The sequence below is a fragment of the Trachurus trachurus genome, assembly GCF_905171665.1.
Source record: "Trachurus trachurus genome assembly, chromosome: 16".
Taxonomy (NCBI): domain Eukaryota; kingdom Metazoa; phylum Chordata; class Actinopteri; order Carangiformes; family Carangidae; genus Trachurus; species Trachurus trachurus.
In genome coordinates this window covers 31,498,786-31,618,260 of record NC_139902.1, presented here as the reverse complement: position 1 = coordinate 31,618,260, position 119,475 = coordinate 31,498,786, and the positions used below count along the sequence as shown (strand labels likewise).

Genomic DNA, 119,475 nt, shown 5'->3' with positions numbered 1-119,475 from the left:
GTTTTTAGTTTAGTTTAGTTTAGTTTTGAACGGTGGAGCGTTACAATCAGACTGGAGCCACTTTAAGGTCTCGATGTGAAAACACAAGTTTCTTCTTTCAGGTTTGTTTTTTTTAGTTTTTAATCTGGTTACTTTTCATCCCGACACTTTTTCACTTCACAAACCAAAACCCACAAACGAACGAAAAATCGACCTTTCAAAAGAAAACTCTCTCAAGGATGAAGTCTTTTATTTTTATTTTCAGACTCTTATTTTCTTAAGCAGCTCCACTCTTTCTCTCTTTGTTTTTTAACTTCCTGTTGCACTAAAGGACCGTTCAGAGATAAAAAATTAATAAAAAATAGATTAAAAAAAATAAACCCTGAGCAGGAGAAACATGTAAAATAAGCTTTGATAGGACGAGAGATTATTTTTTTACTCCCCTTGTAGAAAACTTCCCAGAATCCTCTGCGCCTGCAGGTCGTGCACTGTGGTCACGTGGTGGGTGGAGTCACAGATGTTTTTATTTTTCATTTTATTTGCAGAAAAGAAACAACTCAGAGTTTAAAGTTTTGATGTGAAGTCTCTGGACGTTTGTCGAAGGTCGAACCGTTCGGATACAGAAACAGGAAGTGATGTCAGAGGTCTGTTGATGATGAAAAACTGTTGAAGAAGCACAAAACAAATTCAGGATTTAATCAAACCTGATCAAAGTCCAGATGTGAACAAAACCACCACATCTGTATCTGTGTGAACGGCGTCAGATCAGGGCTACAAAATAAAAGTCACAGAAACATTACATCATAATACCAAATAATAACAGCTATTAAAATTAAATAGGAACAAGAAAACCAAATAACAGTGCATGAATTTACTTGCAATTATAATTAAATCTCAATTACAAATGAAAAAAACATACAAATATTAACATACATAACATACAACATTTGTTACAGCTCAGAAAACAATAAAATATTCAAAACATCTGTGATTTAAGATTAAAAAAAAAATGTATAAATATGAATATAAATAAACTAGAATCAAGCAGCTCTGAGTCACGGTTTTATAAATAAGTGATTAAATAATATTTCTATTAATTGTTTTTCAAGCTTAAAACAGAGACTTTTAATTTGAAACTGTAAAGTTGTGTTGTCGTCATGATGTCGTCTGATTGGCTGTCATCACCGTTACATACAGCGTCGACAATCTACTTCCTGTTTACACCTACGGAGCTAAAACATCTGGACGGAGCCAGAGGAGTTAGTTCCTAAAATATTTTATTTTATTTTGAAAAACCCGTTAGTGGGCAGAGCCTAAAGGAAAGGTTTGAACCTGTGACCAAAGATACAGAGAATAAAAGTGAATCATGTCAGTTTAAGAAGATAAGAAATATATTAATTTGTTCATTTCTTGTTTTATTTTCTGCTGAAATGAGTTTTGTGCTCACTCAATAGTTTTGTCGCGTCCTAACTTCCATAAAAGGAGTGTTTTGTCCGTTAAAGGGATACGGCAACTTTTTTTTCGTGTCTTGCCTCACTCCCGAGTCCATGACCAGCAGATAGACACCATCCTTTCAACTGTGCGTGCAGTAACAAGGGAGATAGAGCCGTATCGCCCGTAATTAGCTTAGCTCAAACACTGGAAGTGTATAGGTAGTGTTAGCCTGCCTCCACCTAAAGTCGTCAGAGAAACTCTTCAGCAACTCTAAATGGAAACCGGCGGGCCGATCTTCGTCTCAGAGCTGACTAAACTCTCCGGTAAGGCATCTTGAGCGGTCAAATGCCGCTAACGGGACGAGATCGGTCAAAACGGAGGGTTCAAGCAAAGACGGTTTATTTTGGTTCAAGCTAGCTACATCGAGGGTAGGTTAGCTTCCTGTTTCAAAGTAAAAGCACAAATTCTATCGTCATGGTTTTCTGTCTGTAAAGGGCAACGGGTGTTTTATTTTGTGAAAGTAACCGGAAGTGCGTTGGTCACAACGGCTAGCTTGAGTAGCGCCGAATTCGTCCGAACAAAATTGTAAACAGCTGGTATTTAGACAAATTAACGACACACTGCTGAACTAAACGGCTACTTTCTCACCTAAACATGTTTGAAATGTTGATAAAGTGATATATTTACAGAGTTTAGAGCTAAAATGAAATCAGCTTCTGACTGCTGATTTCGGCTCGGGTAGGAGGCAGGCTAACACTACCCCCCATACACTTCCAGTGTTTGAGCTAAGCTAATTACGGGCGATACGGCTCTATCTCCATGGTTACTGCACGCACAGTGGAAAGGATGGTGTTTATCTGCTGGTCATGGACTCGGGAGTGAGGCAAGACACGTAAAAAAAATGTTGGCGTATCACTTTAACTTCCATATAAGGAGTGTTTAGTCCGTTAAAAGGGGGCGTGGCCTCTCTCATGATGATACTTTTCAGTGACGTTTCCCAGAATCCCTCTGGGCCCTGTGTTGTCGTCGGTAACGCCACCTCATGAATGTAGTTTTATTTTTTATTTTTTTTAAAACAGAGAGGAAACCTTGAGGGGTTTCCCGGGGACGGGTGCAGGGAGTGTGAGCGAGCGGAGAGTACAATCATTTCAAACTTTATTTAAAAGGATAGTTGAACATTTTGGCCCAACAATTGGCCCATTGCCATAATCCCTATAGTCATAGCAGTAGGTACGATACCTTTAATTGACGAACCTATTAAAGGTAACGAACCTACTGCTATGACTAATACAATTTGCCAAATTGTTGAACTATCCCTTTAACAAACGAACACGACTCTGACGACGAAACAAACGTCCAGATTCCCGAGAGGCTTCGTTGTTGTTTTTTCTCCCAGAATGCACCTGTAGGGCGGCGTTTAGTTCAGTAGTTTTTGTTCTGACTCGTACTCGCAGCAGCTATGCATCCAAACCAAACTACACAGGTGTCTTTTTCTACGCTGACGTGAAGATCCAGATGTTGTCTGAGTGTCCAGATGTTGCCGTGTGCCACATCTGTTGATGTATGTTGTGAATCCAGTGTTTTTAAAGCAGTTTAATACAAGTGTATGTGAGTGTGTGTGTTGAGTATAGCTACACACACACACTCAGACAGGTGTTGTTGTGTTGGACTGAGCGTGTAACAGCCGTGTTCACCTGTATGATGTGATATATAACTGTACATATGAACGTTTTATAGCAGCTTAACATGAACGATTCCTTTTGTATATGACTTTTAATAAAAAGACTTTTTCCCCAAAAAAGAGTTTGGCTTTTATTTTGAAGGATAAAAAAAAGTGTGACCCCAAGGGACCTACAGTACGGCAGCTCAGGAGGGTCAAACTTCACCTTTATAGAAACAGAGGGGAGAGAAAACACTTCCTCCACTCGTTGGTGTTTCCTAAAATATTCAAAAGTCCCAAATACAATGGCAATTTCAAAGAAAGATGATTAAAATGTAATAAAACAATTATTATGGATATCTTTAAATGTTATATTATAAATATTATTGTTGTATATTTAATATAGCCTATTACAGTATTTAAGGCTTTTTCAAGCTTGCTTATTAGCATATGCTAGCTCTAGCTACAAATATTGTCACAGTTTTAACAAGGAAAAGACTTTACTCTTGATCTCATTGCTTGTCAATATATGTTGATATAAAATATAAAAGATATTATAAACAGTAGGTTCAAAACATGATACTTAAGCTTTTTATTCAATGATTTAATGACTTTTTTTTTAACATAATTGCTGCCTGTATTATAACCTAAATACTAATATATGTCAGTTACTGTCATTTGAAACTGAACGTTTTGCAGCAGCTTTAATTTGTGTGACTAAACACCTAATAAATAACTCTCCAACACTTAACCTGTCAGTTCAGTGCAGGAGTATTAAAGTTTTCACTTCAAAAACTCAACAAAATACAAAATTTACAGAAACATTTGCACAAATTGTATAACATAAAATTTATTGAAGGAAAAACTCTAAATAAAAAGTTTTAAAGTGTGTTCAGGTTCAGAAAAACAGAGTAAAGTTTCATGCGTGTGTCTTGGTGTTGATGGTGCAACACTGCCACCTGGTGTTGAGATCTGACACCGCATGAGTCTGAACGCTTTGATTTTGACCTTTGACCTTTTAATATCAATGCAAAGTAACACAAATACATCTATTCTATCTTCTTACATAAATTCTTACAAGTTATTCTCCTAAAATGAGTGCTCCACTACTTTTCAATGACTCCATTACACTTGTATATAAAGACATTTTCAATATTATTTTTCATAATGTAATATTTTATTTTGCGTTCAATATTAAATCATATTAATTTCAATGAATCAGTGATACAAATGCAACATAAAGGCATCATGTACAATGTAACAATGTATTAATTATTATTGATATATTCTGGGTTTGATTGAAACGTAATGAACTGATGTGTTCATTCTACTGAGTCATCGCTTGTTGGGAAAATGACCTCTGTTGATCTGCACGGTGCGCACCACAACGTGTAACATGACATGTAGTGTAGTTGTTCTGTGTTCCATTTTCATCCAGTAGATGGTGCAATCGATCCAATATGAGATACAGATATATAGGCTGTTACAGGACATGATTTATTTGTTCAACGAAGACGGAGAAAGAATGCTCTTTCTGTTTCTTTTACTTTGCTTTCTTACACATAGAGGAGACAGGGCATTCTCTGTGGTGGGCCCGACATTGTGGAACAGCCTACCTCTGCATATTAGGACTGCATAAATACTCGAGCACTTTAAATCTCTTTTAAAAACTCATCTCTTTTCCTTGGCATTTTAGTTTTATATGTCTCCACTCTTGTTTTATTGTTTTATTGCATGCTTTTATTGTAACTACATTACCTGTTCCATCTAGTTGTATTGCCACTAGTTTGCTTGTGTGTTTATTGTACAGCACTTTGGTCAACCTGGGTTGTATTTTTAAATGTGCTATATAAATAAATATGTATTGTATTGTATTGTATACACAGGCACAAATGAATGAATGGATGAATTGAATGAATTTATTTATGTAAAACAGGGACAATGCACAAAAAAACATTAATCTTGTAAAACAAGAAGAGATGCTTTGAGCCAGGTTATAGCAACAATTGCTAATTTCCACCTGTAGTCCCTGGGCAGGTAAAGTGCTAAACAGATACAATATTAAGATTAATTGAAATAAGACATAATAACCATAATATTTAAAAAAAAAAATTGACAGAATGCACTAATAAAAGCAGGGAAACATGAGCGCCAAATCATAAAGTGCACAATAGGGACTAACAGCACATACAGTACACTCTCTCTCACTCTCATCACACATTCAAACACAAACACATACAATACACAGATAACAATCATCCTCCTCTAACAACCACACTCATAGCCAGACACATACACACACTCACATAATACTCAACAATGTGTGCAAACTTTCTTACTTAGTAACCAGCGCTTTGACAAGCATGAGAATGTGTGAGGATTTGTACATAGAATAAGTTCTGTGGGAAGGACATCCCACTGACTCATGGCCACACAGGAAAAAGAAGAGCTGCCAAACTGAGTTCTACTACACTCACCCCTCGTAACAGATCTAGTTAGACATACTGTTTTTCAGAGCAGAGTGTCACAAACTTTTTCAGAGGGGGGGCATAAGCATTATGAATAATTTTGTGAAGTAGACAAACATTTGAGTGTATAATCAAGTTTTCAAAGCTCAAAATATCATATTTGGCAAGTACATGGCAATGATGGTAATGCCGTGGTTTTTTGGCATGGATCTTAAAGGGATAGTTCAACATTTTGGCAAATTGGCCCATTGCCATAATCGCTATAGTCATAGCAGTAGGTTCGTTACCTTTAATTGTCGGTGTAAGCTATTTTTAGAACGGAGGAGCGAAGCGGCAGGCTGCTCAGAGCTACTCTATGGAGGCTAATTGAATTTCTTGGTTTTCCTCATCAAACTCATCAAATACACAACCCAACAACTCCAAAACGCTGTCGTGGACACGTTGTGAGCTGTACAATCACCACGCTATGAGATAATAACGGAACGTTACGAGACGGAGCCGTTTTAGAGGTAAATTAATTAATAAAAAAACGCTGATGCGCGTTGTGTTCAGGGACAGTTTTTCAGCAAGCAGTCTCTGTATTTACCCTGTATTTACCTCGAAAACGGCTCCGTTTCGTAACGTTCCATTATTATCTCATAGCGTGGTGAATGTGCAGGTCACAACTTGTCCACCAGAGCGTTTTGGAGTTTGGGGATTTTGTATTTGATGAGTTTGATGAGGGAAACCAAGAAATTCCTTTAGCCTCCATAGCGTAGCTCTGAGCAGCCTGCCGCTCCGCTCCTCCGTTCTAAAAATAGCTTACACCGACAAATAAAGGTAACGAACCTACTGCTATGACTACAGCGATTATGGCAATGGGCCAATTTGCCAAAATGTTGAACTATCCCTTTAAGACTACTATTGTACTGTGAGAAAGCCCTATAGGTGAGGCACCACCTACTGGTCAGAGACGGTAACGCGGGCTGGTGAAGTTGGGGAATGCCAGCAGCAGAGCAGACTGAAGCTGCACAGACATTCTGTGTGTTCTTTTGTTCCTTATCCTGTGTGCGTTCCTGAAGAAATGTAAGTGTCTCTGCTTGTTATTTGTGGATTTTCTATTATTCTTTCAGTTCGTGTTACATAACATGGTGATAATTTGTTGTGTGTATGGTGAGTTAGCTAAGTAGCTGCTAGCTCTGTTTACTACTAGCATTGGAGCTAAGTGATTGCTAGCAATGTGTTGCAGCTCTGTTTACTGTCATGATTGGGTTTATTGTCAATGAGGAATTCGGGGGTGTAGAGTTGTTTACTGTACTGTAGATAATGTACCTAAGGCTCCAGTGTTGTTAAGAAATTTGAGTGCCTTTTACACATTGTTCATGGATAATTATTCTACTCCAGTTTGTGATGCTAATGTGCTAACTTAGCCCTTGCTGTGGGTGTAACTATGCTTTTGCTAATAGAGGTTCAACTGTCTAATTATTTACTGTGATTTACATCTGATATAAGGCTCCCACATTATTACATGACAGTTGTATTTGGGAATGCTAATTGATATTTTGCTAAATATGCCGACCATTTGTAATGTAGTTTTTGGTTTCATCTTTTCCAGACCACACACACCCATACAAACAGATACGTACATATTGTACAATGTGGTTGAAGTCCAACGAGCTTTATTAAAGAAGAAAGATTTGATCTCCCTCTCTCCAAGTGCCTTGATTCTTTAACTGGATTTATCGTCCATAAATCCACCGCCTCAACCAGCTATCCTGTTACTGTATACTGTTTAAAGTTCAAATGAAGTCTCTAGGTGAAAGTATGCCTGAGCAGTAGACGTTTGTAAAAATTCCAATTTCTAGTTCTTTTTACAATACAATTCATCTGGACTGAGTTGTTCAACATTCAGTCATCTTTCAAAGCCCCGCCCCCTCACCTGGCTTCACCTGAGATAAACCAGGTTATTTATTAACACAGAGGACAAAGTCCCAGGAACAACTTTATTGGACTTTGTCAGTCCCAGAGACGCAGACTGAAGAAGAGACGATCAGATTCAGCTTCAGACCAAACCAACAACTTCCTGTGAGTGAGTCCAGCTACAACACTGCTGCTTCAACCTGCCGACACTCCACACACTGTAGGTGAGTTTGACTAAAACCTGGACTAGAGCAGTCTAGAGTCTAGAGCTAGACTTCAGCTCTGTATACTACCTACTGCATGTTATGTCAAAATGTCATAAGTAAAAGAATGTTATGTCAAAATGTAAAAAGCAAAAGAAAAGAAAAGATTACGATAAAGATTTTATTCTGTGGGTAATGGGGGCGGGACTAGATAAGCTTTTGCTTCTCCCGCTGTGTATTGTATTACTTGAACTAGAGCACTAGTAAAGAGAGTAAGGACAGCATTGGTCCAATGGAAGCGCCTCATGATGGAGGAATATGGGTTTTGCTAAAGCGCCCAAGAACTGACATCTCTGCATTGTTGGTGAATGAGCAAGTGTGGTGTTTTCAATAATTTAAGGACATTTATAGATCACCCACGTTAATAGCATCATTGAGGATCCTTTACAGATAAACATTAACACATAGGCGAGTAAAAAACAAAACAAAACAAAAAACAGTTGTCTACATTAATGTTTCAATCTACATTTTGTAATACACTAAGTATAATTTGATATAACCAAGACACCTAAAAACAAAAACACGGCCGTTTTCATCAATTTACAAGCAAGTGGGCAACACACATACATTGGAGTGAATGAGTTTTCTGGGCACTTTTGCAACACCCATATCCTGCCACTCGGGGCGCAAAACCCTTAAACCCTTACCACGGGAAACAATGGTGGTGTCGTTACTCTCTTTTCCAGTGCTCTAACTTGAACTAAGATGAAGTGTGATGATGATGATTTAAATTGACATGCCCGAAATAAACAAATAAATAAATAATCTAAATTGTATCAATGTGGCAGTTAATCACAACAGCTGAATGTTCACTTGTTACTGTTTTTCATCAAAATAATGAAATTTTTACTTACGTAACTTTCAGTGTGTCTAAGCCCCGCCCCCTCACCTGGCTTCACCTGAGATAAACCAGGTTAGTGATTAACGCAGAGGACAAAGTCCCAGGCACAACTTTATTGGACTTTGTCAGTCCCAGAGACGCAGACTGAAGAAGAGACGATCAGATTCAGCTTCAGACCAAACCAACAACTTCCTGTGAGCGAGTCCAGCTACAACACTGCTGCTTCAACCTGCTGACACTCCACACACTGAAGGTGAGTTGGACTAAAACCTGGACTCAGAGTCACAGTAAACTTCAGTTCAGTCTGGGCATCTATGTGGACACTACTTTGTCCTGGAGTGTACATGTAGACTTTATTTGTTGCAAGGTACAACAACGTATTTATTTTTTGAGAAGATTGAGGTCATTTGGAGCAAACAAACACATCCTGTTATTATTTTTTCAATCTATAGTGCAGAGTGTTATGCAGTATGGAATTAGTGCCTGGTTTAGTTGTTTGTCTGTCCAACTTAAAACCAAACTAACCAGACTGCTACATATCTGTTCAAAGATTGTGGGTCAAACTTTGGAGTTACATTTTCAAGCAGCATACACTAAAAGAATGTTGTCTCTTGCAAGTAATATCTCATCTGACCCCTCTCACGTGTTATTCGAGGAATATCAGCTTCTGCCATCAAATAGAAGGTTTAGAGTTCCACAAGCTCGACTGAACAGGCTGAGGAACTCTTTTGTCCCTCAGTCTGTCAAACTGTTAAATCAGAGTTTGGTCTCTAAGTAGACCCTAGGGTTCATGTACAGACTGAGCACTGGGTGTTGCACCAAAGACACATTGTAATGTTGGATCTATGTTGTGAATGGAGTTAGGAGGTAGTTTGTGTTTCTCTTTAAATGTGACCTTTGAGGGTAACATTTATGCTTTTTGTAAATGTGTGTTTTTGTATTTTGTTATTATTTGTGTGAAACTTGGACGTCATGGGACGCAAGACAAATTTCAGAGTGATCTGACAATAAAGTATTATCTTATCTTATCTTATCTTATCAAGTCGGTAGAGGAGGGAGGGGAGCCATGACTGACTCTACTTCCTGTCTGCTGTGTTTTCAGCTTCGCTCACAGACTAAATGGCTTCCAGACCAGAGGAGGATCTCTGCTGTTCGGTCTGCACCGAGGTCTTCAGAGATCCTGTTCTTCTGTCCTGCAGCCACAGCTTCTGTAAAGACTGTCTGAAGAGCTGGTGGAGAGAGAAACAAGATCGACTGTGCCCAGTTTGTAAGAGAAGATCTTCAAAGCCACATCCACCTATTAACCTGGCGTTGAAGAAGCTGTGTGAGAGCTTCTTACAGCAGAGAGAGCAGAGATCTTCAGAGGCTCTCTGCAGTCTGCACTCTAAGAAACTCAGACTCTTCTGTCTGGACCATCAGCAGCCAGTGTGTCTCGTCTGCAGAGATTCAGAAACACACACCAACCACAGAATCAGACCCATCGATGAAGCTGCTTCAGACCTCAAGAAGGAACTTGAGGAAACTCTGGAGTCTTTAAAGTGGAAGTTAGAGCGTTTTGAATACGTTCAAATGGAGTTTGGTCAAACAGCAGAACACATTAAGGTCCAGGCCCGACACACAGAGAGGCAGATTAAGGAGCAGTTCAAGAAGCTTCACCAGTTTCTAGAAGAGGAAGAGGAGGCCAGGATGGCTGCACTGAGGGAGGAAGAGGAGCAGAAGAGTCAGAGGATGAAGGAGAAGATGGAGGCTCTGAGCAGAGAGATAGCAGCTCTTTCACACACAGTCAGAGCCACAGAGGACGAGCTGAGAGCTGAAGACGTCTCATTCCTGCTCAACTACAAGGCTGCAGTGGAAAGAGTCCAGCAGCGCCCCCTGCTGGAGGATCCACAGCTGGACTCAGGAGCTCTGATAGACCAGGCCAAACACCTGGGCAACCTGACCTTCAACATCTGGAACAAGATGAAGGACATGGTCTCCTACAGTCCTGTGGTTCTGGACCCAAACACTACTGGTCCAGAACTCATCCTGTCTGAAGATCTGACTAGTGGGAGACTAGGAGACCAATACCAGCAGCTTCCTGACAATCCAGAGAGGATTGATACTTACCCCTCTGTCCTGGGCTCTGAGGGTTTTAACTCAGGGACTCACAGCTGGGATGTCCAGGTTGGAGACAATAAAGACTGGATGCTGGGTGTATTAACAGAGTCTGTGCAGAGGAAGAGATACGACATAGGGTCTGGATTATGGAGGTTATGGTTCTATGGAGATAAATACTCAGCATGGTCACCATCAACTTCATGGACTGATCTCCCAGAGCAGAAGACGTTCCAGAGGATCAGAGTGAATCTGGACTTCAACAGAGGAAAACTGTCGTTCTCTGATCCTGATACTAACACACACATACACACCTTCACACACACTTTCACTCAGAAGATGTTTCCATACATTGTTACTGGTAATAACCTGCCAGTGAAGCTGTTGCCAGTGAAGGTGTCAGTGACAGTGGAGCAGAGCAGTTAGAGATAAAGAGGACGATCATATTAATCATCCATCCATCCATCCATCCATTGTCCGCCGCATTATCCGAGTCCGGGTCGCGGGGGCAGCAGTCGGAGCAGGGATCCCCAGACTTCCCTCTCCCCGGACACTTCCTCCAGCTCTTCCGGGGGGACCCCAAGGCGTTCCCAGGCCAGCCGAGTGACGTAGTCACCCCAGCGTGTCCTGGGTCTTCCTCGGGGCCTCCTCCCGGTGGGACATGCCCGGAACACCTCACGAGGGAGGCGTCCAGGGGGCATCCTATACAGGTGCCCGAGCCACCTCAGCTGGCTCCTCTCGATGTGGAGGAGCAGCGGCTCTACTCCGAGCTCCTCCCGGGTGACAGAGCTCCTCACCCTATCTCTAAGGGAGCGCCCCGCCACCCTGCGGAGGAAACTCATTTCGGCCGCTTGTATCCGGGATCCCGTTCTTTCGGTCATGACCCAGAGTTTATGACCATAGGTGAGGGTGGGAACGTAGATCGACCGGTAAATCGAGAGCTTTGCCTTTCGGCTCAGCTCCTTCTTCACCGCGACGGACCGATACAATGACCGCATTACTGCGGCCGCCGCACCGATCCGCCTGTCGATCTCGCGCTCCGTTCTCCTCTCACTCGTGAACAAGACCCCGAGATACTTAAACTCCTCCACCGGAGGCAGCAACTCTCCCCCGACCATGTTTTTTATTTCTTAAAGGGAAAAGTCAGTTAATAGTATCTGTTAAACTTCACCTGTCCTCCTGCTGCCTCATTATTACACTTTTCCTTTTTTACTACTTTTCTTTTGTGTAAAGTATTTTCACTCTTATCACTCAATTACTGAACATTTGATTCTTCTTCTCTAAAAGAGGATCTGGAGTTGTTCTCCAGATGAAAAAATGTCGAACATGAAAAGTTGAAATGTGATTCTTGTTTAATTAAATATGTAAAAAGTTTGTATCTGTTCACATGCAATGATCTAAAATGTATCAACATGTCACTTCATCACAAAAGCTGAATGTACATTTGTTCCTGTTTTTCATCAACATAATAAAATGTTGTCTTGGCTTGGATTCATATTCAGCTTCGTCTTTAACGTCTCCTGCATCTACACAACATCCCATTCTCTTTATAATTAGCAGCAGAAGTGGAGGAAGTGTTGAGATGAAGTACTGACAGCACACTCTGTACAAGTACTCGGCACAGGTACAAGTACTGCACTTAAACAGTTGCTCCCTTCCACACAAAGAATTCAGATATTCACACCCAGGTTTTTCTAACTGATAAAGCAGCTTCCTGACCACAAGTATTTCAAGTTTCAAAGGTGTGAGAGCTTGTGTTACTAATCTACATGAGTTTATATGTCTGTACACACACACACACACACACACACACACACAACATGGTATGACAAGGAAATGTGTACGGTATACCGTTTTTTTTTTTTGGTTTTGTTTCTTTACATCCCTATGCACAACAGTAATTTATTCATTTATAAAAGAACACATGCAAAGACCCTTTTTAAAACGAGGCACATGCCTAGAACTGCTCCTCTACATTAATCTGGACTAACATGTTCAACATTCAGTCACTTTTCAAAGCTCCGCCCCCTCACATGACTCACCTGAGATAAACAGGAAACAGTGCATTGGACTCTGTCAGTCCCAGAGACGCAGACTGAAGAAGAGACGATCAGATTCAGCTTCAGAACAAACCAACAACTTCCTGAGAGTGAGTCCAGCTACAACACTGCTGCTTCAACCTGCCGACACTCCACACACTTATAGGTGAGTTGGACTAAAACCTGGACTCAGAGTCACAGTAAACTTCAGTCAAGTCAGTAGAGGAGGGAGGGGAGCCATGACTGACTCTACTTCCTGTCTGCTGTGTTTTCAGCTTCACTCACAGACTAAATGGCTTCCAGACCAGAGGAGGATTTCTATTGTTCAGTCTGTACCGAGGTCTTCAGAGATCCTGTTGTTCTGTCCTGCAGCCACAGCTTCTGTAAAGACTGTCTGAAGAGCTGGTGGAAGGAGAAACAAGATCGACTGTGTCCAGTTTGTAAGAGAAGATCTTCAAAGGAACATCCACCTTTTAACCTGGTGTTGAAGAACCTGTGTGAGAGCTTCTTACAGCAGAGAGAGCAGAGATCTTCAGAGCCTCTCTGCAGTCTGCACTCTGAGAAACTCAGACTCTTCTGTCTGGACCATCAGCAGCCAGTGTGTCTCGTCTGCAGAGATTCAAAAAAAACACACCAACCACAGAATCAGACCCATCGATGAAGCTGCTTCAGACCTCAAGGAGGAACTTGAGGAAACTCTGAAACCCTTAAAGAAGAAGTTAAAGGGTTTTGAAGAAGTTCAAGTGAAGTTTGATCAAACAGCAGAACACATCAAGGTCCAGGCCCGACACACAGAGAGGCAGATTAAGGAGCAGTTCAAGAAGCTTCACCAGTTTCTAGAAGAGGAAGAGGAGGCCAGGATGGCTGCACTGAGGGAGGAAGAGGAGCAGAAGAGTCAGAGGATGAAGGAGAAGATGGAGGCTCTGAGCAGAGAGATAGCAGCTCTTTCACACACAGTCAGAGCCACAGAGGACGAGCTGAGAGCTGAAGACGTCTCATTCCTGCTCAACTACAAGGCTGCAGTGGAAAGAGTCCAGCAGCGCCCCCTGCTGGAGGATCCACAGCTGGACTCAGGAGCTCTGATAGACCAGGCCAAACACCTGGGCAACCTGACCTTCAACATCTGGAACAAGATGAAGGACATGGTCTCCTACAGTCCTGTCGTTCTGGACCCAAACACTGCTCATCCATATCTCATCCTGTCTGAAGATCTGACCAGTGTGAGATATGGAGGAGAAGTACAGCAGCTTCCTGACAATCCAGAGAGGTTTGATTCTTATTCCTACTCTGTCCTGGGCTCTGAGGGTTTTAACTCAGGGACTCACAGCTGGGATGTCCAGGTTGGAGACAATACATGGTGGTCACTGGGTGTGTTACCAGAGTCTGTGCAGAGGAAGGGAGACAACATATGGTCTGGATTATGGAGAATAGGGTTCTATAGAGATAAATACAAAGCATATTCACCATCAACTCCAGTCATTTATCTCCCAGAGCAGAAGCAGCACCAGAGGATCAGAGTGAATCTGGACTTGAACAGAGGAAAACTGTCGTTCTCTGATCCTGAAACTAACACACACATACACACCTTCACACACACTTTCACTGAGAAGATGTTTCCATTCATTTACACTGGTGAAAACCTCCCAGTGAAGCTGTTACCAGTGAAGGTGTCAGTAACAGTGGAGCAGAGCAGTTAGAGATAAAGAGGACGATCATATTCATCATGTTGTTTAAAGGTTGGGTCTGGAGTTTTGTGCCCAAAAATAAACATTAGACTTAAGTACAAATGAAATCCGTCTTAATCGTCACCTATGGACTTCTAGTCCTGTGTGGTGGGGGCTGTGTCTGCAACTATATGTACTTATGTATATTAGTTGGGGGCATTATTATAATCCCCTTGCTTTAAAGGCAATTTAAGTAAAAATTGGCACTACTTACCCCGCTCTCCCCTACATGTAAAATAAAAACATATATGGCAACATGGAACTTGAAATTGGATCAGTTTCATATATTGATACGTTTATGTAAAACTATGTTTCTTATAACACACATATATATAAATATAGATGGATAATATATATCTATCAATGCTTGTCAATATATGTTGATATTATATATAAGAATAGCTAACAGTAGATAGATAACAGTAGGTTCCAAAAACATGATACTCAATGATTAAATTACTTATTTTTAACATAAATGCTGCCTGTATTAGACAATTATAACCTAAATATATGTCAGTTACTGTCAGTCATAGTAGTGATAAGACATTTGAAACTGAACATTTTGCAGCAGCTTTAATTTCCGTGACTAAAAACCTAATAAATAAGTCACTCTCCAACACTTAACCTGTCAGTTTAGTGCAGTATTTTCACTTCAAAAACTCAACAAAATACAAAATTTACCGAAACATTTGCACAAATTGTATAACATTTATAAAATTTATTGAAGGAAAAATTCTAAATAAAAAGTGTGTTCAGGTTCAGTAAAACAGAGTAAAGTTTCATCTGTGTGTCTTGGTGTTGATGGTGCAACACTGCCACCTGGTGTTGAGCTCTGACACTGCATGAGTCTGAACGCTTTGATTTTGACATTTGACCTTATAATATTAATGGAAAGTAACACAAATACATCTACTCTATCTTCTTACATCAATTCTTACAAGTTATTCTCCTAAAATGAGTGCTCCACTACATTTCAATGACTCCATTACACATGTATATAAAGACATTTTCAATATTATCTTTCATAATGTAATATTTTATTTTGCGTTCAATATTAAATCATATTAATTTCAATGAATCAGTGATAAAAATGCAACATCATGGCATTATTTTGACCATGTATTAATTATTATCGATATATTCTGGGTATGATTGAAGCATAATGAACTGATGTGTTCATTCTACTGAGTCATCGCTTGTTGGGAAAATGACCTCTGACACACACACACACACACACACACACACACACACACACACACACACACACACACACACACACACACACACACACACACACACACAACCTCCTGACACATACAGACTGGACCCTGAGTTGACATGAAGCATATGCATTGTTACACACAATGGAGATGAATGGAGGTTATCATGCTCTGATGCAGCTGTGTGTGTGTGTGTGTGTGTGTGTGTGTGTGTGTGTGTGTGTGTGTGTGTGTGTGTGTGTGTGTGTGTGTGTGTGTGTGTGTGTGTGACTGACCTGACACATGTTATGAGCTGCATCCTGTATCAGTCTGATTTAGTGTGTGTATGTGTTTACAAACATTTAAACGAGCGCCAGGTGGATTGTTTATGAAGTTAACGAGCTCTGGCCTGAGAATCAGAGGTTACCACGGCAACTTGAGGTGGTTGCCAATGACGATAGGGGCCCCCCAGGCTGAGACAGACAGAAACGTCAAGAAAAAGAGCGATTTTCTGCCCCTGCACTGATCTCGCATTTAGGCTTACTGTGACGAAACGGTAACTCCTATCAGAACAAAACACAGATCAACGGTGCTGTAAGGACTTCCTGAAAAATGTGGTACGATTTGGTGTTTCTAAAGTAAATATTTTGGAGACACTGGCAATTTCAAAACATCGGTCCGTTCTGCTTCTCTCAGAAAATCTTTGTATTGGAGTCAATGAGGAGCAGAGACAGACGTGGCTGCACTCAGAAGCTAATAATTAGTGTGAATGCTGAAGGCATTCACACTAGTTATTCGGTTCGGCCATTTTCTGCCTTTCTTCGTCATGTAACTAGTCCTTCATACTTTGTGCTATTTCAACAATTCAAATATCAAAATGTTCAGCCTTTTCGGGACAGGTGTGCTATGACTTTTCTCTTTTCAACTATTCATACTTTTTGCAATATTCAACTATTTCAGATTTTTTTTTCCCCATAGAGAATGCATTGGAACAGTCTTGAAACTCTTCAAATCTTCTTACTTCTTTCAGCCCTTAAAGCGTCCACATACTTTCAGCTAGAGACTTCATTCAAATTCTGAGCTGTAGACAAACTTCTAATGTATTCATCCTGTATTTACAACTTTTTCATAGCTTGTACCGTTATTGAGATAAATCCTTTAAAAGCACATGAGGATTTCTGACAAATTTCACACTTTTCAATGAGTGTGTATGGGGTTGGGTCAGAGTGGGTGACGTCATCGTAGAGTGCAGCAGATCCAAAAAAGCGACTGGAACTTTTCTTCTGAAATTGCAAGCAAAGCTACAAATGACACTCTACACTCATGATTTTGGAAACAGTTTGTAGCCACGCTTGTCTTCTTTCTCACAATGCCATCAAAAATGCACAGAGACTCAGAGAATAATTTTATATATTTTTTTAATGCAGCCAGGGAGCTCTCTGCCCCCATTCAGCACAATGCATTTTTTTCACATCAGCAGGAGAAGGAGCTCAACTTTGTAACTTGCTGTTAAGTGCTTTTTAATCCGTTTTAATTCACCAAAAAATAGTCACAGGTCACAAAAAAGTCCTCTTCTTACTTGGTGTGGCTAATTTCTGCACTTTCCTTACTTTTTTTTAAGCAGAAGCCAGTGATCCTCTTATTAAAGGTTTTCTTTGCCCCTCACATACTGTCTCTGTCTGTAGCCTAGTGGTGAGCTCGCTGGGCTGGAGACCTGAAGGTTGCTGTTTCAAATCTTGCCTCAACAACAATTATAGTGAATTATTTTCCCAGTCGTCCTCTGTTGACTTCTGATAACTTGCTTCATGTTGAAACTGCTGCTCTCAGCCTGAAATTCACAGAAATTTTCAATGTAAGTCATTCAAGCTCGACTCTCAAGCTTTCTTGGTGTTGAGTGCGTTTCCAACAGGTGCAGCTTTGGGCTCGTTAACTTCAGAGTGAGACAGAGTGCAGCTCATCAACAGACAACAGTCTTTTCAACTGTGTGTACACTGTGGCCTAGAGGCAAAGTCAAAGTCTACTGACCATGAGGTTGTGGGTTCAATTCCTACCTTGGTCAACCATTTGTATGGTGATCACTGCTTGCACTATTTTCACAAAAAAGTCCTCTACTTACTTGTTGTGGCTCATTTCTATGTCTGTCTACTTTTTTTTTTTAAAGCATCATTAAGTCTCAACCTCTACCTCACCAGAAGTGTTGGAATAGACCAGTGGATAAGGTTCCTGCCATTCAAGCACGAGGTCACTGGTTCAAATCCCACCTGAGCAGTCTTGTTAGTGTGTCAGCCGCTTTGAACTTTAACCAATACCACTTGGTCTGGTCACATGATCAAACTTGATAATGCATATGCGCCCCCACCTCTCTATTATTTGTACCACGAGACAGAGTGCAGTTCATCAACAGACAACAGTCTCTGCAACTGTGTGTACACTGTGGCCTAGAGGCAGAGTGAAAGTCATGAGGTTGTGGGTTCGACTCCTACCTCGGTCAAACATTTGTATGGTGATCATTCACTGCTTGCACTATTTGCTAATTCTGCAACAGCGTTCAGCTGCTTTCAGCATTCACACGCAATTCCGTCACACTATTGTTCTTCTGTTTGGCCATTTTCTTCCGCCTTTTTACGGTCTTCTTCTAGTCCTTCATACTTTGTGCTATTTCAACAATTCATATATCAAAACGTGCAGCTTTTTCTGGACTTTATTGGCATTACTTTTCTCTTTTTAACTCTTTATACTTTTTAAAATATTTAACTTTTTCTGATTTTTTTCAGCTTTATAATGGGTGTGTATTGCGTCTAACGAGCAGAGCCAGAGTGGTGTCAGAGTGGATAGAGGCAAAAAAACATTCTAGAGTTTTTCTGGCTAAACTGTCAGCACGGCCACAAATTAAACTCTAGACAAATTATTTTCTCCAGTTTTGTAGCCACACTTGTCTTCTGGCTAAAATTCTGGTCAAAAATGCAAAGAGACTTAGATAATAATTTTAAATATTTTTTAAATGCAGCCAGGGAGCTCTCTGCTCTCATTCAGCTCAATGTATTTTTTTCACATCAGCAGGAGAAGGAGCTCAACTTTGTAACTTGCTGTTAAGTGCTTTTTAATTCATTTTAATTCACCAAAAAATAGTCACAGGTCACAAAAAAGTCCTCTTCTTGCTTGGTGTGGCTAATTTATACTAATTTCTCTTTATTTTAAGAATCATTGAAAAATCTCACATTCATCAAAGTCTCAACCTATCTTCACCACAACTCCACTGTAGTGTAGGGGTTAGGGTGGCTGCTTCCCAACCCCAAGGTCACTGGTTCGAATCCAAGGGAAGAACTCTTGTTATGTTATGTTGAATTCTGCTCTCCTCCCCCACCTTCAATTGGTTACAGGTGTTTGTTATCTCCTTGATTACTCATACCAGTTTGCAGCACATCATCACATTACAATGAATGACAACAGTCTTGAAAGCAGTGTGCTCTCTGTAGCCGAGTGGCAGAGTAAAGGTTTAGTGATCATATGGTCATGGGTTCGATTCCTGCCTCAGTCATTTCACATCATTGCTTGACTTTTCATTCCAATTATTCAGCTGTCATTGGACAGTCTTTGATTCCTCATAGTATAAAGCTCATTGTAACTCAGGTTCTCTGTGGCCATATGGTTAGCTGTGTGTGCACCGTGGCCTAGAGGCAGAGTGGAAGTTTAATGACCATGAGGTTGTGGGTTCGATTCCGACCTTGGTAAAAAATTTGTATGGTGATCACTGCTTGCACTATTTGCTAATTCTGCAACAGCGTTCAGTTGCTCTCAGCAGTCACACCATTTCCATTCTTGGAAATGCTTTTTCTAGTTCTGTTCTGCCATTTTCTGCCTTTTTTCGGCATTTAACTAGTCCTTCATACTTTGTGCTATTTCAACAATTCAAATATCAAAATGTGCGGCCTTTTCAGGACAGGTGTGCTATGACTTTTCTCTTTCATACTATTTATACTTTTTAAAATATTTAACTTTTTATGCAATTTTTTCCCCCATAGGAATGCATTGAAAACGTCTTCAAATTTTTAAAATCTTCTTACTTCTTTGAACCCCTAAAACTTCAGCCTACTTCCTCCCACAGACTCCATTTGTCTTTTTAATTGTAAATAAACTTTTAATCTATTCCCGTATGACTCATCTTATTGATATCTTCAACAGTTTTAGATTGTTGGCTGTTTTAAAATCATTAAAAAATTTTGACAAAATCCAACTTTATAATGGGTGTGTGTTGCGTCTAACGAGCAGGGCTTAGAGTGAGTGACATCATCGTTAGAGTGAGAGGGATCGAAAAAACATTCAGGATTTTTTCTGGATAAATTGCCAGCACGGCCACAAATTAAACTCTAGACACATGATTTCCTCACTGTTTGTAGCCACACTTGTCGTGTCTCATTTGATGTGCTCAAAACAGCAGACAGACTTACAGTATTGTCTCAGTGAGCCTAATTGTGCAGCTAGACCCGCTCCAGTGGCTCATCCACTTCAATATAAAAGTAGGAGCTGATTTTTTTTAGAAAAACAGAAATGCCCCCCTTTTCTACCTTGCTATGCAACCTTGTTATGTGATGTTGAATTCTGCTCCCCTCCCCCACCCTCAATTGGTTACAGGTGTTCATTAAGAGACGCATTAATTGCTACTGCCACCGTTTGCAACATCAAATTACAATGGCAACATGCTTGTGTCTGTGCTCTCTGTGGCGAAGCGTCAGAGTAAAGGTCCAGTGCTCATGAGGTTGTGGGTTCAATTTCTGGTTCAAATCTTGCCTCAACAACAATTATAGTGAATTATTTTCCCAGTCGTCCTCTGTTGACTTCTGATAACTTGCTTCATGTTGAAACTGTTGCTCTCAGCCTGAAATTCACAGAAATTTTCATTGCAAGTCATTCAAGCTTGACTCTTGGTGTTGACACAGTGTGTTTCCAACAGGTGCAGCTTTGGGCTCGTTAACTTCAGAGTGAGACAGAGTGCAGCTCATCAACAGACAACAGTCTCTGTAACTGTGTGTATACTGTGGCTTTGAGGCAGAGTGAAAGTCTACTGACCATGAGGTTGTGGGTTCTATTCCTACCTTGGTCAAACATTTGTATGGTGATCACTATTTGCTAATTCTGCAACAGCGTTCAGCTGCTTTCAGCATTCACACCATTTCCATTCTTGGAAATGCTTTTTCTAGTTCAAATTCTGTAAGTCTCTCTGATATTTTGAGCACATAATGAGACACAGAACAAGTTTGTGTACAAATTAGGACATTTTTCTGGGCTCTCTCTCACTCTAACCGATGATGTCACGCACTCTGACACGAACATTCTGTGCAATACACACCCATTATAATCTCATAATTTCTCCAAAAATGATCATGGTCATTGATCAGGGATTGATCAAAAACTATATTACCTATCAAAACGTGGATTAATACACCAATACACAAGACTTGTGTCTACTGTTTAAAGTTCAAATGAAGTCTCTAGGTGAAAGTATGCCTGAGCAGTAGCCGTTTGTAAAACTCCAATGATTGTTAGGGCCACGGGCAATCGCACCGGGCACTGGTCCCAACAGCTATGAAATAGCTGCAGGGACCAGTGCCCGGGCGAAGCACTACTGTTATTGTGTGGATTTTTTCTTATTATTCTTCTCCTTCATCTTCCGGACGCTTTTTCGGTCCGCTACTAGTCCTGCAACTTGACGAGTTATCAATATCAATATCAAATATATCAAAACGTGCGTCCTGGTCGGGATCACTGTGCTATTACTGTTCTCAATAGTGTATGAATTTTTCGCGACGCAAGTCGCGAAAAACTGCGCAAAATTTTGCATTGAAGTCAATGGGACGGGCGGGAAAAAAAGAGCGAAAAAGACCAATCATTGGAGTTTAACAAACGTCTACTGCTCAGGCATACTTTCACCTAGAGACTTCATTTAAACTTTAAACAGTAGACACAAGTCTTGTGTATTGTCGTATTACTCCACGTTTTGATGGGTCATATAGTTTTTGATTAATCCCTGATCAATGACCATGATCATTTTTGGAGAAATTATGAGATTATAATGGGTGTGTATTGCACGGAATGTTCGTGTCAGAGTGCGTGACATCATCGGTTAGAGTGGGAGAGATGCCAGAAAAACTCCAGATTTTTTCTCTTTCCAAACTCCAAACGGCCACAATTTACACTCTACACACATATTTTTTCAGAATTTGTAAGACAAACTTGTTATCTCTCTTATCATCTGCTCAAAATATCAGAGAGACTTACAGAATTTAAACTCGGAGCCTCTGAGTGCGGCCACGTCTGTCTCTGCTCCTCATTGAGTCCAATACAAATATTTTCTGAGAGAAGCAGAACGGACTGATGTTTTAAAACTGCCATCCTCTCCAAAATATTTATTGTAGAAACACCAAATCGTACCAACATTTTCAGTAAGTCCTTAGAGCAAAATGATCTGTGTTTTGTTCTGATAGGAGTTACCGTTGTCACGCTAAGCCTAAATGTGAGACCGGTGCAGAGGCAGAAAATCGCTCTTTTTCTCCATGTTTCTGTCTGCCTCAGCCTGCGGGGCCCCTATCGCCGTGGTAACCTCTGATCCTCAGGCCAGAGCTCGTTAACTTCATAAACAATCCACCTGGCGCTCGTTTAAATGTTTATAAACAGAGACACAGCTAAATCAGACTGACACAGGATGCAGCTACTAACTAACTATGTGTCAAGTCAGTCACACACACAGACTCTAGAGCCAGCTTCATGTGATTACAGTCACACACACACACACACACACACACACACACACACACACAGACTCTAGAGCCAGTTACACACACATCAAAACACACAGGTAACATACAAATGCGCGCGGAAGCGCTTACTCCTCTCCCACACTCTAACACACACACAGGTAACTTCATGTGACACACACACACACACACTCACACACACACACACACTCACACACACACACACAGTTAACCTAATGTGGTTACAGCTCCTCCATATCAGTGCTTATAGAAAGATGATCATGTGTCTGTCTGATCAGCTCTGTCTTGACCTTAAGATCGTGGGTTTGATTCCCATGTTGACAGAGATGGCACAACCCGCAGTAGCTCCCGTGGCCCATTCAAAATTTCCCGAGAGGAAATTTTCTAGTTCTTTTTACAATACAATTCATCTGGACTGAGTTGTTCAACATTCAGTCAAAGCCCCGCCCCCTCACCTGGCTTCACCTGAGATAAACCAGGTTAGTGATTAACACAGAGGACAAAGTCCCAGGAACAACTTTATTGGACTCAGACCGAACCAACAACTTCCTGTGAGTGAGTCCAGCTACAACACTGCTGCTTCAACCTGCCGACACTCCACACACTGAAGGTGAGTTTGACTAAAACCTGGACTCAGAGTCACAGTAAACTTCAGTCAAGTCAGTAGAGGAGGGAGGGGAGCCATGACTGACTCTACTTCCTGTCTGCTGTGTTTTCAGCTCCACTCACAGACTAAATGGCTTCCAGACCAGAGGAGGATCTCTGCTGTCCGGTCTGTACCGAGGTCTTCAGAGATCCTGTTGTTCTGTCCTGCAGCCACAGCTTCTGTAAAGACTGTCTGAAGAGCTGGTGGAAGGAGAAACAAGATCCACTGTGTCCAGTTTGTAAGAGAAGATCTTCAAAGGAAAAACCACCTCTTAACCTGGTGTTGAAGAACCTGTGTGAGAGCTTCTTACAGCAGAGAGAGCAGAGATCTTCAGAGGCTCTCTGCAGTCTGCACTCTGAGAAACTCAGACTCTTCTGTCTGAACCATCAGCAGCCAGTGTGTCTCGTCTGCAGAGATTCAGATAAACACACCAACCACAGATTCAAACCCATCGATGAAGCTGCTTCACAACTCAAGAAGAAACTTGAGAAAACTCTGAAGCCCTTAAAGAAGAAGTTAAAGGGTTTTGAAGAAGTTCAAGTGAAGTTTGGTCAAACAGCAGAACACATTAAGGTCCAGACCCGACACACAGAGAGGCAGATTAAGGAGCAGTTCAAGAAGCTTCACCAGTTTCTAGAAGAGGAAGAGGAGGCCAGGATGGCTGCACTGAGGGAGGAAGAGGAGCAGAAGAGTCAGAGGATGAAGGAGAAGATGGAGGCTCTGAGCAGAGAGATAGCAGCTCTTTCACACACAGTCAGAGCCACAGAGGACGAGCTGAGAGCTGAAGACGTCTCATTCCTGCTCAACTACAAGGCTGCAGTGGAAAGAGTCCAGCAGCGCCCCCTGCTGGAGGATCCACAGCTGGACTCAGGAGCTCTGATAGACCAGGCCAAACACCTGGGCAACCTGACCTTCAACATCTGGAACAAGATGAAGGACATGGTCTCCTACAGTCCTGTGGTTCTGGACCCAAACACTGCTCATCCAAAACTCATCCTGTCTGAAGATCTGACCAGTGTGAGATATGGAGGAGAAGTACAGGAGCTTCCTGACAATCCAGAGAGGTTTGATTCTTATTCCTACTCTGTCCTGGGCTCTGAGGGTTTTAACTCAGGGACTCACAGCTGGGATGTCCAGGTTGGAGACAATACATGGTGGTCACTGGGTGTGTTACCAGAGTCTGTGCAGAGGAAGGGAGACAACATATGGTCTGGATTATGGAGAATAGGGTTCTATAGAGATAAATACAAAGCATATTCACCATCAACTCCAGTCATTTATCTCCCAGAGCAGAAGCAGCACCAGAGGATCAGAGTGAATCTGGACTTGAACAGAGGAAAACTGTCGTTCTCTGATCCTGATACTAACACACACATACACACCTTCACACACACTTTCACTGAGAAGATGTTTCCATACATTTACACTGGTGAAAACCTCCCAGTGAAGCTGTTACCAGTGAAGGTGTCAGTGACAGTGGAGCAGAGCAGTTAGAGATAAAGAGGACGATCATATTCATCATGTTGTTTAAAGGTTGGGTCTGGAGTTTTGTGCCCAAAAATAAACATTAGACTTAAGTACAAATGAAATCCGTCTTAATCGTCACCTATGGACTTCTAGTCCTGTGTGGTGGGGGCTGTGTCTGCAACTATATGTTGGGGGCATTATTATAATCCCCTTGCTTTAAAGGCAATTTAAGTAAAAATTGGCACTACTTACCCCGCTCTCCCCTACATGTAAAATAAAAACATATGGCAATATGGAACTTGAAATTGGATCAGTTTCATATATTGATACGTTTATGTAAAACTATGTTTCTTATAACACACATATATATAAATATCGATGGATAATATATATCAATCAATGCTTGTCAATATATGTTTATATTATATATAAAATAGAATAGCTATTATAAACAGTAGGTTCAAAAAACATGATACTCAACGATTAAATTACTTATTTTTAACATAATTGCTGCCTGTATTAGACAATTATAACCTAAATACTAATATATGTCAGTTACTGTCAGTCACAGTAGAGATAAGACATTTGAAACTGAACGTTTTGCAGCAGCTTTAATTTCCGTGACTAAAAACCTAATAAATAAGTGCAGGAGTATTAAAGTTTTCACTTCAAAAACTAAACAAATTACGAAATTTACCGAAACATTTGCACAAATTGTATAACATTTATAAAATTTATTGAAGGAAAAACTCCAAATAAAAAGTTTTAAAGTGTGTTCACATTCAGAAAAACAGTTTCATCCGTGTGTCTTGGTGTTGATGGTGCAACACTGCCACCTGGTGTTGAGATCTGACACTGCATGAGTCTGAACGGTTTGATTTTGACCTTTGACCTTTTAATATTAATGGAAAGTAAGACAAATACATCTACTCTATCTTCTTACATCAATTCTTACAAGTTATTCTCCTAAAATGAGTGCTCCACTACATTGCAATGACTCCATTACACTTGTATATAAAGACATTTTCAATATTATCTTTCATAATGTAATATTTTATTTTGCGTTCAATATTAAATCATATTAATTTCAATGAATCAGTGATAAAAATGCAACATCATGGCATTATTTTGACCATGTATTAATTATTATCGATATATTCTGGGTTTGATTGAAGCATAATGAACTGATGTGTTCATTCTACTGAGTCATCGCTTGTTGGGAAAATGACCTCTGACACACACACACACACACAACCTCCTGACACACATACAGACTGGACACTGAGTTGACATGAAGCATATGCATTGTTACACACAATGGAGATGAATGGAGGTTATCATGCTCTGATGCAGCTGTGTGTGTGTGTGTGTGTGTGTGTGTGTGTGTGTGTGTGTGTGTGTGTGTGTGTGTGTGTGTGTGTGTGTGTGTGTGTGTGTGTGTGTGTGACTGACCTGACACATGTTATGAGCTGCATCCTGTATCAGTCTGATGTAGTGTGTGTCTGTGTTTACAAACATTTAAACGAGCGCCAGGTGGGTTGTTCATGAAGTTAACGAGCTCTGGCCTGAGAATCAGAGGTTACCACGGCAACTTGAGATGGTTGCCAATGACGATAGGCAGGGTTTTTCCTGGCCAAATTTTCGTCTGAGGCGGCGGGGGGGGGGGGGGGGGGGGGGGGGGGGGGGTGGTAGTAGAATATTTGCTACTACCACCAAGATCTATAGCCGTGGTATAATGAGCATATACCACGGCCTGTCGTGATATATTGCTTAAATATTGCGGAGAGTTGTGCGTACGCACAGCTTGATCAGTGTTTCCCACTGACAGAAGAAAAAAAAACAGTGTGTTTACGTGCGGTGCGCCCACATGCGAGAGAGGCGGCAGGTTGAGAGGCTGACTGGCGGAGATGAGAGTTGGTGAAACGCTAGCATGGTTATTAAAAATTTGGGACCGGCAGTAAATTGGGAGTCGGCTTACGGGTACCCGAAGTCCTGTCACCAAGCTGCAAAGGACACCACCGCGTCTCCTTCTCTCTCTCTTCACGCTCTGCGCTGGTGAGGTGCGTTCACGCTCAGCACAACGTCTGAACGGAGCGGAGCCCCGATGAGCCCCGCCCCCGCGGGCACACAAGCAGCGCGTCAACGTCACCTTGCGGCCCGGCCCGGAGTTTAAATCAAACGCACCCCTTCTGCTGCGGTCGAGTTGAGAACGTCTCTGGTTGAAAACAGCGCCACTGAGCTTTCATTGATTTTCAATCAAGATTCAGGCGCGCGGCCGCCTCAAAATTTATAATGCAGAAAAAACCCTGCATATCGCTGGGGGCGGCACAAAATAAGGTGGAGGCGGCCGCCACGCAATTTTGAACGCAGGAAAAACCCTGACGATAGGGGCCCCCCAGGCTGAGACAGACAGAAACGTCAAGAAAAGGAGCGATTTTCTGCCCCTGCACTGATCTCGCATTTAGGCTTACTGTGACAAAACGGTAACTCCTATCAGAACAAAACACAGATCAACGTTGCTCTAAGGACTTCCTGAATAATGTGGTACGATTTGGTGTTTCTACAGTAAATATTTTGGAGACGCTGGCAATTTTAAAACATCAGTCCGTTCTGCTTCTCTCAGAAAATCTTTGTATTGGAGTCAATGAGGAGCAGAGACAGACGTGGCCGCACTCAGAGGCTGATAATTAGTGTGAATGCTGAAGGCAAATATTGGCAAATATTGTTATTCTGTTTTCTTTCTGGTCTTCTTCTAGTCCTTCATACTTTGTGCTATTTCAACAATTCCTATATCAAAACGTGCAGTTTTTTCTGGACTTTATCGGATGTATTCAAATTTTTCATACTTTTTCAAATATTTAACTTTTTCTTATTTGTTTCAGCTTTTTTTTTTTAAGTATATTTTTTGGCTTTTCATGCCTTTATTTGATAGGACAGTTGAGAGTGTGACAGGAAATGGGAGGTAGAGAGCGGGGGAGTGACATGCAGGATTGGGCCGTCCGACGCAGGATTCGAACCAGGGCCTCAACACATGGGGCGGGTGCTCTACCAACTGAGCTAAACACCGCCCCTGTTTCAGCTTTATAATGGGTGTGTGTTGCGTGGCTGTGCTCTCTGTGGCAAAGCGGCAGAGTAAAGGTTAGTGGTCATGAGGTTGTGGGTTCAATTCCTGGTTCAAATTTTGCCTCAACAACAATTATAGTGAATTATTTTCCCAGTCGTCCTCTGTTGACTTCTGATAAGTTGCTTCATGTTGAAACTGCTGCTCTCAGCCTGAAATTCACAGAAATTTTCATTCTAAGTCATTCAAGCTTGACTCTCAAGCTTTCTTGGTGTTGACACAGTGTGTTTCCAACAGGCGCAGCTTTGGGCTCGTTAACTTCAGAGTGAGACAGAGTGCAGCTCATCAACAGACAACAGTCTCTGTAACTGTGTGTACACTGTGGCTTTGAGGCAGAGTGAAAGTCTACTGACCATGAGGTTGTGGGTTCGATTCCTACCTCGGTCAAACATTTGTATGGTGATCACTATTTGCTAATTCTGCAACAGCGTTCAGCTGCTTTCAGCATTCACACCATTTCCATTCTTGGAAATGCTTTTTCTAGTTCAAATTATGTAAGTCTCTCTGATATTTTGAGCACATGATGAGACACAGAACAAGTTTGCGTACAAATTAGGACATTTTTCTGGGCTTCACACACACTTTCACTCAGAAGATGTTTCCATACATTTTCACTGCTAGAAACCTCCCAGTGAAGCTGTTACCAGTGAAGGTGTCAGTGACAGTGGAGCAGAGCAGTTAGAGATAAAGAGGACGATCATATTAATCATGTTGTTTATTTCTTAAAGGGAAAAGTCAGTTAATTGAACCTGTTAAACTTCACTTGTCCTCCTGCTGTCTCATTATTACACTTTTCCTTTTTTACTACTTTTCTTTTGTGTAAATTATTTTCACTCTTATCACTCAATTACTAAACATTTCATTCTTCTTCTCTGAAAGAGGATCTGGAGTTGTTCTCCAGATGAAAAAATGTCGAACATGAAAAGATGAAATGTGATTCTTGTTTAATTAAATATGTAAAAAGTTTGTATCTGTTCACATGCAATGATCTAAAATGTATCAACGTGTCACTTCATCACAAAAGCTGAATGTACATTTGTTCCTGTTTTTCATCAACATAATAAAATGTTGTCTTGACTTGGATTCATATTCAGATTCGTCTTTAACGTCTCCTGCATCTACACAACATCCCATTCTCTTTATAATTAGCAGCAGAGGTGGAGGAAGTGTTAAGATGAAGTACTGACACCACACTGTGTACAAGTACTTGGCACAGGTACAAGTACTGCACTTAAACAGCTGCTTCATTCCACACAAAGAATTAAGATATTCACACCCAGGTTTTTCTAACTGATAAAGCAGCTTCCTGACCACAAGTATGTCAAGTTTCAAAGCTGTCAGAGCTTGTGTTATCAATCTACATGAGTTTATATGTCTGGACACCCACACACACACACACAACATGGTATGACAAGGAAATGTGTACGGTATACCGTTTTTTTGTTTTTGTTTTTTTACATCCCTATGCACAACAGTAATTTATTTATTTATTTATCTATCAGAGAACACATGAAAAGACCCTTTCTAAAACGAGGCACATGCCTAGAACTGCTCCTCTACATTAATCTGGACTAACCTGTTCAACATTCAGTCACTTTTCAAAGCTCCGCCCCCTCACATGACTCACCTGAGATAAACCAGGAAACAGTGCATTGGACTCTGTCAGTCCCAGAGACGCAGACTGAAGAAGAGACGATCAGATTCAGCTTCAGACCAAACCAACAACTTCCTGTGAGTGAGTCCAGCTACAACACTGCTGCTTCAACCTGCTGACACTCCACACACTGAAGGTGAGTTTGACTAAAACCTGGACTCAGAGAGAATAGTCTAGAGCTAGACTTCAGCTCTGTATACTACCTACTGCTGTAACACATACTACCTACTACTGTAACATGTTATTTCAAAATGTCATAAGTAAAAGAATGTTTTGTCAAAATGTAAAAAGCAAAAGAAAAGAAAAGATTACGATAAAGATTTTATTCTGTGGGTAATGGGGGCGGGACTAGATAAGCTTTTGCTTCTCCCGCTTTCCCTTTCGGCCATGTGTATTGTATTACTTGAACTAAGATGAAGTGTGATGATGATGATTTAAATTGACATGCCCAAAATAAACAAATAAATAAATGAAAAATAAATAAATAATCTAAATTGTATCAATGTGTCAGTTCATCACAACAGCTGAATGTTCACTTGTTCCTGTTTTTCATCAACATAATGAAATGTTTTACTTACGTAACTTTCAGTGTGACAAAGCCCCGCCCCCTCACCTGGCTTCACCTGAGATAAACCAGGTTAGTGATTAACGCACTCTGTCAGTCCCAGAGACGCAGACTGAAGAAGAGACGATCAGATTCAGCTTCAGACCAAACCAACAACTTCCTGTGAGTGAGTCCAGCTACAACACTGCTGCTTCAACCTGCTGACACTCCACACACTGAAGGTGAGTTTGACTAAAACCTGGACTCAGAGTCACAGTAAACTTCAGTCAAGTCAGTAGAGGAGGGAGGGGAGCCACGACTGACTCTACTTCCTGTCTGCTGTGTTTTCAGCTCCACTCACAGACTAAATGGCTTCCAGACTAGAGGAGGATCTCTGCTGTTCGGTCTGTACCGAGGTCTTCAGAGATCCTGTTCTTCTGTCCTGCAGCCACAGCTTCTGTAAAGACTGTCTGAAGAGCTGGTGGAGAGAGAAACAAGATCGACTGTGTCCAGTTTGTAAGAGAAGATCTTCAAAGGGTCTTCCACCTCCTAACCTGGCGTTGAAGAACCTGTGTGAGAGCTTCTTACAGCAGAGAGAGCAGAGATCTTCAGAGGCTCTCTGCAGTCTGCACTCTGAGAAACTCAGACTCTTCTGTCTGGACCATCAGCAGCCAGTGTGTCTCATCTGCAGAGATTCAGATAAACACACCAACCACAGAATCAAACCCATCGATGAAGCTGCTTCTGACCTCAAGAAGGAACTTGAGGAAACTCTGGAGCCCTTAAAGGAGAAGTTAAAGGGTTTTGAAGAAGTTCAAGTGAAGTTTGATCAAACAGCAGAACACATTAAGGTCCAGGCCCGACACACAGAGAGGCAGATTAAGGAGCAGTTTAAGAAGCTTCACCAGTTTCTAGAAGAGGAAGAGGAGGCCAGGATGGCTGCACTGAGGGAGGAAGAGGAGCAGAAGAGTCAGAGGATGAAGGAGAAGATGGAGGCTCTGAGCAGAGAGATAGCAGTTCTTTCACACACAGTCAGAGCCACAGAGGACGAGCTGAGAGCTGAAGACGTCTCATTCCTGCTCAACTACAAGGCTGCAGTGGAAAGAGTCCAGCAGCGCCCCCTGCTGGAGCATCCACAGCTGGACTCAGGAGCTCTGATAGACCAGGCCAAACACCTGGGCAACCTGACCTTCAACATCTGGACCAAGATGAAGGACATGGTCTCCTACAGTCCTGTGGTTCTGGACCCAAACACTGCTGGTCCAGAACTCATCCTGTCTGAAGATCTGACCAGTGTGAGACGAGGAGACTACCAGCAGCTTCCTGACAATCCAGAGAGGATTGATACTTACTACTCTGTCCTGGGCTCTGAGGGTTTTAACTCAGGGACTCACAGCTGGGATGTCCAGGTTGGAGACAATACAAACTGGAGCCTGGGTGTGTTACCAGAGTCTGTGCAGAGGAAGAGAGGCAACATAGGGTCTGGATTATGGATGTTATGGTTCATTGGAGCTAAATACTCAGCAGGTTCACCATCAACTCCAGACATTGTTCTCCCAGAGCAGAAGAAGCTCCAGAGGATCAGAGTGAATCTGGACTTCAACAGAGGAAAACTGTCGTTCTCTGATCCTGATACTAACACACACATACACACCTTCACACACACTTTCACTCAGAAGATGTTTCCATACATTAGAACTAATGAGAATCTCCCAGTGAAGCTGTTGCCAGTGGAGCAGAGCAGTTAGAGATAAAGAGGACGATCATATTCATCATGTTGTTTAAAGGTTGGGTCTGGAGTTTTGTGCCCAAAAATAAACATTAGACTTAAGTACAAATGAAATCCGTCTTAATCGTCACCTATGGACTTCTAGTCCTGTGTGGTGGGGGCTGTGTCTGTGACTGATGTGTGTCAGTTACTGTCAGTAGTGATAAGACATTTGAAACTGAACATTTTGCAGCAGCTTTAATTTCCGTGACTAAAAACCTTTTAAATAAGTCACTCACTAACACTTAAAGGGACAACGAGGAGTTTTGGAAAAGCGAAGCGTTTTCACACTACATTTATGAGCCTCCGCGTACCGTAAAATTCTTTTGACCGGCGCAAGACGGACTCATGTTTTCATTCATCAAGAATTAAAGTCAGAGGTTCAAAGAGGTTCACATACCGTCGTAGTTCCGACCATAAACGGCGATTCAGCTGCGTTATTCTCATGATTCGTTGCGAAACCGAAAGTAAAAAACGCTGGTCGGCTCGACCAGCATCTCCGCCACCACTAATAATAACAAAATAACGATAGAGACAGAACGATATATTTATCGAAAATGGGCCCATTAACAAGTGTGGGTAGCGGAGATTCATCCACATTAACGTGAGACTTTTTTATAACCGAATAGAAACTCCTCGTTGTCCCTTTAACCTGTCAGTTCAGTGCAGTATTTTCACTTCAAAAACTCAACAAAATACAAAATTTACCGAAACATTCGCACAAATTGTATAACATTTATAAACATTTATTGAAGGAAAAACTCTAAATGAAAAGTTTTAAAGTGTGTTCACATTCAGAAAAACAGTTTCATCTGTGTGTCTTGGTGTTGATGGTGCAACACTGCCACCTGGTGTTGAGCTCTGACACTGCATGAGTCTGAACGCTTTGATTTTGACCTTTTACCTTTTAACATTAATGGAAAGTAAGACAAATACATCTATTCTATCTTCTTACATCAATTCTTACAAGTTATTCTCCTAAAATGAGTCCTCCACTACATTGCAATTACTCCATTACACTTGTATATAAAGACATTTTCAATATTATCTTTCATAATGTAATATTTTATTTTGCGTTCAATATTAAATCATATTAATTTCAATGAATCAGTGATAAAAATGCAACATCATGGCATTATTTTGACCATGTATTAATTATTATCGATATATTCTGGGTTTGATTGAAGCGTAATGAACTGATGTGTTCATTCTACTGAGTCATTGCTTGTTGGGAAAATGACCTCTGACACACACACACACACACACACACACACACACACACACACACACACACACACACACACACACACACACACACATACAGACTGGACACTGAGTTGACATGAAGCATATGCATTGTTACACACACAATGGATGGATGGAGGTTATCATGCTCTGATGCAGCTGTGTGTGTGTGTGTGTGTGTGTGTGTGTGTGTGCGTGTGTGTGTGTGTGTGTGCGTGCCTGCGTGTGTGTGTTCTTCTATATCCCAGTAAGGACCGGGTCTGATTCCCATTAACGAAAGTGTTTCTATGCAAAATGTTAGAGTTAAAGAACCAGGTTTAGATCCAGCCTGAGGAATGTGCTATGCTAATGAGAGAGAGAGTGTGTGTAGTGTGTGTGTGTGTGTGTGAGTGAGTGAGTGAGTGAGTGTGTGTGTGTGTGTGTGTGTGTGTGTGTGTGTGTGTGTGTGTGTGTGTGTGTGTGTGTGTGTGTGTGTGTGTGTGTTGGGGGTTGCAGCAGCAGCAGCTTGTGTCTGGTTGCTCTGTATTGTCTTTGACCTCTTTAACATGTCGATCAGCTTCAGTCTGAGTCTCCGTGTCTGCAGCAGCACAGTTACTAACACCATACACTATAACAATATCAGTTTATTAAAAAAGAAGTGTTTCTCCACTACTACTATTACACTACACTATTTCTTTATTTTTTAACTAATGTTTGTCATTTATTCATTTATTTGTTACTTGTTAATTATTTGTGATTTAAAAATTCTGGCAAACTTATGGTAATTTCAAAGGATGAGTAAAATGTAATAAAACAATTATTATGGATATATTTAAATGTTATATTATAAATATTACTGTTGTACTTATTCAATTTTGTTTATGTGTGGTTTCATAAAATATATTTAATATATTATTTTAAACTTGTTCAAGTTTGCTTGTTAGCATGTAGCTAGCTGGAGCTACAAAAATTGAAAAAAGACTTGAAATATAATTGGTATTTTATCAATTAAATAATGGAACGACTTTAAGAAGTTTTATTGTTGGTTTTCTTTAGGCTACATGTTGTGTAGTTTTGCCACTGTGATCTCCACTCAGAAGCTAATGCTAATCAGTTAGATGTAAGATGGTGGTCTAAATATTTAACTACAAACAGCATTAGCAGCTACAACGATGCTACAGAAACTAAGTTAATCAGTCTATTTGACGTGCTAACGCTAGTGAGAAAAAGACACGGCTGAGACGTAGTGGAGTGACAGAGTTATTTCAGACAGATGTTGATGAGTGAAGTTTGACACTGAAATCACAACGTTTGTTCTAAACTGGTTGGTAAACAAACAGCTGCTAATGCTAATGCTAGCCGCGTAGCCCGAGCTAAAACCACAAACAGCTCGATCCTGGAAAACTCAAATATTATGATAGAAAACAAACATCTGTGACGATTTCACTGTATCAATGTATTTGTGACTCATCAAATATATAAATTAAACAAAAATTTTATGGTACTCCTTTAATTTACAGGCTGCTAACATTAATTATATGTGATAATGTCAAGAAACAGCCTAGAAATAACGGTCAATTTAATAGCAATGTTGAGAAATATAGCCAAGCAAAGCATGAAAAGCATGTGTAATCTTTTACCTTTTTGAAAAACATGACATACTATGAAATTGGTGGTTTTCTAGGCTATTTCTTGACATTATGACACAATTTCTTGGCTATTTGCAGCTGTGTTTATTCATGGTACCTATTCACTGTATTATCCACTGTATTTGCATCATTGCTTTTATTGTATTCACTATATTTTATCCTATTCTAAAGCCTGACCAGGGACAAAGCTGCACATTAGCTGAAGCTAGACTTCTTATATGCAACACATTTCCCATTTTTTGTGGCAATGTTGTATGTATCGTCCCTGTTAAATAAACATTAAAATGAATAAATAGATTTCTTGACATTATCACATAATAAACGGCCTGTAAATTGAAGCGTCACCAATTTTCTCTGTTAAATTGTGTCACAGTTCATCATAATTATTATTAATTATTAGTTAGCTTTAGAGATGGACACTGATTCTGGCCCCATGACCTTCGAGAGGTCGACCCACCGACCGACATACATGTTTGAGTTTATAGTGATTACACAACCTCAGTGTGTGTGTGTGTGTATAGTCTGAGGCCACGCTTTCCCAGGCCAACACAATACACTCACTCTACAGGAGTTTCTAAAGAAACTGGGGGGTGGGGGGGTGGGGTGGATGTATGTAGAGGGAGGCCTCAGACCGCCAAACACACTATATGACACAAACACACACACACACACACACACACACACACACACACACACACACTCACACAGACCACTAGCTCCCAATATGGGGGGTGAATGCCATGGTCATTATTCAACCTTTTGTCGTGTGTGTGTGTGTGTGTGTGTGTGTGTGTGTGTGTGTGTGTGTGTGTGTGTGTGTGTGTGTGTGTGTGTGTGTGTGTGTGTGTGTCACAGCAGAGTGCGGTTTCTGGAGTTTCTCTGTTTCTCCTCATTTACACCTCAGTGTTTTTCTTGACAGCTGCTGCAGCTTCTTTTGTTTTTCTTTCTCCAAACTTCACACTGACCTGAGAGCAGCTCTCCTCACTGCAGCGTGAAGCCTGATGGGGCTGTAGGACAGACACGTGTGTGTGTATATATATATATTTATGTCTGTATATCTATGTGTGTGTGTATGATTACATGTGTGTATCTGTATTAAGATTTAAAATTAATCAACCACTACACACTGATAGGACTCAACTCTAATTTTGATGCAAATGTGTTGTTTGCTACAAATAAATCACAGTAGAGTCAGTTGCTTCCTTTAAAAAAAAAAAAAAACAACCCATCTTATTTCACATGTTTCTGCTGCCGACCAGCACCTAACTACTTGTGGCTGTGCTGGGATATTTGTTTCACTTCAACTCATGTACTGCATTGCACTCCAATGCATTAAAGGGACAACGAGGAGTTTTGGAAAAGCAAAGTGTTTTCACACTACATTTATGAGCCTCCGCACCGTGAAATTCTTTGACCGGCGCAAGACAGACTCATGTTTTCATTCATCAAGAATTAAAGTCAGAGGTTGGAAGACGATCACATACCGTCGTAGTTCCCACCATAAACGGCGATTCGTGATTACACACGAATCGTGTTATATGTTTGTACAGTGGGTACTAGTTTCATTTGGAGGGTTTCACGCGAGATTCACGCGTGAGTCACGGGAGGCTCACGCGGATTTTTTGTGGAGGAGTAATTGTGTTTTCACCAGAAGCTGCAATGTGTCCAAACAACCGCCAGGTGGCATCTGTGAGCAGCAGATCGCCTCTATAAGACAGCAGCACGGAGCAGTGAACACGAATGGGGAATACAATATAATAATAATACAGTATAGTTTTTCAATGAGAAAAATGTAACGACGGCAGCTACACGTCTCATTCTCTTTTATCGATCCTCTTGTCAGCTCCAAACACACCCATCTGCACTGCGATTATGGACCACAGCGTGGTTTTCCACACAGCAGTTAATTAACTCAGTGGGCGATGCTGCCGGTGTGTTTTTAAAATGAGCCAGCTACTGTACAGTAGTGTTCATTCCCCACCTTGTTTGACTGAGAGTGTAGGATGATTTCTCATGAATGAACGGGCAATAGCCTATGTCACTTTCGGGCTGGGCGATAAAACAGGATATCCTGAAATAACTTTCCCTCGATAGAAATAGGCTACAAGATGTGTGGATATAGGTTTCATTCATCCATGTTTTGGATGAATGGCCACAGCAGCCGCGACCGAAGATGCAGCCGTGCTGATGTGACCGCAAAAAAACAAAAGTCAGTTGGGGTCAGCTGGTTTACAGCCGGCCGACTCTGAAACACTCGAGACACAATAACATTAGTAACGCAAGAAAGGTATAGTTCACTTAGTAGAGCAGCTCTCACTGTAAGCAAATATTTTATTTCAGTCTGGGATGCCAACGTGCAGTTTTAGTGAACAATGCATTTTCTCTTATCATCATTATTATGATCACTGATATAGCCTATATGTGCGGCTATATATACCGTAGCCTATGTGTGTGTTTGTGTAATGCAGGGGTGCTTTAAAAAAAACACAGTTGTCTGCACAGCAGGCATTTTTCTCACAACCGACCTCAAAAGCGAGGGCAGGTCCGCCGAAGCATCATTCCGGGTGTTGTCTTTGTTGCTGCTCCACAGAGCGCACATGGCTACTTAATTATGCACGTGCTGACCATATATGGTTGTGCTGCTGAGGCATTCTGGGGGTGGAATATGAGGTGTGTTCATGTCCGCACCATTCTTGGGTCCGGTGTGATTTATCAGTGGAATATTGCGGAGAGTTGTGCGTACGCACAGCTTGATCAGTGTTTCCCACAGAAAAAATAAATAAATAAATGTGTCCACGTCTCACGTGTGTTTACGTGCGGTGCGCCCGCACGCGAGAGAGGCGGCAGGTTGAGAGGCTGACTGGCGGAGATGAGAGCTGGTGAAACGCATGGTTATTAAAAAAAACACCATCTCTGATCTCTGCCTGCACATAGACAGACACAGGTTCACATACAGACAGGGGCGCACGGCAAATGCAGCTGCAGCGCTATTAAACTAGAGCAACAGCAACTCTCATATTAAATTGTGTTTTATATTGATTTCATATATTTCACTGATTGCAATTAGGCTATAGAATGCTAGTGTGTGTTTTATTGAAAGCGAGGCTGGGTGAATATCGCTAGTGTGGTTTATATGCAGCGGTCTATAGGACCAGCTTAGAAACATCAGCGACACATTAGCACCTTCATTTATAGGTGTGCTTGTGGATACTTCACTCAAGTAGGCTACAGCCCTGCCCCCCACAGAACTTCACACAGCTGTTCAGTCAGCTTAGAAAAACCGGTTCTTACAGATAGCTACCTCTCCTCACACTTTTCATAAGCCGGGGGACAAAACTGTAGGCTTCATTGTTTCGTTTCATTTCGTTAAGTGAAAATCATCTCTGAATTATGGAACTAAAAATAAAATAGGCCTATCTTTAAAAAAAAAAGATCCTATGATATAGCCTAATTGCATTATTTTTATTAAAATGTGACTGAGACCTTCATCTACCTAAACAGAGGGTAACATGAATAATATCCTGTTTTGTATTTCTCTGGAAACTGTTACATTATGTAACGTGAACGCGGCACTCTCTCCCCCCTCTCTCCCTCCTGAATTGGGCATATTATGATAAATATACTGTAGATAAAAACAATAATTGAAGAAAAAAATAAGCTATTGTCGGCTCGAGGTATAAATGCCCAGAAATCGAATGTTTCATTTGTGTAAGTTGTAAGCTTCAGAAACCTTCACACATGGAAAAGTCACGGACTGAGAGACCTGTAGCCTAGTTTTAATGTAAACAAAGTCATTTACGTAAGAAAAACACAAACGCCTGTGTGAGACCATCTGGGTGGTTCTAGTGTTAACATTAGCCTAATGAAGAATGAAGAAAACACGTTACAAATGAACTATAACCGAATTGACAGCAGAAACAGTGTGCACTTATCTCAAGGAAATTTAAATCGAATGCAACTGTAACTTGTAATCCAAGAGGCTGAAACGTCTTCCTAGACAAATAACCAAGTCCAGTTGCATTCGATTTAAATTTCCTTGAGATAACTATGACCGGGAGTCCGGGACAAACGAGAATATTCACAGGCTTAGTGCATGTGCACACGCCGGCCGGAGTCACTCGCAACAATGTAGCTTTCCCTCGATTAAAGTAGTTCTGTCATCTCCCACTTTGTACCGGATAAGAGACAGCACCCGACAGATATGCTAAATGTTTGGATGCAACAAAGTCACTGTTAACAAAATCAGCATCTAGTCTGTCCCTTCAAGAGCAGCTGCTGACAGATGTGCATTATTGCTCCGCTCGTGAGTCCAGCAGCATCGGGTCCAGGCTGCTGGCACGGACATAGCGGTCGTGGGCTATGAGTGGATTGTTACATTCACCAGAACTTGCAGAACTCAAACTACTCAAACTTGGAGCCCGACCAGGCTACAGGAGAGATCAAAAATATGCAGGGGACCCCCAAAAGGCTGAGAACCATTGATCCTGTTGAACGTAACCACTGTGAAACAATAAAAAAACAACATTGATCTGATTGACCGGCGTAGCGGTCCCTCTCTTCATCCACTCTCTAGCTCTCTCGACCACAGCTGCAAATTAAAGCAGAACTATGCAACTTGGCCGGAAATAGCTCGCTCCTTCGTTGGTTTCTCTTTTTTTCCCTCTCCGGAGCTCCCCCACAGTTCTGGGAGGCACATGTCACTGTCGTAAAAAAAAACTCGCCGCCCCACCTCCTCCACCCCCTCCCTACACGTGCTTGTGTTTACTGCTGAAGGTAGAGAGCGGTGTTTGCTAAGCACGGAGCTAATGCTAACACGGAGCTAATGCTAACACGGAGCTAATGCTAACACGGAGCTAACGCTAATACGGCCACACACAGACAAAGACACAAAGACACAGACATACACACACACATGAATAAAGGTTCCAAAACGCGAAGGCGTGTGTGTCATGATGTATTCCATTATCTTATAAAAGATCCATGGTGTGTGTGTGTCTGTTAGCATTAGCTCCGTGTTAGCCACAAGCCGAACTTCATCAGTACAAACATGTTTCCATGGTTTCCTCCGACTTTCCGAACTCAAACCAATCACGATTCATGACATGCATGACGTCATCTGCGTTCTTATCTCGTACTGCCGTAAGGCAGTTTCTCGCGATAGTTCTATCCATTGATGAGATTTACACCGAGACGGAGGACTGATCTTGCAAGTGCGGTTTTCAGCCAGTGGGGGGGGTGAGCGCATTGGCCTAGACCCCATTCACCTCATAATAGGTCACTCTACCATCACAGTGACTCTGAGCCACAATAATTACAGCCGAAATCCTGCATAGTTCTGCTTTAAGTACCTATGGCCTATGAACAGCGCCACTCTCCATTGCAGCTACGTTGTGGTCAAACGTGGAATTACCCCAAAATCTTTTGAGCTGCATCTCAGTACGATGCTTCCACCTAGTGGCTACAGTGTGACCTACAATTTCACGCAACGCGTGAATCACGCTTTCCGTGAGGGAAACGTCCAAATGAAACTAGTACCCACTGTATGTAAGTTAAATATGTATGTATGAATGTATGACATGTGTAAATATGTACATTAGTATGTATGTAAGTGTTTATGTATATGTTTGTAAGTATGTATCTAAGTATGTGTGTATGTTTGTGACGACCCCTGTCATGGCCGTCTGTGTGAGTGTGAAGTCTGGTGGGTGTGTCTAAGACCTGTCTTTCTCCGAGGTTGCCATGGAACCTGAGTGACTGATTGCTGCCTGATGTGGAGCACCTGGGCCCGGTGCAACTACTAAAGCCCTGCCTCTGATGATCTCCAGGGATGCAAACGGGTCAGGACCAAAAAAGAGAGGAATTTCCCGGGGGGGGGGGGGGTGCTCACCATTAACAAATAAGTACATTACAATATCACGGAAAGGCAATTTCCAGTAGTTCAACCCCAACCAAGTATTGAGTGCATATAGATAGACATAGTTTTCAGAAGGCCAACATTTATATATTAAAAATGCTTAAAAAAAACAAAAATCCTTTGCAATAATTCCATTTTGGAGATACTGATTTTTAGGTCTTCACTGAATGTTAGTCATAATTATTACTATTAAAATAAACTGAATAAATAAAGACATGGGATGTGTCATTCAGTGTGTAATGGACATATAGGCCTATATAATGTGTTAGTTTCACTTTAATTGAACACATTCTACATCGCGGAGGTGACGTCTTTCCACTCAGGGCTTCCTGCACCTCTGAAACGGGGCAGAGCTCCGTGGAAACACCTGCTTGACACAGCAACGTAGGGAACCGTGCATGTCCGCGGCCACAGCTCCACATGCACGGGGGGAAAAACGGCGTCGCCGTCGCACCGATGTACGCGGATACGCGCCGCTTTAATGAGCGCGCACGTCGCGCGTCAACATTGGAGGTAGGCTGTTATCAGTATAATCAGAGGCAACATGAATGAGTTCGCCTCAGTTTCACGTGATTGTCACTGTCAGCCTGTTAGAAAAACATTTTACTGACCCCAGCTGAGACGCTGAGACCCCCCCCCCCTCTCAAAAACAAAAACTCTTCGGATCTGAACGATTCACACAAGTCACCTAATTGGTCATGAAAAAAGCGAGTTTCGCTTTTCGGCGCGCTGTTTGCATCCATGGATCTCTGCTTCGACCCAGCAGCTCCACCAGCCAGCTCCTTCTTTTTGTTTTAAATGGTAAATGGTCTGTATTTATATAGCGCTTTTCCATCTTAACGATACCCAAAGCGCTTTACAGTATATCATACATCACATTCACCCATTCACACACTGATGGCGGAAGCTACCATGCAAGGCGCGAACCACGACCCATCAGGAGCAAGGTGGGTAAGGTGTCTTGCCCAAGGACACTACGGCAACAACCGGGACAGAGCGGGATTCGAACCGCCAACCCTCTGATCATTGGACGACCCACTCTACCACCTGAGCCACTGCCGTAGTTGTGTAGTTGTGCTGTTTATTTCACATCACAACATCTGCACACATTACGTTTCCACACACATCCACATTCACACTACTGATATCACTGACTTACACATCCCACCTGTTTGCATTGTTTACTTTGAACATTTTTGTTAAATAAATTATCATTTTTTGCTCCGTCGTTTGCGTCCCTCCCTATTGTTTTGTTGCAAACTCTGAGCCGGGTTGTAACAGTTAGTATGTATGTAATTATGTATATGTAAGTGTTTATGTATATGTTTGTAAGTATGTATGTTAGTATGTAATTGTATGCGTGTATGTATGTTTGTATGTATCTAAGTGTGTATGTATGAAGTGTAAGTATGCAAGTGTGTGAATATATAAGTATGTATTTGTGTCTTTTTCTTAGTATGCATCTAAGTGTATATGCAAGTATGTGTAGGTTTGTATGTATGTTGCGTAACATCTGCAGAGTCAGACCTCCAGTCTCTGAGTCTTTTTGTACACACACAAGTGTATAAGTATGCGTCTGGATATATATCTATGCATGTATGTATTTATGTACTGAACATGATGTTCTGCAGTGGTTCCTGATAAAACATCATGTTTCCCCTTCACATTAAACCTCCTCTGGTCTCAAACCAGCTGCAACAAACCAAAACTCTCACTGACTTTTCATTTCACTTCATTTATTTAAAACATTAAAATATAAAAGAAAATTACAAATTTCTCAGTTGTTCCTATGTACAAAAACATACATTCAACATCTACATACAGTTTACATGGTTGTTTGTCCACTGCTGCGTCTCCGTCCAGCTGCTCATTAACATCAAGTGGTACAGTTCGTTAAAGGCACCGAGTGAAGACAACAGGCTGAAGAGGAACGGTCCACGACAGGCGGCAGAGCACAAATCATAAATAGCGTTTTGCCTTTGGCAGAGATCAAACTGAGCTCATTCATTGCTGAAACAAAGATTCATTCTTTTTTTTTTCATTTTTACCTTTTTTACATATGAACATTTTTTTTCTTTTTTACATATTGAGGCTTTTTAATAAATACAAGCACTTAAAAAGCAACAAAAAAAAAACTTTGCACAATTGTCAAGTTTCCCAGGAATGTAACAAAAACATGCAACCAGGTTGCAACAGCAAAAAAACAAAATAAAACGATTAAAATAAAAAGTAAGTAAGGGTTTATTGAGCCGGATCAACGGGAGGTGACTCTTCCTGTGGCTCATGTAGCTACAAACACTTTGTAGTTAATTATCACATTGTTGTTTTATCCTCTGTGGCGATAACGGGTGTAAATCTGACGTTTACAGGATTTAATGGGAATTTAAGAGAAAGTAAGAAAATAGAAAAACATTTGTTCCTCAGTTCATTGTGGAATGAAATAATAATAAAAACGTAGGAAATGAAGTTTTCCTCGTTTCCTGAGAATCCGACTGAAGCACCGTCTGAAAGTTTTTTCCCCATTTCACGAAGAAGCAGCAGCAGCAGCGAGACTCTCACAAATAAAACTAGTAAAAAAAAAACACCTGACGGCTCTGAAGCGTTTCCACGGCAACAGCAGCATCATCATCATCATCGTCGTCACCTTCGTCTCCTTCACAGGAAGCTGCTGCCGCTTCAGGACACAACTCAAAAACTCATTCACCTGGAAATCGATTTAAGAAACTTGGATTCCTGCCGAGCTCCGAGAACCAACGAGGAGGAGAGCGACAGGAAGTCGTCTGAGCTTAGTGTTCAAATAAACAACAACAACAAAAACAAAAAACAAAAACGTGCTTTTCCCTAAAATAACAGAACAAGGCGACGGCGGTCGTCTGAGGAGCTGCTGTCGTCCCGCAGGTCGAGGGTCAACCTGTCCAGAGGTAGCGTTCGTTCGTCGCTGGTTTCTTCTCTTCTCTTCTTGTTCTCCTGCTCAGGGATTGGTCGGTTTCTCTGTGCTGCTGGGAGGAGTCAGGACGGCTGCCACGGCAACGGGCGACATCTGACAGTCGGGGCTGTCGATCTGACGCTCCTGAGCTTTTCTCTGCAGGACGGAGGAGAAGAAGAGTGAGAACGTTTATAAATGAAACAAACATGATCGATGGGTCGGGTGGTGTAATTTCTTCATAAATATCTATAAACTATAAACACCAGAAATTAAATCTAAATAAATAAATAAAATGTGGAATAAATGTAATTCACTTTAGCAAAGCCGGTGCATATTCTCATTTGTCCATTTAGCAAAGCAACACTATTTCTTGACAAAATTTCACATAATTTGTGACACATTTAGAAAGAAAAAGTGGTGTTTTTAGGTTGTGTTCTGCTCAGTGCTGCTAAAATGCACTAAAATTAAATATAGAAACAGATATTTCAATTTAATGTTTTCAGAATAAAGTATATTTTTCATAAATTCACTTAAATCCACTGTAGCTGGATTAAATGTTTAATATTTATCTCATTTTGGGGTCACATCATTTGACATTTTCAGGGCATTCAGTCTTCATTTTGTTAAGAAAAAAAGGTTCAAATGTCATAAAAGCAACATGAAGATGTTAAATTTAACAAATCTGATGCTTTTAAAACAATGTTTTATTCATTTAAAACATTTTTTTTTATTCATCACCAACCCAGATGTTAAGTAAAACTTTACAAATTTGCCATTTTCAGCCTCAAATGTTAAGATCCTGCTTCGGTTTTGTGTTTATAAAGCTGAATGTTTTGTGTTTTGGGACAAAGTAGGATAGAAGTTTCCAACATCTGACTTTTGTAATTCATCAAAAACCAGAAGCATGACATGAAAATTATTTGCAGCTCTGAACAAAAGGAACCAAAGTTGCAAAATTCAACGTTTTTCAGCGTTTTTTTTCCTACAAATGTTTAATTTTCAACCACTTTCTTCATGTTTGACAGGAAACCAAACATGTTCCAGCTCTGGACTGATTCACCGACTCATTTAAGATCTGTTTTGAGGAACTTGCACTCAGTTTTTTGACCTAAAGTTGGACATTGGGGAGGAGACGAGAGCTCCGTGTGTTTCTATATTTATTTTAAATCTGTATCTAAATATAGATAAATATAACATTAACTAGTGTCATCAGTGTGTTTGTTTTGCTCACCAGCATCTCCAGATAGGCCACGTGCGTCTGGATGTTGTGTCGGTCGTCACTCTTCACTTTGGGGAAGATCTTGAGCTGCGGTTTGGTTTCGGTTCGCAGCGTGTCCATGAAGGGCGTCATCCACCGCACACACGGCGCTACGCTCTCCCACGTCAGACCTGCAGACACACACAAACACACAAACACAGGTCAGGACACTGCAGCCAGTCAGGGCTCAGGAAACACACACACAGGCTCAACCGGGGACTGTGGGCCGTGCAGGCGAGTGAATCAAACCAACCTGAGACTTTGTGAACGACGTCGAAGGTGGAGAAGTGGCAGAAGGCGGCGGCGGCGAGGACGCTGTAGCTGTGGTCCAGAGAGCCGATGTCCATCATGCACAGGTCCAACAGCTGCAGCACAGACACACACACAGGTCAGTGGTTTATTCATTTCATTAAAGACGGAGGAGTTTGTGTGTTTGTTTGTGTGTGTGTGTTTGCGGGGACCGACCTGTGTGATCTGGATGTACGTTTCCTGTGAGAACTGAGGAACCAGGAAGTTCTCGTCGTCTTTCTGAGCCTCCACCTGAGCGTAGAGCTTCAGCCAGGAGATCGGCGTCTCCGGACACAGGTTCCAGTCCAGCGCCTGCAGGACAACGAGGACGAGGACACGGATTAGATTTTATATCTCTGACATGTTTAACCTCCTGGACTCAGACCAGTCAAGACCTCACTCTGGTTTCTGCAGGTTTCCCCAACTCTAATTGAAGACTTTAAGACCTTTTTAAGACCATTATGGATGAAATTCAAGACCTTTATTATGACAAACTAAAGAAATGCAGAGTCACAAAATGACTTGCAAAGTAAATTGGCTGCAGTATACAGTAGAAGTTGCATGTTGGACTCGTTTGTAGTTGAAAATACATTTAATAAAGCTCAATGAAGTGTTGCGGGAACATTTTATTGAAGATTTGAGGGTCATTTGAGGGTCATGGTTACATGGGCATAAGAAAATTAAGACCTGTCCAAAATTATTTAAGACTTGAACACAATACTTCAACAAATTGTCTAAAATTTAAGACTTTTTTAGGCTTTTTAAGACCCAGTGGAAACCCTGGTGATGTAATCCAATAAGTTTAAGATAATTCAAATGGTTACAAGGCAAGGGAATTTTATTTGTATAGCCCGTTTTTACAAACAGTTTGTCTCAAAGGGCTTTACATCCCATCATAACAACATCCTCTGTCCTTAGACCCTCACATCCACTGAGGAAAAACTCCATAGAAACCCTTTTAACAGGGAGGTTACAGCAGATACTTTAGTACAACTATCTGAACAACTAAATTTAATCCAAACTTTGATTATATTAAATATGGTTTACATTTTAGATCAAATCATCTTTTCTTTTTAAGCTATGGAGGAATAATGTAAATATCAAGACACTGGTGCTGAACACACTGATGGTTGTGGGTCTGTTGTGTGTGTTTGTACCTTGAGGATGTGCAGCTCCGTCCTCTGGATGTCCCACATGTCGCAGGCTCCGTCTGTGACGTAGGCGAACTCGTAGATCTTAGGAGGGTAGATCTCCTGCAGGAGGAGGAGGAGGAGAGACGATGCGTTTAAGGACAGGCGTCTTTTTCAAACTTTACATTCATAGAAATGTTAATGAATTTATTCATTTTTTCATCTACACATCGACTCCTCAAAGATTCCTGAACACTCAAGTCTCTAGGTTTTCCTCCTGACCTTATATTGATTATTATATGAAGTGTTTTGTTGTTATGTTGTGTGTTAATATCTTCCTAGATTAACCATCTGCTCTACATTTTCTTGTTTGCATATTCTTCTTGTCTGTATTTCCAAATATTCTGTCCTAGAGTCTCTTACTGATTTATCATGTACAACCACAAATCTGTATCCAATCCTTTTTTATTTATCAAGCACAATTTTAAATAAACACATGTTTCTAAAGTGCTGTTCAGTAAATTAAACACAATAAAAAGACCAAAAACACAATAAAACATTATAAATAAATAAATAAACAGACTGTCATAATTGTTTCTGTAGTATTTTCTCTTTTTGAAACCTTCCATCTTCAATTGAAAAAGTTTTTTTTTCTCTGTTTAACATCCATTGCAGTCATTTCTTGACTAATTAGTGCGGTTTAATTAATCTTTTTTAATTTCATTTATTTATTTTTGCTATCTTCATTTATTTAATTATTCATTTTATTTTGCTCCTTTTCAGTATTATTCATGTTTTCATTATTATTTTCATGAATGTGTTTGTGTGTTTAGGATGTTTACATTGTTGGATGTTGTTGTATTGACACAAAAAAACAATAAATATATGATTAAATAAATAAAGAAGTGTGTGTGAGGAACTGACCTCGATCTTGGAGGCGATGAAGAGCGCCGTGATGCCGATGAGCTGCAGGTAATCTTTGTTGACGTTCTCCTGAGTCAACATGAAGCGGTCGAAGTAATCCTGCGCCAGGTAGGCTGTCTGCCGGTGGAGGCTGTACACCTCGCTCACCTGCACAACACAACACACAACACACAGTTTAACAACCGGCATCTCTTTTATAACTGCAGCAGGTTTATTAACCCTTTAGTTGCAGCAGCGGCCTCCTCACCTCCAGCAGCCAGTCCAGCAGGATGGCTCTCATCTTGGGCTGCAGCTTGGGGTGTCGCTGCAGGTAGCTCTTATCGTGGACGTACTTCAGCTCCTTGTTCAGCATCTTGATCCACACGTCGTCCGAGCTGGCCCAACTGGAGGAGGAAGAGGAGGAAGAAGAAGGAAAAGGGTTTTAACTTGTGTTTGAAGGAGTTTAGACAATAAAGTTTTCACTTGAAGCAGCTCAGACGCCTTTAAAGTCTTTAGAATAGTTACATCCAGCTGTTTTTAAACAATCTTAACTAACAAAATCATCATTTTATTATTATTATTATTCCTAATATTAAACGAGCATCTATTGACATTAGCATGATAGATTTATGTATGTATGTTTATTATTAAACTATGTTTAGGTTTATACTATAATAGTGACAGAAAATCATCAGTAAAAAAGATAATAAAATCATTAATCACAGTTATTAGTTTGGTAATTCATCGTCAACTAAAACCACCATAACTGTTGTATTTATAAAGTTTTTCTCTTCTGCATTATTTATCCTTTTTATCCTATTTTCTCTATTTAAATAATATTTTGTACGTAACTGTATGCAAAATATACATAAAACAAAAATATGTACTTAGTCAAGTCTTTTTATGGATCCCACATGTGGGAAGGAATACAAATATAAAGTCCGATGGCTGACGCCTGTTACACTGCAGCATCTCTCTTTACTGGATTATAGTTTTACGTCTGCTCTGTATTTAATGTTTATTATTCTGTATTTATCCTATTTATTGTTTAGATAATAAACCTTGGTGTATAAAAAACATCCTGCCAACATGGCTGCTGCTGCTTGTACTGAAGTCAGCTGACTCATCATTATATCATTATCTTTATCTGCATCTTGTTTTGTTGTCAACTTAATTGCCGTCACACTAATTAGCGGCGACTCGGTCGTTTGAAAGTCAAATCAAATGAAACCCTGAAACCAAACGAAGCCTCAGAAGTGGATTCAGGGGGACGAGGGCGTTAAAGTCTGAATACAGAGTCGGGTGGAGCAGCAGCAGCAACAAAAGGCCCTGCAGTTGGTGTGTGTGTCGTCGCTTCCTGCTGAGGTGTAAACACACACACTCACCTGAGCCGGGGAATGGGGGAAGCCTTGATGAAGAGGTTTTTGAAGCGGTACTGTTTGAAGCTGGTCGGGTCGGTCGGCTCCAGCTCTTTGTGCGGCGTCTCGATGAGGACGCACGGAGTCGCTCCGTCTTCCGACCAACACTTCTGTTAAACACACAAAAACACACACACAGGATTAAACACAAGACGGAGTTTCTGATAATGAGAGTTTATCCGGTTATTTTTTATCTAATGTTTCTAAAACAAGACGCTCCAACGCCACCGAAACAACTTCAGGTGCATTTTGTCAAAATAAAGTGTCCAAATGGAGTCAGTCCTCACTACAACTGTTATAAAATCTGTAGCTTTGTGATATTCTACATGTTACATCATGTTTCCGACACTGGGGTTTTATTCTCTGTCCATTGAGACCAGGTTTATGCATTTCTAGGAGCTTCACAGGTTAAAAAGTGAAGATTTCCTCTAGGGCTGTTCGATTTTGCCCAAAAGTAAAATCTCGATTTTCTTCTCTCAAAAATCGATTTCCGATTACGATTACGATTTTTTTGTTAAATGACAAACTATTTTGTGTGCTGTTTGTGTCTTTTTAAATGGACCTAGAGTCTAATTTAAAAAAAATCTATCTATCTATCTATCTATCTATCTATCTATCTTTTTTATTCAAAACTTTGTTTCACAATACAAAACAGTTTTTCTAAATAATATGCAATATATAAAGCACATCTGTCTATCTATCTATCTAGCTAAAAACGTGACGTCAACTGACTGCCTTCCACTGATTGGCCAGAGCGTTGTCACCGGAAGAGTCGCAAGCGCGACGTCCGACCATTACGTCCGTCACGAGAATCAATACCGCTCATTTTACAGTAAAAACACACCGACAAACTGTTGTTATTCTGTCACCTGAGTTAAATGTCTGCTGTGTGGAAAACCACGCGGTCCGTAATCGAGACGACACGGCCGTAGCCGCTGTTATATGACGACCCCGCCCCCGCTGAAGAACTCAGCTGTAACTTAGACCTAATCCTTGTCATATCACAGTACCGCTGTGATATGACGGCCGAGTCGAGCCGAGTCGAGCAGAGCAGAGCTGCAACTGTGTAGTGGAAAAGGGCTGTTGGTCTTTTCGGCAATGAAATCCTCGCTGGTCATAGCAGAATGCCGACATGCTTGTTTACAGTGTGTGGGGAGAGCAGTGGGAGAGCGTGATGGGAGGAAGGAGGCGGCAGTCATTACGGTAATTCAGCGCAGCGCAGATTCATGAACGGGGGCTTACCGTAATTACCCTAGTTAGAGTAAAAAATCGATTTTTAGAATTTCACGTTTTTAACATCGTCCTAGGCAAATAATCGCGATTACGATTTTAAATCGATTAATCGAACAGCCCTAATTTCCTCTGGTTTAAATATGTCAAACCGATGGTTCAGGTGTTTGGAGATGATGGATCAGTTTGAAACTTTAATTCTAGGAGGCTGTGGTGTTCATTTTTTCACTTTTCTGACCTTATTCTTTTAGTAATTAAGAATTAATGTAACTTCTAGTTGCACAAATTTCTGCAAATCAGTTTCCCCATCAGATGATTGTGGATTAAATGTGAGACTTTAACACTGTTGAAGGTTTAGATTGTGTTGTAGAAGCTCGAGAACGCCACCTGCTGGTGGAGATGAGCTCCTGCAGCTGCCCATTAAACTCCACTCACTTTGATCTGCTTCAGTTTCAACTTTACACATGAAGTTTCTTTTGTTTTTTTTACCCACAGTGAGAATCTGGTTTTAAGTTGACAGTTTGACAAATAAAAAAGTTGAATCTGAGACAAAACTGAACTGAAAACAAACTGAGAATCTGATGAAACCGAGAATCAGAGTCTAATCTACAGTAACAAAATGGACGCCGGCCGTCGATACAAGCTGATCTATAGATCTATAGATCAATAGAAGTATTGATCACAAGGCTGAACTGTCAGTGAGATCAACTATGAACATGTGGAAAAACAAGACGCTGATAAAACTCAGGGCTGGACTCAGCGACAGGGAGGGGCAACGTAGCAGATAATAAACTAGTGAAACATACACACACACACACGGCTCTTATCAGTTATAAACACACTCACACTCATTAATAATGTGTTCACACACACACACTGACCTGTATCTCATAGCTCTGTTTCTTGGCAGCAGGTTGGAGTTTCTTCTTGGAGGGCTGCACAGGGAACCAAGAGTTAAAATCAGGACGAGGTTCAACTTCAATATCGACTAAAACAGTGACATCATCTGGAGGAGGAAAAAACTTTATTGAGATCAATATTAGGAGACAAACCTCTGATTTCCTTTTCCTCAGCGGGGCTCTGACGGTCGGCTCAGGTGTGTTCGAATCTCTGGCTTGAAGTGTGATGCGACCACTGGGGAGAAAAAAAAAACATAGATTATAAATAAATATGGAAATAAAAAATAGCCTCAGTGTCACAGCTGCAGGTTCACACAGGACATCACAAGACTTTAACAGTTGCACTAGTTTTTTTTATTATTATTTCAAACCAGTTCCTGTAATTATGCCACCGTTACATAAGATCCAGTCACTGAAGTCACTTTAACGCGACTGAACTGAAATCAGGTGTAAATTGAACATTATGGGGCTGCAGCTAATTGGTAATTGTTGTTTTTTAGACTGAGCTACATTTGCAACGATATAAAACTGAGAAAAAGTGAAGAAAACTGTAAATAATCAGTCAATCACAGAACAATAATCAACTATTGTGATGATATTAGAAGCAGAAATAGTGGGAAAAGTTGAATAAATCATAAAATGTTGAAGCTTTTCCATCAGATTTCTTCATAAACTGATTATTTTTGTGGTTTCACAGTGAAAAACGTGTAATTAACATGTGTGTAGTCTGTGTCGTACATGTCCAGACTAGTTGGTCCTAATGTGAAGCGTGTTACTGAAGTTGTGCAGCTTTAAACATGTATTTGACATTATTAATTAACCAGAAAATATAGTTTACAGTATTAATGTACCTAAATAAGTCTAAATTTATGTATAAATCTGATCATCCAGGTGTTTGTAAAGTCTAGGCAGCTGCTCACCTGCGTCTGGACATGTTGTTGAATATGTATGGCTCCGCTGTGAAGAAAAAGGGGGAAAAAAAGAGGGAAAAGGTGAGATTCAGGTGCAATAATAATATTATTATTAATATTATATAAATACAGACAGATATACAAGTAAGAATTGATCCAGTTGACCTGGATCCATCTCATGATCAGAGTCCTGAGGCCATGATCTGATCTGGGCCCAGGACACATGTGTGTGTCTGAGTGTGTTAGCCCCTGTATTATAACTAAAATAATATCATAAAGAGTCAAATTGGATGATTGAAAGTCGTGGCAGAGCCTCAGGAGGAGGTGGAAACCACAGGAGTTCATATTGGAGGAGAAAATCTGTTTTATTCGCAGAGTTTTTGTTGCAGCAGGTTGTGATGTTAGCTGCAGATAACACTTAGCTTCTTCTGCGCTCCAGATTAAAATAAAGGAGCCAAAAAGTGGCTCCAAAAACACAGAGATGGTTGGTAACACAGCTGAAGAACCACATGTAAGAGACCACAGCTTCATATTAACCGGGTTAATCAGATAAAACCGGGATAAGAGCTTAGAAAACTAACCCGGGTAGCCGAGCTAAAGTAGCTGCAGCCAGAAGAACAGGAGGAGGGGGGCTGCTCGCTGCTCGTTCCCTCCTTCGCTTTCTAACAAAAAAAACCTCCAAAATGCTTCGTTTTTAACCAATATTATGATCGTTACCGACGGAGGACATGTTTGCACACACCTTTAGCCCGGTTTGAGTTGTGAAAACGCGGACAAATTAACTTTAATCCAGGACTGAAACTCAAAGGCGCGCCAATTTCATCAGAGCTGAAAAGCGGGAGGATTTGAGTCCAGCCTCTCCACCGAGAACCTCCTCCAGGTCGGCGGGGGCAAACAGGCACAAATACCCGCTAAAAAACACCCCGGCTGACTTTAAACCACACTAGAAAGGTAGATTAAACCCTCCTCGGATCATATATGTGGATATAATCGTGTTTAAAGACCGATACGCGTCGTTAAAGTGGAGGCAAAAGCAGGCTCCTCCACCACCACTGCGCGGCTAAAAAAAAAAAAGTTAAGGTGGAGAGGGGAGCTACTGTAATTAGCCGATAAGTGCTGCTAACTAGGTCAACAATAACCAGCCAACACTGATATGCATATTAACTGATCACCAGCTGGGTTTAATCATGCAAACACCTGGATACCTGCACGGTTTAATAACACAGGCGAAAGACAAGTTTAAAAACGTTTTTTCTCAAAGTTACAGGAGTGCTGGGTGGATCAGATCAGATAAAGTCCAATAAAACGTATCATTTACACCAAACACAGCTCCAATGTGTCATGCAAGACTCACACAAGATGGTTTAGATTGTATTAGAAGAGAAAACCACGTCAATAAAGTCAAAATACTAAAGTTTACACAAGATGAAGCTGCAGGTCGCGATTTAAACCGATTAAACACAAAATTACGTCGATAAAAAATGAAAAGTTTGTGTTAAAATGTTAGAATAATAAGCTGCGAAGAGATTAAAGATGATAAATATGATATATAATGAGATAAATCAGCTTTAGAGGAGCTCAGAGAGTCGGTGTTCCTTACCTCCTTGGTGAAGAATGAATGAATGCATCAGCTGTGGCGCCGGCGCCAATCCTCTTATATCCGCGTCTTACGTCGTGTGTGACGCAACTGCGCATGCGCGTTCCCGGTCAGACACAGGAACGCGCTAAATGTTCTTTTTAAAATTTGAAGCGAGATTTTTCCCCCACGAGCGAACGTAACCGAGACGTTTTAACACGGCGACGACGGCTTCACTCGCGGCTGTTCTTCGGCTTCAACGGCTGACTTTAGCGACGTTACCATGAAGATAAACGGTGGGTAGTTTTACCGAGTTTCACAGCGAAGGAAGCTCCCGTTCATTTCTAACGGACGCCGCGGACGGAGGTTTTTTTGTGGCGTAAATCCCGGTTTCCGTTGGTTCCGGTTGGACTTTAACGGCTCCCGTGACGCTGTGACGTCCCCCGAACGTGAAAACCGGTCGAAATTTCGCCGCTCGACGGAGATTTTCGCCGTTTTTTCGCGGTACTCGGGAACGGGGCTTCCGTGTGCGCGCTCCGCCCCCTAGGAGGATTCTGCGTGACGTCACGGCACCGGGCCAATGAGAGGGCGAGCAGCTGCGGCCGCGTGCTCAGCGCCGGCAGAATGTAAACAGAAGGAGCACGTGTAGTGGGTCCGCTGTCAAAGTTGGAGGAGAGCAGCTGCTGTGAAGGTTTCCCTCTGTTTTTAAACACTGATATCGCTAATATTTAATATTTATAAAGGGTAAAAACACTTATATAACCATTAATACATCGATTTAACACGGTTGGTGTGTATTTCAAGTAACTTATAATATAGATAATTGGTTGTTTACTGATTTTTAAGATGAATATGTATGGCTCCGCTGTGAAGAAAAAGGTAAAAAAAAGAGGGAACAGGTGAGATTCAGGTGCAATAATAACAATATTAATAATATTATATAAATACAGACAGATATACAAGTAAAAAATGATCCAGTTGACCTGAATCCATCTCATGATCAGAGTCCTGAGGCCATGATCTGATCTGGGCCCAGGACACATGTGTGTGTCTGTGTGTGTTAGCCCCTGTATTATAACTAAAATGATATCATAAAGAGTCAAATTGGATGATTGAAAGTCGTGGCAGAGCCTCAGGAGGAGGTGGAAACCACAGGAGTTCATATTGAAGGAGAAAAATCTGTTTTATTCGGCGAATGTAAACAGAAGGAGCACGTGTAGTGGGTCCACTGTCAAAGTTGGAGGAGTGGAGGAGCAGCTGCTGTGAAGGTTTCCCTCTGTTTTTAACACTGATATCTTTAATATTTAATATTTATAAAAGGTTTACAGGCTCAAAACACTTCTATAACCATTAATACATCGATTTAACAGTGTTAGTGTGTATTTAAGGTAACTTATTATATAGATAATTGGTTGTTTACTTATTTTAACATGTGTTTACCAGAGGAATTGTTAGCTTCAACATTAAAAGTAGCACAAGAAATATAATTATTATACTGCAGAGTGAAATTACTTGTACAAGTCCCGTTAGTTCTACACAGACAAAACAAACAAACAGTCTCTGTCAGAATAACTGACTAACACTGATATCTTTAATATTTTTACATCCTCAAAACACTTCAAATAAACACCCAAACATTGATTTAAGACGTTTAATGTGTATTTAAAGTAACTAATTATATAAATAATCAGTCAATTATCAATTATTTTAGTTGTTTACTTATTTTAACATGAGGATCTACTTTCTACTGTTAGCTTTGATATTACACGTGGCATGAAAAGTGGCACAAGAAAAAGTAGTTGATTAAAATGATTTGTTAGTGTTTGTTCTACACAGACACAAACATAAACATCAGAATAAACTGGTTTAACTGTGAGGGATTTTCTAACAATGCACAACAATAGTCTTACTACATAATATAATGTAGATATTTAGCGTTGGCACTTTTTAGCATGACTTTTTTTGTCAAGTTGGTGTCACATCTGTCTGTTTATTTACTTATTTTTAAGTTGTGTAAGTCAAGTGTGAATAGATGTGATCAGTTAGTAATCTATCTATCTATCTATCTATCTATCTATCTATCTATCTATCTATCTATCTATCTATCTATCTATCTATCTATCTATCTATCTATCTATCTATCTATCTATCTATCTATCTATCTATCTATCTATCTAACTAACTAACTAACCCACTGCACTGAAATGTAACTGGTGATTGAACTGCCAGACAGATAAATGTATTGATCCTTCATCCACCTGCACACACACAGACACACTGGACTGTTACTGGACCAATGTTGAACTGTTTTGTTGTGGCAATACTTCAGTTATCTCAGCATATGTGTAATATACTTCATTTTAATCATCTTTCTTTTTAATTTGCACCTATATTCATGTTTAATACTTGTTTGTTAGAGCGTTGTCGTATTACGGTTGCTTTATATGTTGGGTAAAGCAATGAAATCTTGTTCAAAAGTGCAATAAATGAAGTCTTATATCTTATATCAAATATAATAATACGTGATATAAGTATAATATATATTTTCCAGCATTGACAACATGTCATTTCAGATAATAATAATAACAGTGTGTATGAGTGTGAATATCAGTGATCAATCAGAGTCGGAGGCGGCAGCAGTTGTGTATGAAAACATTTATTATAGGCTAATGAGAGATCACATGTATTAACTATAACAGTCTGAAAACAGATGACCCCACTTTTTAATCAGCAATATTTTTTTGTTTCTGACATCAGAACGGAGAGAGTTGATCATTCGTACATCAAAAAAAAAAAAAAACACAAAGAAAAGGAGACCAGTTACTGTCGATGTCGATAAATAAAAAGTTAACCCTATAATTCCTACACCTTTTTTTTTATCTTTTTGGCAAAGTGCTGTATTATTCCAGTAAACTACACAAAATAAAAGCAAAAAAATACAGAAACAAGTCTAACACTTGGTGAAAAATAAAAATGCCACAAAATATTCTTCACACTTTTTTTTTGTCAAATAAAACAACGGGAGAAATAATAAAAGTTTTTGCTACATCATTCTGTCTGGTTTTTGTTGAGTCATTAGAAAAAATCTGTACACGGGCTGGATGGGCGGGCGGGCGGCTGCGTTGGCGGCGGCGATGGCATCGAGCGCCAACGGCAACGAGCTCGTCCGAGTGGTGCATAGTTTGTTTTCTGATGTCTGTTCGTGTGTTTTTGTTTTACTCCGTCCACATGGGACGTCGAAAAGAAAGAAACAAAAAAACTCAAATAAAATAAAGAAAGAGTTCAAGTTCTTCATTGATGCATTGTCATTACAACATTTCAACCTGGAAGGCACGTGATCCACAAATTTCAAGGCATTGAACAAAAAAAAAAAAAAAAACATTAACAAATCCCTGTTAGTTAGTTTGTTGATGGAGAGACGAGAAGAAAGAGATGAAACGTCCCCTCAGATCCCTTCTGTCTTTAAGTTGGTTTCTTTTTTCAAACAAAAAAAAAACTCATCGTAGTAGAAGAAACACAAAAACAACAACAACGACGACAAAAACAATGTCGTCCATGATCGAGAAAGATGAAGAGAAACATTTGAAAGAGAGAAAAATAAAAATAATAAAGGAGAAGTTTAAATACACCAGAGATAAGAAGAAGAACAGAGTATTTACAGCCAAACCATAATAATAACAAAACCTCAGGTTAGTGCTTTCTCATTAATGCTACCGTCGGGGGTTTTTAACCAGAGATTCAGTCGCCGCACTGCGAAAATGACCTTCATTTATTGATCCTCTTGAAGTTTGAGTTTGATCATCAAGATCAATTAAAGGACAAATATATCTAGAAAACACAGGTTAAAGGTCAGGAAGAGACACTTTGTTTCGACGTCAAAATGATTCAATACGTCAAAGGGCCTGTCCCATTTCTCCCCCTAGCCCTAAATATTTGCCCTAACCCTACATTTTGCGCGTTCACGTGTAGGGGCAGGGTGTCCCATTACTCTAGGGAGCAAGGGGAAGTGCGATTTTGCCCTTAAAATCAGCCCTCAAAATGTAGTGAGGGCTGATTTTAAGGGCAAAATCGCACTTCCCCGGGCTTAAAACAAAGTGGAAAATGAAATTACCCGTTGTCGCGCTCGATCGCCGTTTAAACACATCTGAAATGCTTGAAGAAACATTACAGGGACAGCTAACAGCAGTAGCAAAGCTAACGGCGGCAGCAAAGCTAACGGTGGTAGCATCAGGACGTCAGCTGTTAAAACCCTCCCGTTGTCGGACACGACATGAAACTACTTCAGTTAGCTCCAGTCATGTGTAACTCAGATATCCGCTGGAGAAAATATTTTTTCATGCACCGTTTATTGAGTCACTGAGTTATTAAAGTTAAACAGGTAGCTAACCGTTAGCCCGGCTAATCTCTGATAACCATGACTTACGGTTGAGGGCACTCAAAACCAAGTGGAAGTTTTAAGGGGGAGAATTGGGACAACGTCAAAGTGTTTTACAATTTAAAGTCCTGACTTTGTTTTGTTTTTTTTCCTTCCTGACATTTATTCTGTTTTTTCTTTTTTCCTTTCTTGTCTCCTCTGGGCTCCCGTACTTTTCAGCCCCAGTCGGTCAGTGCAGTGCGACGACTCGACTTGACAAACCCGCTGCTCCACTCACTTCCCGCCTCAAAAGATCAGTATCATAAACTAGTGAAAGGTTAAAGGTCACTGCTACTTTTTTTGGTTTAAATATTCAAACAGTTTAACAAAATGTAACTAAGTTAACAGAAGAGTTAAAGGAGCAGTACGTACATTTCTAAAAAAACAAAAAAAAAAACAAGTCTGAGCAAAAAAATAAGATACAACAACAAACAATAATGTAGATTTATATGAACAACGCAGAAAAAGACCAAACAGTTAGTTAGTTTCTCTCCATCATGGTGGATTTCCAACAACGAGCGTCAAAACAGTTTCTTTTTCACAGTCCCGGGACCAGGATCAGTTTCTTTTTTTTTTTCTCTAGAGACACAAAAAAAAAAAACTAAAATAAAGTCAATTATTTTCTCACAAACGTGTTCACGAGGGAACGAGCTGGAAAAGTCCGAGAGCACGAACACACACACACATAAACACACAACCCCAAAAAAAAAAAGAAAATCGTCAGCCGTCAAGTAAATCTGCATCTTTCCTAAAGTGTAAAGGTGATTGGTTGTGACCCTGAGAAGTGAGACTGCAGATTAACAACAAAATAATAATAATAATTATAATAATAATATTCAAAATTACAAAAAAAAGAACAATAATCTTTTTCCATTTTCTTTTTTTCCAACCATCGCGACATTGACACGACTCTACAACCATGCAACACGCTAACAGAACCAAACATACCTAAGCAAGTAGAGAAAACGCATATATACCAACTTCATACTGATATGTAAAATTTTGTTTTTTTCTTTTCAAAAAAATATTTTGGAAGTTTTTTTTTTGTTTAAATACATTTTTTTCTTTTTTACATTTCTATTCATCTCAAAGCTACCGTTAAAACAAGGCAAGGTTTTTTAGTTTTTAGTGATATTTAACCCAGTAAAATTTTTACTTTTATAATTTTTTTTCACTTTTCTTTTTCCAAAAAAAAAAAAAAAATATTGTGAAAAGTACTGAATTACAAAGTCAGAGGCAGGTTCAGGCGCCGCGGGACGAGCAGAGTGGAAACATCGTGTTAAATTAAAGGAAAAATCCCTGAAAAAGGTGAAATATTTTGTATTTGTGCTGATTTTTGAGGCGAGTTTCTTTAAATGGAACAAACTGAAGAGGAGGGAAAAGAACCAAAGTCAAAGCAGCTGCAGGAAGTGACTCTTATTTTGTCGACTCATATAAAACTCTCTGTTCTGTGTCTCAGTTTTCAGTTTCGCAGAGGAACCTGAACGCAGCATTTTCTTAACGTCTGAAATTTAGACACAAATGGAGCTGAATAGCTGAATTTTCTTTTCTTATTGAAAATCTGCTGCAATAAAATCAGAGTAGAGAAGTTAGAGAGCTTTTCAAAATAAAGCGTCATTATGTTTTTAAAGGGGGAAACTGTGGATGTTGAGAGAAGCGACACAAACTTAAATTTGTATATTTTACTAATTTAAGATGTTGATTGTTTGGTTTAAACTCTAAAAACACTTGATACTACATTTCCCATGATGCAGCTGGTGGTTCTATGAGCTGAGGTAACGCTACATTATGGCGGCATAATGTTATTTCTCTCAGATTTTTACTTGTTAAATGTCGTTTTGCAGCTGTTTTGTTGAGTTGTGTAACATCTGGACTGAAGTTCAGACAGAAAACAATCAGATTACTTGATGTTTTTTAGGGGATTTTTCCTTTAAAGTTTAGTTTTATCGACGGGGGCTCACTCACGTTGCCAGTCGCCACAGACCTGGCAACCCTCGGGGTGACTTCCCTCAGCAGCAGCTCACTCGTATTACTCTGATTACTGTAAAAGGCGGCGAGATGCGACGCTGCTGAGCCGCTCGGGATCTTGAACCGTTTTTTTGCACCGTGGCGCCCTGCGATGACCTCACGATGACATCACAATGAGCTCGTCCCACCCGGCTGTGAACCTGCCGCTGAGTAAAGTGACCTACAGCATTGATTCTACACACGACGTCCATAAAGAACGAGAAGAAGGAGAAGGAGAAGAAACAAGAAAGAGAGAGGAGAAGAATAAGAAAGAGGAGGAGGAGGAGGATGCTGTCGCCGTGACAACACGTCGTCCTCTTACTGTGATTGGACACACACTGGTCCAATAGGAGGAAAGGAGGAGGAGGAGGAAGAGGAGACATGGTGACCTTTTCTTTTCACATCCCTTCTTCTTGTAAAGGAGGATGAAGATGAAGATGAAGAGGACACTGCAAAAACTCAAAATCTTTCCAAGAATATTTGTCTTATTATTTCTTGTCAAAATGTCTCATTTCTCAAGTCAAAACTAATCTCTCTCCACTTTAAATAAGACTCATCACCTACAAATTAACTTGTTTTTAAATCATTTTCACTTGTTTCAAACACATTTTTATTTGAAATAAGTAGAAAAATCTGCCAGTGGAAGCAGTTTTTTGAGCTTGTAATAAGAAAGAAAAACTTTTTCTACTTAATTCAAGTGAAAATCTGCTTGAAAAAAATTTAAAAAGTGTCTAAAAACAAGCTACTTTTTATGTGATGAGTCTTATTTGAAGTATAATGAGATTTGTTTTGACTAGAAATTACATTTTTGACTAGAAATAAGACAAAATTTATTCTCGGTAAGATTTTTGAGTTTTATGCAGTGGAGGAGGAGGAGACATGTGATCAACAGGCCGCAGGCGAGGCGGCCATTTTTTTCCCTATTTCACCGTCCAATCAGGTTTGAGAAGGAGCTCAGGTGAGCCACGCTGATGATGATGATGACAGATGAGGTTTTATTTGCTGGTGAGAAGAAAACAGACGTGTGTTCGATTTCGATTCCCGTACTGCTCAGAGGAACGAGGTCGTTGACGGCGATGATGATGATGATGATGATGATGATGATGTCACGGCGGCCTCAGAAGTTCAGGTGTCTGTGGCTGGGCTGGTGCAGGTGTGTGTGCGTGGCGCCGGGTTTGGGCGGCCGCAGCAGGTTGAGGCGGCGCAGCGCGTTGCGGGACAGCGGCGGCTGCAGGGAGCGCTGGGCGCCGCTACGGAGCGCCGCCGCCCGGGTGGAGAGCGCCGCCGCCGCGTAGCAGGCGGAGTGGAGGGTGGAGCGGCGCTGGACGACGACGGACGCCTCCTGTCTGCAGGGGGAGACACACACACACACACACACACACACACACAGGTGAGCTGGGCGTAAACAGGAAGTCTGAACTGTGTATGAAGGGTTAGAGGGCTTTTAATTTGAAGGGCCAGATACAGGAAGTTTGTTTTGTTTTTAAACACGGATATCGCGGTTGTTAAATAGTTAAATCTAAAGTGAAAATATAAAATCTGGCATCATTTTGAGAAGAAAAAGGACAAAGGTGACATTATTCTGACCCAATTTAAAGGGATAGTTCAACATTTTGGCTAAATTGGCCCATTGCCATAATCCCTATAGTCATAGCAGTAGGTTCGTTACCTTTAATTGTCGGTGCAAGCTATTTTTAGAACGGCGGAGCAGAGCCGTGAGCTGCTCAGAGCTACGCTACGGAGGCTCATTATGGGATTTCTTGGTTTCCCTCATCAAATACACAATCCAACAACTCCAAAACGCTCTGGTGGACAAGTTGTGACCTGCACATTCACCACGCTATGAGATAATAACACAACGTTACCAGACAGAGTTGTTTTAGAGGGAAATACAGAGACTGCTTGATGAAAAACTGTCCCTGAAGACAACGTGCATCAGCGGTTTTGCATGAATTTACCTCTAAAACAACTCTGTCTGGTAACGTTGTGTTATTATCTCATAGCGTGGTGAATGTGCAGGTCACAACTCCACTGTTCTAAAAAATAGCTTGCACCGACAATTAAAGGTAACCTATTTGCCAAAATGTTGAACTATTAATTGAACTATTAAATCGTAATTTTGGATTTGCACTGTAAGTCCTCTTAACTGTTTTAATACAAATCAATATTTCATGTTTTTTCTTGTTTTATTCTTTTTTGTTTCAAATTTTTTATGTTTTTTTCCCGTTTCCATTTCTTACTGTTAAATCTTGTGTTTTTATATAAAGCACATTGAGTCGCCCCTTGGTATGAAATGTTCTGTATGAATAAAGTTGCCTTGTCCAAACAGGAAGTTGTGAAGCTCCGTACCTGTGGCGGCTGACGTCCATCTTGCGTCTGGCCTTCTCCTTCCTGCCCGAGGCGGTCGGGGCGGCGGCGGCGGCCATGTTGGCGGCCATGTTGGCGGACAGGAAGTCGTGGTCGAGGGAGCGTGGGAGGGGGTGCAGGGCGAGGCGGGGGGGGCTGTGGTGGGCGTACACCGACATGCTGGGATGCTCGATCAGCAGGTTCTCCAGGGGGCTCGTCTCCATGACGACGGGCTGGCGCCGCCCCGTGAAGCACGGCGGCGGGGTCACGAACCACGACTCCTCCAGGGAGGAGGCGTCCAGGCGGAGGAACCCCCCCTCCGCCTCCTCCTCCCCATCCCCCTCCTCTTCATCCTCCTCATCTTCATCATCATCATCGTCCTCCTCCTCCTCTTCGGCGCCGGCGTCGGTGTCGGCCGTGGAGTTGAGGGAGGTGCAGGAGGCGTAGCGGACGGGGGCGCTCGCCACCGGGGAGGGGACCATCACCAGGTCCTCCTCATCCTCCTCCTCCTGCTGTTGTTGCCTAGCAGCGGCTCCTGAGAGGCCGTCACCACACTGAGAGGAGCAGGCGTCCGCTGCACAAAAAACAACAACAACAACAGATTTAATACGAGGTCGAACATGTGTGTCAAAAACACGGAAAAAAGTCAAAGTTTAACAAAATAATAACTAGAAAATTTCCTCTGGGACATTTTGTTAGGACCACGGGGGGCTACTGCCGGGCTACCATCTCTGTCAACATGGGAATCAAACCCACGATCCTTAAAGTCAAGAGAGAGCTGATCAGACGGTAGATGAACTGTGGCTCTGGCCGGAGGCTCAGACGTTACCACGGCAACTTGAGGTGGTTGCCAATGACGATAGGGGCCCCCCAGGCTGAGACAGACAGAAACGTGGAGAAAAAGAGCGATTTTCTGCCTCTGCACTGGTCTCACATTTAGGCTTACTGTGACAAAACGGTAACTCCTATCAGAAAAAAACGCAGACCATCATCACTGTAAGGACTTCCTGAACGCTTTGGTGTGATTTTGGTGTTTCTACAGTAAATATTTTGCAGAAACGTGCGATTTTAAAACAGGGGTCCATTCTGCTTCTCTCAGAAAATCTTTGTATTGGAGTCAATGAGGAGTAGAGACAGACATGGCTGCACTTAGAGGCTGACAATTCAAATTCTGTAAGTCTCTCTGATATTTTGAGCACATTGTAAGAGATAGAACAAGTTTGTCTACAAATTTGGAAAAAATCATGTGTGTAGAGTGTAAATTGTGTCCAGGAGGAGTGTGGAAAGAGAAAAAATCTGGAGTTTTTCTGGGCTTTCTCCCACTCTAACTGATGATGTCACGCACTCTGACACGAACATTCCGTGCAATACACACCCATTATAATCTGGACATTTCTCCAAATATGGTCATGGTCATTGATCAGTGATTGATCAAAAACTATAATATCTATCAATACGTGGAGTAATACGCCAATACACAAGACTTGTGTCTACTGTGTTTTAATCATCAAAATGATAATTTAATCTTTAAAATACCAGATGATAGTGGAAAGAACTCCTTTTCTTTCTGTTTCTCCACTGAATCGATAACTTCAGCTAAAACAACAGGAAATTAATTGACTTTGCTGCTTTTTTAATCATTTTAAACTAAATCCATCTCTGTTTTCATTTGTTAGTTCATCACGTTTCTGCTCTGACGGACAATTTTTGTTGAAGCTGTAACACCTGAGAGTGACCAGCAGGTGGAGCTGTGACGTCTGCAGCTTCATCTCATGTCAACAATCATGTTCCTGTTTCTGTGTGTGCGTGTGTGTGTGTGTGTGTGTGTGTGTGTGTGTGTGTGTGTGTGTGTGTGTGTGCGTGCGTGTGGGCGTGTTGATGAGTCACAGAGACACAGGAAGTTAAAGGAGGAGACGCAACACGATCTGAGGTTAAAAATAAACTCCTCAGAGACGTTGGTTTGATTCCAGCTCCGTTTCTGTTTCTGATATCTGACTGTTCACTGTGTGTGTGTGTGTGTGTGTGTGTGTGTGTGTGTGTGTGTGTGTGTGTGTGTGTGTGTGTGTGTGTGTGTGTGTGTGTGTGTGCAGCTCAGTGTGTTTCCTCACACACACACATGAACCAGTCCTTGTTTACTGACAACAGGCGTGAGGAGCTGCAGAAGCTGCTGAGTCAGTGATCAGCTGATCCTCTCTCTGTCCTACACCTCCTCCTTCTCTTTCTCCTCCACCTCTTCCTTCTCCTGCTCCCCCTCTCCTTCTCCTCTTCTTCCTCCTTCTCTTTCTCCTCTTCCCCTTCTTCCTTCTCCTCCTCATCTTTCTCTTTCTCATCCTCCTCATCCTGCAGAGCTCTGCAGATCACCAACATGCATCAGGCTCTGTTTACACTGAGCTACGTGCACAATGGCATGCGTGTGTGTGTGTGATCTCCAGGAGCTTTAATCCTCCTGTCGATGCGACGCTGTGATAACTCAACACCACAGAAACTGAACTTCAGTTATTTTCTACACAAACACAAAAACACACAAAGAGGAAACGTCTTCAAAATAAAAGCGTCTGATGTTCAGGAAACAACGGGTCACAGGAGGAAAGAAAAGAAAAACTGGATTAAAGTTCAAATTCCTCCAAAAAAACACTCAAATTACGAACTTGTCTCTGCTGCCTCGATGATCCAACAGGCTTTTATTTTGAAATGACATGTTGAGTCTTTTTTCCCCCAGGACTTTAACGAGACTAACCCCTAACCCATTGTAGAAAGAACTACTTTTCTTTCTGTTTCTCCTCTAAATCTATCAACTGATCAATAACTTCAGCTAAAAAAACAGGAAATTAACTGACTTTGCTGCTTTTTTCATCATTTTAGGACGACGGTTTACTCTCTTTCTCTCTCTCAGTCTTTTTTTCTCTTAGGACTTTATCCAGTGGAACCAAACAGTGATTACATGTTGAGTCTTTTTTTCTCTCAGGACTTTAACGAGACTTGATGAGCGCCGGTTTCTAAGTTTATTCTCCACCTGGGAGAGAAACCCGACCCGGAGTCAGAGTCCGAGTCCAGGTGTGTCCATACAAGTCCAGAACCTTCTCCTCTATTTTTACACCTCAGGCTGCTTTTGTTTGACCTGGTTTACAGGTTGACTTCCATAAACTGCCTCACCCCTCCTCCCCTCCTCCCTCCTACAGCCTGAAGTATTCACACAGCCGTGGAATCTGAACCCGGGTCAGGACGGACGAGTGGGATCAGCTGGAGCCTGAGACCAGGACCGGGTCCAGCTGGGTCGTGTTTCTGTGTGAACAGTGTTACCGGACTGTTTTGACGGGTCAGAAGGGGGGAGGAGGGGGGGTGAAGGGGTTTATTTTGGAGGGAGGGGAGGGGTCGTCTGGAAACTTGGCTGCACTTTGAGCTGCAGTTAAAAGTGAAACAGCTCCAAGACTTTAACTTTAACTTGAACTTCACTCTGCACCAAAAAAATAACTCAAATCTAGTTCAGTTACGTTTATTAATTTGTTTCATTCATTGAAAAAAGAAAAGAAAAACACAGTTTAATACAAAAAATGATGCAACTCCTCCCATTTTTTTGAAGAAATGCTTTTACAAATGAGATAATGTGTGGATCTAAAACGGTTCATGAGCTTTAACAACAGTTTTCAACCTGTTGCAAGTTTGTTTTTAATCAGAAAGTCACTTTTTCTCTTATTTTCCTAAAACTAGAGAAACTTAATTGAGCCTAAAGCAGATTTAAAGAGTCACTAAACCCCCAAACTCCTTTTTTTCTGCATCAGCGACTTCCCTTCATGGGTTAAAACTCATCTATCTCTATATGGAGATTATTTTGTAAACTGTTCCTCTTTTTCTTTTTGCATTCTTGTACATCTTTTTTGCCAACCCTCCATCTTAATTTCTACCCATTCACTTCATGTTTATTTGTGGACATCGTTGCATGCTGTGATTGCTCATTTTATATCTCATAAAGACTTTTCAGTCGACTCTGCAGAGCGCGGACAGTGGGTTGGATTGAATATATGACTTGAACTGAGAGCATGGATTGTTCTGTGGAAAGTTTAGTGAGTTTATATTATGTAGTAGGTTAGTTAGCAGTTTCAGATTCGCTTGTAGCTCTCTCTCTCTTTTTTTTATTCTAAATATTTCTTAGTTAGAGTCGGAAGTGAATTTTTCCTGGCTGCAAAAACAAACATCTCCGAGCTGCATCGGCTCCCAGTTGAAGCCGGAGTTTGTGGGAAAAAAAGAAGCTTTTCTTTCATTTTTCACTCATAAAAACACAAATATCAGACGTATTTTTGTGGCATTGACGCTCACTCAGCTTCTCTGCTCTGAACAGATGAGAGAGAGAGTTAGATGAAGTAGAAAGTGAGTCTCGTTTCCTTTTATATTGTACAAAGTATGATGATGATTTGAGAGAGGTAGCTATTATTATTTCATGAAATCTGTGGACAAAACCCTGAAATATTTTGCTGCTCTGATGAGCTGAAGCTGGATTGGTTGTTTAATTTCAGTGTGTCTTATAAACCCATGCAGCCTGGGAATACAGAAGTATGCATGACACAGTAATAAAAAGTCATTCATTTATATAAACAGTTTATATTCCAGCCGTTATAATAACAATAAGCTGTAAAATAACAATGCAAATTTGCACAGGATCTATCTAGAGGCTGTATTGATTTAAAACTGTTTATTGATCGTTATTAGATGATTTTATCTCAGGGTTTTGGTTTGGTTGTTTAGTTTTATTGGTATTTACGACTTATTTGACATTTTAATGAGCGCTGCAGCTCTTCATTGGTTTAATGTTTAATCTTTTTATGGCGTCTGACAGTGTGTGAACAGAGCTGTGTACTTTTTCTCTGTTTCTTTTTTTCCTTTTTTTCCATTGAGCTGAGGGTTTTAACGGTTAAAATGCACGTTTAGCTTTTGCATTTTTGTCTTTTTCCTCTGCATCGTGGTCAGTGAACGCACCATCAGCCCCTAAATTAAAGGGATAGTTCACCCAAAATGTAAATCTACTCACCCTCATGTGGACTACGGTGCTGGGAGAAGTTTCAGAGTCCTCCGTGGCTTCTCTGAGTTACAGGGGGTCTCGGCGTAGCAGTGCATGTCCATATAATGGTTGCAAATGGATACCAACTGTCTTCGTAACAAAAAGACACCAAAAAGTATATATTTCAAGCTTGTTTGTAGCGGAAGAGGACAAAACAAGCCTGAAATATAGACTTTTTCGGGACAATTTCTCATGTCGGGGCTTCAATACAAGAGGGACATTACATACGAGCAGCATGGAGGTATCTGGACGTTTTCTGGTGTGTCTTTTTGTTACGAAGACAGTTGGTATCCATTTGCAACCGTTATATGGACATGCACTGCTACGCCGAGACCCCCTGTAACTCAGAGAAGCCACGGAGGACTCTGAAACTTCAATTTTGGGTGAACTATCCCTTTAACAGTTCTGTATATCTGTGTCTCTCCAAAAATGAAACCAGAAGAAACGTCTCAGGTGTGTTCGACTCACCCAGGTAGTTGACGAGGATCCAGTCTTCGTCGTCGTCCTCCTCCTCCTCCTTCCGGTCTCCGGGGCGACTGCATCGGCTCAGCTCGTCCACGTCGTCCCCGAACAGAGCGCTGGCGAACCTCTGGAACATCTCTCTCTGGATGTGTGGTGGCGACGGTGAGGAGGAGGAAGAGGAGGAGAAGGAGGAGAAGGAGGAAGAGGAAGAGGAGGCGTGGCGGGCGCTTTGGTCATCAGCTGCGGCGGTGGCGGCGGGACGAAGGAGAGGCGGTAAAGTGCATCAATACGGTCGTGGATCATCTGAGGGTCAGAGCGCCGGACATCGCTCAGCGTCAGCGCCCAGGTCAGATGGAGGAGAAGAAGGAGAAACCCTGAAAGAAAGAGAGAGAGAGAGGGAGGAAGGGGTCATTAATGATCCAAAATGGCGTCCGTACAATATGAACAGTTTCTTTTACATCATTGAATCAAATTCTTTCAGTGCACAAGAATCAAAAATGAACAGATTTGTATTTGTCTGAACTTTTTTTTTCTAAATTCAAATAAAAAACTTTGAAAAACTTGTAAAGCTGCTGTTGTGCCTTACTTTTTTTTAATGTACTGTATATTTTATTTTTCTTTCTAGTTTAGTTTTTATATGCCCCTATTTATTCATTTATTTATTTATATATATATTCTAGATTTGTAGACTGTCTTAAATGTTTATTGTCTGAGAGAAACATAATTTCCATCCTCTGTATGTCCTGTACATACATACATTTTACATCATTTTATCAAAATTTTCAGTGCACAAGAATCAAAAATGGACAGATTTGTATTTGTCTGAACTTTAAAAAAAAAAGTTTAATAAAAAAAACTTTAAACTCTTTTTCTTTCTAGTTTAGTTTTACTATATGCCCCTATTTATTTATATTATATTATAGATTTGTATTTTAGATTTGTAGACTGTCTTAAATGTGACCTGCACCGAGGGTCTGAGAGAAACATAATTTCAATCCTCTATGTCCTGTACATGTTGTAATATTGACAATAAAGCTGACTTTGAACTGGTCCTACTAGTGTTTTTTATTGGGGGATTAATGATCCAAAATGGCGTCTGCACAATATGAACAGTTTCTTTTACATCATTGAATCAGATTCTTTCAGTGCACAAGAATCAAAAATGGACAGATTTGTTTTTGTCTGAACTTTGTTTTTAAAAATTCAAATTAAAGAACTTTTAACTCTTTTTCTTTCTAGTTTAGTTTTATATGCCCCTATTTATATATTTTAATTTGTATTTTAGATGTATAGACTGTCTAAAGTTTAATGTTTATTGTCTGCACCGAGGGTCTGAGAGAAACATAATTTCCATCCTCTGTATGTCCTGTACATGTTGTAATATTGACAATAAAGCTTTGAACCAGTCTTAGTGTTTTTTATTGTTTCAAGATCACAGTTGATTAAAAATAGAGAAGTTTTTAAAGAGTTTAGACACTTTAGATGAAGAAAATCTACTTTTTTACAATTTATGGCTGCAGTATTCAAGTTTCAACCAGCAGGGGGCAGCACAACAAACTAAAAAACACTTGTAAAGACCATGATGGATGTATTATATTATCATAGATCCATGGTAAAGACTCTTTAAAATAGTTTTGATTTCCACCTCCAGCTGTTACTGTGACGGTGTGTTCATGTCCCCTGGTAAATCTCAGTACTATAGTAGCGAGGGAGCGTTCAGCTTGTAGCTCTGTGTTTGTTCTCCACCAGCTGCATCATCACACCACATTTAATCAGCTGTTCTGTTCTGACATTAAACACTAATTAAAGCCGCCGGCAGACGAGTCTCCGACCAACTCTGGGGACTTTTCTTTTCTAAAATAGATCCAGAATCTGAGAGACGACCGAGCCAAGAACTGATCCAGTTACGTCCTCGTCCTCGTCCTGACGGAGACAGAGATGCTGCAAATACTGTTACTGCAGTGAAGGAGGATATAAAAATATAAATATGAAACTTATTTATCTTGTTAAGTCTCAGAAATCATCTCCTAACTGTTTTGTTTCTCTCATGTGACGTTTTATTAGGAACCACAGGCTCGTTGGGTTTATTATTGATCAATCTGATCAGGTTGTTCTGTTTGTTTGCTCCTTTAAATTGATTGAATTAACCTTTAACCTTCAAAACTGAACAGACCTTCTGTTCTACTACATTTTATATATAGAAGTGCATCGTTTGCATTGTGAATTTGGCTCTGACAGACGTGTTTCAGATAGATTGCTATAAAAATGTTATTGATCCCTTCAGGAAATGTTTGGTTTAATAAATCTGAGCTGAGGATTTTAACGGTCAAAATGCACATTTATTATATTAGCTTTTGCATTTTTGCCTTTTGCCCGTATGATAAAAGAGGAAAAAGGGAACGAATACGTAACTAACTAACTAACTAAAACATAATTCTAACAAAAAGAAAGTGACAAATATCAGTTTCACTGTTTACTGAGCAAAGAATTAATTAACTGATAACGAGACATTTATTGATCGGCTGCAGCTCCTGTTTATAAAAACAGTGCAGCAGGTTGTTCACCGTCCAATCAGCTGCTGTTTAATGTTTACACACACACAGACACACACAAACACACAGACACACACACACACAGTGTACGAGGCTGTAAGTCAATCGCCGCCTCGACACTGAGACAGGATTCATTTCCTGTTTGGTCTGATGGAGTCGAGCTGCAGCTGCAAGGTCTTCACTTATTGATCTGACCCCAACACACACACACACACGCACACACACACACACACACCCTCATCTATATATGTCAAGTATGTGTATGTGTGTGTGTTGCATTCAGGGGTAAACAGAGAGGCGGAGTCTCTTCAGTCTTTCACACTGGAGACGACTCAATAGACAGAATAAGCAGAGATCTGTGTCACTGTCCGTCTGCAGCTGCTGTATAAAAGGGCAGGGTGTGTGTGTGTGTGTGTGTGTGTGTGTGGAGGGGGGGTGGGTGCATCATTTGGCACAATGTCACTGTATTAAAGACCCCCCTCCCCCTCCCCTCACCCCACATACAGCTCTAAACCAGGTCGTTTATTAAAAGGCCGATGCTCTCATTTAGTGAAGCTGCAGCAGCAGATTTCTTTCCTGGTTTCAACCCTGAGCTTGGACTGTCAGGCTCTGATCAAACCCATAAACAGCCTGCAGACACAGGCCAGGGCTAAAAACACCACCGCACCTGTCTGCAGAATTTTAACTGTTAATTTTAATGGTCTCTTTAAAAATAACCGTTAAATGCCAGATACAGATTCACTCATTAAGTGTCATAAAATACATGTTATTCTAAGCTGGTTGTAATAGCCTATAAGTTACCGGTGCACAACCTTTTTTGTATTATTTGCTGGATAGATGGAAAACTACACAAAAAGAATAATGTGTAAATACATGAATTGATAATAAAGATCATTCAAAGTCCTACAACATCCTATAATATGTATTCAATAGAGCATTTGTGCTGTTTAAGGACTTTTTAGGGGTTAAAGGATTCAACTTTGACCCGAAACCTACTGATATGTAGGTTTTAGTCATTTGCCATTTCAAATATTGATTAAAATTGATCATATATCACTGATAAGTTATATTCTTTACTGATTATTATCAATAATGTCAGTTATTTTGCACATATCAAGTATGAAGAGCAGCATAGATACAGCAACATAACAATCAGCCGTGTATTTAACTTTAATTTTGTTAATATTAATGAATAATAAGTTAAATACCCTGTTTTACACCCTACATGTTCACTGTCAGTTGTTATTTAGGATTTCAGAGTCATAGTTGATGCTAATTTTGTGTTTTACTCTTGATATAGTGAATGAATTTCTAGTTTATCTGTACAGTTTCTGTTCTCACCACTAGGGGGCGCACACGGAAGTTGTTTTTCCCCCTCCCTGAACCCTGAAACCGCCTTGAACGTCTCACCAGCGGCCGTTAACCTGGGAATTCCCAGTTGTCCGTGTTTTTTCTCGCTGCACTTGAACGCGCCGTCGTTTCAAATCGAATCGAACGCCAACGGCTGTCGACCGTTGCGGTGCGTTCAACGCCCGTCGCCGCGGCTCGGATTTCTCTGTTGTCATATTCATTACACGGTTAAGAATAGGAGGAAGAAGCGAGGGAGAAAAAGAATAAAGCGAGGGAGAAAGAGAAAGAGAGGAGCGCTCGTTTCGTTTCGTGCGGGAACAAAAAGAAGCCAAACTCCGCCTCTGTAAACACGGAGCAGCAGCTGTGACTGAAAACAGAGCAGCGGAGGAGGAGGAGGAGGTGCTGGTTTGGTTTTTATCGGAGCTATAATCTGCTCCACCTGTTCCTCCTCAGCGACGCTTCAGATATGAAACAAAGCCTCACCCTCATTCTGATAATCAATAATCAGCAAAAACACACACAAAGAGATGATCTGATCCGGGGCGGATTAATAATCTGGTCCGACGGGTCATGACTCACTCACTCAGTCACTCACGTCTGAAATGCAAGTGAACGCATCTGTTACATCATACACTCATCATTTATTCAACCGAGGGAGAAGATAGATACGGGTTTTAGAGACAAAAAGATGTGAAATAAATATAATAGATAATCATAATAATAAAAAAAAAACTCAAAATCTGCTCGCAGGCTGCAGGATTAGACTCCTAATCAGGGATGTGAGGGAGGATAAAACAAACACCACACTGGGAGGTTGTAAATGAACATTACTAGCTACTGCAGAGAAGAAAAAAATAATAATATGAGGCTATAGGTTAGAAAACCTATCGATTATCGCTGTTTATCGATACTTTGAGGTCCATGGATGTGACACTAACACGAATCCTGCTTCAACAAACACAACAAACTGGTTTTAATCGATGTTTTCTATCCAGTTAATAATAATCGATGATCAAAGTTGTTCTCAGCTCTTTGTCATGATGGTGAAGCAGCAGCCAACTAATCTGCTCTAATGTGCTTTAGGAGCGGGGACAACGACAACAACAAAAAAGCCAAAGTGTCCGAGTGTGTGCGTGTGTGCATATGTGTGTGCGTGCATATAAGTGTGTGTGTATGTGTGTTGGTTATACAAAGAGGGGGAGAAGAGAAGGGGAGGAGGCTGTAATCCTACACCCGGCAGGGCTGCACCGCAGAGCCGCCCTGCTCAACTTCTCTTCTCCCCTGGAAATAATCAGCAAATTATCTCCACAAATACACACACATAGGGAGTGTGTCATCATTATAATAATAATAAACTAAGAATAATCCAGGTTTAGGGGGTGAAGTTTGGGTTTAAAAAGCTGCAAAATGTCCCGATCGAGAGTCAGATCGAGTCCGAGTGAAGTGAACAAAGCTGCAGCCGAGGAGAAAGAAGAAAGAAAAGCATCGTCCTGTCGGTTTGATGATGTGAAATAAACTCTTTTATCTCCGAGTGTTTGTGATAAAAACACACAGAAATGAAGGTGAAGCTGAGTTTTACAGGAGCCGTGAACGTCACCGAGAGGACAACAAAGAAAGAACTCACCTGCGAGGAAAATCTATGAAGAAGATGAAGATGTAAACGAAGCTGAATCCAAACAATCCGTCAGCTGAGGTAGTTACACGGTACGTTACGTAGAAAATAATACAAAATTATAATAATAATAGGCTATGTTTCTTCCCGGAAGAAATAAAAAACAAACAAACCCGATGTATATAGCCTATATCTATATATCTATATATATAAAAAAGAAGTGTTGCGTTCAGGGTCTGTACATGGAGGCCGGGGTTCACAGCTTCCTCCGTTTCCTCCTCTGCTCCGACTGCTCCTCTTTTGTTGTTGTTGTGGAGCTCCAACAGCTGATCGCGGTGACGTAGCCGCGGGGCAGCAGCCAATCAGGAAGAGGACGGGGGCTGTCACTAACCCACGTGACGGCTCAGGACCACGCCCCCCTTTCTGGCTCAGGCCACGCCCCCTTATTCTCCTCCTCCTCCCTTCTCTCTTTACCACTGTTGCGCCGTTAAAGGACATGACTGGGCAAAGATCTGCAGCAACAACAGGAGCAGAAACACACACACACACACACACACACACACACACACACACACACACACACACACACACACACACACACACAGGACTTCCTGTTTTCTAGGAGTCAGAATGAAACATGTTTAATAGAAACAGTTGTGTAACATCTGGAGGAAACAATAAAACACACACATCAGTGATATTAGATACAAGTTTAGATTTTATAAACAAGTTCTCAGAGTTTTCAGTCACATTAAATCCAAGTAAAACTTTCTCTAGTGAGATAAAACATGAAAAACTGAGCATATATCAATATGAATAGATTTATTAAAAATATCCACATGATGATATTTATTTGATAGTAGAAGATGCTACTTCCATATATGGTAATGACTTTTATTCAATATATAAATGCACCCTTTCATTAAAAAACAAACATTAATAGCTATGCAAAACGTCTATTAGGCTAGCTTATACGTGTTTTAAAAAAAATCTGTTTTAAATTATGCACAGCACTTTATCTGCACTTGTCATCTATTGTTGCTATTCCTATACATTTTGATTCTATTTCTATTTTATGATTTATCATATTTGATCTCTATTTTTATGCCAGATACTAACTGCTGCTACAAAAGATTGCTGCTAAACAAAATAGAAAAAATGACAATAAAGTTTATTTTTCTTCTTTATATAGCTGCTGCTATAATTTCATCATATATATATACTGTATTGACGTATATGTATTGGCTTATGAATATGTAATATATACACATAAATACAAAAACACACACAAATATAGAAAACATGATAAACATTCACAAACATGTTAGTACAGGAAGTAATGCATATATATTTTCCTACATACATGTTTTTATTTTATACGTAGGCTACTAGATACGTCGACTTTTAGTGTATGTGCATGTTTTACATTTACACTTTTGAACTGTATCTGATATTATCCCTGCAATTCATTTCAAAATAAAAGCACAGCTTGTTGGTTAGAAGTGTCTGTGTTGTTCAGTTTATAAAAATCACATAAATAATCACTGAGACTGCCTTCAAACATCCCATAATATTCAGTTTACAGTGAAAAGAGACAGAGAAAATGAAAATAACGTCACATTTAAAGGGATAGTTCAACATTTTGGCAAATTGGCCCATTGCCATAATCGCTATAGTCATAGCAGTAGGTTCGTTACCTTTAATTGTCGGTGTAAGCTATTTTTAGAACGGAGGAGCGGAGCGTCAGGCTGCTCAGGGCTACGCTATGGAGGCTAATGGAATTTCTTGGTTTTCCTCATCAAACTCATCAAATACACAACCCAACAACTCCAAAAGGCTGTGGTGGACAAGTTGTGAGCTGCACAATCACCACGCTATGAGATAATAATGGAACGTTACGAGACGGAGCTGTTTTAGAGGTAAATTCATGCAAAACCGCTGATGCGCGTTGCGTTCAGGAACAGTTTTTCAGCAAGCAGACTCTGTATTTACCTCGAAAACGGCTCCGTTTCGTAACGTTCCATTATTATCTCATAGCGTGGTGAATGTGCAGCTCACAACTTGTCCACCACAGCCTTTTGGAGTTGTTGGGTTGTGTATTTGATGAGTTTGATGAGGAAAACCAAGAAATTCCATTAGCCTCCATAGCGTAGCCCTGAGCAGCCTGACGCTCCGCTCCTCCGTTCTAAAAATAGCTTACACCGACAATTAAAGGTAACGAACCTACTGCTATGACTATAGCGATTATGGCAATGGGCCAATTTGCCAAAATGTTGAACTATCCCTTTAATGGATAATGTGGATAATAAATTCATAATAAAAAGCTGCATCTTGACCTCAGGTGAGTGAGTTCACCTGTGGGCCGAAGGGGGCGGAGCTACAAGCAGGTATTTAGATGAATCAGTTTGATGTGGAGGAGTTCAGGGTTTCACTCTTCATCCGTGACCTTTGACCTTTGACCTCCTCAGACTGAAGATGAGTTCAGAGTGGAGGTCAGGGACGAACGAGGCGTTTTCTCCTCCAGGTGTTGGGACGACGCCGGTGATGATGAGACAGGTGAGACCAGACAGGGACGAGAGAGAGGGGGCGGGGCTTATTGTCTCTGTCGCCGTGCAGATTCCTGTCCAGACCGGTTTATGAATCCGACTCCAGACGCTACGACAGGTTCGACCACATGTCACTGATCTGAGTTCACATCTGAGTTCACAGCTGGAGACGGAGGAGGAGCTGGAGGAGGAGCTGGAGGAGGAGCTGGAGGTCACGGGCTGATGAAACCGGTTTGAGTCGACTTCAGAAATGTAACATATGACCTATGACCTGCCTCATATATAAACATCCTCTGGGTATATAAAGATATACAACTATATAATAATGTTTGTCAGTGAAAATATGATGATTTTTCAGTGGTGTAAGATGTTGAAAGCGTTTATTGTAACAATATATATATATCTCATGTATGTTTATTAAAAAATCAAACATCTAAAGACTCTACATGTTTATAAACTTTATGTTTTTCTTTCTAATGTTGATGTATATCTTTACATTCTAATATCAACATACACTGACATGTATTTATGTAACATATGTGACAATATAAACAAACACAGACGTAAACATGCAGATTTGTATGGACATATATTTCAATTTGTGAAATTGTTTCAATTTCTAACAGGTTTCAAGATGGATTTTTATGTTATATGTGCTTGTGTTTATGTATTCTGTGCTTATAGAAACATTGACATATGTTACATCCCACACGGAAAGAACCTATAGGTTTTAATATATGTGACATATATAAAATTGGCCGTTTTCATATATATGCTAAAATATATGCACAGATAAACAGGTTTCATGAGGATTATGCGCATATATGAAACCTATATGCAGTTTATCTGTGCATATATGCACCATATATATTAGCATATATGCGTATATATGAAAACGGCCAATTTTATGTATGTCACATATATTCAAACCTATATTACTGTAAAACCTATAGGTTCTTTCCGTGTGGGATAAGCCTGTCAATATATGTTGATATTATAAACAGTTGGGTCAAAAGTCTCATGTTCATATTATCAGAGTGATATTTTTTGAATTTACCATGAAAAACCTGTAGTTTTTATAATAAACCTGAATATAGATTATATAAACATTATGACCATATATGGTCACAGCATCTTATACCACATTAGAAAATCACCATATACAGTAGATAATTGTTTAAAATATCTACAAGTGCACATTTTACTGTGGATATTAATATGTTATAAACATATATCTTCATATAGAGGATGTCTATATAAGGTAAATAATATAACCTATATATTTATTACATGTTGTGTAGGAAGTTGTGTAGTGAACGAGTGTTTGAATCATGAATCGAGTGGAAAAACACACGGACGGAGCAGCAGAACAACATGTTACCTGGACGTTTCCATTCCCACAGGACGAGGTCAGAGGTCAGCTGTTCTCACCTCACAACACCGATAACACACACACACACACACACACACACACACACACACACACACACACACACACACACACACACACACACACACACGCTTCCTGTGTTACATCACCTCATGCAGCTGTTGACAGATGTGGCCACAGGAAATATGTCATGTTTCATATTTAGTGTTAATGTTTAACCCCGGAACATGAATTCATTCATTAACAGGGATTAAACATTTAATTAAACACTTTATTTAATGTTTATTCAGAGGGTGCGTTTGATGACAGTCGGTATTTCACAGCTTCAAACCACAATGTGTGTGTTTGTGTGTGTGGTTAAAGCTACGGTTCAAAAACACACGAGTGAGTCTAAGTCAGTGTGTTACTGTGTCACACCACGAACACACACACACACCTGTGACTCACCACATGTTAATGAATACATAGTTCCCAGCAAATGTTCAGATAGACCTAGTTATTGATCATTATTGACACACACACGTCCCCCCCAGTGAAAGGTGTGTATGTTGAAACATCCAATAATAATCAGGCCAGATCAGCAGTGTTACAGTCTGTACAGTTCAGTCATAAAACAACCACAACAACAGATCACAGGTTCACTTTTATTGTGGTGAAGTTTTGCATTGAACTCCTGTTGTGTAACGTGTGAAGGCGACAATAAACTCACACATTATTGTTGTATTGTTGAATCCCTGAAGGTGAACCTGTACTTGAATCTGTCCTAAAGCTGCTGAATGCATTTAAATATGTGTTTTATCCATTTCTATATGGTATAATGGTACTACCTAGCTATTGATGTCTGATTGTTAAATATTTTTTTCACCTTGTTCTATTACCTATGTAAATTACTGTTATTGATTGAGTAACGTTTCCTTCTTAAAAATCCCATGACTTCCTGGTCTCAGCACGAGCCTGAAGAAGCCACATGCGGAACGTGTTGCTCAGAAATAAATCTTGATCCTCTTCCCACTTTTTGTGTTTTTTTTCTATACACTGTATAGTATATATATTTATATATGAAATGGAGAAAACACTGCACACTGGCAGACTTTACACTTTATTGATCGTTAACAACAAGTTTTTCAAAAGCATAAACATCTGAGTTTAAAGGCCTGCTGTGGTCATGTCAGTAATAAACACTGGACAGTTTACAAAACTAAATATATATGAATATATCACTGCAACATAGGGATAGATAGATAGATAGATAGATAGATAGATAGATAGATAGATAGATAGATAGATAGATAGATAGATAGATAGATAGATAGATAGATAGATAGATAGATAGAACGATAGAACGATAGATGGATAGATAGATAGATAGATAGATAGATAGATAGATAGATAGATAGATAGATAGATAGATAGATAGATAGATAGATAGATAGATAGACAGACAGACAGACATGTAGATTATTAATGTATCTGTATTATTAATCTTTATATGATGTTGCAACCGTATATGGTAATGATATTTACTTCATTTATACCTGTATATGCAACTTTCTAGATAAACTTTATATATATATATATATGCAAAAATAAACTTTACGTTTTTTTGTTAAAGCAGAAGTAAGCGATCCGGTCGTTTTGGCTAATGCTGCGTTCCAGGCAGGCTTTTGAAACCGTAAATTACAGCTTCAAGTCACGACTTACGACTTTGTAGCGTTCCAGGCAACCCACTCGTGTTTTTCCGACCTGTTTTACCGGTGAAAGTCACTATAACGGCCACTCGTAACTTCTGACCGGTGAACTCGTACCAGATCGAACTGGTACCACTTCACGGTCGGAAAAATACGAGTTTCCTTGAACGCACCATAACAGTCCTCGTCCCTACGTCGCCACATTCACGGCGTTCCTTGGCTGCACACACAGCCCTGCATGCCGTTCTCTCTCCTCATTGGATAAAAACTGTAGGATACGATAAATGTTTTCTCTTCGGCTCAGAGCAGAGCAGAGTGACTGACAGACCCGTGTTTCAGTCCAAACACTCTATGTAAGTGATTGCTGTCGGAAGATATAACTATTTAAGACTTATATTAACACAAATATATCACTTACTTCTGCTTTAATCTTTATATGATGTTGCAACCATATATGGTAATGATATTTACTTCATTTATATATGCAACTTTCTATATAAACTTTTATATATATATATATATATATATATATATATATATATATATATATATATATATATACTATATGTGCATAAATAAACTTTAAGTTTTTATGTAATTGTATGTTATAAACTCATACCTTGACACAGAGGATGTTTATATGTGATAATAGAGACATATAGGCTACATGTGATACGTTAGAGGCTGCTGAGGCCCCTGGGAGTCTGAGGATCTTGTAACTGTTCAACCAGTGTGTGTGTGTGTGTGTGTGTGTGTGTGTGTGTGTGTGAGTGTGTGTGTGTGTGTGTGTGTGTGTGTGTGTGTGTGTGTGTGTGTGTGTGTGTGTGTGTGTGTGTGTCGAACACCGTGTCCTGTTTCCTGCTCTAACGTCTGGTCACTGTCTCACGTCACAACAAAGCGTTGCCTTCACTTCCCTCCTCTTTACATAACACTAACTCTGCTGCTGCTGCTGATGTGACGTTCACTGTCCCGTTGCTCAACTCTGTTCTCTGGCCCCGCAGGGGTCAACCACCTCCTGTTGTTGTCGCCGCGGAAACTTATTGAGTAACATTATGGAGATTTGGTTTTAAAAAGGGTGATGGAGGGAACGGTGTGTTCAACAACAGTGGGAATTATCAGTGTTTTTCCAATGTAGTTGTTGAGAAGAATCACACCTGAAGGGAAGGTGAAGAGTTTCCATGAAGTGTAACTAAGTTTGTCTGTGTTGTCAGTTTATTTAAAGTTAGATAAAGTTTAAAGTTTGATTTGTACGACGGAGTATTAGGGCCACATTGACAAATAAAAAAATCACAAACTTCGGGAATAAAGTCGTAAATTCTTGTAAATTTAAGACTTTATTCTCGTAATGTTATGACTTTTTTCTCGTAGGAAATGTACGACTTTATTCTCGTAAATTTACGACTTTATTCTTGTAAATTTACGACTTTATTCTCATAAATTTACGACTTTATTCTCGTAATGTTATGACTTTTTTCTCGTATGAAATGTACGACTTTATTATCGTAAATTTAAGACTTCATTCTCAAAGTCTGTGTTTTTTTTTCTCTCTCAATGTGGGCCTAATACTCCGTCGTAGATCTTGTAAAAAATCAAACGTCGTTATTGGACGATTAGAAACTACGGTGGCCCTGAGGACTCAAACCTCAAAACCTGCACTGCAACTCAAGAAAACCAACAAACAAATTCATTTAAAGACATGAATTTGACAACAAGTCGTCTGTAATTATCATTATTATGATGATTTTTATTACAAATTACCTCATTTTTTAAATATTATATAATGTATTGTTAATTTAAAATATGAAAATGTGCATTTGTTTTTTGGTTTATGTTCATTTTAAATATGTTGGAGCATAAAAAAGAATAATAGCTTCTACATCCACATCTAATATACAATAATACAGTATAATATGTTATTATATAATGTATGTACGTACGTCTGACATATATACGTATGGGTGGAGCTTAAACTACAACGTTTCCTCCTCCGTCACAGAGCTGTAAACACACCATCTCCTCCTCCTCCAGCTGTTGGCTGTTGCCGCGGCGACAGGTCATGTCAAACCTGGGGGTTAACGTGTCGTAAACATGCAGAGAGAGAGAGAGGAATGTGGGCCAGGCCCCGTTAACACACTGACCTGTGTGTGTGTGTGTGTGTGTGTGTGTGTGTGTGTGTGTGTGTGTGTGTGTAGCGGTGGTGTGAGTCTGTATGTGTGTGTGTGTCTGTGTGTGTGTGTGTGTGTAGCGGTGGTGTGAGTCTGTGTGACCTTCGTCCTCTCTGAGCCTGGAGATAAAAACACTCTGACACAGTTCAAACTAAAACTGTCTCGTCTCCTCGTTACAACATGAAACAGGCTGAAAAATAAACATCTCAATTATATATTATTATTATTATTATTATTATTATTATTATTATTATTATTATTATTATTATTATTATTATTATTATTATTATTATTATTATATAATATTAAACATATACATGACATATAAACATGTATGTGTGATCAGTAACTAACACTGGGGTGTAAATGTTAAAGTAAAAACCTTCAGACTGAAACAAACAGGATCAATACAGAACAAGGTCTCCAATAATCAATAAGTGAATGAGTTATTAATATTTACTGAGGTTTAAAGGAATAGTTCAACATTTTGGCAAATTGGCCCATTGCCATAACCCCTATAGTCATAGCAGTAGGTTCGTTACCTTTAATTGTCGGTGCAAGCTGTTTTTAGAACGGTGGAGCAGAGCCGTGAGCTGCTCAGAGCTACACTATGGAGGCTCATTATGGGATTTCTTGGTTTCCCTCATCAAACTCATCAAATACACAATCCAACAACTCCACAACGCTCTGGTGGACAAGTTGTGACCTGCACATTCACCACGCTATGAGATAATAACAGAACGTTACCACACAGAGTTGTTTTAGAGGCAAATGCAGAGACTGCTTGATGAAAAACTGTCCCTGAAGGCAACGCGCATCAGTGGTTTTGCATGAATTTCCCTCTAAAACAACTCTGTGTGGTAACGTTGTGTTATTATCTCATAGTGTGGTGAATGTGCAGGTCACAACTTGTCCACCAGAGCGTTGTGGAGTTGTTGGATTGTGTATTTGATGAGTTTGATGAGGGAAACCAAGAAATCCCATAATGAGCCTCCGTAGCGTAGCTCTGAGCAGCTCGCAGCTCTGCTCCGCCGTTCTAAAAATAGCTTGCACCGACAATTAAAGGTAACGAACCTACTGCTATGACTATAGGGGTTATGGCAATGGGCCAATTTGCCAAAATGTTGAACTATCCCTTTAAAGTGTTACATAAATGTCATATATTGAAAAAAAAACCCAAATCAATACTGTGCATATTTATTGCATTTTTGGATATAAATGTTCATGTTTAGAGTTTTTTAATGTCCAGTCTGATCAGTGCAGCGTTTAAAGGGTTAAATGACTTTGACCTCTTCGTCCATGTTTATTCATCATCACTGATTCTCTTTCTCTCTCTTCCTCCACTTTTCCTCCTCTTCTGTGCTTCATGACTTCACCTCTATTATTAACTCTCTTTCTGAGGCCGCTCCTCCACTGGACTCCTCCCTCCTCCTCCTCCTCCTCTTCCTCCTCCTCCTCCTCCTCCTCCTCCTCCTCCTCCTCCTCCTCTTCCTCCTCCTCCTCCTCCTCCTCTTCCTCCTCCTTTTCCTCCAGCTGATGCAACCCAGCAGGACGATGTCACCGTTTCTTGCTCTTTCAGTTTTTTTTAATTCTTCTTCCCTCCATCACATGGAAACAGAGACAGTTGAACTGTGATGGTGATGATGATGATGATGATGATGATGATGAGTTCACTGTCACCTCTGTGTTTCTCCTCCACGGCTCATTGTTACACCATCCAACATCTGTCACATCTGGATCACACCCTGCAGCCGAGTGTTGCAGCAGTAAAAACTTCTTTCCTCACATGACTGAGGGATAAAATAAGAAAAGGAAAAATCATCCAATTGTATTAAAAGTTAGACAGTAACACTTTATAATAAGTAGGCTACACACTATTAAGCATTAGTTAAGCATTAAATACTGAATTCATCATTGATAACACATGAATACTCATTAGTATGTAGTTTATAAACACAGTTAAACATGTTTTACTCATCATTGATGAGCACTAACTGTATTTATAAACTACATATTAATGAGTATTAATGTGTTATAAATGAAGAATTCAGTATTTGTTAATGCTTAATTAACGCTTAATAGTGTTTACTTATTATAAAGTGTTACCCAGTTAACCCCTTTATATATTCATTAAAAAATATGACAGTCTGTGTTTGTTTATATTGTCACATATGTTAGCCTACATACATTTATATTGATAGTATAAACAGTGGGTTCAAAGGTCTGAGACAAAATCAAATCACACATGCAAAAATTGTGTACATTTGTGTAAATTCATATTGTAAACATGCCATATATTGGCCTATTTTCTATGTATTCCTGCTGCGTGTGTGTGCGTTACAAAAAATAGGTAAAACAAAAAAATATACATTAATATTATAAGTGTATATATATCTATAGTAAGTATATGTTGATATAAACAGTGGCTTGAGACCAGTTTCCCAGAATGTGAAGACAGGTATGTTATGTTCTATATGTAGGAGTTTCAGAGGTTAAATGTGATTTAACACTTTGATTTTGACTGAAGCCGAGTTCAAATGTCCATTTATTATAATAATAAGAATAAATCAACATCTACTTTGATAATGTGTGAAAAAAAGGCGTTTTTTTTAGTGTAAATCAGCCTCAAATCTTGGATCTAGCATCGATGAAATGATCAAGTTTCATCCTGATGTTTTTTAAAGACGTGACTGACCTGGTTTCATTCTTCATTCCTCCTCAGTTTCAGAAGAGAGAGAGAAAAACACTTAAATCTGGACAGGAAACAACCGTCAGGCGCTGGAAAAGAGAGACAGAGAGAAGTGTCTCCTCGGTAAAGAAGAAGAGGGAGGAAACTTCCAGCAAAACACTCAGAGAAACGTCTGATGATGCGTTCAGGTGCTGCATCGACTGGTAAACAAACACAAACACATCGTGGTGGATCTTCAGGGAAGGAAAACTTCTGCTGGACCGTCGTCGACTCGTCTCAGCTGCAAACTGTTCATCAGGAAGTCAGAGTGCAGGTCGGAGGGTTCATGTTCCCTCACATGTTTTTCCATCGACAGGTTTTCATCTGACTGCATCTATAAAAAAAAGAAAGAAAAATATGTCCACAACAGTTTTATTCACAGCTGATGAGTGGGTTATAAGATCCACAGAGGAAAAGACAAGTGATGAGGAGGAGAATAAAAACAACAGATTAAATTTCTTAAAACACTGAACAGTAAAAAAAAAAAAAAAAACAAGGTGAGTTTCAGTCTTTAAAGGGATAGTAGCATTTTTTTTAAAAGTGGGGTTGTATGATCTACAAATAGCCCCTAAGTACTTTAATTGCAGTAGAAGACTCTCTGCACTCCTCCCGTTAGCAACGCCAGCCCATAATAGCCCTGCCCAGAGATTTACAACATACATTGTTGTGAATGGACCCAAAGAAACGGCCTATTTTCACGGCCTAAAAGAGGTTTTACCTGAAAAAATTATATTATAGCGAACAATGGAGCTGTGTATTTTTTTCCAGGTAAAACCTCTTTTAGGCCGTGAAAATAGGCCGTTTCTTTGGGTCCGTTCACAACACTGTATGTTGTAAATCTCTGGGCAGGGCTATTATGGGCTGGCGTTGCTAACGGGAGGAGTGCAGAGAGTCTTCTACTGCAATTTAAGTACTTAGGGGCTATTTACAGATCATACAACCCCACTTTAAAAAAAAAATGCTACTACCCCTTTAAAAACCAAGAGCAGAGAGAAACTGAAGAGTCAGAGCTGAGATAACACTGAAGAACAAACAGGACGTTCATTCATTTATGTTGAGGTGACATTACTGACTAAAAAAAGAAAGAAAAACCCCTCTTGTTTATGAACCTGTGTGTGTCAGACTCAGACGTGAGTTCACATCAGTACAAACAACAGAAACCTGCAGGAGAAACAAGGAGTTCGGTGGTGAAGTCAAGATGTTTCCCTCCACAGACAGACAGAAGGTCAATACAAACAAGGTTATAGCTGTTATTGAACCGGCTGCACCTCTGCAGAGCTGCTGTCAGATAAACGCTTTGACCCACTGACTGTGAGTCAACCTGCAGAAAACAACACAACAACAGTGTCACAGAGAGGTCGTGTCAATTATTCAGAGTGAAGCAAAGAACATTTATTGATCATTTGGGTTCATTTACACTTACAGGAGCTACTAAGACTAATGTCACAGTAGCAGCTGTTACATCAAACTCCAATTCAATTCATTTATTTTCATATTTAAAGTAGTAGGCCTACAATTTGCTAATGAAATGAAATGCAATATGCTGAACACCTTCCCTCAGCCCCCAGTTATAATTAAAGATAATAAATACGCGATTAATTCCATTATACAACTATGCTGTAAAATAAATAAGTATAAATAACCATTGCAACTAGAAAATGAAATTAGCATGCTAACAAGCTAGCTCTAGCACAGTTGTAGCTGTCTCGTCATTTTCCGATACTGCGTAAAGAAGAAGGCCTGGTTCATTGTAAAAGTAACAACAGATGAAGTTTTTTTTTGCCTGTTAATTAATAAAACAGCTTTTGATGCTAACATTAGCTATACAATAGCAAAACTTCCAGCTAGCTCTTTAATTAAACAGCACATTATTATTTGCCTATAGCTAGCGATAACAATTGCCCTACTGTCTTGTCACTTTCCGATACCAAGTCACTGCGTCCAAAACGTACAATTATGAGAATTAGATCTTATCATATAGGTCAAGTAGTGCAATAATAACACTAATAGTAATGATTAACTCGCTCTGGCGCAGTCAGCAGCTTAACTTCTTGCCAGGATTGTGAAATCAACAGTTAACGCTAACGTTAGCCATGTAGCAGCAACAAAAACTTACAAATAGCTAATTTTAAACCAAGAATATTTCTTTCTTTGCTTAATTTAAGAGTTATAGACTTGAAGTAACATTAACTAACTTGATTGTTCAGTAGGCTAAACAACTGGAAATGCTAATGTTAGCCATGTAGCAGTAACAAAAACTTACAAATAACTTAGCCGATTTATTTTGAACCAAGAATACTTCACTCGTTTGGTTTATTTGAAACTTATAGAGCTTTAAGTCATTTGATAATATTAAATAACAATATATGACATTCTTGCCAAGATTGTTCAGTAAAAAAACTGATAATGCTAATGTTAGCGATCTAGCATTAGCAAAACTTCCCATTTTGGGAAACACACAAGAGGGTTATAGCATGTCTTTATGGTAAATATGATGCAACTTAAACAAACAGTGAGTGCACTGAAAAAAACAGCTAAATTAACAAAAACATTGAGGTCATTTCTCAGTAGAGGAGCAGTTTAAAGTCATGATGTCATGTTTACTAAATGCTGAGGTCACTCTGAGGTCAGATAGCCAGTGTTTATCTCTGTGCACAGATTTGTTTAATTGCATTTTCTTTGTGAAACGAGTCACAGCAGCAGCAGCAGAGAGTGAATCAGCTCACAGTCAATGAAACAGTGTGTGTGTGTGTGTGTACACTGCAAAAACTCAAAATCTTTCCAAGAATATTTGTCTTATTTCTTGTCAAAATTTCTCATTTCTAGTCAAAACTAATCTCTTTCCACTTAAAATAAGACTCATCACCTAAAAATTAACTTGTTTTTAGATCATTTTCACTTGTTTCAAACTCATTTTCACTTGAAATAAGTAGAAAAATCTGCCAGTGAAAGGAAGTTTTTGTCCTTGTAATAAGAAAATCTTGCTCCACTATCACTTTTCTACTTATTTCAAGTGAAAATATGCTTGAAAGAAGTCAAAAGTGTCTAAAAACAAGCTACTTTTTAATGTGATGAGTCTTATTTTAAGTATAATGAGATTTGTCTTGACTAGAAATGACATTTTGACTAAAAATAAGACAAATATTCTTGGTAAGATTTTGAGTTCTTGCAGTGTATAAGTGACACACTGACAGCAGCTTCTCGTAGGCCTGTTTTCTCTCAGATCAGCTGATGAGGAGCGGCAGCGGCTGATGCAACGTCTCGGAGCTTCCTGACGGGTTTTCTTTCACACCGACTGACCCGATTCTTCAGCAGCAGCGACGCCGCTCACATTCCTGCCGCTCCTCTGTCACACCACAAACTGAAACTGCAGTAGGTATGTCAGAGCTGCAGGGCAGAGCTGTCACTCTGAGTGTGTGTGTGTAGTGTGTTTACATGCTGTCAGTCAGTCTGCAGGAATACTGTTGTATACATGTAGTAGCTATCTATCTGTCACTTGTTTGGCTGGTTCTTGACAGGTGTGTCGCCTTAATGCACTTCCTGTTTGATTCAAGACTGTGTTGACTTTTCAGGTGAATAAAAATTCCCTCCCTGCAGCTTAAAAACACTTCCTCATAGGATTATGTTATTTATTTTTTTTGTTTCATCAACTGTAGTAGGCTAATTGTGCAAAAAGATTGAGAAACCTACAAAGTCTGGCTCCTCATTGGACGAGTTTCAGATCATAACCACCGGACATGATGACAGTGTCAACCAGTGAACAAACAGTTCTAAGACAAAAACCTCTACACTACAAAAACTCAAAATCTTACCAAGAATATTTGTCTTATTTCTGGTCAAAATGTCAAAACAAATCAAATTCTACTTAAAATAAGACACATCACATTAAAAAGCAGCTGCTTGAACTTCTTTCAAGCAGATTTTCACTTGAAATAAGTAGAAAAATCTGATAGTGGAGCAAGTTTTTCTTCCTTCTTCATTACAAGCACAGAAAACTTGCTTTCACTGGCAGATTTTTCTACTTATTTCAATTGAAAATTTGTTTGAAACAAGTGAAAATGATCTAAAAACAAGTTAATTTTTAGGTGATGAGTCTTATTTAAAGTGGAAAGAGATTAGTTTTGACTAGAAATGAGACATTTTGACAAGAAATAAGACAAATATTCTAGTTTTTGCAGTGTAGAGGTGAGGTGACCTGACGCGGAAACAGGAAGTGTTTTTGAACAAGTATCAACCTCCAGGGTTATAATTTAATTGTCATTATTAGAGCGTCTGTTACACCTTTCTCGGGAATGATTCCTGCTCTGTGGCTTGGTGGAAACGTTCATGTAACGATGCTCATATTAGATCAGTTTTTACTTCTGTTTATAGTCAGTATCCAAACTCATTTCATCGTTGGAGAACAGTAACGATGTCTGGTCTGAATATAATAGATTTTTTGTCCCCAATAAAGTGAAAGAAATACATATTAAAGTCTTACACAGATATTATCCCTGTAATGAATTCATTAACAGATTTGCAAAAAAAAGGTTGAGTCCCTCTCTTATTTGTTTTATGGATGTCCCTATTCTACTAATTTTTGGACTCAAATGTCTTTATTGATTTGGGAATCTCATAAAGTTTTGATCACTATTACTGAAAGTATGGTCTTATTATTAAGGAAGTTAATAATGTAATAAAATTGCTGTGTCTGTTGGGTAAATTCCACATTTCCACAAAGCCAGATTTCTCCAGGCGATGCCAAATGAAACTTTATTTTATGTGGAACTTCATTAAATCTTTTTACGACTCTGTCTGTAAAATATGTAAAAACAAGAAAGCTTCGAAGACATCCAGTCTTTTGGAAAAAATTACTAGATAAAATCTCTACTGGTTTTTGTTTGATTGTTTCTTTTTTTCTCCCATGTATTTATTTTGATCAGAATTCTCCTTACACATCCGGATACATTGTATTTTTATTTTATTTATTTATATGTATTATGCACTCACTGTACTTCAGTGTTGTTTCATGCTTGTATAATAATGTCTCACATATGATAATAAAGTTTGATTAAAAAAATAAATAATAAAAACCCCTCCAGGGCTTAAAGCAGCAGCTGCAGTTCCTCTCCCGACCACTAGAGTGAGTCTCCAGCAGTGAGTCAGTCTCCAAAGTCTAATTTTAATCGCTTAACAGCACGAATAAAGACACTAAACTAACAATTTAAATTGTGTTTTCTGTGACACATATAACATCATCTTCAGCTCCTTGTCTGTCTAATTTCATTTCATTTTAAACTTTATGGTATGTCCCTGTGCAGGGCCGTTGTATAGGGGAGAAAGGTGATGATAACTCTAGGGGCCCAGCGCCCAGTGGGGCCCATAAAAAACCCCAGTAGTCTAATCTTTGTATGACTGATTTATTCTGCGTAAGACCCTGACTAATATTAATAGTACACTGTAAAAACTCAACATCTTTCCAAGAACATTTATCTTATTTCTTGTCCAAATGTCTCATTTCTAGTCAAAACTAATCTCTTTCCACTTAAAATAAGACTCATTACCTAAAAATTAACTTGTTTTTAGATAATTTTCACTTAAATGCACAATAAATAGAAAAATCTGCCAGTGAAAGTAAGTTTTTTGTGCTTGTAATAAGGAAGAAAAACTTGCTCCACTATCAGATTTTTTCTACTTATTCCAAGTGAAAATCTGCTTGAAAGAAGTAAAAAGTGCCTAAAAACAAGCTACTTTTAATATGATGTGTCTTATTTTAAGTAGAATGAGATTTGTTTTGACTAGAAATGACATTTTGACTGGAAATAAGACAAATATTCTTGGTGAGATACTTGAGTTTTTGCAGTGTAAGGCTGCATTAGCATCAAAACAAAGAAGGCTAAATAAAAAACGATAATACATACGTAGTCTAAGAAAAAAAAAGGAAAAGTTAGGGGGAGGGGCCCACTTTAGTATTCTTTAAGGGGGCCCAGAATTCCTAGCAACGGCCCTGTCCCTGTGCTGTCTTTATTCTGTGTTAGGTTGTGCTCATTTGTGTTTCTTTCTGAGCTCTCAGGGATAAATAAAGTTTTACTCTCTGCTCTGCTCTATTTCTGTCAGTTTCAGTATCACAGTCACTGAGTCGAGACACAAAATCAGCCACAGATTCATTTTTTTTCCTTTTATTTTGTGTTTAAAACAGGTGAAAGAACCCGTTAACCCTTTGATGACATCTTACAAAAAACAGATACAAAGTTTGTTTGTCTTTCCGACTAAAACGCCACCGTTTAAAGTTACAAACCTGCAGATTTCAGTGGTAAAAACTTGAGTTTGAAGCGTCGTAACGGCCGAGTGAAGCGAGACGTGAGACAGAGTCAGTGCAGGAAGAAGAGAACGTGGACAAATCTTTGTGAGTTTTCCCGACAAATCGTCAAAGTTTGTGTTCAGTTTGTGTGTCTGAAGTCTCGGCTGGATGCGAAACGCCTCACGAAGCTGCTTCCTGCCTCACTGGTTTCAGTCTTGAGGAGGCGACCAATAACACGCCACATCGTCATTAAACGTGATATTTAAAGGAGAAGTAAGTGGTCCGGTCGTTTTGGCTAATGCTGCGTTCCAGGCAGGCTTTTGAAACCGTGAATTACAGCTTCAAGTCACGACTTACGACTTTGTAGCGTTCCAGGCAACCCACTCGTGTTTCTCCGACCTGTTTTACCTGTGAAAGTCACTATAACGGCCACTCGTAACTTCTGACCCGTGAACTAAAAACACGACTTACGAGTTGCCCTGAACGCACCATAACGTCTTGTCAGCCGATGGAGTTAGCAGCCCCCGCCCTCGTCATGGATCTATTGGTCCTCGTCCCTACGTCACCACATTCAGGCGCATCCCTTGGCTGCACACACAGAGAGGACCGCCCCTTTATGCCGTTCTCTCTCCTCATTGGATAAAAACTGTAGGATACGATAAAAGTTTTCTCCTCGGCTCAGAGCAGAGCAGAGTGACTGACAGACCCGTGTTTCGGTCCAAACACTCTATGTAAGTGATTGCTGTCGGAAGATATAACTATTTAAGACTTATATTAACACAAACATATCACTTACTTCTGCTTTAACTGTCTTTAAATACAGAACAAAAGCTTTTATTTGACAATTAAATGAACTAAACTGACTAGAACGAGTCGTTAACGTATCGATACTCATCAGTTCAGTATAAAAAGCTTCAGTAACTGATTCACACTGATGAGCTAGAAGGTTAAAATGTGTTCGTTACCGATTAAAACTAATGTTTCTGCACTTTTTTATTGAGTGATAGTTTAAATTCTAGTTTTTTTTTACTTTATCTGGTGTTAACTAATCTGAGTTTTGTGTCGTCAGGGCGATAAACATCTGGAACACGACGAGCAGCTGTAAACACTTTGACTTTTTTTACAATCAGTGATTTTAGGTCCCATGTTCATCTGTTGTTTTTTTATTTTTTGGTAAACTCACGACTTTTGTCCGCTCCAGGCTTCCGTAGGAATCATGATTAGTTTGATTGATATCTGGTTGCCGTGGTGATGATGGACAGGTGCTGATCAAAACCTGAGCGAGCGAATGAACATCTGTCCAGCTGCAGACGACGGCTTCCTGTTTGTTCATCAGGACGTCGTCTCTCCTCGGTGCAAAGAGATTTAAATTAAAGGGATAGTTCACCCAGAAATTCAAATTTCACTCATTATCTCCCCCCCCTCATGTGGACTAAGAGCTGGGAGAAGTTTCAGAGTCCTCCGTGGCTTCTCTGAGTTACAGGGGGTCTCGGCGTAGCAGTGCATGTCCATATGACGGTTGCAAATGGATACCAACTGTCTTCGTAACAAAAAGACACACCAAAAAACATCCAAATACCTCCATGCTGCTCGTATGTAATGTCCGTCTTGTATTGAAGCCCCGACATGAGAAATTGTTCCGCCGGTCACAGGAAGAGCAGTGAACCGAGACACTGGGAGCTTCCGCTACAAACAAGCTTAAAATATAGACTTAGGGTGTTTTCACACATGTTTAGTGCGGCACTAAATGTTAAAATGATACATTGTTTAATTTTTTCAGTTAGTGCGGTTGCGTTCACACCTGCTTTTTGTCACTCGGGACCAAACTTGGAGAACGTCATGTCTCCATGACTACCGGTTGAAATCTGGAAGCGCTGATTGATAAAACTTTCATGATGGAGACTCCAGTAGGGCCGGTTGTTAGTAGCTCTGGTCATTTATTTCTATATTGTTTGCATGTATAACTCTGTTTGGTACTTCCGGCTGGTTTCCGGTTGCGTTCACCAGCTCGGTCCCGTTAGTTCCCGGTTAAACGTTAAACACGGGCGGACCTCTGCTGCTCGGTAACCACGGTAACCAGCTGCTCCGCGGACCCGAGGGACGGACCCGCCGACCTGTCGGTGTCTGAGCGGACTCAGCGGACACGCACCGACCGGCTGCCCCGCTGCTGCTGCTTCGTTTGTGGGTCAGAGCAGCGGAGGACCGGAGCACCGGGCGGTCTCCCCGCTGCGTTAACCCGTTGTCAACGACTACGGGAGCCCTTTTAGCTCAAACATGTTGAGTTCGCCTGGCAGTTGGCTCGCACCAGAGTTCAGCTGGAGCCGAACCGAGACCACCTCTTCAGGCCGCACTAGTTTTGGTGCATTAGAGTGCGATTTGCTTTCACACTGACCCAAACTGGACCAAATTTAGTGCGATCTAAATTTAGTAACACTAACACTGCAGGTGTGAAAACACCCTTATATAATTTTTTTCGGGACAATTTCTCATTTCGGGGCTTCAATACAAGACGGACATTACATACGAGCAGCATGGAGGTATTTGGATGTTTTTTGGTGTGTCTTTTTGTTACGAAGACAGTTGGTATCCATTTGCAACCGTTATATGGACATGCACTGCTACGCCGAGACCCCCTGTAACTCAGAGAAGCCACGGAGGACTCTGAAACTTCTCCCAGCCCTTAGTCCACATGAGGGGGAGGAGATAATGATGATAATGAAATTTGAATTTTGGGGTGAACCTTTAACCCTTTAAGCTTCGTGCAATAAGAGTCCTCCCTCTTCCCTCGTCCCCGTTGTCATTGGTTACGACCTCCCTGAGTGCGACGGAGACCAGACGTCGTCCTGAGAGTCCGAGTCGTCCAGGCTGAAGTCTCCTCCTCCTCTCTGGGGTTTCTTCTTCTTCCTCCTCTCTCCAGCGGTGTCGTTCGGCCGTGAGGAGGTGGCAGCTGCTCCGTTGATGTCGGTCAGAGGAACGTAGGAGTAGTCGCTCCGCTCGGGGAAACGGGAGGAGACCGAGGCGCGACAGGAGGGGAGGAGGTGCAGGAGGAGGCTGACGGACAGCAGGGACGCCATGGTAACGGTGATGATCAGCCATGTTCTCCTGCAGGAGAGAGGAGGAGGAGGAGGAGGAGGAGAGAAGAGGAGGAGAAAAGAGGAGAGAAGATGAGGAAGAGGAGAAGGAGGAAGAGAAGGAGGAGGAAGAGAAAGGAGGAGGAAGAGGAGAAAAGATGAAGAGGAAGAGAAGGAGAGAAGAAGGAAGAAGAGAAAGAGGAAGAGAGAAGAGGAGGAGAAAAGAAGAGAAGGAGGAGAGAAGAGGAGTAGGAGGAAGAGAAAGAGGAGGAGGAGGAGGAAGAAAAGGAGGAGGAGAGAAGAGGAGAAGGAGGAGAGAAGAGGAGTAGGAGGACGAGAAAGAGGAGGAAAAGGAGGAGAGAAGAGGAGTAGGAGGAAGAGAAAGAGGATGAGGAGGAGGAGGAGAGAAGAGGAGAAGGAGGAAGAGAAAGAGGAGGAGGAAGAGGAGAAGGAGGAGAGAAGAGGAGAAGGAGGAGAAAAGAAGAGACGGAGGAAGAGAAAGAGGAGGAGGAAAGAAGAGGAGAAGAGACGAGGAGGAGGAGGAGGAGAGAAGAGGAAGAGGAGGAAGAGAAAGAAGAGGAGGGGGAGAAGTAACAAGAGGAAGAGGAGAGTGAGAAGAGAAACTAAAACCATAGAACCACAGAATATCTGAATATCAAAAAAGCAAAGTAGCTCATTTTCCTACGTGACCTGAATGCATCATGAGTCACGTTAGTTTCAAATACATGAAGTTATTGTAAATCTGAGTGTTTTCAGACAGTTTTCAATTATATTTTTATATAAATTTTAAAAAACACAACAGGACAAACAGAAAAATTTGACAAAACTAAATGAAAATCACATATAAACTTGAGGACGTTGTGACATTTTGTTTAAATCTCAACTCATCAGTTATTAAACAGCTGCAGCTTTTTTCCTTAGTAATTAATTCCCTGATAACAAACTAGTTTTTTTCCTTTAACTAGAGACACTGAAGAGTCAGTTTGACTGTTTAGTTTCTTCCTCATCTCTTCATCCCGTCACTTCTCCTTCTTCCTGAAACCTCTGTTGTGTTACAGGAGGAGGAAGTTGTGTTGTTGTTGTCCACCACACCTTTTGAAACTGAATCTAATTTCTGTTTCCTTTATCTTTGAGTTTGATCTATTTCATTTCATTCTATTTCTTTTCTTTTTTTTGATATCGTACATTGTTCTGATTATAATTTATATATGCAAGTGTCTTTGAGCCATTGTAAAACTACGTAATTATTAAAATAATTGTATTATGTATTATTAATCTCCTGGAAACTTTCTGTCCTAATTTTAAAAAGTCCAGATATTTAACATTTAACTTTTAACATTTAACATTTAACAGATATTTACAATTTTTTTTTATTTACCAGGATCATTTATCAAAGTTTGTTTGTCTAAGTTTCTGGGAAGAAAATAAAAATAATAATCCCACCCCACCCTGAACTAATTTCACTTCTCTAACTGGTTCTGTTTCCATTAATAACAAATAATAAAACTAATTTTGAAAAAGAAAAAGAAAAACAACAACTTGAAAGAAGGTGTTTTATTTAAAAAAAAAAATCTTTTCTCTTGATCTCGATCGATTGAAAAATTATCCTGAAAGGCAGAAAAAAAAAGAAATCACACCCAAAAATGTATTTCATTTCTCGAACTGTTTTCATCAATAACAGATAATAATCATTTTGAAAAACATTGAAAGAAGGTGTGTTATTTTTTTTTCACTTTTCTCTCTGGATAAAAATCAAACCTGATCGATTGAAAAATGATCCTGGAAGCTAAATAAAAATATAAAAGGGAGTGAAGAAGAAGATGGACTTTAACTTTTATTATTTTTCTCTCTCTGTTTTCTTTTATTTCTCTGAGAACAAGTTCAATCGACTGTTTTTAAAACCTCTAAACCGTCCGTCAGAAGCTTATTGCTCCTTTTTCTCACCGTGTTTTGTTTTTTATGTGCTTTATAAATAAAGTTATGTTGATCTCATCGCTCATCACTCATCGGAGCCGTTTGGTGGATGAATGTGTAAAAACAGACGAGGGGTAACCGCCGGCGACAGGAGCAGCTCTTCACAAAAGCCCTTCAGCGTAACCACGGCAACCGACGACAATCCCTAACTTGCATTTGAAAGGTAAAAAAAAAAAAAAAAAAGGGGGAAGGAGGCGAATGAATTCATCCCGTCCTTCAGAGTGTGTGTGTGTGTGTGTGTGTGTGTGTTAATTAGCTTCATGGAGACACTGAGTGGAGTCACGTGACTCGACCCTTTAACCCTTTACTTACTCTGAGAGATGAGGCCGCTCTCTGTGGGCTTCCTCCTCCTGTTTCCACGACAACAACATCTGTTTGGCCAGGCAGTGTCCAGCTGTGGAGGAGGAGGAGGAGGAGGAGGAGGAGGAGAGAGGAGGAGGAAGAAGAAGAGGTAAATTAATTCCTTGTCTTTAATAATGATGTACTGTCTCTTTAAGAGAAACGTTTACTTCAAGTTTTCAGTTTTTCTCAGTGTTACAAATAAAAGTGAAGATGTTTATCTTATAGATCAAACACCCAAATGATCGATTCATTAAAGGGATAGTTCAACATTTTGGCAAACTGGCCCATTGCCATAATCCCTATAGTCATAGCAGTAGGTTTGTTACCTTTAATTGTCGGTGCAAGCTATTTTTAGAACGGCTAAATATATTGATTCTAATGTAAAACCGCTGATGCACGTTGCCTTCAGGGACAGTTTTTCATCAACAGTCTCTGTATTTCCCTCTAAAACAACTCTGTGTGGTAACGTTGTGTTATTATCTCATAGCGTGGTGAATGTGCAGGTCACAACTTGTCCACCAGAGCGTTGTGGAGTTGTTGGATTGTGTATTTGATGAGTTTGATGAGTTTGAAACCATTAGAAATCCCATAATGAGCCTCCGTAGCGTAGCTCTGAGCAGCTCACGGCTCTGCTCCGCCGTTCTAAAAACAGCTTGCACCGACAATTAAAGGTAACGAACCTACTGCTATGACTATAGGGATTATGGCAATGGGCCAGTTTGCCAAAATGTTGAACTATCCCTTTAACAATATATACTCAATCATCAGTTGCAGCTTTAAAGAGCAGAGAGAAATCAGAGGGACATGATGATGATGTCATGTTTCCAGTTCTCCCAGTTCACTGCAGACACAACAACCACTCAACTGTTTTAACGTCTGCTCCATGCAAATAACACACACACACACACACACACACACACACACACACACACACACACACACACACACACACACACACACACACACACACACACACACACACACACACACACACACACACACAGTGAAGATGAGGAAGAGGAAGCTGCAGGTTGATAACTGTCAACGAGTGTAAACAAAAGTGTACTTTGACTGTGTGTGTGTGTGTGTGTGTGTGTGTGTGTGTGTGTGTGTGTGTGCGTGTGTGTGTGTACCTCTGTTCATGGTGTCGTGCGTCTCCGGCGGCAACGTGGCGTTGCAGCTTCCTGTCCGCGGGTCACATGGACACTGGTCGTCACAGCGACACTGCTGAGCACAGGACGGACCGAAGAAACCCAGAGGACACACTGAGGAGGAGGAGGAGGAGGAGGAGGAGGAGGAGGAGAGAGGAGAAAGAAAGAGGAGAGAGAGGAAGAACAGAGAGGAGGAGGAGAGAGGAGAGAGGAAGAGGAGGAGGAGGAAGAGGAGGAGGAGAAGGAGGAGGAGAGAGAGGAGGAGGAGGAGAGAGGAGGAAGAGGAGGAGGAGGGGGAGGAGGAGGAGGAGGAGGAGGACGAGAGAGGAAGAACAGAGAAGAAGAGGATAGGAGGAAGGGGGAGAAGGAGGAGGAGGAAGAGAGGAGGAGAGAGGAGGGGGAGAAGGAGAGAGGAGAGGGAATGAGAGAGGAAGAACAGAGAGGAGGAGAAGGAGAGAGGAAGAGGAGGAGATGAGGAAGGAGGAAGAGAGGAGGAATGAGGAGGAGGAGGAGAAGCGGGAGAGAGGAGGAGGAGGGGGAGAGAGGAGAAGGAGGAGGAGAGAGGAGGAGGATGAAGAGGAAGAAGAGAGAGGAGGAGGAGGAGAGAGGAAGAAGAGAGAGGAGAAAGAAATAGGAGAATTAGAGAGGAAGAACAGAGAGGAAGAGGAGGAGGAGAGAGGAAGAGGAGAAGGAGAGAGGAAGATGAGAAGGAGAGAGGAAGAACAGAGAGGAGGAGGAAGAGGAGAGAGGAAGAGGAGAAGGGGATGGAAAGAGGGAGAATAAGAAAGACAAAAGGGGGAGAAGTGAAGAAAGAAGAAAAAGACAGAGGAGGAGGAGAGAGGAGGAGAATGAGGAGAAGGATGAAGAGGAGAAGGAGGAGGAGGAGGAGGAAGAGGCGAGTGGAAGGGGAGGAGGAGAGAGGAAGATGAGAAAGGGATGGAAAGAGGGAGAATAAGAAAGACAAAAGGTGGGGGGGGGTGAAGAAAGAAGAAAAAGACAGAGGAGGAGGAGAAGAAAGGAGGAGAAAAACACAAAGAAAGAAACACACACGTTTAAATAACACTATAATGACATCATCTTAAGCCCCGCCCACTATAATGACATCATCATCTTAAGCCCCGCCCACTCAGACCTGATCAACACTCATTAAACATTAAACATCATAATGCACCTTTACCTTCTCCACAGTCGTTGCCGTGGAAACCAGGCGGACAGGTGCAGAGGCCGTGGACGGCGTCGCAGGAGCCGCCGTTGACGCAGCCGCAGGTCTGGTTGCAGCCGTCGCCGTAGAAACCGGAGGGACACCCTGGTGATTTAAGGAAACACAATGAAATCAAACCAAACCATCACAAATCAGCTGATTCACTGATAATCAATGATCAATAATATAACAATATAGAGTCAAATATGAGTCACAAACATTTGGAAAAAAAAAAATCTTATACAGATGTTTAGTCGATCAGGGTTCCTACAGCTTAAGCCAAGTTAAATTTAAGACTTTTTATGAAGTTTTTAAAGGGATAGTATCGTTTTTTTTAAAGTGGGGTTGTATGATCTACAAATAGCCCCTAAGTACTTTAATTGCAGTAGAAGACTCTCTGCACTCCTCCCGTTAGCAACGCCAGCCCATAATAGCCCTGCCCAGAGATTTACAACATACATTGTTGTGAATGGACCCAAAGAAACGGCCTATTTTCACGGCCTAAAAGAGGTTTTACGTGAAAAAAAATACACAGTTCCATTGTTCACTATAATATAATTTTTTCCAGCCCTTCAAAGTGCAGGAAAAACACAGTTTTTATTTGGACCTAACCAACTCACGTATCCCTCCGCCCAGGGTTAGCGCCCGCCGATCAGCAGTTTGTTAGGTCCAAATAAAAACTGTGTTTTTCCTGCACTTTGAGGGGCTGGAAAAAATTATATTATAGCGAACAATGGAACTGTGTATTTTTTTTTCAGGTAAAACCTCTTTTAGGCCGTGAAAATAGGCCGTTTCTTTGGGTCTGTTCACAACAATGTATGTTGTAAATCTCTGGGCAGGGCTATTATGGGCTGGCGTTGCTAACGGGAGGAGTGCAGAGAGTCTGCTACTGCAATTAAAGTACTTAGGGGCTATTTGGAGATCATACAACCCCACTTTAAAAAAAGGCTACTATCCCTTGAATGCCACTTGAAATGAAATTTAAGACAGACTTCACATTAAACACAAATGCAAAAAAAACAAAAAAAAAAAAACATCACCACATACATAGGGTTAGGGACAATTTTTTTTTCTTTCCTATGTGGTCCAAGGTAAAGTGACTGCTACATGAATGATTGGGGAGGGGAGGGGGGCTATGAGTGAGTGAGTGACATCATTTAACAGCTGTGTAGTTGTGGAGAGGAGATGATAAACTAAAAAGGACACGTTTGCTCGTTCGTATGTTTCCATCCAAAGTGATTCAAATAACTGGGAAATGATGTGCATTAAAATAAATTTGAGTTCTGTGTGTTTCCATTAAAAGTACGGACTTTGGTGAAAACTACAAACTCGCACGAGTTTTCCACAGCTGTCCTTTCAAAATAAATGCATAAAAAGTCCGAAAAAACAAAACAAAAAACTGACTCGGGAGCTGGAGGCGGTGAGAGATTTAGCAGTGACAGCCGCCACTAACTTCTCTTTGTCGAAATGTTACCAATTATTTTGAGATTTGAGACTAATTACAATCATAAAATCCCACTCACCATGTGTTAACATTTTTAAGACGTTTGAAAAATTGATTTAAGACATTTTAATGTCAATTAAGGCCTTGTTTTTAGATTAATGAATTCAATGCCTTTAAAGACTTTTTAAGGATCCGTAAGAACCCTGTCGATTTATGTAAAATCAATAAAGTTATCGATTATTTTGAACCATTTTGAAGAAACAATTAATAATTCTTGAGTTTCAGCTTCTCAGTTTTATTGATTTTTTGACCTTTTATGAAACGTTGACGTTTGGACTCTGGATGCGGTGACACAACGTCGTCGTCGGGGTTTTTGGGAAACTGTGAGTTTCCGTGTGTTTTATTGGCCTGATGACAAATCAATAACCTGATAGAGTCACTGTGTAAACAACACGTTGATGTTTGTGACCTGAGAGTGAACTCTGACTGTCTGACCTCTCACACACATAATAATATATAATCACTAAACACGTTTTTCTCTAACAACACACGTCGACACAAGTTTCCAAGTTCATCTGTCACATTTATTTACGTAACTTATGGTCGTGGCATAAAAATACAAAAACATAGAATAAAAGATTTAAAAAGCAACAGAATAGAGGAAGTAGAAAGTTTAAATAAACTAAGTGCAAATAACTAAAGGAATAAAAAAAGATGGCAGCCAGTGTAATTAATTAATTATTATTACTGACAGTCCAATGGCAACCAGTAGTATAACACGGCTCTATTCTTCCTTCTCCACTAAATCCATGTCCAAGTGTTTGTTTTGTTTTAGTTTTTTCTCCTCGTTTCATTTTTATCCCATAAAATTGTATCAGTAACTATGAGTAATTTGATTTTGTTTCATCAGGCCTGTATATGTTTACATTACATATAACATTGTTGTATATGATACATTTTCAGCATGTTTTTAGTATCTTTATCATGTTTCTGTGATGTTAACTCATGTAAAGTGTATCTGTTACATAAAATGAAATGTTTTTTTTCCATTATAATAACTTTTATATTGATTCTGATGACAATTTGGTTAATAATTGATAGTAATAATAATGATATAGTGTAATAGTGTAGTTTGTGATTTAATAATGTGTGATTTATTACCTTGGCTGCAGTTCTTCCCTCTCCATCCAGCGTCACACACACATCCAGCTGCAGCACAGAGACATGAAACACTGTCAAACATCTCAACAACAAGAATAAAACAACCAAAAAAAAAACACAGAGAACTAATCTTCTTGTGTTTGTGGAGGAAAAGATTTTAAAAAAAAAGTAAATGTTGAAACTGAATCCTGAATTTCCCACATGTGGTCATGTGACCTGATGATTTTATCAGAAACGATGATAAACTGAGTCAATAAGACAAAGTAATCAAACTGGACTGAAACTGGGACTCATATTAAATCACTTTCCTCCTGTTTTACATCTGTATTAGTTGTTTTTTTTAAACTGTTGGAGCTTTTATTAACATTTCTATAACATATTTATTGGTTCTTGAGTTTCTTTGTTTAGTTTTCGTCTCTCTTGTTAGTCGTCACTGTTACACTTTTACATTGTTTTCTCATTTACCAACGTCAGTGTGGTGACTGATGCAGAATTTGATCCCCCGCTGATTGTTGCCTTTATTTCACTTGATCAAATGTAAATTAATTCATAACTTTTATATAATCATATAATTTCTGGATTTTTTTTGTTGATATTCTGTCTTTCTCTGTTAAAGGGATACTTCACCCAAAATCGAAAATTCACAGTGAGTAGAAAATTGGTGAATTATCGATTTTGGGTAATAAAGTATCCCTTTAAAATAAACTTACCATAAAAACTATAGACCGTCTATTTCTTTGTGTGTGTGTGGCGAGCAAACTTACAAAATCAGCAGGGGGTCAAATACATATTATTGTCCCCACTGTATATTGGTTTTTAGGGCGTAGACTGGTTCAGGACCAGCATGCACCTGGGCGAGCCAGTGGTCATAACGTCTTAGATTAGACGAATAAATCATGAAATAAATGTTTGGACACTGAATTATTTTATCTAATAAACCTCCTACCCATGATGCATCAGTGTCTGTTTGATCTGCTCAATTATTATCTAATATTGACACTTATAGTTAATCTGTATTGTTTTGGGTGATTAAAGGGATAGTAGCATTTTTTTAAAAGTGTGGTTGTATGATCTACAAATGGCCCCTAAGTACTTTAATTGCAGTAGAAGACTCTCTGCACTCCTCCCGTTAGCAACGCCAGCCCATAATAGCCCTGCCCAGAGATTTACAACATACAGTGTTGTGAACAGACCCAAAGAAACGGCCTATTTTCACGGCCTAAAAGAGGTTTTACCTGAAAAAAAATACACAGTTCCATTGTTCGCTATAATATAATTTTTTCCAGCCCTTCAAAGTGCAGGAAAAACACAGTTTTTATTTGGACCTAACCAACTCACGTATCCCTCCGCCCAGGGTTAGCGCCCGCCGATCAGCAGTTGGTTCGGTCCAAATAAAAACTGTGTTTTTCCTGCACTTTGAGGGGCTGGAAAAAATTATATTATAGCGAACAATGGAACTGTGTATTTTTTTTCAGGTAAAACCTCTTTTAGGCCGTGAAAATAGGCCGTTTCTTTGGGTCTGTTCACAACACTGTATGTTGTAAATCTCTGGGCAGGGCTATTATGGGCTGGCGTTGCTAACGGGAGGAGTGCAGAGAGTCTTCTACTGCAATTAAAGTACTTAGGGGCTATTTGGAGATCATACAACCCCACTTTAAAAAATGCTACTATCCCTTTAATCTGTATTATAATATTCCGTTTTTCTAACTCCGCCTCATTAATATTCATGAGGATCAGGCTGGAGTCGGTTCGTACCGGGGGTGCAGACGCCGTGGGCTCCGCAGGCCGACAGACACAGCAGGGCGTCGCAGCCGGCGCCCGTCCAGCCGCGGCGGCAGCGGCAGCGTCCGTCCACACAGTCCCCGTGTCCGCTGCAGTCGGACGGCTCGCAGCGGCGCCGGTGGACACACAGGATGGTGGAGACCTGGCGGGCGCAGCGCCACCGGCCGTCTGGCACACTGGGATGGAGAGAGGAGGTGAAACAGCTGATCCAGATGTGTGTGTGTGTGTGTGTGTGTGTGTGTGTGGAGGCTAGCGGTGTACAGCCAGTGCACTGTTTGTATTCGGACTCGGCAGGAAGAAACCGGAAGTGGGCGCACAGATTTCAGCCGAGCTAGTGCTACGCCGAGCTAGCCGGCTAACTTCCGCTTTAGCTCTCGGCTAACTAGAACGGGAATAAAATAATTTATAGGGACAACGAGGAGTTTCTATTTGGTTATAAAAAAGTCTCATATTAATGTGGATGAATCTACGTTACCACTTGTTAATGGGCCCATTTTAGATAAATATGTCGTTTTGTCTCTATGGTTATTTTGTTATTATTAGTGGTGGTGGAAATGCTGGGCGAGCAGACCAGCGTTTCTTTACTTTCGGTTTCGTGGCGAGTCATGAGAATAACGCCGCCGAATCTCCGTTTATGGTGGGAACTACGACGGTATGTGATCGTCTTCCAACCTCTGACTTTAATTCTTGATGAATGAAAACATGAGTCTGTCTTGTGCCGGTCAAAGAATTTCACGGTGCGGAGGCTCATAAATGTAGAGTGGAAACGCTTCGCTTTTCTAAAACTCCTCATTGTCCCTTTAATCGTGCAGCTCTTCTAGACTTTCCAAACATAATCGGACTGAATGGATCAAATTCTGGTAGTGAAACGAGTCGTTTTGCGGAGGTTGTGACACTCAAAAAAAAAAAAATCCACCGTTTTATAGCCGCTTCTTTTCCCATTACTGTCTATGAGGAAAAATGCTGAGTTGTTGAACGGTGACCCTGGAAGTATCGGTGAGCACTTTCTGTCTACTGTGATGCAATGCATGCTGGGAGTTGCTGTTTCTTGGCAACCCTAACGTGAACTAGACACAAATGAAACAGCAGTGCTGCCTGCTGGTGTTTGGCGCTCTACTCGTGTTGTGCTTCTATGGCGGCGCACCAACGTTAAGGTGCATTACTGCCACCTACTGTGTTGGAGTGTGAACCAGAATCAGCTGGTTATGTTGCTGTTGCTGATCCAAACGTTTCTTTTTCTTTAGAAAAAAGCTCCCGAATAATGAGGAGAAACTTCGGACAGCAAAACTATTCGGGATCAAAGCATTATTCGCGTACTTCTGAATACGTATTCGGGTTTGGGTACAGCCCATAGTGGAGGCGGCGGCTCACCAGTGGTCTGACGGGTAACTGGCCAGGGAGCCGTCAACCACGTAGGTGGAGGAGCCGCCTCCATCCAGGTTGATGGCGTTGATGACGCCGTTCTGCTTCAGGAAGTCGGCCACGTCCCACAGACTCATGCTGCACAACAACACAAACAACAACAACATTAACAACATCAATGACTCACAACTTCCTCTTTTGTTTGTTCAATCTATTCACTATTATGTTTTCATGTTGTCTTCCCCTGGATCAGATACTTCTTCATCTAAACAAGGATTTTTTTCCTATATTATATTATTATTTTTTTTTATAATTTATTTAATCCTACAGTTTGATTATCAAACCACACATACAAAACCAAACCCTGCATATTTAACTCCTACTGTGCATCGACTCCTGTGGCCTGTAACGTTCTGTCAATGCAATACATTAATAAATATTTTAAGAGGTTGTACAAAAATATGATTAATCACAAGATACAGGGAAGCAGGCTGTTTACTGGGCACCTTAGTTTATCTCTTATTTATTAGATCATCATAAAGAATTTATAGATTTGATATGGATTGAACAAATTTTGATATATTGTATTTGTTATATTATTAATTAATGGCAGAGCATTTAAAGGGAGCCAGAAGATTCATTAACTTTGGTTGAGTTATGGAGAAGTGGTGCGATCACATCAACCCACTCCTTTTCTGACATAAGAAGAAAAAAGTTTGCAAAGTGTTCGAAATTAAAGATTCATTCATTCATTCCAGATCACGTCTTCACTCTCTCCTTCTGGGAGGAAAATAAAACATAAAACCAGCTTAGATGTTATAGATTCCAGTCACCGACCCTCTGGCTCCTGTTTGTCCATCGATGTGGAACAGGATCAGTTTCCCCTCGGCGTCGTGGCCGACCGCCGTACGAGCCGAGACCACGTCCACGAACTCACGGAAAACACCTGAGGAGGGAAAACAGACACAGACACAGACACAGGTGTTACAGTACAGTGTGTCCAGGAAAATGTCCCTCAGCACTATTAACAGTAATGCTGTGACCGTTTGTATAAATTAAAGGGACAACGAGGAGTTTTTCTTCTGGTTATATAAAAGAGTCTCATATTAATGTGGATGAATCTACGTTACCACTTGTTAATGGATCCATTTTAGATAAATATATTGTTTTGTCTCTATAGTTATTTTGTCATTATTATTTACAGGGTTCCTACAGCTTAAGCCAAGTTAAATTTAAGACTTTTTAAGACTTTTTTAAAGCCACTTGAAATTAAATTTAAGACCGACTTCATAACACAAATGCAGAAAAAAAGAAAAAAAAAAACACCACATCAATTACATAGGGTTAGGGACAATTTGACCCACTTTCCTATGTGATCCAAGGTAAAGTGACTGCTACATGAACATTGGATTGTGTCTCTTTCCAGCTGTCCTTTCAAAATAAATGCATAAAAAGTCTGAAAAAAAAAAAAACACTGACTCGGGAGCTGGAGGCGGTGAGAAATTTAGCGTTGGCGGCCGCCACTAACTTCTCTATGTCGAAATGTTACCAATTATTTTGAGATTTGAGACTAATTACAACCATAAAATATCACTTACCAAGTGTTAACATTTTTAAGACTTTTGAAAAATTGATTTAAGACATTTTAATGCCAATTAAGGCCTTGTTTTTAGATTAATGAATTCAATGCCTTTTAAGACTTTTTATGGATCCGTAAGAACCCTGTATTTAGGATCGCTAGTTGGCATCGTTTATGGTCGGAACTACGACGGTATCTGATCGTCTTCCAACCTCAGACTTTCATTCTTGATGAATGAAAACATTCTTGGCAAATGTTTTCTCTTTCGTCCGTCGTGCGCCGCTCCAAGAATTTCACCGTGCGCGCCGAGGCTCATGGGAAATGTAGTGAAAACAGTTTGCTTTCTGAAACTCCTCGTTGTCCCTTTAAACCCAACTACAGCCTCTACACCCATGACATCATACATTAGGTCAGTGATGGAGCTGCTCAATAACTACACCAGTTTTCAATGAAATATTATGTTTTCTTCTATGTTAAATGTAGCATGAACAGAAATGTGCTTAAAATTAATCTTTATTAAACCTGCTCCAAAACAAACAACATGATGTGTGTGTGTGTGTGTGTGTGTGTGTGTGTGTGTGTGTGTGTGTGTGTGTGTGTGTGTGTGTGTGTTCATACACAGAGGAGGTCCAGTTACAGTGCAGCCTCCGTCTGGGAAAACTCCTCCTCAATCCGTTTGTTTCACAGCGTGTGTGTGTGTGTGTGAGTGTGTGTGTGTGTGTGTGTGTGTGTGTGTGTGTGTGTGTGTGTGTGTGTGTGTGTGTGTGTGTGTGGTGTCGGGTCACAGACAAGTTTCTGTGTTATGCAAACATGGCGAAGCACTTTGAGATCCTGTTCCACTTAATTACAGCTGCACCGATCCACATCCAGCTGCTGCTGCTGATCCTGGACCAGGTGAGGCTGAATTCACAGGTGTTCACAGTATTCAGTGAACTATTTCTCTCTCTCTGTCTCAGATCTACTGAAGGTAAGGTCATTTTATTTGTATAGCCTTTTTTTTTTTTTTTTTTTTTTACAAACAGTTTGTCTCTAAGGGCTTTACACAGCATCATAACAACACCCTCTGTCCTTAGACCTAGTTCACATCCACTGAGGAGAAACTCCATAGAAAACCCTTTTAACAGGGAAAAGATGGAGAAACCTCATGTCAGATGTAAAGTCGCTATACATTTTTCTAACAATGGATTGGAGGGTAATTAATGAAGTGGGACAAGGAATCCATCTATTTATGATTAGTGGAAAAGGGGAGGGATTCAATAAGAACAGATTCTTCTCACTCCTTTTCAAATATGTATGATTCTGCTTTTGTGGTTTTTGTTGTTTTGGTTCTTCAAATGATTTACAGATGAAGAAACAATCTGAAATTGGGCCTTATTTTGTTTTACATGTTCAAAATAAATATATACTGACATATACACTACTCACAAAAAGTTAGGGATATTGAGCTTTCAGGTGAAATTTCAGGGTGAAGCTAAAATGCATTATAACCTTTACAGGTGAACTTCATGTGACCTTCTCTAAACTTTTCAATGCACATGTCCAACTGTTCAATGTTTCAGTCATTTTAACCCACACTGTTGTTGGCTTTTGTTTAAATAAATTGTTTGAGATGTGCATGCTTCTACTGAAATGCTCTACTTTCATGATATAATATCTCTGTAGCCTGAACTTTTCACATATTCCATAAACTTCACCCGAAAGCCAAACATCCCTAACTTTTTGTGATTAGTGTAGTGTATATAAAAGAAAACAGACTTTGGAGAGTGGAGGTGACAGACTAGTGTCCTTGTATCTGAGGTGTGGAGCTGCTGGTACGTGTACTGTACGTACCGGTCTCCTGGGTCTTGTCACACTCGGCCTCCAGACTCTGGTTGATGTAAACCTCTCCGTTCCTCAGCAGCCACACCACGCCGCTGACCAGCTGGATGAACGGGTTGGACTGGTCCAGAACCTCCTCCTGGGACAGATACCTGGACCGACAGAGGGACACGACGCACCATCAGGACCAGAACTTAACATTTCTCTTCCATAATAATAATAATTTATTATAAATCACATTTTGTGCAGATTCATAACTTTATTTTGTAGAATTTCTTTCACATTTTTTCAAATATCGACTTGATTTCCACCTGAACTCAACGTCTGTCTGAGTTTCTGATATTTATTTCTACAGATGTTTGTGAAATTAGAGACACTGCTCGAGGAGGATGCAAATAAAACGTCCAGATAAACTACTGCTGCAGTGAAATATAATTATACAACCATCAAATTCATAATATACACATTTTAAATATATACAATATATAAAAATATAGTTGTGGTGAACTCTGTAGCTTCTACCAAACCAAGAGTTCAGATCTGCAGCTGGACGTCGGTTAAAACACTTTTCTTTGCTCATGTCCTGCTATAATATAATGTTTTATCCTTTATGATTGTTTTTATATATTTTATTACTGATAGATTGCTTTGTATAATGTGATTTAAGATCTTTTTATTCTGCTTTTCCACTCTCTTTATGATTATGACTCTGGATTCTTTACATCTATTTTTACTTTTCTTGTAAAACTCAACTGATATGAAAAAGTCCCATTTAAATTAAGTATTATTATTGTAATACATAATTATTATTTCTATTATGTCTTCCACAGAGTCCTGATCAGTTCCTGAACCAGTTCTCACAACAGAGTATAAGGTATACATTTCATTTATGTTCCTCCAGGTGCCTTTACAGAACAAACATCATGTTTAATGTGTTGAAAACGTTTAAGAATTTACTTTTAATTAAACATTTGTTCCTTTTTTAAACATTTCCCTGATTTCCAACATGTTTTCCATGTGTAGATTGTGTGTCTGTGCGGTCTGTAGCTCTGGGTGTTTTCCTGCACTCTGAGCTCATTTCTTCACACTGTGACATTAATAACTGGTCTGAAATGATGAAATCCTGAAACCATCGGCCTGATATTTAAACCTTCACGTGCTCGGTCTGAACACATCTCTGCTTTGTCTGACTCTGCGGCCACGTGTGAACGGGTCGGGTCTAACGAGACCTGGACCGAGACCAGAACCAGAACCACAAGTCTGGTTTCTGTGGGAGTGAAGCAATGTTTTCTAATTTTAAACTGAGGAGGAGGAGGAGGTTTGTTGTTGGAGCGAGCGACAGGTTCAGGACAACATGTTTAACACTGTGTGTGTGTGTGTGTGTGTGTGTGTGTGTGTGTGTGTGTGTCACCGTGTTTGCTTTACTTCTTTATCAGACATTGATTCTCTGCGGGTGTTTGACCCCATCGGTCACAGAGAAGTTGAATCATGGAGTAAATAAGTAAATTCCTGGTATCACACACACACAAACACATTTAACCCTCTGAGCTCCAACAGGTTTCTATTAATAACTGAGATTAAACACAAAACACAAATATGGAATAAAAATGGGAAAAAATCAGCTGATTCTACACTTTTCATCTCATATTTAGATGATATTAGGCGTTTATTATACACTTATCTACACTTTCACTCATATATTACACAGTTTTTATGAATCTTGGACTCTGAGAAACTTCTTTCTGTGTCAATAAACATTTGTTTTCACAGGGAATTTGGAGAATTTCCAAAAACAGGCTCCTTTTTTTTCAGCTTTTTGAGCCAAAATGTCTTTTTAAAGCCTTAAATAAGATTAAAATTTATACTTAAACAGTTCAGAAAACTGTGATTTATGCAGTTGGACACAAGATGTTGGTGAATTAGAAAAAAACAAAAAAGATATAGCAGAAGTCAGGACCTCAGAGGGTTAAAGTGATGTTTTCATGGTTTATAGATAACATGTGTGAGTGTGTGTGTGTTTGTGAAGTGTTGACCTCACAGTGGAATAAAACCAGCTCTGTCCTTCTGACTAATAAATATCGATTGAACTCTATTTATATATTCATCTGTCTACAAGGGCGTTAAACTCTGGGGGAGGGGGAGGTGAAGATCTCTGCCCATATAAGGACCTCTGATAAAGGACAAGGTTAATTTAACTCTTTATTATGACGTTCACATATTTGTTACAGTATAAGGTGTTTCAGTCATTTACTACTATTATTTTGAATGCTTTTTATTTAGTTGTTAATCAGTTCTGGTGATTAACACGTTTATTCTTACAGGACTGAATTTATCACATCACCCGTTGTCACTGTGTAGATATTTCTCACCAGGCAGATGAACTAGTGACACAATCTGTGATTTAGGACGCTATAAATATACAGTAGCACCACACCTTGTTATTAATACAATGTAAAGAGCAAATCTGATTCAGGGAGAAAAAACTGATCAGTTCTCAGATCAGCTAAATTGAACCAGCTCATTTATTCTGTGGCGTCCTCCATAGTTTTACCTCCAGCCATTAGCAAACCAGCTAAATTAAGACAACAATTAATTGCAAACTTACTGACTGTTTCCTCCTCTGGGCAGTGTTTTTTCTCCTTTTATCTGATGAAACAACTATTTTAAAATGCTAATTGGCCTTGTGGCTTTTTTCATTGTGTTTCTGAGCAGAATGTGGATTAGATCTTTGAATATAAATAAATTACACCCTCGTCTGTCTGTCTGTTGAACTGAACTGTACATCTGTGTGTTGTTGTTTTTATCTTCTACTGTTCATTACGTCATGAGCCCAGTGTGAACAGGAAGTCACCTCAACTCACTTAAATCTAGGGCCGGCTGACCCAAAAAAACGAAGCTTCGATGCTTTGTTCGTTGCCATGGTAATCGATCATGAAGTCCGTGATCGATTGTTTTGTTTCCCTTCCCCTTTTTTCCTTTTTGACACGGTTCTCATCTGCAATTGTTACATTAAAATGAGTAGGCTACTTGGCACCTGCCTGATTTTGGAGATATGCAGTGTTTGTTTGCCATTACTTTCATTATTTCCGCTACGATCGCAAAAATATGATAATCGGGACAGCCCTAATATGTGTTTTTCCCTTCAGACCGAACCTGATCCTGCTGCTCTGATAGGGAGAACTCTGGTGCCTTATCAAAATAAAAGCCCTCACAGCTTCTTCCTGGTTCCTGTGTCAATCACTTTTTAACACTGTGGTGTTTTTAACATTTGTATATAACTATTTATAAAACAGAAAGGTGAAATCCGGCAATCTGATTGGTTGTTAACCGTGGTATAATGAGCATATACCATGGCTACTATTCTAAAGCCTCATCACAGCGTAGGCTATCACTCCGCCTCAGGCACGTATGACTGGTATGAATGGAAGTTGTTGTCATGTATCCATGACAACGGACTGTTGCAGTCCGTAGCAAGAGACAGCTGATGTTTTTACGATGTTAGAAAACGGACTAAAGTAGTTGAATTCACATGTTTTCACATGTGAACTTTCACCTCCAGAGGGTTAACAATGGTAGAGGGGACTGAGCAGTGACAGAGGAAAAGACGAGCTGCAGAGCTACTTGGAGCTAACGTCTAGAGAGGTGGGACTAGTTTTTTCACAGTGAGGCTATTTTATTGGATAATATGTATTTCTGGTTGAATAAAACTACATGAAATTGATTGCGTATCCCTCTTTCATATTGTCATTATTGGTAACCGTTTTATAAAAGCAATATATCACTCCAGTCCGTGGTATATGCTCATTATACCACGGCTAAGGGGCGTTGTTCGGCCCGACACGAAGCAGAGGGACGACAACGCCCTTAGATGCCCTTAGATGTCGTGATATATTGCTTAAGTATTTATTCTACTATTTAATTCTTCTTTTGATTATATTTTTTTCTTGCTTTCATTATCTGCTTCTACCACCTGCATTTTAATAAAATGAATTAATAAAGTATCGTTATTGTTGGATTACAGGAGGTTTTGTTGCCTGATGATGTTTTTATCAAACCCGTCGGACCGTCTCTGGCTCTCTCACCCGAACACGAGCGTGCCGTCCCGTCTGATCCCAAACTGAGCGTTCTGCACGCCGCCGCTGTCCTGCACCGTCCGCCCGTCGCTCACGATGTTGCCGTGACAGGCGCCGTGGTGCGTGTCGAAGAAGCCGGCGTTCTGGGCGTAGAGGCAGCCGGCGGCGGCGGCCGTCTCCTCCACCGTGGCTCGCTGCTTCATCCCGCAGCCGCCCGGTCCGCCGGGCTCCAGCACCGACACCGTCCTCAGGGGGTCGTGGACCGTCGTCATGTGACCTGGAGCAGAGACGCAGCAGGTTGAACACCACATCCTGTTTCTTATGTCTCACCTCCATACTCACTTTAATTTTGTTCATAAAAGAGTTCAATTTAAAGCAGAAGTGAGTGATATATTTGTGTTAATATAAGTCTTAAATAGTTATATCTTCCGACAGCAATCACTTACATAGAGTGTTTGGTCTGAAACACGGGTCTGTCAGTCACTCTGCTCTGCTCTGAGCCGAAGAGAAAACATTTATCGTATCCTACAGTTTTTATCCAATGAGGAGAGAGAACGGCATGCAGGGCTGTGTGTGCAGCCAAGGAACGCCGTGAATGTGGTGACGTAGCGACGAGGACTGTTATGGTGCGTTCAAGGAAACTCGTATTTTTCCGACCCGTGAACTCGTACCAGTTCCATCTGGTACGAGTTCACCGGTCAGAAGTTACGAGTGGCCGTTATAGTGACTTTCACCGGTAAAACAGGTCGGAAAAACACGAGTGGGTTGCCTGGAACGCTACAAAGTCGTAAGTTGTGACTTGAAGCTGTAATTTACGGTTTCAAAATCCTGCCTGGAACGCAGCATTAGCCAAAACGACCGGACCACTCACTTCTGCTTTAAGGATGCACCGAATATTCAGCTGAATATGGCAAAAAAAGCCACATTCGGCCTTTGGTGGAGTGAGTTGAAAACAAGGCCGAATAGACTATTAGTGGCGTGTGACGCAATGACGCAATCAAACAACGTGCAGCAGTGTTTCCCACAGGATTTCAGGAGACCATGGCGAGGAGGGGGGGATTTCAACACTGTACAATTAGCGCAATATAGCGCATTTACCGTTTGTGCACGACCTGTCCATACGCCCGTGTCTGTGTGTATGTATACGTGTCTGTGTGTGTGCGTGTAGTACATGCAGTGCGGCCGCACGGGAGAGAGACTGCAGGTGGAGGGGCTGACTGGCAGAGATGAGAGAAACAACTCTGTCTGGTAACGTTGTGTTATTATCTCATAGCGTGGTGAATGTGCAGCTCACAACTTGTCCACCAGAGTGTTGTGGAGTTGTTGGATTGTGTATTTGATGAGTTTGATGAGGGAAACCAAGAAATCCCATGAGCCTCCATAGCGGCTCTGCTCCGCCGTTCTAAAAATAGCTTGCACCGACAATTAAAGGTAAAGAACCTACTGCTATGACTATAGGGATTATGGCAATGGGCCAATTTGCCAAAATGTTGAACTATCCCTTTAATATTTTGGAAATTTACCAGAAGTTGTGTCTCTTTGCAACCGTGATAAATCAGTTTCTAAGGCATCACTGACCGTAAACATGTTTGCTCGGTCCCGCCACGTCCGTCACGAACACGGTGGACTCGGCCACAGGAAGTCCGCTGTGGTTGCTGGCCGGCCAGCTCTGGTGCGTGGCGTTACCGTGAACCGTCGGCTGACAGTCTCTGACGTGGCGGTGAGAGTGGGACGGGCCGTGGGCGCCCGCGTACGGCAGCAGGACGTCATCATCTGAAGACACTCTACAAGAGACAAGACAGAGAGAAAATGAGTTTTTATTAGACTGAGAGAGAAAGGACAACTGCAAACAACTGTGTGACACTATATTTATATATAGACCAAGACAGGCATTAGAAGGAAGGTTTTCACTACTGCTATTATACAGAAAACAGTTAGTATACAAAAAGCAATTGAAGAGTTCATTTGCAAAAGCAGATAACTCAGTTTTAAAAAAAAATATCTGAAAATGTTTAATTATTATTTACACCAAGTGACATCAGTCAAACCAAAGTTGAGTAGCTTTGACCAAGGAGATGAGATGTACAAAAACAGATGTAACTCCAAAAAATAAAGCTTTATTGAAAACAACACTATGTAAAGAATAATTCAAAAGCCTCAGCTCATTTTTTTTCAAAATGGCACTGATCTGCTTTTGCAAATGAACTCTTCAATTATATAATTCAAGCCAGTACAAAATGTTTAAAAGCCGATAAAAAGTATCTTGTAATATTTTCTGAACTGTGATTGGTTTGGGTTCGGCCAAATGATTTGAGATTGATATGAAACACCATTTTCTTTTCTTTTCTTTTTCATTATGAAATACTGTTCACTTGTATTTTCTTACATAATGTTTTCCTGTGTGATGTATCTGAGAACTTTGAACTATTGTGTCTATTGTATGTTGTGTGAGTGGTTTGTAGTGGACCCCAGGGAGAACTGCCACAAAAGAAAGAAAGAAAGAAAGAAAAAAAGAAAGAAAGAAAGAAAGAAAGAAAGAAAGAAAGAAAGAAAGAAAGAAAGAAAGAAAGAAAGAAAGAAAGAAAGCCACCACCACTGACACGGCCTGTTGTTGAGTTTAACCTTAGAATAAACTTTATTTACATCATGGACATTCTTGTCTTTGCTTTAAATGCTTTAACTGTCTGGTATTTTTCATTTTATTCTTATTTATTTTATTTTTTTAATCATTATTTCTTGTCTGTTGTTTGACATAAACATTTTCAATCCAACCAGTCCAGTCTAATTTTAAAAAGGAGGCAGCTCAGCAAAATAATTTGATAAATACAAAAAGAGAAAAAGGAAATAAAGACAAAGAACAGGTTAAAATAAATGAAATACTCTGATTCACAGGTTAAAAATGTCCTGTGAGTCTGTTCCCTTCAGGTGCATGAGAAAGAAGAACTGGCTTTTATTTTGAAGGGCTTTGTTTTTTCGTTTTTTTACAAGTTGCTGTAATAGTTTACAAAATAAAAGCCTTTAAACACAGAGAGTCAGAAACCTGCTGGATTAAAAACATCAACACACTTTGTCAATAAAGTTTTATGTTTTCCTGAAGTTGCGTGAACTGGATATTATAATAATAATCTAACAGTTATAAATACCTAAGCTTTTATTTATTTATTTATTTTAAATGCACATCGTTGCCCACTGTGTTGTTCATTTTGTTTTGGAAAAATCCAAAAAAAAAACTCTGATGTGGTCGAGCTGGTATCAAAATATCCTGAAGTAAATCAGGCGTCTTATCAGCTGAGTGACCGTGAAGAGGAAAAACATTCCCACAATGACACACACACACACACGATGGAGGAAAACATGATGAAAAAATATGTTGAGGAATAAATCCTGTCCTGTGTCGACTCGTTTCATCACCACATGCAGGAATGTGTGTGTGTGTGTGTGTGCTCTATCTGCTTCCCCTCTCTGTATTGTGTTAGTGTTGACTTTCCTCCCTGACTTTCTCTGTGTGTTTTTGTGTGTTCGACACCTTTAAAATGTCAAAAATAATGTTTTCTCAAAGTATTTAACATAAACGAGCTGCGTTTAATGAGACGTAACAAACTAATTAGAGTTAATTGTGTCATTTAAAGGTCAAACTACATATAACAGACGACGTGGGACGTGACCTCACTCTGTAGTTTTCCAGTCAGAGACGACTTGTTGAGCAATCAACGGAAAATAATATATGAGAAAGAAAGAAATACTTTCTTTTGGAAAGCTTGTTGTTTTCCATCTGATTTCTTTTCTTAGAATTTGTGTTTATACTGAAAAACAAAACCCCGACTTCCAAGAAACGGAGGTAACATCAATAAATATCTGCTTTCTGATCGATGCTCCACAGGCCAAAGAAAAGCAGATAAATGCAACGTTTCCTCCTGATGAACTTTAGATAATAAATGTGTTGATGCTTAATGTTCTGGAGATAACAAGCTGCATGTTTCTGGACAAGCTCCAAAAAATAAAGAGAGATTAATGTGCAGATGTTTTTTCTTATTAAAAACATTAAAAAAAAATAACAATTCACTTTATTTTTATAGCATTTCTCATGGTATTAAGACACTCTGTCTGAGTTAGAGTGGACACAGAAACAGGATGCAGGAGAAAAAAACATCAATGTAACTAATTAGCAAATGTTGATGTAAAACCGATAATTCAACTAATTAAATGTGACATTTGAAGGCTGCAACAAACATTGTCACTGTTTTCTTAATTGATTTGTCCATTAAATGTCAGAAATTGTTGAATAATGCGTTTGAAAAGCAAAATATATTCAGTTTCTTGTCATATATTCATAATTAAATCAGTCAAATTTTCATATTTGCACCAATCATTACCTCACATATATCTTTTTAATCTACTTTCTATATTGGTGCATGTTTTTATGGCGCTGTTTTATGTTGTGTCTGTTCATACTTTTGTTTATTGTCCATAAATGAACTTTTAATATATTTTGTTTACGCTAACAGACTTGTATTTATCTATTCTTTGTTTACATATCCAAGGACAACAGACGCTAATTAGCTATTTGCCCAACTCTGGTGCAATTACAGTGTCGTGCAAAAGTTTGGGCACCCCTGGGCAAAATGTCTGTTAATATGAACGGTTCAGCAAGTGGAAGATGAAATGATCTCCAAAAGACATAAAGTTACAGATGACACATTCGGTTTACATTATAAATTACATTTTGTTTTTTCATCTTTTACATTTTCAAACAGACAGAAAAGGAAAAGGTCCCTCAGCAAAGGTTTGGGCCCCTTTAGTAGCTAACCCCCCCCCCCCTGGAAACTATCACAGTGTGTAAATAGTAAATATCTTGTCTGATACCTTGGTCAAAGTTATCTGAGAGCTCAAGTCTCCTGGGTTTCCAGTTCTTTTGCAGGCTGCAGCTTTGTTTCCCTTTTTCACCCTAAAACTGTAGAAAACTAAAATAATAAACTAATACTGATTAAAAATATTGAAAAAAAGAGTGTTTTATGTTTAACTTTATGTCTTTTGGAGATCGTTTCATCTTCCACTGTGTTCACATTAACAGACATTTGGACCAGGGGTGCATTGAGAAAAACAAATAACTAAGAAAAGTAGATTCTTTTTTTCTATCCATTAATTTGTTGCTTTATTTGTTGATTTATTGAAAGCATTTCTACCCATTTCTATTTTTATGTTTCTAATACTTTATTTCATATTAATAACGTTTTACTTCTGACTTTTTGTCTGTTTCGTTTTCTCCATTTTGTTGCTGTGAAGATGCTGAAAATGTATTGATTGCCTCTATTTATCTTATTTTAATGACGTCAGAGCAGCTGTGGTTGTTTTGACGCAGCGGCGCCATCTTGTGTCCAGAGCGGTGAACTGCAGCAGCTCCACGTTTAAAAAAAAGAAAGAAAGAGGAACTGTCACTTTGGTTTGAAGCCCGAAACTAAAAAAAAAACACGAATATCGATCACAGGTTTCGACCTGATATGACAGTTGACTGTCTGATCAACCGTTATTATCTACAGTTAATCACCATGGCGACAAGCTACTGTGTCACAATGAAGTCATATGACAGCTGTGATAAAACCAGTCACAGCTTGTTCAAATTAATGTCATTTACACTTGTTTTAATGTTTAGTTATAAGAAGATTACATGTTTTAGTGTGTGTGTGTTTGGGGTCTTTCCGTTAAACAGGAAGTGACTTTATTTCGCAAACGGTCAGTCGTTGGGAGCTGTTGCTCAACAGCTGGAAAGTTCAGTTAGCATGAGTTTATTCCATATAAACTAAAAATAATAATGCCATATTAATTATATTTTGTCAGAAAAATATCCAGCTCTGCTTTGACTAACTTGGTAGGAAGTTATAAACACAAGAAACAACATTAAACAGGCTTCCCTCAGGCGAAACAACAACAAGTAGCAGCTATCTATCGGCTAAGCTAAGCTAAGATTAGCAGGCTAACTGGACTCGAACCGGAACCAGCAGTTTCGGTCTTACCGGCGGGTGCTGTGGGTCTCGGACAGGCGGACGCTGAGCCACAGCAGCAGCCACACACCGGAACATTTCACCGACACCGCTGCTGCCATATGAAGAAGACAACTACCCCGCAGGACTTCCCTCCTCTCCTCCCCCTGGTTCCCACATCATCCAGCAGCTCGGCTAAGTTAGCATCAAGCTAAACACAGCGACACGTACAACTTCCGGTTGCTTTACGAAAAAAATAAAAGCGGCTTATATGCATCTTCTCAATGTTTAAAGAAGTATAGGGTCTATTTATGGATTTTTAAGGAATATATCACGAAAAAAAGTAAACATTTGGATGAAAACTGTAATAAGAATTTTTTGAAGCATTTCCTTACAATATAGTCTATCATTGTTATACTTTTATTTTGAAAATCTTACCAACATTTTCCCGTGTGTTTTGACGTAATGTTGCACCTTGACACTGTGCATCACATGACTGTCTCATTGCAAACTTTTGACCTTTTGCTCCCACAGACAACAACTTCACCTGTTGTTGAATACCGTTGCTGACATTAATGTGAATAAACAGTCGTGTGTAATAATAATAATAATAATAGTGTAATAGCTTTAGATTGTATACGTTTTTTCCTCACATCGGTGTATGTCACTTTGGTAATTTTCAATATAGAAATATTATGACAAAAATAAAAGCAGAAAGACTGAATAAAATAAGAAAAAAAATATAACAATAATAGTAGCCTAATTCACTGTACATGTAGCCTACTTTACATGTATTATACTCAGTATACATAGAGCAGATGACTCTTAGAGCTAACAGCTTGATAGCAATAGGCATAATGTATATAACATATAAATGTACATAATCAGTGTTTTCTTAGTTGTTCTTTACCAGTGTTGGGAACGTTACTTTAAAAAAGTAATTAGTTATAGTTACTAATTACTTCTCCCAAAAAGTAACTGAGTTAGTAACTAAACTACTTCACTATAATAGTAACTAGTTACCAGGGAAAGTAACTATTGCGTTACTTTTTCTTTCTTTTTTTTAAGTTTAAATATGTCGAAGAATTTGGATTTTTTTTCCTCTCATTTTTAAATTGTATTTTATTGTTTTCATATATTTCACTGATCGCAATTATGGAATGCGAGTGTGTGTTTTATTGAAAGCGAGGCCGGTGTGCCTATGAAAATAGGTTACAGTGGGTTTTTTAAGTGCTGTGGCTACAAGCAAATCTCATATTGTCTCTATACAAAGACAACAAAGACCTTTTTAAATGTGAAAACAGCGGAGACCTATTCAAGATTTGCGTTTAATAACAGGCGAAACATCGAAATGAATTTATTCATGGCCACATTAAGTGAAATTATTAACTTTACTAATTATCCATCTCATTATCTGTCCTGCTACGAGCGCACAACTTCTCAGGGTATCCGCGGATCCTTAAAAAGTCTTAAATTCATGTATCTAAAATTAAGGCCTTAAAAAGTATTAAATTTATTAGAAAATTCTAAGATGGTCTTAAATATATAATATATAATACACAGCATCATAAAATATGTATGCACTTAAACTTTTATATGAAATAACAGGGTATCCGCCGTGGGGTCTTAAAAAGTCTAAAATGTGAAAATCTAAATTTTAGGTCTTAAAATGTCTTAAATTTGTTGAATTATTGTGTTAAAGTCTTAAATAATTTTAGACAGGTCTTAAATTTTCTTATGCCCACCATGGGCGAGAAAAACATAGCCTATGTGAACCGGGAAAATCACAAAAAGAAAGAGCACAACCTGCGATTGGTCAAAAACTACAAATCCCACAATTCTCTGGCCTCAACAATAACAGTAGTTAGTGTAAGTAAGGGAGAGTGGAGCTGTCGGTGAAAAGAGGAAACAACGCCACGTCTGGTCCTGTTCTATGTTGTTCGTTCACACCGTCACCGTTTATTCGTTACGTCCGCGGTGTAAAAGGCCGTGACGCAAAGACGCGATTAGGCGCGAGACGCGATTAGGCGCGAGACGCGGTATACGCGACTTTTTTTTTTTTGCGACGCTACACCCGATTTTTTTTCGGCGACGGGACCCTCGCGTCTTCGTCCTTTTCATCGTGTTTGGTGGGACGTTTTGGTGGGAAGACCCACGAGGGGCTTCCCACCACGAGGAACGCTTTTTTTTCGCTCGAGTTGTGACGCGCGGCCAAACGCGAGATACGCGAGATACGCGATTTATCGCTCGTTTTGACTCGTGTCAAAAAATTCACGAGCCCGCCCATTTTCACTACAACAATTCTTTTTTTCTTTTTTTTCAAAATATTTTTTTGGGCATTTATGCCGTTATGGATAGTACAGTTGAGACAGACAGGGAACGGGGAGGCAGAGAGAGGGGGAAGGACATACGGTAAATGGCGCCCGACGCGGGAGTCGAACCAGGGCCGACTGCAGCGAGGACTGTGCCTCTATACATGGGGCGCCCGCTCTAACCACTAGGCTACGCTACGCCACGGCTCAGAACAACAACATTTCTGCTCTCATCAACCATGGTTGAGGTCACAACGCTGCGCTGTAGCTGCTCTGGAAGTCCATGACGGCGAGTTCCGGGCTGATGAGCTAGAGACTTTAGAGTCAAAGAGGAGCAGTGCGTCGCTGTGTCGGACTGTTTGGATTTAATGAAGAAGCTGCACAGAGTCAGGTGAGCAGAAGCTGCACAGCGTCCTGCTGTGCTACCGGAGCTTGATGTGGAAAAAAAAAAAAAAAAAAAAAAAACCGCCAGGCGCACGTCGCGGTGGAGAGAACAGCTGAGTTTTCCTCCTCCAGCTGAACATCTGATCTGTGGTGAAGACGTACAGAGACCTGCCACAGTGTCACGGTGCATTAATATAAACTCTGATTCCCATCACTGTTCTTTATATTCTTCTTTCTTTCTTTCTGAACTGCTAATACATGTAAATTTACCTGTTCATCCGTTCTTTCCTTTTTCTCCCACTCTCTTTCTTGCTTTATGTCAATCCTTCTTTGTGTCTTTTTTTCTGTCTC

At 40.2% G+C, this 119,475-nt stretch overlaps 6 protein-coding genes and 1 pseudogene across 7 annotated transcripts; 4 read left to right on the top strand and 3 right to left on the bottom strand.

The window, feature by feature from the left end:
• Positions 1 to 9,663: 9,663 nt before the first annotated feature.
• On the top strand, positions 9,664 to 11,064 carry LOC310999024 (E3 ubiquitin-protein ligase TRIM39-like; the record flags this gene model as incomplete). Its single annotated transcript, XM_083989325.1, has 1 exon — positions 9,664 to 11,064. The coding sequence occupies one exon, from the start codon at positions 9,664 to 9,666 to the stop codon at positions 11,062 to 11,064; it is 1,401 nt and encodes a 466-aa protein (XP_083845451.1).
• A 1,873-nt stretch (positions 11,065 to 12,937) lies between these two features.
• Positions 12,938 to 14,374, top strand: LOC310999055 (E3 ubiquitin-protein ligase TRIM39-like; annotated as a pseudogene). The gene has a single exon. The product of its transcript is annotated as an E3 ubiquitin-protein ligase TRIM39-like (transcript).
• Positions 14,375 to 23,094: 8,720 nt separating this feature from the next.
• LOC310999054 (zinc-binding protein A33-like) lies at positions 23,095 to 24,513 on the top strand (the record flags this gene model as incomplete). Its single annotated transcript, XM_083989358.1, has 1 exon — positions 23,095 to 24,513. Exon 1 carries the CDS (start codon positions 23,110 to 23,112, stop codon positions 24,511 to 24,513), a length of 1,404 nt encoding a protein of 467 aa, XP_083845484.1. The 5' UTR covers positions 23,095 to 23,109.
• A 5,628-nt stretch (positions 24,514 to 30,141) lies between these two features.
• LOC310999056 (E3 ubiquitin-protein ligase TRIM35-like) lies at positions 30,142 to 31,553 on the top strand (the record flags this gene model as incomplete). The annotated part of the gene is made up of 1 exon (XM_083989359.1): positions 30,142 to 31,553. Exon 1 carries the CDS (start codon positions 30,174 to 30,176, stop codon positions 31,551 to 31,553), a length of 1,380 nt encoding a protein of 459 aa, XP_083845485.1. The 5' UTR covers positions 30,142 to 30,173.
• Positions 31,554 to 43,331: 11,778 nt separating this feature from the next.
• Positions 43,332 to 51,347, bottom strand: ccne2 (cyclin E2; the record flags this gene model as incomplete). The annotated part of the gene is made up of 11 exons (XM_083989343.1): positions 51,333 to 51,347; positions 50,566 to 50,647; positions 50,395 to 50,448; positions 48,251 to 48,393; positions 47,134 to 47,269; positions 46,887 to 47,033; positions 45,990 to 46,085; positions 45,010 to 45,144; positions 44,798 to 44,909; positions 44,518 to 44,675; positions 43,332 to 43,442 (listed from the first exon to the last, which is right to left on the bottom strand). Exons 1-11 carry the CDS (start codon positions 51,344 to 51,346, stop codon positions 43,332 to 43,334), a joined length of 1,188 nt encoding a protein of 395 aa, XP_083845469.1. The 5' UTR covers position 51,347.
• A 7,802-nt stretch (positions 51,348 to 59,149) lies between these two features.
• Positions 59,150 to 72,975, bottom strand: tp53inp1 (tumor protein p53 inducible nuclear protein 1). The gene is made up of 4 exons (XM_083989355.1): positions 72,708 to 72,975; positions 67,188 to 67,555; positions 61,670 to 62,240; positions 59,150 to 60,666 (listed from the first exon to the last, which is right to left on the bottom strand). Exons 2-4 carry the CDS (start codon positions 67,315 to 67,317, stop codon positions 60,438 to 60,440), a joined length of 930 nt encoding a protein of 309 aa, XP_083845481.1. The 5' UTR covers positions 67,318 to 67,555; positions 72,708 to 72,975; the 3' UTR covers positions 59,150 to 60,437.
• Positions 72,976 to 92,200: 19,225 nt separating this feature from the next.
• On the bottom strand, positions 92,201 to 116,607 carry nagpa (N-acetylglucosamine-1-phosphodiester alpha-N-acetylglucosaminidase). The gene is made up of 12 exons (XM_083989311.1): positions 116,462 to 116,607; positions 112,029 to 112,234; positions 110,460 to 110,727; positions 106,390 to 106,529; positions 103,818 to 103,926; positions 102,990 to 103,118; positions 101,592 to 101,794; positions 99,837 to 99,884; positions 97,208 to 97,336; positions 96,013 to 96,144; positions 94,850 to 94,931; positions 92,201 to 92,594 (listed from the first exon to the last, which is right to left on the bottom strand). Exons 1-12 carry the CDS (start codon positions 116,548 to 116,550, stop codon positions 92,297 to 92,299), a joined length of 1,833 nt encoding a protein of 610 aa, XP_083845437.1. The 5' UTR covers positions 116,551 to 116,607; the 3' UTR covers positions 92,201 to 92,296.
• Between the last annotated feature and the right edge of the window lie 2,868 nt (positions 116,608 to 119,475).

What these genes read in the sequence shown, in the direction of transcription:
- nagpa (XM_083989311.1), bottom strand. Translation starts at nt 116,550, where the DNA reads ATGGCAGCAGCGGTGTCGGTGAAATGTTCCGGTGTGTGGCTGCTGCTG. An exon ending in ACCGAGCAAACATGTTTACG is followed by an intron (nt 110,728 to 112,028) that starts GTCAGTGATGCC and finishes TCTCTGCTCCAG; the next exon opens with GTCACATGACGACGGTCCAC. An exon ending in CGGCAACGACTGTGGAGAAG is followed by an intron (nt 96,145 to 97,207) that starts GTAAAGGTGCAT and finishes CCTCCTCCTCAG; the next exon opens with TGTGTCCTCTGGGTTTCTTC.
- tp53inp1 (XM_083989355.1), bottom strand. Translation starts at nt 67,317, where the DNA reads ATGTTCCAGAGGTTCGCCAGCGCTCTGTTCGGGGACGACGTGGACGAG. An exon ending in GATCCTCGTCAACTACCTGG is followed by an intron (nt 62,241 to 67,187) that starts GTGAGTCGAACA and finishes TTTTTTGTGCAG; the next exon opens with CGGACGCCTGCTCCTCTCAG. An exon ending in ATGGACGTCAGCCGCCACAG is followed by an intron (nt 60,667 to 61,669) that starts GTACGGAGCTTC and finishes CTCCCCCTGCAG; the next exon opens with ACAGGAGGCGTCCGTCGTCG.